The sequence below is a fragment of the Falco punctatus genome (assembly GCF_963210335.1).
Source record: "Falco punctatus genome assembly, chromosome: Z".
Classification (NCBI taxonomy): domain Eukaryota; kingdom Metazoa; phylum Chordata; class Aves; order Falconiformes; family Falconidae; genus Falco; species Falco punctatus.
The window spans coordinates 49395801-49510514 of record NC_137586.1 but is presented as its reverse complement, the minus strand read 5'-3'; the positions used below and the strand labels follow the sequence as shown (position 1 = coordinate 49510514).

Here is a 114714-nt window from a genome sequence, read left to right as displayed (position 1 = left end):
TAGAAGTCCATTTGTCACTTTTAGCAAATTTGGAGTCTGCTTGGCCTAAACTTTGTGCACAGATTTCTTTAACGTATAGCTAAATACCAAATCAGAGTTTGGTAATTCAGGTCTTGTCCCTTTGCTTTCCCTTAACAAAATACTTTGACATAAATGTATATGCAGTGGCATCTATACAGTGGCATCAGTAGAGATATATGTATATTTACTTTTGTCTTTGGACATAGCAGAATTGTATTTAATTCAGCTTAGATATCCTGATGCTCTGACATGTTAGACAGCAATGTTGCTAGGGAGAGTTCACCAGTTACATCTGAGGAAAGTTTCCCATGTTTCAAATGGTTTCATGAGGAAAGAAAATAAATTAAGGTTAAATATAGACTAGAAAAGGGAAAGCAAATGGTTGATCAAATGCTGCTTTCTCAATCTCATGCCATAGGGGAGAAAAGGCAGTCACCCAAGACAGACAGGAAATATAGTTTCAGAGAATATTTGGATTTACAGTGCGATTAGCTGGCAGAACTTATTGCCACCATATATTGTTAAAGGCATAAATCTGGAAAAAATATTTCCTGGCTGCTTGTGGCAGCTATGATTTTAATCATGTCAATTGAGTAATTGGATAGTCCTATTTTCAAGGCCAATTCTCTACATAAATGTGCAAATCTGAGATTTCTCTAAAGCTATTTTTCTGTTACTCTATTTGCTCTCTTTTTCAGTTTTGTGCTAGGCTTTTTCTGTGTCTGTGTAAGGTTTCTCTTACCTTAGCTAGGTAAGAGAATGCTGTATATGTCTGTGTGTCAGAAAAAGGTGAAGTCCCAGCTTTGTAAGTCCCTACAAGTTTCATCAAAAGAGTTAGCCCAAGAGATAAGAGAAACCCTGCCCAGGAGATGGAAAACTAAGAATGTTATTTATTAGACTGTGGAGAAATCACATGGTAGCAACTTTGTGAATGTCTCCACTGAAAGAAAAACTTCAGTCATTTGACTTTTTGCAAGACACCAGGGAATCAATCATAGGATAGAAACCCCAAGGAACTGGAATTTAGGGTTCCAGCGCTCATGGAATGTCATACTGTTCTCTTATTGTTAGTGCATCTTAGTTGTATTTGAACCTATATGCATACTTCTGTTCTTTTCTTTTTTACTTTTGGCGCAGAGAGAGATTTCACTTCCCTTTGCAAATTTGAGACTAGCATTCAGAATGGGTGTTATCATCCATTTACACTTCAGGAAAACATTCTCCTACCAAATACTACGGGCAACATCCACGTGACTTGTACCGCATTGTGAATGCTATTTGCTACTTCAGTGGGTTTGTTCAATTCAGGACTAAAGAAGGCAGGTGTTTGTGCCCAGCCCTGTGCAGGCACCCATACCCTGTTGTGGCAAAGTCTACCTGGCAGTGCAGCTGGACGTGCAAAACTGCACCTTCTGCAAGAATGAATCAGTGAGGCTGATGGCGTGGTGATAAAAAAAACAACTGTGTAAACTCATATATGGGTTTTCTGCGGCGCGGATAGCATTTGAGTTTAATTTTTGAGGCAACTTCATATATATCCTGCCTCTGGCTTGACCTGGGAGTTTTCTGAAATTCTCCCAACACAGCTAGCAGTTAGTGGGATTCCTGTTCTAGGAAAAGCTCGGCACATTTTTTCTAGCACACCAGCTAGTTCTTTTGTGAGCCCCACCTTTTTTGACCAGTACTATGGACATGAAACAAACACTCGTACTTAATGATAATGCTGTCTGAAATCCCAGTTACAAGCTCAAAGAGCATAAGTGTCGCGACGGAGGGAAGACACAGTCACTCAATATGAGTGATCAGCAGACTTCGCTTATTGTCCCTTACAGTCACCTTTTATGCCTTGTTATAATTAGCTCATACATATTACAAAAGTTAAGCTCATTATTGGTTAGTTGCCTAAATACCAAGCCCGCCCCTAGTTTCTCTTCTGTAGTTATCTGTTCCCACCTGCAACATTCTTTTCCCACCGCGATCTTGCTGTTATTGTGTAACAAGAACAGCCAAGGACAGTGTATTTTGCGATGTGCATTTTTGTCCAGCCAGCTGGACTATGTCTATGTGACCCTTTTCAGCTAGCCAGTTACCCACACATAAGCTTCAGGCCATACAGTCACTGCTCAGAGGCTGAGGGCGGTTGTTTTTCTCATGAATATGAATGTTCTGTTCAAAACAAATGCCATCTTCAGTGGCCTAGGAAGACAATTCCAAATCAATTTAGCAGGTTGGCAAGAGATCAAAAATACCAACAATATATGAGTTGATGCAGCTTACTGCCAGTTACATAAACAAGGAAGGCATCGTAATGGAGTGGCTGATGGCACAGTCAAATATTGCTGCAAGCAGGCTTTTAGTACTACCTGTCCATCAGCTGGGTAAGATTCTGTTCACTTGCTTATAATTAAAGAGCTAAATTAGACTATCCACAATAAAGACTGTACAGTGTAGGGTAAAGAAACTCAACAAACCCAAAATAAAAACAATGGAAAAGATACACTGAAATTTATAAGGTGGAACTTAATTTGAAAGCTACTGGTACAAATTAAAAAGACACACAAGGCACTGCATTAGGAAGCTGAGCATACGATGTAAAAAACTGGTCTCACTGAAGACAGCAGCATGTCTTCCACTAAGTGATTCAAGTTCTAAGGCCAGCATCAGATTAGCATACTTCCCTGTATTTAGGAAGCAGAGAATATTTCACAGAGAGGACAGAATTCACCTTAGAAGCACAAAATACCCCCAATACAAGATACAGCATCCTATTGTATTTTTCTGAAGTCAGACAGAGAATTATTCAGAAAGTATTAGGAATGCTGGCTTCCTTTTCATATTCCTTTTTTTTTCTTTTTTTTTTTTTTTTTTTTCTGGCAGGGAGGGGGAATGGGGGCAGGGCAAAATGGCTTGAAGTAAGGAAAAGCTTGAAGTAGGAAAAAGCAATGAGGATTTATACTGTTACTAGATGAAGAGTTGCCATCCTGTCACCATTTTTCAGTTATACTGAGCTGGTTCTGCTGCAGGAACAGGCAGGTTAATAGCAGTGAGAATGTAAGTCCACCTGATTTGCAGTTCAGAATAGGGCTGGTACAGTCGCATTCGAAAAACAGTGAGTATAAAACTTTATAGAAGTGGCAATTAGAAATTCAGAAAGAAAAAAGACTTGAAGAACAAAAACAAGGGAGCAATGCCAGCTTTCAGAGTGCTGGCTGGGTGCTATGAAGGATAATTGCAAATGGTTCAGGGACCTAGTAAGTCACTTACCCACAACTCCTGTTGACTTCAGAGGATTTTTTCCCAGATGGATAAAAGCTTCCTTGGAAAATACTTGAACCTAGCCAGCAGTACTAATGAGATAAGTCTGTAAAACTCTCCATGCCATTAGCAAGGCACCTAGGAATACTAACAGCAAAGGTGAGAAAAATTAGACATCACAGAGAATTCCAAGGGGTTTCGTCCCATTCCCAGACCATTCTACACAGTTTCATAGTAGCATGCTGCAAAGCTTCTAAAACACAAAGCCTGCCTTTTTACAGTGGCTAATGGAATGCCCCTGATCACTGGTTAAACCAATAAAACTGTATTTTCATAAAGAGGAAAACAATTTATTTCAGATTTATTTCAGAAATAGAGTTTCTGAAATAATAATGAATTTTAAAAGCATAGAATTATTTATTATTTGTATCACAACAGCTAGTAGAGATGCCAAACAAATTGGGAGCTGCTTAATACCGGGCAATGTGCAAACAGCATAAACATAACAGAAACATGCAACCTATACAGACTACATGGCCAGAGGGTAAGAGAGAGAACAGAGATGCATGTTAAATAATCACAACTTTCCAAAGCCATGTACCTGCATAGAATGAAAACTAAGGGAAATTACAGGAAATATATTAGAAACCTAATCACCAGGCCTGGTCCCTGCAAGTGCAAAAACCGCTGTTGTTTGTGGGGTTGCATTTTTGTCAGAAAAGAGGACGATGAATGAAGGTATCATACAGAGATTTCATTGCAGGCTCATGATGAAGCAACTGCATCACTGCAGCTATTTAGCAAAGTTCCTTTCTTAGAGGAACAGTAGTTATCTAAGGCAATTTCTTTGGAATTTCACTTAGATCTTCTTATTATGCAGAAAAGCTCTGAGCTGCTTTGCCAAGTTAGGTCTTTACATGTTGAGTGAGAAGTGACTAAGTCAGGAGGACGCACATTCTTTTACATTCTCCCGACACTTTCATGATGAGTGGTAACTCTGCCTCACGCTTCTTGGTGAAAGAGCACTTCAGCTTCGACTTCAAGTCTCTGGATCTCATTCAGGAAAAGGACATATGCAACCTATAAAGCCATAAAAGAGCAGGCATGGTGCATCAGCTTCCACACGGACAGCCATCAGGCCAGGTAGAGGGGCTTGCATAAAAAATGCATGCAGATTCAGAGAATTTGCTGGGACTTCCAGGTGAAACTTCTGCCTCTTCTGGAAAAAGCATTTTTCCCCTTACCTGCACTTGTTCACAGGGAAGAACCCTTTAGAGAAAACACTGGAAGTTTTCTCTCTCCTGGAAGTAGCTCTCTCTTTTAGCAGGAGAGAGGTAAGAAGCTAGCCTTTCTTCTCCAGCCCCACCACCCCCACAAATCGAGCTGAGCTCCTCTTAAAGCTGGTGGTTATGACTGGACTCACCTTCAGCACGCGTCATGAACAGACCCTTGCAACCAACTGAACAAGCAGACCATAACAAGTTGCCTCTTGTTAGCTGAAACACATTAACAGACCATGCTCCTGGTTCTTTGCCTGTGGCAACTGCAAAACAAAATACACTTGCCTAGGCTGCTGTGAGGAACAGACAAGATGTCACAGCTAAGGAGTACAGGTATTGCAGCTGACACGGCTCAGTGAATAGCTATGATAAACCATTTGTAATTGCTGGTCCACACCTTCACTGACTTGTATATGGCTACACAAGAAATAGAGGAATCCTGTGGTGTTTATGAGTGTTGTGACCACACACTGCTATTTAGTCACAGCTAACATGTTCTTTTTGTTGTTCATTTAAAAAAAAGGGAACAACGCATTGTCAAATTTGGATTTATAAAGTAATTTTCCCTTTTAAAATGCAATCTTTTTTTTCACAGACACCATCAAAGCCAGCAATGATGGATTTCTATTTGTTGTGCCTGGTATGCCAAGTAGCAAGCACTCAGGCCCACAGGGTGGAAAGAATGTCAGCAAAGGTTTATATAAATATTGAGTTATTTCTGCCTGACCATTTTTTCATGCTCTGGCATGAGGCCTTGAGACAGCAGGAGAGGAAAAAAGTTTTCGAAAGATAAAGTTCCTGCCTAACTTTGGATATGGAAGAGGTAATCAGCAAAAGTAGTCAGTGATATGGGCAAGACTGTCATCACTGGGGAAAGAAATCAGGAGAATGGTCAGTATTTAGTCAGAAGAACACAAGAGAGATACTTGGAAACTGGTAAAGACAGCGTGATTGCGCTTTTGAGGAGCTAACTGTAATGAAGCAGAGTACTGTTGGTCAGAGCACATTTGTCCAACTGAGTTCAATGCATTGAAGGCATAATTGAGTCTGTTTACAAGGATGGCTAGCTCTATACACAGTTTTTTCTCACACACAACATGATTAGTACTTTGTTAGTAACTATGGCAGCTGAATAGGTACCATTGCTGCCAGAAGCAGTCCAGCACATGACTGTCTTCTGACAAGTATTTGGCAGATGCTTTCACAATGTAGATGGATCTCCTGACTCTGCTGCTGGACCCGGTCTGGAGAGGTTGGCTTCTTACAGGTTTATGCCACTGGGCTACACAGTGTGCCTTTGGGCACTCTAGTGTCTGTTGAGACATGTGTCAGGGGAGATGCCTGAAACTGAAGGTTTCTAACCACCATTCAGAACCATCTAACACAGATGACTGTGGAAGCACACACTTGACACCTCTCCCTTCTTTGAGAGGAACTGCTGTGGGGAACAGTTCAAACCAGTTCAAACCACAGGGTCTGATGAAAATGACACAAGTCTTTAGAATACATTGGTACTCCTAATGTAGACAGTCCTTCACTGAAGTTGTTAATGTATTTGCAGCTTTGGCTGAAGATTCTTGTGATGTTCCTGTGATTCACCTGGTCTGGCATTAAATTTGGCCAATAAAACCCCAGAGTTCTTACTTATATCATGTCCTAAATGCACAATATTGAAGCAACATGTTACATGGTGTTCCCCTTGGTTTGTACCCTTACCAAACCAGGATAAAGATACTGCAGAAGTTGTCTGTGTCAATATGCCTACTTGCAACATTTCCACTGAACTACATGTTTTTTTGCACGAGCTCAACAGAATTTCTGTTAACATGTCTTCTTTGATATTGCTTTGCTCCTTCTCCCAAGAATTTTTCAGGATTGAATTCCTGAGAAGTAGAGCTTGAGAAAGAAAACGAACTTGTGGTTAGACTGACTGGATCTGCACCAAAACTCCAGAACAAGTTTCTGGTTTTACCAAATACAGTATATATGACCTGAGGCAAGCTATACTGCCTCTTTATGCTGGAATTTCTGATCTTGAAAGTGGGGATAATAATACTTTTTCTACATCATGGGATTCTTGAGAAGTAAAGTCCATTAACAGTAATGAGAAGCTTAGTTAGAATGGAAGCAACCATCCCACCTGTTTTCTGCAGGCATCAGATAAGGGTGTTGATCATCTAAACAACCTGCAGCTGAAACACCACCGCTGGGGCACTGGGACTGGTTTTCACTGCCCCTGTCTGTGCAAGCCTGATGCAGACATCGCTCACACTGTGTCCTTCTGAAGGCAAATTAGACATAACCACACCTGGTACCTCAGTGGGCACAGATAAAGACCTCTTAGAAAAATGTTCAAAATCATTACCAAAAAAAAAAAAAGAGAGTCAGGAAAAATAACAAAAAGCAACCATGCCGTCAGTTGTTGCAGGCCTTATTAATGACAGTAAATCTGTGCTGTTAGCAAGTGTAAATGTCAGGGATTCATACAGACTAAAAACAGAGATGAAGAGTTTTTGGATGATTTTTTTATATGCTTGATACCCTTTTCAGACTGTTTTATAACAGTTTGCAGGTATAGACCAGGTAATGTTCCATTCTACAGCTGGTCTTTCCAGTATCTTTCCCTGTGATACTGTCCAGTAACAGCTTACTGGCCACTTGTTAGCACTGCTGCATTTTCCGTCCTATCCTGTGCTGGTGAACCCACAGATGACACGCAAGACCAGGGCAAGCAGCGCGTGGACGAGGTGGAGGAGGGTGGCAGCCTGTCTCTGTGGAGAGCAGCAGCTCACAGCACCAAGGCGTCCCTGGGTAAAGCTGCCAGCCGTACCCTGCCAGCGAGGAACGCCTGATCTTGTGCATTCATCGTGTTTCTTATCTGGGTTGTTTGCCACCTTTAGCTTCCCCCCCCCCTTTTTTTTTTCCTTCTTAAAAGACAGTATATGGTCCAGTGGAACGGAGTGGGGCGAGTTCCCTTCAGTGGAGAGCTGCAGTGATGCCATGCCTGTTCTGAACCAGTGAAGGGGTTATGGGCGTGGGGCGCCCGTGATTAGCCATCACCCCCCGCCAAGGTCAGGTTCACGTCGCTGTCACGGGCTGAAGCGACTGCCGGGGGGGGGACGGAGGATGGGGAAGGTTACCAACGCGCGGATGAGGGTTGCTGCTCTCAGCAGATGGGGGTCAGGAGCCAGAGCCCCTCCTCTTCTCCTGGAGGCCTGACTTTCCTGACCTGCGCTCCGCACCGCTTCGGCGCCTCTGCAACGCCGGCGCGACGCCGTGGCCAGCGGGCTGACAGCCGGTGAGCTGCGGGTGCTGCCTGCCGCCGGGCGCGTCCGCTCCTCACCGGCGGCCGCAGCAAAGCCATCGGAGGGGCGAGGCGCCGCCGGTGCCGTGCGGGCGCTGCCAGCCCGGGGCCCGGTCCCCGCGGGGGGCGCGGCGCGGTGCGGGCCGGGGGTCGGGGCGCGGCGGGCAGGGGGCGCTGCGGGGCCGGCCCCTGACGGCGGTTCAAAGCGCGGCGGCGGAGGAGGAGCGGGCGGCACATCGATAGGGCTGACGGGCAGCGGCAGCCGTCCCCGCCACCGCCCGGCCTCCTTTATCCCCTCCCCTCCCCGGCGCGCCCAGCCCAGCCGGCAGCGCGGAGCGGAGCGGGCCGGCCCGGGGATTCCCAGCCCGCGCCGCCGAGGTCGCCATCTTCACCCCCGACCTCGCCTCGGACCCCGCCGGCCGGGCTGCCGCCAGCCGGCCGGGACCGCGGGAGGGGGCCTGCGCCGCGCCGCGCCCGCCGCATGTGACCGCCGGGCGGTAGCGGCCTCCTCCGCGGATCTCGCCTGCCTTCTCCGCCCCCGGCGCGGCGGGGAGGGGGCGCGGGGCGCCCGGTGGCGGGGGACGGAGGTGCCGCGGCGCGGCGGGCAGACAAAGGAGCGGGCGCCGCCGTGGGCAGCGGTGAGTGGCGGGGGCAGGGGCGCGGGGGCCCTGGCTCCCACCGCCCCGCTCCCCCGGCGCGCCCGCGGAGCAGGTACCTGCCGGCGGGCCGGGCTTCGCCGCGGCCACTCCCTTCCCCGGGGGGGGCGCCGGCGCTCGGGCTGCCCCGGCGGAGGCGGGGGTGCTGCCCCTCCGCCGCCGCCCGAGAGCGCCGGTGTCCCCCGCACCGCCCTCCCTGCGGCCGGGCAGCGGCGAGCGAGGCCCGAGCGAGGTGCCCGGGGGCGCTGCGGGCCGGGCCGCGGGGCGGTGTGGCGGGGGAGCCTCCGGCCGCGGAGCCGCCGCCGCGGGAGCGGGCAGCGGGGCTGGCCAGCCGCGGGCGCGGCGAGCGATGCTGAGCGGCAATCCCGCCTGGGGCCGGGCAAAACGGGGCGAGCGACACATTTTCCTGGTGGGCGGCAAAAAAAGATGGGGGGTGTGGGTGTGGGGCGGGCAGGTTTGAGGGCGGTGGGGTCTCGGTTTTTTCCCCTGGCGGGCGAAGCCTGCGGCGGCGGGGCAGGTGCTGCCGTGAGCAGGTGGGCGGGCGGCGGGAGCAGCGGGGCCGGGCCCGCCCGTGCCGTGGATGCCGCGGCGCCTCCCCGTCCGCCGCCACCCCGCGTCCCTGCAGCGGCGGGAGGGCGGACCCCCGGCCCGCTGGGGAAGGGGGCGCCGGGCATCGCCGCCCGGACTTCGTGGCGCACCCAGAGCGGTGGGGGGTTTAACGCGGTTTTTTGGAATATGGCGCTTGTCTTGTGGGTTAAGCGTTGGGTTTTCAGGCGGTTACTCAAGTGTGTGTGTAACCTTGTGCGCTTACCGAAACCTTACTTTCACAGGCCAAGAGAACATCAAGGCCGGCGACTTTTAACTGTGAAGTTGGATGTGCATTAAACTGTAAGTCTTCTGGTTTTGGTTTTGATCTTGGATGGATGAATGGGGTAATTCATGTTTGTGAGGCAGAAACTAAAGGAATAATTTGAATGAAACACTAAGCAAACTTCTCCCTCACCCATTGCAAATATGGCCCTCTTGGACTGTGATAACTGGTTAAAAAATAGAAAAGTAAAGAAAATTCATAGAGCCTGGGGGGAGGGGTTACCTTAAGCTCTTTTTTAAGGTATTTTTTTCTGGTGATCAGCCTTAATCCTCAAGGGCAGAGAGTCACCTTTTTAAGCTTAAATCAATGTATAAGAAGCACCTCTAAGTATAATATTAGTATGTTTCTTTATATTTAACTGAAGTAACTGAGATTAGATGGTGCTCTTTTCCTCACTCATGAGGAATGTTCAGTCAATTAATTTGCTTAGGTAATCTGATAGTAATAGCTCAGTGAAGGTACAGATGAAAGTTCTTTTATACCTTGTTGAAATAGAGATGCAGTTTTGAAAGATGTAATAAAATACTAGATTTCTACTGTAACTTTTGTGAAGGGCGAAAGGGACTATTGTAGTTTAAATTGTAGAAAGTGATAAAGCAAATGATTATACCTACTAATGAACTAAGTAGCAGCTCAAATAAGCTAATGAGGTAATTCACTGTATAAATTTTATTATGTACCTAAACTTAATTGTGTGTCAATAGTTGCATTACTCAACTTTTAAATTCAATGTCTCCCATTAGCTTGGGTGAGAAGCTGGAATCTGAAGTAGTTTTTCTAATGGCTAATACTTTATATGCTCTTTCTGCTTTGAGGAAAGGCTGTTATAATTTCCACAGCAGAGGATCAGTTATTCTATGTTTAAGAAACTTCCTGGTGAAGTTTCTGTATATCTAGACCAAAGTTGTGTAGATCAGAAATGTCAGTGTACATACAGTCTATAAAACATTATATTACGTTTGTACACCAGTGGAGTGGTGAACTCTGGAACTATATTTGTTAGGTATAGGTTGTCCCCAAAAATTGACAGTTTACTTACGGTGCCATAAAAAAGAAATTGTTTTGAAGCTTGCTAGTAGTTCTGACCTTATGAGCATGTCAGAAGTTCTGTGGTGGCTTGCAGTGTGGTGGTCTGTGGGAAGCCTTGTGGACATGGTGACTTGTTGTGATAGGGAAAAGACAGAAATGTTTTGAACATCCCATCATAGTTTCTACTGTCCAAAAAATGAGTTGAGTTGATTTAGAAACGGGAAGGGGAGAAGAGAAATGGGGGGGGTGTTCCAAATGGCTTTTGAAGTATGTGATGACTTTTACAAATATCAGAGCTTTCATTGCAGTGATAAAACATTAACCCTGGAGTAGTGTTGAGAAATCAGATCACATCCTATAGAGGCATTACAGTAAACAAGGAGTGTTACATGTCTCATTTCATATTTTTTCCCCAACAAGAAGCATAATCACAACCTTTTACATTGCTAAGATTAATGGCTTGCGGTGGTAGAATAATGTTAATCAGCATATAGTGCTATAACTTATTGTCCACTTGGGAGGAGTTCATTTAACACCCAGGTAACTTGAGCAAGCCTTCTAGAGCAAACTTGCACAAATCCTTTAGATATTTGTGAGACGTTTTAACCCTTATAGGTGGGATGTGAAGGGGTTTCTTTTTTTGTCTTTTCAGTTAAGATTTATTGCTAGAATTACAATACACAATTAGAAAAATACATTTTCTTTACACTATTGATGTATAATTACAAGGAAAACATATTTCATTCTGTAGTATGTGACTGAGGTGACAGTTTCTTGGAGTTCAAGAATTTTTTTTAAACTGTTAAGAGTAGTATTGAAGTGTTGAGACATTTGCTTTACTTAATGTGATTTTAGACCAACCTTTAGGCATGAAGCATAATGTGGAATTAAATTACTCAGTGTTTAAAAAAAAAAAAAAACAAAACAAAAACAACCCCAGTAAAATACTTCTTTTGCAGGTAGTTTGGGGTTTGGGTTTTTCTTATTATTTATTTCTTTTTTGGTAGACTTGGCTCATTGTGGAGTAGCAAATTATATGTGAGCTTAGCATGCTGTATTGCTAAAGTGAATTTTTTGCCAGTCTGTTTTGCAAACACTCTCATGCTGTGTGTTAGCGTTATGTTCAGAAACCCACTGTGTTCTGGTCAGCGCAACTGAGTATTTGTGTAGAATTAAAATACCACTGACTTTGCACTTACTTTTGATGATATTTTGACTATTCAAATTAGCTTTCAGCAACTTAGTTGCAGCTCTTGATTATACTTGACAACCTGACTCCAGGACCTGAGCAGCAATTTCCCATGATATTCATTGCTCAACACATGTTTTTACTAGATATGGTTCTAGCTACTGTTAAAGACTGTTGCTTCACATAACAGGGTCTTTCAGAAGTATGTTTATCTTTGTTTACCACCTTTTCTCTGGGTATCTCTCTCACTGTACACTTCTGTGTGTGCTCAGATAGAAAGTAAGGGTGAAGACTAGTGTGGCCCTTTGTAAAGGTTTGTACCTTGCTGTGTTGTATTCGTTAAAATGTGTTTGCTAGTAACTACCATGTGTTTAATATTAGTCTTCTTGTATCTCCTAATCCTAATATTGGCCTGTAAAGCAAAATAACTGAGTTTTAAAAGAACTGAGGGTGTTGTGAAAGTGTTAGTTGCTATTTTGATACAATATTTTGTCAGATAAATGCTTCCTTATATATGCTGAAGGACTGTAGGGAATTGGCTGCTGTTTACTCCACAAATGTAGCTGGTACATGTATGCCTGTATTCTAACGCAATTTTCTCAGTAAAGTATACTTAGCAGGGTTAATGTGAAGGAGGTTAATATTATAGCTGTCTCACTTTATTACTGTTGCATTAGTTACATGATGATGACTGCAAAACTAAATGTTTTTTTTTCTCCCCCCCAAGAATACATTTTTGAGTAGACTAGATAGAGTTGGAGATGCATTAGAAACGCAGGGACCTGGCATTCCTTCCTATAGTCGATCCTGGGAGGGAAATGAAGGAGGGAGGGGGAGGGTGTTAGCCCTGAGATGGATAGATTAGATTCCTTTTTTAAAAAAAAAATCAGTAAATCTGAAGAGAGGCTTTTGAGCATTCACAATCACTTAAAGGTTTCAAGATATTTTGATGAAGCAAGTCTGTCTTGCATGATTAGTGTTTCCTGTTTTGTTGCATGACTAATGATGATGGCAAGAAATAATGACAAATCCAAGGAACAAGCAACCTTGAACAAATGAAAGTGGGTAAGAGAGCATGTTGAAGCAGGGGCTTCATATAAAGAGCAGACTGAAGAGGAAGTTTAGTAGTGAGAAAGCTGGCCTTTATTAACAAACAGAATGTAGGAAGTTTAGGCTGGTGAGTGTCCTCCAAGAGGGTCTGTTCTCCAGGACCTGTTACATAGCTGGGTAACTCTGCCTGAAAAGTGCTTTGGTCTCTTCAGTTCAGTGTTTTGTGTGTGGTTAGAGGTGAATGTGAGATGAAACTACTAGTCCAAGGGTAATTATTGCCCCAAGGGGAACCAAGGTTTCTCTTGATCGCTTCTCGTCAGCTCCAAGAGGAAGAGGAACTCTCTTGCCTGTAATGAAGGCACAGTTAAGGGAGCGCAGTACTTCAGCGTGCTCTTCCATCTTTGTCAGTCTCACATTAACAGAAGGCTTTAGAAGGGAGGTGTGGGGAGGAAGATTTAAAGTATCAATGCGATCTTCAGCAGGTTTTGCAGGCTTCCTCCTAGAAACATAACTGTCTGTATTAACTTCCTTCTCTAGTTTAGTTAGGTTTCTGTCCAATCAGATTGGTGATATTTGTCGTAAGGTGTCAGGGAGAACTGGTACCTTCTCTTTGCATGTGCAGTAGTGCATCAGAGTGGTCCAGGGGAGAAAGCAAGCTGCGGACAGTTGCACTGCCTCAAGAGCTAGGAACTTTCTTCAACTTGCTTCAAAGTTACAGTATATTCAACATACAAGTGAAATGATCTCTGTGGGTTGTGTTCAATGGATAACTTGTTATACAAAGTATGGATCATGGTATAGGCCAATATCTAGTAATGTCAAAGGTCTATTGGGTTGCAGTTACCTGAGCACTTGATCTGATCCTGTGGTTATTGGAAAAATGTCAGCTTAGTCCTTCACTGCACAGAATTTGAATTCTCTCCCCACAATATGTAAATTGTAGCAGAAGTGTCATGACCCATCACGAGGTTTGTTTGCACTGTATAAACCATTGCCTGTATGTTGGAGGAGAGGTGCTGGAGGAGAAATTGCAGTTCATCTTTATAGTAAAAGAGAAACCTCCATCTAAACAATAAGGGGCCTCTGATGCTGTGAGAAGATTACACATGGTGATGACCACTCTGATCCAATAATTTTTCACAGCAAAACACTTACAGTTGCACTTTAGGCAAGTAGAGATAAAATGTCATAAGTATCCTTAACCGTTTAGGCTAAAACAGATAGCTGTTTGTTTTATCAGTATATAAATCACAGTACAAGGGCAAAATGATGCATGAATCAAGTAGCTGATTAGAGACTGCATCATTGTTTGCTGGGTATTTTGGTGTCTTTTGCTTCTTTACAACTTACTGTATAACTCAACATGCTTTTTTTCTAACTATACATGGCTTGAACTTTATCACTTATTACACAAAGTCTAGAAATGTATTCTTAGGAAAACTTTCTTTCCATAGAATAGAAAGTGTGTTGTCACCAAAGCCTTCCCAGTCAAAATCCCAATTGTTCTCATAGAAAAAATAAGCGTGTCTGGTTTCTGAATGAAGTTGGTGATTTCTGTGTTAAACTTAGTGCCTTTTCTGTCATAAAGTAAAGTCTTATCTTTGTATGAGCTTCATATACTTTTCCTTCACTTCCTTTTTGGAAGAGGATCTTTTGTATTGGAAGGAGGGTCTTGTACTCACCCATGGAATGTGGAGACTTGGGCAGAAATAGGACTTTCGTAAATTGCAGTTGGCTGCTTTGTCAGAACAGTCATACTAGTAAGTGCTGAAATATCACATGGAGAAAACTGTTACACCTATTGGTTGCTTTTATCTTATGGGTCATGTTCAATAACTCTTGTGCTGATTGATAACATTTTTTAGTCAGCCCCATAAGATGCAGCTATTGTCATCAAACACCATTTGCTAAAGGAATTCCACCTGCTCCTTTAAAGCTTCCTGAGAACAATTTTTCATCTGAGCTCAGCTACCTATTTCTTCTTAGCCCTTCAAGTGAATGGTATTTTGCCTTGATTTTCCATACTGAAGTTCTTTTCTAATAAGCTGAATTTTATAAGGTTTTTTCTGCGTTAAGATAATAAAAATAAATTAAAACTGATGTAAGAAAGCAGTTTGAAGTTAGCAGTAGTCCTGTTCACCTGAACTGTATAAAGAGATTGTGAGATATGATAGGAAGTGTTTTTGTAGCCAAAAGTATGTGTATTTCAGAAACAGTTTACCTGTTTTATTTAGTGGTGACATATCCAAGAAGTCAATCTACAGTAGACTGAAGTAAAGGTTTAGAAATACCAGTTTTAAGTAACCTTTAATTTTTAAGGGGAGGGAGGGGGGAGCCAGGAGTGATCTTCAAATAACTGCTTTAGTTTCAGTATTTCATGCCCTCCTTGCTCATCAGTGGTTTTTTTTTGTGTATTTGTTTGGAATTTTTATTGTCCTCAAGCATATAGGGGGAATAATTTGTGGAGCTAATGGAAGACTAAGGCAGTAGCTCTGTGGCATTCCTCTGTTTTCTTTTTTTGTTGTTGTTTTTTGTTGTTGTCCAATCAAAAATTCATCTTACTCGAGATCTCACACGGGGAGCCTGCCACTGATCACATCATTGTTACAGCCAGGGCTTGTTGCATGTTCAAGTCCGTTTTATTTCAGTGTTGAAATAGTGACTTATTCTGAAAGATAATTCTAGGTATGTCCAGCTCTGTTACTTGATGCAATTTTAACTTGGTTTCTGCTGAGCTGTCATGATGCTCTTGAAAAATGTTAATTGGACTTAAGACTGTGTTGAGGTGAGTTTGAAGGGGCACTATGTCAGTACAGCTACTCTGTCATGAAAAGTGATTGATTATAACTCATTCTTTTTCCCCCATGGACTGTCCCCCAGGGTCCACCATTGCCAAGCTTCCTGTGAGGGCTCTAAAGAGTAGTCTGTAGATCCTTCCACCAGCATCTCTTCTTCACCAAGTGGTGCTTCCACTTAGCACCGGCCTTTCCTGCAAAGTCAGTAGGAGTGGGGAACTCGGTGGGAGTGGTGAGGCATGCCTTTCAGTTGTGTTTCAAGTTGAACCCTGACTATGATGAATTTAAGTGAACCTTTCATTGAGATCCTAAATATGTTACAATTGTGTTGGTGAAGAAAGTCAACGGCATCTCTGCAGGAATGCATTTGCAAGGGTATAGTCATTACCTGCAGGTAGCAGTTATGGTCTTGTCTTGCCCCTGCTGTTTCTTCATTAGAATCACAATATAGTTGTATCCCAAGGTGCTTACAAACTAAAGTATGAAACATTATTGCTGTATATACAAGAAAACACAGATACCAGAGGTTGTGGTGGATTTGTTTAATCTGTTGTTTGGTTGGGGCACAAACAACCAAGAATTGTTGCCTTTGCTCCCAGTCCTATGCCCCCTATGATGTCAGGGTATGTACATGTTCCCAGTAACATGATCCTCATTTCTTCAGACATATAATTAAGTTCCTCGTTTCAACAGAAATATAAGTAAGAAATATTTATTTCTTATTTGTATTTCTGTTGGAAATTATAATAAATGAAAGTGCATCAAGAGTGATTCCACTTGTGGGAAACTCACAACAGGCATGAACCTGTTGTAGTCCAAACAAGTGTGCATTTCAGTGAGATAGTATATAAATTAAAAATTCCTTTGAAAGAAACATGTTATTCTGAAAGTGACACTTCCATAGATAGCTAGTCAAATGTTGACAGAGATAATGGGCAATTCTAGGTTATGCTTTTTATACTGAATATATGCTGTTTCTTTTCTAGAATCCTTAAACTCGGCTCCCTTCCTTCCGGGGACAGAAAGCATAATGTGAAAGCTTTGTTGCATTGTTTGTACTGATTGAGGTCATGTTAAGATGTTTTTGTCAGTGTTCTTCTGTAAAGGCAGTCTGACCAGACTATCTGTGGCTTATTGTCTCTGTAACTTTATTTGTGTTAGCGTTTATTCAAAGATGCTGAGAGCATTTCAAATACTGTACTGTTCCAAAATCCCAGGCAGCAAATTTTGCAAATCACCATGGTAATGTGTATGTGTGGGAAGAAGGTTAAAGTCAGAATCTGCATTAACAGAATCTGTTAATGCATATGCTGAGTGCCACTAGCACTGCTTGGTCTTTGATGTAGATATTTTCTTCACTTAATTAAAACCAAAGTAATACAATGCAGCTAATACTGCTTGTAGTCTGATATCTGATATTTTTTTTTGTGTGATTCTGAAACAAATCCACTAAAATAATGAGATACACGGGTAATCACAGAGTCTTCTTTCTGTTCAGGAAATGGCATATAAGAATCTTGTAATCTTGCAAAAAACCTTCAAAATTTCTTTGTTGCCTCTTTAACAACTTATGGATAGGCTTAAAAGTCAGTGTTTTAGAACTAGAGGAACATACCAAGGACACTTACTACTGGTAGCTCAGGTCCTGGTGATTTCTGCCGAGTTACTGTAAATGTTTAAGGATCTTGATTTTGAGTAAGCCTGTCTGGATGCTTTTGCACATGCAGTTGTTACCTTGGACACAGAATTAGTTCTGAAGTGTAGTCAATGATAGTTTAAATAGTAATAATACAAAAAAAAAAACCAAACCAAAAAACAAAGGAGCTGTGTTCTTTTCTAAGGTGCTGAAACTGTTTCTTAGTAATTTACCCTTGTTTGGTCAGACCTTAAAGTTCCTATGAATTGCTTTGTGTGGGGGACAGGAGGAATTACATCTGGCATTTCTTGGGTCTTTACTCCTGTAGTCTAAATAAACTGAAAAAAATGGGAGACTTGGATGAAGGATTATTTATTTTCTCTGTTACTGTATTGATTGTCTCAAGTTTTAATGAGTTGCAGTTACTTACTGGTTTAAAAATACTGTCCCACTGCTACTGAGAATTACAGAGGAACTGATACTGGTTCAAAATGCAGACCAGGTTATAATGCCTGCAGCGTTAGATGGCCTGACAGAATGGGTTTCTTCATTCTTTCATTGCATAGGTGAATCCTATAGCAAAGCTGCCAAGAGGAATGTGGAGTTGAAATGCTCTCTCTGTGTCAGATGTCAAATGCATGAGGGGAGGGTCATGAGAGCTGAGTGTGCCACCAGCAGAGTGGAGTAGTTAGCCTGGCATGACATGAATACTCAGTCAGACTGTCCTGAACTTAGCTGTTGGTTTGAGTTACCTGTGTGTGCATTTACATCACTGAGTGTGTTTTGATTTTTACAGTGCTATTCACTTGTTATATGCAGTCTGTCATAGTAATAATGCTTATTACTATGGTATTTTTCTTCAGAATGCCAGGCCTCCTTTCAAGAGAGTGAGTGTGAGAAGTGATGACTTTGAAAGTCTTTGCCTTGGGAAAACAAGTTGCAGTATTTCAAGGCTGATTTTGTGAAAGCTGAACTCCGCTGTGTAGACCGTGGAACTGTTTGTATAGCTAGAGACTTCCTGCGTCCTTTCTTTGCTTGTTGATGATGATGTTTAGTGTCTGCTGACAGGATATCTCTCTTTCTAGTTCTTTAAAAGACAAAACTTCAGGGTCAGTAGGACTTCAAACAATGTTTTTTTGTTCTGTTGATAACCTTGATCTGTCTACTCCTGTTAGGTGTAGGATTTGCAGTAGCACACAGGTTGATTGTCACCTGTGTGATTTAAAGCAGACAGGCAAAGGGATTATTCATAGTAGATACTGAAGCAAAAATTTAAGTAAATTACATCCTTTAGCTGATAAAACAGTTAAGCTATTCATGTCAGGTTCTCAAAGTCTGTGTTGGCAAGTATGAAAACACAGTACCTGCTTCTGAAGAATGTACTATTAATTGCACCTTCCTCCCACTAAACCCCCTGATGGCAATGCCCTCTTTCAGCTATGTCCTTATGAAAAAGGTAAGCCTTTGCATGCAGTGAAAGAGTTATCACTGTTAGATTTAGGTGATATGGCAGTAAAATAATCTGAAAAAGAGGTATTAATGCAGATACTTTTTCTTTCTCTTTATGAAAGGCTTAGCCTCTCAAACATTGTAATACATATTGAGTGTCTCCATACTACGAATCCAGTGTGTCTAATTGGGCTGAAATACAAGATTTCACATCTTACATAGCTGAATTTTTGTGCTCCCAGCTTCTGACCCAGGTATCTTTCAGTCTTCTCCTTAGTGTGTTCATACAGCGTAGTCCATCCATCATCCAAATAGACACACCTGTGTCACTGATGAGCCAAAGAATCTCATTAGAACAGAGAAGAAATAAGAAAGCTTGATGCTAGCACAGATAAACATGACCTGGAGGTCAGCCTTCTATGTGTCTGACTCGGTAGCTTCCAAGAGGATTATTTGTCTTTTTTTCATGCGGAGATTTCTGGAGGCCACTGGAGGTAAATGTAAACATTTTATACATTTATACATTACAAAAATATCTAAATTTCTTAATGTTGCTATCTTCTAAGTATCTCTCAAAAATGGTGTTTGAGGTGGGGAAAAGGTATTCAGGGAGACATTCACATAGGCTATTGTATCAAGTTCTCTTCTAGGCAAAGCTGGTTAATTGAGGTATCTTCCTGCTTCAGATGGATGTAAGTGTAAACCCCATCTCTACGTTGTCATCTAAAGGACTCTAATTTTGAGACTTACATTCCTCTGATAGGAATGGTAGAAACTAAAATGAGCTTTCATGATTCTTTGTGCCTCAATTTACATTTCATGTTATATACCTTCCAGCTCTTTTGTTTCCAGATATGCACAGCTCTGAACTCATTGACAACTATTAACTATTTACATTTATTATGGCTCTATTAAAATAATTAGTGTACCAGTTATAAGCTTTATAATGAAATTGTAAAATATTCTCTGCTGGCTAGTTTTCTGTATTTATATGACTTTGCCATTGACAGGAATGGAACAATGGTGGTAAATCTGTGTGTATATACTATATATGCCTATACAGATAAGAAAATTGCTTAGCAGGGGCAAAGTATCCTTGGTATGTTTTACATTTCTGTTTTTAATAATTTGAAAAAGGATAAAGAAGTCGGGTGTTCAAGATAATGAAACCCAATATAAAGTTTAGATTATCATTTTCTTATGGACAAACTGGTGAAACTGCTGAAGTTCAATGTCTGTGGTTTTGTTTTCAATGGAAAGGACTGAATGTTTGTAGGCTATTTAACTCTTCATCTATTGCAAACTCATGACCTCTTTAGCTTAGAAAACACTTTATTCTTAAATCTTACACTTATGTAGTGTCTTTAAGTTTTTTATCAAATTTCAACCTGTTCTGTGTAATTAGAAAATTTAGAAAATGTTATGAGGCTGCACTAATGATTTTTTCTCTGAATTTGATACACTTAGTAACAGCATTAATTTTCTTAAATCTGTTAATGCTTATGACACTTCTGTAGCTGCCTTATCAGAATAGACTTCATTGGCGTTTATGTTCTTTGAAAGAATGTGTAGCTCTTCAGTGGAAGCATTGTACTAACAGATATGTTTCAGCCTCCTAAGGTGATCTGTATGTCACTTGTCAAAGCATAAATCAATATGATATCTTTATTTTCATTCACAGGTTTTATACTGATCTTCTCAAAAAGGCAAATATGACTTCTAAGCTGTAATGGACTAAGTAAAATAAGAAATAATTTGAGCAGATAATGCCAAGATAATGATGAAATTCCCTACTAATGTCACAACATTAGCGATTTCTTGTAACTGGTTAAATCAGTAATTTGATTATTACTTAGAAATACAGGAGGTATACTGAATTATTCACTCTGAAAACAAGGCTTCAGACAATCATAAAGCTTCAGATTCTCATGCAAATGCTAACACTTGCTATTTATAACTGACATTCTGAATGAATGAGGGATGTAGTGCAAGTCTGCAATATGCTGCCCAGACTTCATAGAAAGTGTTTACAGCTTGATTAGTAATGTGCCTTGGCAGTACCTGCAAACAACTGTTCTTTCCACTCTGCTGGCTCTTACTCTATACTAGTTCATTTAATAGCCTTTCAAGCCAGAAGGCTACCATTTATAGAAGTGGTTTTGTGAACTACATTGTCCATTAGGATGTGGGTTTAGTCTATAGGCTTCATTCATCTGGAACTCTAGCTGTGACACGCTGACTTTAAAACTACTGTTCCAGATCTCATTTGTGACTGACTTCTAAAAATGTTATTTTATAAGGATGGATTTCATTGTGCTGTCTTGCTTCTCTTACAGTATGGCCCTAGATTTTTAATACTACAATTTAAGAAAGTAGAAATATTTTTTTTCTACTTAGTCTTTTTTTTTTTTTTTTTTTTAAGGAGAGGAGTGGAAGAAGACTCTTGGCTTGGAAGTTTTAAGTATAGATAGTCTTATATTTACCTCATTTGTATAAATATTGTTACATATTGAAATGGCTTATACAGAATTGGTCTCTACATACTGCTAGGGTATTGTGTGCTATTAATGTGTACTCTATGCTAACAACTTATAGTGTAGAATTGTCTCAGTTTTCTCTCAGTAGAATTTACTAATATGAATCTTTCTCCACTTTGATTTTAGTTGCATTGCATTCAAGTGATTAGGTCCATGTTTAACTACAGTTAAATTAGTTGGTTCTCTTATCTATATGTCAGATATTGTCCACAGAGTCTTTAACTAGAAGGCAGCCAAGTTGCAGTGACAATTCAGTTACAAGGTTGACATCTACTCTAAAAATGCATGCTTGACTTGCTGGCTTTAAGGATTTTGCTTGCTTTCTGGTTGAACTTTAGGCAGCTAATGCAGTGTCATGTGTTACCAGCTGTTTGCTCAGCTGTTTTGCCTGAGGACCAGTTTATTGTGTTACAGTTATTTCACCAGGTGAAAGAAAGATAACCAGAACTCTGCTCATTCTGTGACAATAATATTACATATTATTCTGAATGTGGAGCCCAAGCATTGTATTGAAGTGTTTTCCCTGTGTGCCCCTGCCACTATGTTGATAGCCTCCTGCTTTGCCCTGACTAGGTGTCCCATCTTTGGGAGCTGTAGCTTGCTAGCCCTTCATCCAGTAACTCTACACCTTTTATATAGTATGTCAAGCTTATTTTTCTGTCAATTCAAGTTCATTTTTGTCTCCCCTTCATTATTCTGAGGTAAGTAAAGATAAACAAACTAAAAAACTGTTGTCTGACTTCTTAGGCAAAGGGAGGAGACTGGTCTCAGTCTTCCCACAGACTCTTCGTGTGTCACTGTCAGGGCTATGCAATCATCAAACATTATTTTCACGAAGGTGGTTATAGCCAATTCCTAATACTGTTCCTCTTAGTAATCCACTGTTGTGAAGTGTTTCTTTTTTGACCACCCAGATTTGTAGCCTAACAAAAACAGTGATCAAAGCTTTCTGTCTCTTGACTTGTGACACTGCCCAGACAGGTTTCCCCCACTTCCCTCTTTTCCTCCCCAGCATTCTTCTCTTGATTTACTATTTTTCTTCATTTGTTGTCTGTTTTACCTGCTGTCATCTACCTCTGTTCTTTGTCCATAAATTTTGTGACATTTTTTCTGAAAACTACAGGGGTAAAGATAAAAATTCCTTAATGACACTTTTTAAATCTAGCTTATGTCAGTCTGAGTAAAAGAACAGAAGACTTGGTTCCCTAGTTTGTGAGCAAGGAAGGGCTAAAGTATGACAAACAAGCCTCCAGTGAAAGTTGGCAAGCGAATGTCTTGCCATGTGGCATGAAAGACAAAATACCAGGAAGCTCAAGTGTAGAAGAGGGGATGGTGGTTTGTTGTTTGGTTTTGTTTTAAATAAAATCTGCAAAACATTACCCTACCTAACATAGGAAAGGCATCAAACTTAATTTACTACTACTTTTACCTTATTTTATATGAACATTTGGAGTGTGAACTGGATTGTTCGGAGTTTTCAGCTTTCCTTACTGATTTCGTCTGTTTTGAAGCCCATTTCTGATACATGAATTCTGTCACGGCAGTTTGTCATTACAGTGGATGCTCTCTCAATACAGGGGTGTTCTGGTGGTTTTTGTGTGTATTTTTGTTTTTCTTTGGGTTTTTTTTTCAAATACAGGTTTAACACCAGTAAATAATCTGCAGTTACTTCAACAGCAGATTCTAGAGCAGTGATTCTTCTCTTTGCTCAGAGCCAGCTCTTACGAATGTGTTTCCTTTCTGTTATTGCCTGCAGTACTTGTAATCTGCCCTTCCTTTTACTGAGAACTGCTGAACCTGCTAGCAGATGTCATGGACAATAATTCAATAACAAACTTGTTTGCTAAACCTCACACATGTCATGAGACTTAACTGTCAAGTTACACATTATTATTGGGTACTTAGTACAAACCAGTTATTTCCTGAACTACCTAGTATTGCTAGTGATCTGAAGACTGATCAGTAGAAAGGATTATCTAACTAATCTTGCACACAAAAATGGTGGAATATATATCTGGTTTAGGGCCTTTCCACCACCCCCTCCTAATAGTAACATTTGACCCCAGCAAAGGGAGCAGCCAACTGAGTAGTTATACTTTTGAATCCATGCTCCTTTTTTATTTCCTTTAACTATGTCATATATATATACATATAATTTCTGTACATATTTTAAACAGTGTGTAAACCTTAGGATAAGAATAAAGAGTACCTGAGAGTGCAAAAGTCAGTGAAGTTTTCTTCGAACGCTGCAGTGAACAAGGTAGCCTCTAATTCTTGAATTCATTCACAAGTGACAGCAGCTGAGCCGTTCTGACATATGTGGTGCTCTGCAAGGCAGAAGAGTTGCAGAAACTCCTGACTGTTGTTGGTAGCTGTTTTCTTCATGCTAACATGAAGTTACTTTGTTCCGTGTTATATTTGCATTAGGAGCTGTAATATATAGTTACTTATACCATTTTTTCCCTCCTTCTTTGATCTCTAGAATTGGGGATCTCTTCAGTGAATAACTTGCTGCTTAAAGAAAGGACCAGAGTAACGGAAGTTCTGAAATTCAGGTAGGCAATACTGTAAGTTTACTTTTCACTTTAAATGTTGAGGGAAACATAGGTGACAGACCTGTGGATATTCATTGTGGTACAAAAATCGTCAAAGCACAATAGGGATTTTAACCTTAAGTAGATTGGGTCTGGTTTCGTGGCTTTTCTCATGAATTCTAAGAAGCGTTTCAAGTGCCCCCCTGGTGGTGAGCCCCTGGTAAGAAGTCCAGGAGAACTATGATATGCAAATGTCTTTTGTGCTTCTAATAAAAACAGATTGATTAATATTCATATCTAATTCAGACTGACTTTGACAGGAGGTCCAAGTACTTTGTGACCCTCAATTAATTTAACAAATTATTTTTGACACCATTAAATTGTCTTGTTGCCCCAACAGACTCTGGTATTTGTGGTATGTTCGGTCGCATACAGTTTTATCTAGAGGTCCTTCCCTAATTTTCTTACCAAAGTATATTCTCAGTAGATTTGCTAATTACTTTGTCAGTTTCACATTCCTATTCCTTTATGCAAAGTAAGGCTTCTAAATAGATCTCCAATACCTAGTTCTTCAGTAAGATGTCAAAACTCCTTTGGTGTTCTTTGTGTGATACCTTTCATGACTTTAACAAATAAACAATTGTAATTTGGTATCATATGCTATTGTTTATTGTGGTTTGCTGAGTTTTGAAGGACCTATCCAACTTGTCTTTATTACTTTCTATGTCCCATCAAGTTTATGTGCTTTGGTGTGGTGTTAAATAACGTAAATGAATGACCAGTGGCTTTAGTCAGCTGAATTTGCCTCCAGCAAAATTCTGGGATAGATTTATTCCTATTCAGCTTCAGTAAGTAATATGATTGTAGAGCGTTTATGTAGGTTTAAGTTCTGTGGATTACATGAGTAATGAGGGAACAACTAAACACTGAAATTATTGCTAGTTTCTTATGAGCTCAGTTCTGTACAGCAACTTTAAATTTAGAAGCTTGTAAATTCTACTTCAGTGTGTTCTTTTACTGTTCCTTGTTTTACTGTCTAAAAATCCAAATGAACTGTGGAGGAGGATTCTGTTAGGTAACAGTACTTTAGGAAACGTGCATAAAAGTCTCTTACACATTCTGCTCCCTCGGAAAGAGGTGTGGCTTGTGGAACACATTGTGCAATTCTCTGCATTGAGAGCAAAGCCTGCAAAACACTCGGTACTCGGGTACTACCTAATAAATATCTTTCTATTTTACCTTCTGAGCACCATTCATGAAATATGTAATTCAGGTAGCAGTCAGACTTGATGCTTTATTCTAAAAACACTCAAAGTATGCTGAATTTCATTTAAATACTGGTAAATAGCTAAAACTACGTTTTCTGTTTCCTCCTTTCTCTCTCCCTTCCCCCATGTTCCTTTGACAACTCCAAAGTGTTCTCAATACGACTGCCTGACGATACCAGACATGTTTGGGCTTACCTTTCATGTTGCGGACTTCCTTTCTTAAGAATGCACCTGCTTTTTTTCCCAGCTCTAATTTCACTATTACTTGTAAAATCTTTCTGCCAGAGAGCCTGGGGAAGGAAGAGTTTGCACGGGAATTTACCCTGGAGAAGTATGTGACAAAGAGATGGTTTTGTTATTAGCATGTGAAACTGGAAGTCGGTGGCATCCCAAAGTGGGAGCAGGAGCTGCAGCCTCCCCTGCAAGCCCTGCGGTTCCCCCTCTGGCCTGCTTCTTGCTGCTATGCCTCAGGAGCATCCCCAGACGTTCATATACCCACCCTGTGGAAAAGCATTTCATTGCAGAATGAGAATGGGGGGCGGGGATGGGGAATCTCTGTCCTTCAGACTCTCAGGAGCAGGGAGAGAGGAGGAAATGCTAACTCAGTCAGGTAATTTTAAAATAAATTAAAAAACCTGCCAACCCCATATAGCCTCACAACCAAAAAACCCACTATGTGGAGGTGGATGGGAGGGGGTGAAGAGAAGGCAGGCAGTTGGGTAGCAGATGTAGGGGTGATAAGGGCAGTTAAAAGATGGTGATGACTGAAGAAGACTGATAGGAAAAGAGGAGGAATATATACTACCAGAGGAGAATAAGGACTGTACTGCAAGCAGCAGGAGGAGGGCATGGGCATGGATGAGATCTGATGCAGGAAGACTGAATGGATGAGGTTCAGGACTTCTCCTGGAGCACTGATGTCAGTCAGTGGGGATCCCCCCTGGAGCAGGGGGAGGCAGGGAGCACAGAGAACTCCACAGCGCAAAAATGTGTGTATTTCATTCTTGTGCCAGAAACAAGTGAAGTGTGATGGGTGTTCCCAGCCTGTTGGCTGCCCTTTCAGTTCTTGCTCCAGGAGTGTCTGCAGGAAGCTTCAGTCACAGGTCAGGAAGTACAGCCTTCCTGACTTGCCTCACTGGCAGCTATGAAACTGGTGAGTGTAAAATCTCCATGACATCTTTCAGCATGTCCTATTCCAGCCAAAACCAACCCTTCTTAATGTCCTGATATTTTTCTTGATTTATCTTAAGCATTTTGAGGTTCAAACTGACAGTTTGTAAGACAGTGATGCAGGGCAGTGCAGCGGGGCCATGCCCTGCTGCCTCTTTAGTTAGAACCCTGCAACTTTTTCCTCTCTTTTCCCTCTGCAGTTGTGTGGCTGGATTTGCATCTTCCTTCATGTTCCTTGTTGCATGACTTTGACTACATGGTGGATGGATATACTTTCAGTCATGTGAAGGAGAAGGCATTAAGGCTTGTGGCTCTTCATCATAGTATATTCCTCATCTGATCTCGTGATACTCTGATACTTATACTTTCCAACTGCTTATGCAAATCCAGGATAATCTGAAAAAAAAGATAAAAGTGTGTTTTCCTTAACTCTTCTATTCTAGTATTGCTACTTGTCACTAATTCACTAAAGTTCTAGAATACTTGGCTGGGGATAGGGGGAAAGGTGGAAAAATTTCCTTTTCTCCCTTATGGAGGTGGTTTCAAAATGGTAGTGAATGTTTTATAAATGCTTTTACACCAGTAAATAACTTCAGTTTGTCAAGAATGTTCTTATTCCTTTTCCTGTCTAGCACTAAAAACTTCTGCAACACTTCTGTACTACACTCTTACAGCCAGAGGTCCCAGCCTAAAACGTTAGCAGACTATTCATGTGTTGTGGTCATGTTCGGACACCACCACAGAAAAGCCTGCATATCTTCAAAATCTGAAATATGTCTTTTCTATTACCTTGCTTTTGTAGTAAGTGATTTTCAAATTCGGTTTATGGACCATCTTTTCTAAGTAAGATTTTAATTGATTTTAGTTTTATGTGGTGGGTGAAGTCAAAACACTTCCCTACATACTTTCATCAAATCTGTATGACTATAGGTGTCAATTTAATAATTGATTGTGAAGCTGGAACAATGGCAAAAGGGGAAGTTTTAGTTCACTTATTTAGTTGGAATTTGATGTGCTGTTCATTTCAAGGGCAAAGGACAAAAAATCACGTAAGATGTTGGATTTCAACATTTTGTTTAATGAAGGACTTCTGTTGGTCAGTTTAGCTTTAAATTCTACCCGCAGCTCCTGAGTTCTGATCACTGCATTAATCCTGTAGAATAACTCTGAAGTAACACAGGTGCAAAAGTGTGCTCTTCTGTTACTGCATTTGAGATGGCCAGTTGTACAAATAGCCACACTTCGTTACTGTTGTCTCTTGCACCAACTGTGTTTCTGACTGTCCTCCACTTCTTTCATTGTTAAAATTGGGTCAAATCACTGGTGTGCAGCTAGATTGTGTGACTGGTTCAGCTTCTTACATAGGTCTGTCTTCAGAAACAGTTTTGCTTTTTTTCCATGATGCATTTTGTTTGCATTTTGAAGTAGAACACAGCTGTTGCAATTGAACAATTAATGCAGAAGTCCACAGCACAACTTTTGCTGTCACTTTTCACAGTAAGGTGGAAGATGAGGAACAAAATCACTGAAGCTTTGTGCCAATGAAAACTATAAACCAGAGGGAAGGTAGGAATTGAAGACCGTCAATAAGAGAATTGCTGTCATGGAAGCTAACTTTCATTACACCTGTCTATGTGAAGAGAACAGTAAACAAAAAGTGGGCTAAGAGTATGTTAGGAATATTGGTTGATGTCTAAATTAGACACTTAAACTCATTTGTCCTCCTTGGAGTAAGCTGTCCTGCAGTGTAATGGGGAAGGGAAGGAAGGCACAAGGCCCACAAAGAATTGATGCTAGAAGGTACACCTGCATGATGTTCAGTTACTGTAGTTTGAAATATTCAATATATACCCTAAGAGATTTTTCAGTTTTTAAGGTTTTATATTTAGGCTTCTAACTAGCTACAGAATGTTCTTTATAATGATATTTAAAGTATCTCTAACAGATTGGGTAGTTCTGTTCTGTAAGATATTTTTTTTTCTTTCTGGAAGTAGTTACATGCTTTAATCTTTTCCTTAAATTGGCTAATCTTATGTACAGTGAAATATGGCATCCTGAAAAACCTGTACATGCTTCCTGTCCTCTTACATGCACTGTATTTTGCAATCATATTTTTTGGTTTTGTATGTGATTTTATGCAGGAAAAAAAACTCTGCCATTTTTTAATTAAGGCACAAAGCCTAAGAGCCTAATTCTGGCTCCTACCAACATGAATAATCATGTCTCCACAGAAAATGCCCAAACCCCATATTATGCCTAACACTTGCGTCCTAAGTGCTGTCTTGCAGTGAGGATGCCAAGGACAAATGACCAGGGACTACTTAAATGTTGGGATCCTGTTTCCTGGGAGAGCGCCAGCTGAGTGTTGGTAGTCCTTGTCACAAATATAGTGCTTACTGTCTGACTTCTGTACATCCCTGTATTTACCCTTCAATGTGCAATACCTATCCATTCAGAAAAGCTACCAGACCAATGTGCATGTGTTACACAGTCAAATTTGGTTGCTATAGGTACCAAATAATTAAGGAACCCTATTCTACAGCACGAAGTGACTTCAGGTACTGGAAGTCTAGTAAGTTATGTAGCTCAGAGGCAGAGAAGAGCTCATATGAAGTCTATAATAATTTGATCTGTACAGCAGGCTGGGTGCAAAAGTGAACAGAAGTGGAGGAGATCTGTTTCCCTTACCATATCTACCTCTTGTTCTTGAATTCCAGGTGAAACTTCTAACCACAGCAACTGTCCCATTTTCTTCAAAAGAAGGAAAAGGATAATATCCTCTCCTATATTAATAATCTAGTATCAAGAAGGAAAGACTAAGTAACAGACTTTTGCTAATGGCTGAGTTTAACTTTCAGATTTGTCTTTGCCACAGAAAATACTTTTCCACTCAGATGTCTTCTTTTGGACCAACAGTTGCCACAACATGCTGAAGGACACAGAATGGATCATTTTCTAACTTTGTTTTTTAACATTACATACAGCTTACTGGGTATTCCCTTAATAGGAAAAGCACTTCAAGCTATATGTCCCTTGAAGGAGGGATGTGTTCCAGTAAGCATTTATTCAGGACTTTGGCACATAGATTCAAAGTACTATCCTAAAAATCTTACTAACATTCTAACTAACAATACAGCTTTGGACATGTAGGTTTCACAGATGCCTTGCCTCCATTCTGTAGGTTCACAGACACATAGTTTGCTTTGTTTACTCATGTCCAATATTGCTGCAGTTTGGTTGAGCCATTAGGGATACTGCCCTGTGTCCAAGAGAGACTGTTATAGTTCCTTGGGTATGCTTCATTCAAATCGTAGTAGGCTTCTCAGCAGACACCATTCTGTGATGCCATTTACTTTTTAAAATATAATGGACAAAGTAACTTCTTGCTGCTCCTGCCTCCTTAAGCATCAGGTAGTAACTGCAGCATTTTTCTAAGAATCAGTTTTCTTCTTTTGAATGAGGAAATTCAGAACGCATCTTGTCTTTCAGTCTTTCTCTGTGTTGGAATGTATATCAATCTTTAATCCTTCTAGCCTTTATTGATTCCCAGTTATTTTTCCTACCAGGAATGTTACCTGTTGCTGAGTAGATTGAGGGGACTGACAAGCAGACCAGTATTTCCATTATTGCTGTTACATGGTAGATCTGTTCCTGGCTGGCTGGACTATGCCTGGCCAACCGTTCTTTTGAGGCTGGTTTGTTAGACTTCAAGTATTTTTCAGCAGTTATTCTGCCACTCAAGTTGGGTCAACCAGCCTGAAGTATGAATCGTTTTTGGAGGCTGAACAGCATTTGCACATCGTGAGCATGTTGACTCCTTGGTGCAGGATTCTGAAGAACTGGAAGAGTGGTCTCAAGCTCCCTTAAATCCCATTGACTGGCAGAAGAGGAGTGCTGCCTTTGAATTGACTTAGGCAGGAAAGTAGTGGTGGGGGAGTTGCAGTGGCTTCACTGGGGGTTTTGTTTGCTTTTTAGTTAATATGAATGAATTAAAAATGAGGATGGTAATGCCAGTCTTGCCCCCCTTTTAAGAGTAGTCTTTTCAATTTAGTGCCAGTGTTGTTGTGGAAAATGCTGTTGTGGGGAGGTGGAAATGTGAAATAACTATGACCCATGCATTCTTCTTTAAGAGAAGGTATTTGATATATGTGTCTATGAAAATATGTTAATTTCCTTATGCAGAAGAAGGAGTGGAGGCATGGAGAAGCATTGTAATTAATTAGGGAGGGCTGGGATGCCAGACGAATTGTTCGATTCATAAAACAGAGAGCCAAATCTGTAGTTGAGTAGCACCTGTTTCTCAAAAAACTGTCAGACTTTGAATGGAAACTGCTGGGTACTTGCCATTTCTCAAAATCAAGCTACCTAACTTTCCAGCTGTGTTTTGGGATGCTTTTAACATAAGGATCCTAACCTGAGATGTCACAAGAGACTGGGGTGCTGCTGTATTAAATGTTTTCTGCCTTTCAATGGACTGTGACTTAACAAGTAAATGAAAAGCCGTACTGCAACATGTATCTCTGTAGTCCCAGCTTACTTTAAAGTGCAGATCCCCAGACTAGTTTGTACACAGATATTATCATTACTTGATTTGTCTATTGTAGGAAAAACAAACTCGTGGAAGATTGCTGACACTTCTCATTGTTAACAAGAGTTGCTGTGGAAGAAAGATATGATACACTGTGTCAAAATTTCATTATTTACCCTTAGATAAGACAGCCTAGAAAATTATTGTCAACAAGTGCTGTCTCATAAATACAATGTTTCCTTTGTTTCTGTACCCTCTTTCTTCTACTCTCCCATCTACCTCTTCCATTATCTTCTGCACTATCTTTGCCTCTGGGTATTTACGTGTATTTTAGCAAAGCTTCTTTGTGCAAGTGGGTTATCTGTTGTGATGTAATAGCAAGTATTTTTACTGCTGGCCTTTCCCCCCCACCCCCCCATAAACTTCTTGTTTGTTAAAAACAAACAACTCTCCCTCCCAGTTTTTTTATATCGTTTATAAACTTCAGGCCTGTTTCATGAGTATAGTTTCTTTTCCTCTGCTTTGCCTTGCTTTCCCTCTCTCTTTCTCCTTCCCCCAGTATAACACTAACTTTCCCTGTTACTTTTCCGTCTCTTCCTGTTCCTTTCAGCTGTCTGCATCTCAAAGTAACTGCATTGGTCGTAACTGAACTGCTGTGGTGATACTGTTAGCTGAACCCAGAATTTGAAGGCTGCTGAATAATGTTACATTATTAAATCCTTCATGGGGTGTCACGGGAGAAAACTGTAACTACTTCTGTTTAAAACACTTGGAAAAAGTTGCTAGCTCTGCAAAAACTGACTCTAGTGCCATTTAAGGACATTTGGTGTATGTTACTAATGTAGTAGTGGAGGCTTTTGGATGTTCTTGGTTAACTTTAATGTATTGCATTGCTATGGCTAGTAACCCCTTGTAAATAGGCATCAAATTCACAGATGTAAAGCTTTTTGGCAGAAAACTCCGACTTTGTTATATGTCCCAAAACAAACTGTGAAAAAAGCATGTGCTCATTCCAGCCTCTAGAGACTGATGTACTTTCGTTTCCATATAGATTTAAGAAAGTCACATAGCATTTACTTACCGGAAGCTTCTACAGTAGAGAAGCACTGCAGTTATTATGAATTTGGTCGTTCAAGTTGAACTCGAGTGTGGAAGTGGTTTTTTGTTTGTTTCACTGCCTTTTTTCAGATAGCTGAGAATCCTCTAGAAGGAAGATACATTCACATACACCCAGAAATAACAGCTTGTTTTGCAGAAACTGGTTATATTCTGAGGACATGTTAAATAAGTTTTAATAGCAATCAGTTACAAAAAGAAGAAATGCGTTACTTCTCAAATTAAGAGCAGTAACTTCTCAGAAGACCTTCTGAAAGGCTTTTCACTATTTTGTTGTTCTGCTATTAGTATTTGTACATTTTAGAAAGTACTTCAGTTTTGAGATATTGCAGTAAAGTACAGTGTCCATTAAGAAGTGGAATAAAGTATTTTAGACTATTGTTTTCAGAACTTCTGCAAAAATCCCAAACACTTTCTCTTTCTCCATCAAAGTATCAATATGGAATTAATGAGTGAAGGCTGATGACCAGTACGCACTGACTATTATTACTGGTGTTACCAGCACTGTCTAAATTTTGCAACTGTGTAGTGTATCAGTGTGTTAAAATCAGCATGTGTTTTGAGATCTTAGTCTCAAGAGTGATAGCTTTGTGCACATCTCACTAAAGCAATTGGAATGCGTGAGAGATGCATATATAAAAATGTACACACATACTAGTTAAATTCAAGTGTTCAAAAATGAATGTACTGGTGACATAAAAAGCAGAGTTGCTCTTTTGACAAGTTTCACTGTTATTCTTTACATTGCATGTTCAAGAATTATGGCTTTTTCAGCACCACTATGTGTTACTCTATCACTCTGACTCTTATCCCTCTTTATTCTTGTACTGCTGGCTTGAGTGCACCCTAATGTGAAACACATGTGTTGGTTTGTGGTTTTCATTTGTTGCTTTTTTTTTTTTCTTGGGCTCTAGCAAATGTGTATCTTTAACACAGAAACTGAGGTTCTTCCTACCAGTTGTTCTACCATCCCAATTACAGAGCTATGCAACAGGAAATGGAGAGAGGTATGAGATCAGGCTAGGTAAAAGACCAGGTCAAATCAAGTATTGAAATACAAATTACAAATAAGCATGGCACATTTACTACTTGTATTCCTACTTTAAACACTTATGAGATATTCATGTGGAAGAAAGCCCACAACTGTAGGTATCTGGATTAGAAGAACAATTACCTTTCTGTTGCACTAGAAGTATTTGAGTCATGGTCCTTGAATAATGCCAACTGTATTCTTCAGGATCATTGTTTAAAATTCTGAGTGTCTATGTCCTGTGTCCAGTCGTTGTTGGAGCCCCTAAGCTGTTTCTCAAAAGGTTACCATGAAATAGACTAGACCATCTGCATATGTCCTGTATCAACACAGGGGTAAAATACCATATTTCTGTCTAGGTCCTTCCAGTGTTAGATCACCTTGCCACTATGCTCTGGTAATCTTACGGACAGCAAATGCTGCGATTCCTATTACCTTCTGTGGAGGCTTGGGTTCCTCAGAGCTGGCACAAATCCCGCATGTCACTTCCACTGTTGCTAGGAGGCAGACCTTCAGGTGCAGGACTGCTGATGTGGTAACATTAAGTGAAAAACTAGTCTGACCTTTAGTTAAGGCCTAGACAAACTGATTTCCTCTCCACCTCTTGTTGTGTAATAGTCTGACTCCCCATGTCAGAATGCTTTTGCACCCATGTACTCTCTGCATATGCTTATTAGTATAAAACTAATGATCACTTCACGTTGCTTTCTATGAAATATTTTTTATCAATTTCTGTTGTAAACTGCTTATTTGCACATAGCCTCAAACCCCATGTTTTAGGAGTTGTTATGCAGTGATGCTTAGGGTTCTCATGGAAAGTTAATTTCTTCCTCTTCTCTATTCATTTTCTGCTGTTCAACAATGATTTTTTTTTTTTTTTGCCCTGAGGAAGAAAGTTCAAAGTGAAAACCAATTGGTTTTGCCTGTTTTCTTTCCTCTGACACTAGGAATGCTAAACTACTTCTTTATAGGAAATTGCTGCCAGTATGGTGGCATTTACAAGCAAGATGGTACCAAAACCAGTTCAAGAAACAAACATTTATTATGAATTTTTAAAAAATGTATTTTGCTAAATTTTCTGAATGGAAACACTGCCCATATCCCTCTGGATATGGATCCATTACAGAGAAGGCCAGGACTTCAAAACATAACTCTTTCTGGAAGATTAGAAATACTCGGAGACTGTTCTTACTGGTTTTAAAAAAAAACAACAAAACAAAACAACCCACAAATCTCATCTCACTAGTTCTTAAGTCAAACTGCAGCATGACCTTCCCATCAAGTTGTGAGTAAAGATGACTAAATCTTTTAAATGGTGTAAATAAAGACCCTTCCCTGGGGGGGAGCAACCTGTGGTGGTGGCTTTGCAGCTTAGCAGGGGCCACCCGGTGCCTTCTGCAGCTCTTCATGTGTAAATGGTCACAATGGGTCAGGGGCAGGTTGCCTGCCTGCTTTCTGGTGGGGGAAAAGGGGGGAATGCTCTATTCTGCTGGTGCTGCGCCTGCTCAGAGGAGTAGATAATGAAACCCTTTGTGCCCCCATCCAAAGACATGTGCTTCAAGAGGAACTGGCAGTGCAGCTGCACCCCTAGCAACAAGGGCCTGGAGAAAAGAATGAGGGCAGCTTCCCAATGGAGGGTGGCCACTTTTGAAGATGAGCAAATGAAACCAGTAGCACAGTATTTAGAAGAACCTGTGTGTGCCTGTTGTTCTTGCTAGGGATTTTTTTCTTCCTGTTTTTTAATTTTAACTCTTAGACTGAGATCTGTCTATGTGTTTTTTAATACGTAGGTAAATCAATGACTTAAGACTTGCCTGTGTCGTTGTTACTTTTAACTCTGCCTGTGTCATTGAACATAACGCTGTAAGTCTGTTCTCATAACAAGTAGTAAAAAAATCTTTGATTTTTTTGGGGGGTGGGTGTGATTTTTAGAGTCTTAACTCCATAGTGTATTTCCTGGAGCATTCACAGTGCTGTTTGATATAAAGAGCATGAAGGAATTCAGTTCAAGCTGATTTTTTTAGTATAGATGCAAAAAATCCTTAAAGAAGCAGTGATTTGAGAAATTAATTTATTGTAAGAAATTTATATATATCACAGGACTGTTTGCAAGATTTTCATTGGTGCTTCTAAGTTGTTGTGCTTATTGTGCTACAGGTTTTCTAGAGAAATTAATGTTAAATGTTTCGTTTGTAAGATAAGGCAATCCAGTCTATTTGCATGGGAAGTCCTGTGAATGAATTGGGATAACGGTGCTGATGTGAATACAATAGGCTTCATTAATTACCTAGCTGTGGATGGTGATTCATGAGCCACAGTTCTGGCTGCACGTCTGGGAGAGAGGGGGCGTTTGTTTGAGGAAGAGACTGAATAACGAATACCTTAAACCAAATGATCTGTGGCTGAGTGGCAGACAAAGAGGGCTTTGGGGAAGCGACTGAAAGGATTGCAGCTATATCTAGCCTTTATGCTGAACGTTGCATGAGAGCCATTGCCCCTTCCGTTTGGGGAGGAAAAGGGGAAATCAAATCCGCTTATGAAGCGAGTACACCTTGCCAGTGGAGATGCTGTTCTGTATCATGATCATCTAGTTACCATCATGAAGAACGGTGATGTGGAAAGTCTGGTTATTTTAGTTCTGTTTTTCAGTATTTTGACAAATGCAGCAGCCTTTTTTTTTTTTTTTTTTTTGCAGTACAGGTACAGATGGTTTTTTTGTTTTTCTCTTCCACTTTCTTATCTCCTACACACAGTCTCTAATGTCTGTGCTACAAGTTGATTGTAAGTCAGATCCCAGAGCAAAGAGAGAAGCAGATGTGATGGTTCCTCGATGTTCTGTGATCAGGATGTGCTGACCTGGGGCAACCACAAGTCAGGAGCCCATTCCCTTGCTGTGACTCTGCTATACAGCCAGTAATGTCCTGTACAGCAGCTGTGTGGAAAGCTAGAACAATATCGACTTAAACTGTTCAAGCAAGATTTACTGGAGGTTGATTGTAGATAGGATGACTCACTCATTTCTTGGCTTTCCTTTTTTAATTTTGTGTCTTCCCTCACTTGTTCTATGTTAAGCCTGAACAGTAAAAGATGAATAAAGGTGAAAGGTAGAAATTACATGTTTCTTCATTAGGTGTATTTGTTGACTTGCTCTAAAGTGCAAAGGGAAAGGTCTGGCATCTGTTAAATATTTGGAGACACCTCGAGTCTTCACTTGTAGAACACTGTATTTTTATGAGAGGTAGGGAGAATGAGGGAAATGTTTTGGGGTGGGATACAATTTGAGGCTGTAGTTAAATGCTAAATTTAACAACTGTATCTTGTGCTCTTTGCCAAAGTTGCTAGTGAAAGCAAAGTTACACATTTAAAAAGCTTGACATTCCCTTTAACAGCCTTTCCTTTATTTGCAAAAAAGCAACCATAAAGGAAAAACTTGTTAAAGAGCAACTGTAACTTTTATCTAAATGCATACTTCTTACACCTTAATCTTAACTTGTAGATAAAAATTGTTATCCTAGGCAAAGGAATTGGTGTGTGGTTTTGGTTTTTTGTTTCCAAATATACAGGATATCTTTGTCAGCAGATTCAAGGAAAATGTCCCCCACCCCACTCGCAGAAAAGAAAACTGATGGTTGTGTGGCATTGCAGAAGATAGGATCTTATTCAAAATAGGGAAGCTTTGTGTGATAAACTGAATTGTCACAAATGTTTCTCAATGTAGTCAAAGTAGCTGCTGCTTGCTTCTCATTTGAGTTGATTTACTTAAGTCAGTTCTACATGCAGACTTGATTGTACCCTCCAGCAAAACCCTAGTGACTCATCTCCAGCCCTTTCACTAGAAAGGGTTATACAAAGTAAATACTATAAAGTTATTACATCATTTACAAAAAAAAAAAAACAACACCAAAAAAAGGCAGCAAACCCAAACAGAACTAAGCGAAATGTGAAAGCAGAAAAGACCTTCCCCCCACTCCCCCTAATCCCCTTGAACAGAGAGGATTCTACTGAATTTTACATCTTTATATTTTCAGCAATAATGGAGTTTGCCAGCAGTTCCGTAGTGTGCAGATAGAATGCTCACCGCAAAGTTTGTAAAGATCAGCATGAAGATATTACCAATTATACATACTTAGAAGCTATTGCAGTCTCTTTTTCAACAGTGGCTGTGAAACTCCTTAGGTGTTCAAAGTAACTGGGGAAAAGGGGCAAAAATCTTCATAGGACCAAAGAAAAAAGTGTGTCTTCTCTCTAAATGAAGGATTCTGCCATTTTATGTCTTTTGTAAAAGGCAGTGTGCTAATGTGGGCTATTTTTGTCTTCCCTAAACTTATCTGTTTAATTTGTTTCTTGGTCATTTGCCACAGCAGTTCTTGAGAGAAACTGAAGCAGCTGTGCTATTTACTGCTTTGTATGTCTAAATTGCTGTGATCCCAGCATAGGACAAAGTTCCACTGTGTTTAAAACACGAGCATAGTCTAATTGAAAGGGAAGCATGTACCAGTATCCATAGGTTTTTCTTACCATTGCAGTAGCAGAAGAGGTAGTGGACTTGTATGTTAGGAAATTTTAACGGTTAGTTGTGTTTCTCCGTAACAACACTTGGAACCAGGATGATCCTTCTGAATATATCTTTACCTTATGGTCTGGGGAACTAAGTATTTGCCAAGAGAAACAACTGATTAACTAAGTTTACCTGTCAAGAGAATAGAATAGGACAACAGATGGTGGAGAACAGAGTAGGTGGTGCTGGCAAAATGTATATTTTTTTTTTTTCCCCCCAAGCTTAAACTTGGAAGTATCTGATGTGAAATCCATCATGAGCTAAGCCTTATAATTCACTTCACTGTCTGTGTCTTATTCTGCAGTCTTCATCAGCATAGTTTACAAAAGAGGTCTTGGAGGAACCTGGCAGCCCTTCCTGGATACTAATACCTACAATGATTACTGCTGCCATTTTCCTTACAGCTTTGTCCTGTGCGTTACAAAAAGACTGTGTTGGCTGTCTGGAAAACTTCCATGGTGGATCTTGAGTAAAGGAACTGTATTTCCCTGTCTCAAATGGCCAAGTTGTTTTGATTGATGTGAGAAACATTTGAGTCCTCATGCTTATGTTAATAGAGATTCTTAGGCTGTGTGGCAGCAGCATTCTTTTCATAGTGAGAAAGCACAAGTATCGTACTTAATATTTGTTATTCAGGACGTTTCAAGTTTATCAGCAGAAGTACTAGATGTCTAGTGATTCTTTTGGCATGAGAAATACCATGGTCAAAACACTTGTTTATCTTTCAGGTTTCCATTAGGGGTTTTGTTTAGGGCAGAAGGTTGGAAAGAGGGCAGTATTTTGTGTGGTTTTGTGTTTCCCTTTCTTACATGTTTGCAAGCAGGTAACTAACTAAAATAATGTAAGAGAGATTGCTTGGAGGTGTGCCTCTGATTCATACCACAATTGCTGATACTGTTTTAAAATATGTTTTCTTGTAAATCACCTCATTTCTTCCCTTACACCCCTCCCAAACATTTTCTAGAGCTAGGTCTTTGTACTTGGAAGTTTTCATTCAGTGCAGGTAAGCAAATACTGTTAGGTAACATGACAGTGGAGCTGAAGTGCCCACTGTGGGGAAAAAGAATGTAAATTCATAGCTGTGCTGTCTTGCAGTGATAAGATTTTATTTCACCCTGCTAACATCTGCTGTAAGTAGATACTGGGTTTTTTGCCCATTACAAAATGCAAGATTTAGTGCATCTTTTTTTTCCTTGCTGTATGTGTACATGGAGGAGAGAAGTATAGATTTTCTTAAGGAAGGGATCAGAAAGCAAGAAGTAGGTAGGGGCAGTGTCAGAAGACCTTGTTGCGCTAGTGTGGAGACCTGGGTAATACAGGACAAGGAGCATGAAGTGTGGCCTTCTCTTTCAACAAAACTTCTGGGAACGTAAGTGTAAAAAGACTTCATAGGAAGAAGCACCTAGTTCAAATCTCTTTGAAGGGCTGTTTTTCATCTTCACTGTATGGAAGAGGTGGACTCGGCACAAAAGGGATGCTTGGCTTGTTCTCTTCATTTTGTTTTCTAACTTCTGGCTTCTATTCTCACTGCCCCCAGGATTCAACATGCTTACTTCATAGTGCAGTACTGGAGGGAGCACAGAGGGAGCACAAATACCAAAAACAGTAGAGGCTGAGTATCTGGCAGCTTGGTGCATCTTGAGGGTGATTGCATCGTTTGTTTGAAACACTGGTAGGAAGATGAAAGGTGCACAGAACTACAGCTAATATCAGTTTCAGCCTTAATAGCAGCATAATAGTGCAAGTATCTTGAGGGGATGCTTAAGGAGGAACATGTTTACTGGTTTGGGGTTCACTTTGGTTAAATTCCCAATTCCTCTGTCACTTATACGTATTCCTTTAAGGTTTCAGCTGTACCAGGTAGATCATCCTACAAAAGCTAGATATTGACAAGACCACAGAATATTTTTTTTAATTAAAAAAAAAAAAAACCAAAAACCGAAACCAAACAACTAACCCCAAATAGAATATATGTATGGCAAAAATGTCAAGGTAGATTGTGAAGTACAGAAAAATTCTAGAAACGCTTCATTAATATATTGAAAAAGAAAGCAATATAGTGTATGCCTTTACTTGGAATATCATATGTAATGAAAATAATAGTAAAAGGCAAGTGATGTGTATCTCCCCCACATGCACAGCATCCGGATGCTTACTTGTACTGCTACTTGTACCTTTCCTTTTGAAAAGTGAGGAGGTGGAGAAAATGTTCTTTGAGAAAGGATGGAAAAAAGTTAAGGGGGAGGGATGAGGGATGGTAGTGTTTTTATAACTCTGAATTATATGAAAATGAAGGGGCATACTTTTAAGGCTTGGCTTGCTGTAATCAGAATAACTTTCTAAAGGTACTAATGGATTCCCCATAATTTGTTTTCAAGTGATGTTTGAATGCCTATTTTAAAATAAAGATCACAAAAAGAACTAGAGGTTAAAGATCTTAGTTGTCATTCAGTTATGACTTTAATGTCTGTTTGTGTAGAATATTAGATAAAAACTTTGTAGAGGCCTCTTCAGACTGGAAGAACCACCAGTCCATTTATCATCATTTCTGTTGGTATCTAGAAGTTCTAAAGCAGACCATCTGCAGTTTGGCTGTCAACACAACAAATTTTCAAACTTCAGGGTTTTTTTCCCTCTTAGTTTACAAAAAAACCCCGAAAGATGATGAAAATTGGGCTTAATACAAAGCTGTAGAAGCATATTAGTGGCCACAAACCAACCTAAACTATATATATTTGTTGTTTTGACTGATTAAAAATAAGAATCTACTTCCAACTTAATAGTACTTGGCAAAGAATAGTCAAACAAAGAACAATCATGAGGAGAAATGCGGCTTTTTGGTATGGTGATGCACTAGAAAATAAATACCTCTGTAAGTAGAATGTTATTGTTTCTCCAGGTAACTTCTGTAGGCCAACATTAGAAAGTCAGTTTTCTTTCCAAACTCTTTTTAGCTTCTAGTTTCTTTAGCTTATTGTATGTCTTGCCTCATCTGCAAGGCTTCTGCCTCTTTATTTGTGGTCTCAAGTATAGAGCCTGTATCTTGGAAAAAGGTTAGGCATTTTAAAATCCTGTTCGGTCATACAAAAATCAATTCAAAACAAAATATAAATTTCTAGTAAATTATGCAAACCTATGTATTAATAAACATTAAGAAGCACAGTGCTATTCGGCACAGTTAAGAGTCCTGTCTTGTTGCCTAATTGTAGCAAAGAAGGCAAATCTTTTTTTTCATGTTTTTGGGATTATCTGTGCTTTGCATGTACCTGGCAAGTAATCACTGGTAAGTGTTACAACTTCATATGTGATATATTAATACCTTACCTAAAGAACAGACTTGCTGTACCCATTCAGGATTTTGGAGAAGTTTTTACAGTGTTGTTTTGTCCAAAAAAAAGGAATAAAAAAAAATACTGCTGAGTATACTGTAGAGCTTTTATAAATACAGTGGACGAGGTTGACATAGGGAAAATGAGACAACTAAAAGTACATAAAACCTGATAGGTATCATTCTCTTCCCCATATGGATACCATAATTCCACATGTCTGGTAGATCAGTAGTACCTGTGGATACAGCCACTGCAATATAGCTTTCTATCAGTCTTTCCCACTTGAAGAAGGATCAAAACGAATCTTTTCTTGAAGTGATAAGGTTAATTGAGAGCCAATATTTTGTTGTATTACTGTGAGATCTGAAAACACCACTTACATTTGTTCTGAGCTGCAGAACTGAAAAACTGAAAAGATTCCCTTTAAAAAGAATGTTGTGATTTCATCATGAAACAGTCTGAATACTATAGTTACATTGCTAGAATGCAGTGAAAACAGATACCAAGACAGATGTGTCAAGGTTTTTTAAAATTTGTCAGAGATTGATGTTGTCGGCTATGTATATTCAGTGGTTTTTTTCAAGGCAGACCATGGCGACTTCAGAGTTCTGTGAGCAGAGATCAGAAAAAGTTTGGGTGAGGGGCATGTATGTTTCTTTATATGAAAGGATGCCATATTTTTATCTTGTTCTTTCCAATGCCTGCTCCTATTAAAAGATTGAACGTACAGAATTCTAAAAACTAATAAACACGTGTTGGCCAGTTTTGCAGGGCTAAGTGTTGCTTTCTGTCTTCAGTGTTGCAGAGCAGTTTCAGTGTCCTAGCTTTGTGAGAAGACAGATATTGAAATCCATGAATTGGTGGAAATGCATGTGCTTAGAACTAGGTTGAGTAAGAAGTTGGTTGTCTTGAGTTATAAAATAGCATTGGCATTATACCTCAGTTTCCCACACACGTAAAGTGGAAGAGGTCAGGAGACTTCCTCAAAGTCAGAGTGCTCATGACAGAGCCTATGCCTGCCATGAGCCTCCCTAATTGTGTCTTTTTTTAAAAAAAAAAAAAAAAAAAAAAAAAAAAAAAAAAAAACAAACAAATGAAACTAATTCCTGGTAAATAGTTAGCAATATGATTCATGATAATGGATTATACTTAAACATCTTTATATATATGCATGATGCATATGTATAATTACCGTATGGTGCAATATTACCAGCTTTTGCTATGACAATCCTGTCACAAAGTTGACTCACAAATTATGTCAATTAAGTCACTGTGGCCCAAGGTTAAGAATTATTGCCTGTGTTAGAATACTGACAGTATAGTAAGTTTAGGAAAAAAAGTTATAGTTCTTTTACCTGATTGATACTAGTTCTCAAAGGTTTTGCCCGGTCTTTAAATGGTTAGTGAATCAATATTTTTTTTTTTTTTGGTAATGCAGGTTTTTTTACATGCATTAAAGGCCTTTTGATTTCTTTCCCACAGAATCATTAAGAAAAATGGAATGGAAAATATCTGCTCATTCATTAGTTAATTTCTTTGCCAAGATATGACTTCTTGTGTGTGGAGTTTTCTTTTTATATTTTTTAACAAATGCTCTGTACAGTTTGGTACGGAATGACTTGTGCTGGAACTGCCACCACTTGCCTACTGAGACTGTTCTACAATTTAGAAAAAAACACTAGCTCTTTTTTTAGTAATTGCCTTTCTCTCCCCCTCCCCGACTTTTACATTAAGCTATGTACTCATTTAACTTGGGTTAAATTGATTAAATCTGTGTTAAAATAGGAAGGTGATCTGCAGGCTGGGTGTCAGAGTACAGAACTGCTGATTTGCAAACCTGTCTTTGAAAGTGTAACTACCCAGTTACATCAACGATGTAGTTTATGCTTTTGGGTATAATTTTTTTTTCTAATTAAAGTTGTTGTAAAGATGCTTTCATGTATCATCTGAAGGTGTGACCAAGCAAATAAAAACCAGCCGTGTTTGATAAGCTAGATGAATTGATCTCATGTTTATTGTTTGTAACTTAACTTTGATTTTTCATTCATTGGTGAAAACACTGCACTGGTGCCTTAATTGCTCTTGGTGATTAAAAATATTGACTTAATAGGCAGGGGTCTTTCTAGCTGGCATCAACTAAATGAGAAATTAGTGTCTATGTTCAGCAAAGGCACCTCTCTTTCCTCACAGGGGAACAGAGCCTGTGAAACTGAAGCAAGTGTTACACAGAAGTGTCTGAGTTGGCCATGTGCTCAGAGTTTCTCTTGGGGTAATATGTACTAGTTATTGACAAGTAAGTAAATGTTTAATAATAGCACTGTACCCATAAATACATTTCATGCGTAAGGTTCCAAGAAAAAGAAGATGGAAAAAACAGATCTTTTAAGTCCAGATACTTTTTGTTGTTATAATAATCTGGAAAGTTATTTTAGTTTTGATATGATACAGCTTTGATTCCTTCATGCAAGGTAACAATACACTGCACTGTAGGTAGTATCTTAAAATTTGAGCTAGCTCTTGATGCCCAGCTATCACCTGTGCATAGATCAATCCCCCTTTTCCGCACAGATGCCCATGTAGGAGGTGAGGTACTGAGCATGTGAGAAGCTGGGGGGGAGGCCTTGCTCTGAGGTTAGGCCTCAACAAAATTGCATCTTGTCTTTGTTAGGGCTACAAAGCTCAGAATCCTAAGTCCTTTATAAGCATCCTCCTAGTTCACTCTGTCGGAAGTATTTTAATATATACGTGTTATGTAAAAATTATAGAGATTAATATATATTGATACAGCCATATTAATAATAGGTTATGTTAATAGTCTGGGTCATGGCTACACACAGAAGTTGCAGTAGCTAGTCCAGACTTACTTTCTGTAGTCTGCTCAAGAACCCTTTCTGGTGTGGGTACCACTGCTCTGCTTGTGAAAGTCAGCTCCCTTACACAGCCACGCTCAGCACCTCCTGGGTGCCCACCACATGGCAGCTGGATGAAGTGCAGTGTGGTGATTACACATGAAATCATATCTTGGACAACTGAGCACTGACCTCTTCCTTCTGTAGACATGTAGTGCATGTGGCAAATGGCTAATCTAGTTTCATATCCAGCATGTTCTTCATTGCTTTTTTTTTTCTTTCCAGAACGGATTTTCTGATTTACTTGTTAATAAGGTAGTTTGTTCTTAATATAAATCACAGATAAGAGACTTTCAAAGGCAGAAGTCATAGCGTAGGAACATAACTGTAACTGAAAGCTAATAGGAAGTAAGCAGCAAATGCTGTCTGGCTTTGAGCTAAAGAATGAAATGCCCTCACTTCGGGGTGGGAAGGATTGTGGTGTAGTGGTTTGGATTTGTGGGGTGTTAGGATTTTTTGGGAAGGTCTTGTGCTGTTATGGTAGAGGCTTGCTAATGCAGAATAGAGCGCTCTGGTCAGTTGTGGGAACAAAGCCTGATAAGGAGAGCTGGACAGCTTGTTAATTTTTGCTTAATGAAATCAGAGCCTAGTTAAGACTTCAGACAGCAGAAGCACTGTGATTTGTGTTCGCAACATCTGTTTCTCAACACCTGGTAGTGTGATAGAAAGTACTATTTTTCAAACTGCGTTAAATTGAGAAGCAAGTAACTTTGCTGCAAGTTTAGTTTTAGTGTACTAAAAACATTTTCTACCAACAAGAAGGTTAACAATTAAACCAGTGACTGTGGAGGTAAATCAAGCAAAAAATGTCGTGCTCTTTAAGTCCTTTATATTGCCCTGAATACAAACACAGAGCAGATCCACAACTTTCTAAATTTTCTAACTACATGCTATATGAGTTGCTATATGAGTATTTTTGGTCGGTTGTATGAGAATACAATTTTGAATAGCTGTATTTAATATAACTAGAAGCTCACTGTATAGGGCTCAAATAGTGTCATCCTGTGGTTATATGATGTCAGAGTACACTTTTCACACGGCCTGTTTGTTTCCTTACAGTAAGCCACAGACTAAGAACCGAGATGCATACAGTTTCTTTCATATTTAGTAGACAAGCATTTTAAGTTGCTTATGGTCAGCAGCTTTCAGTTCAGGGAGCTGAAATGAACTTGTTTAGCATTTAGAGGTATGAACAACTTACTTTAAAGCTCACTGGAAAAATAACTCAGCCTTGACGCACCTTCAGCCTAGGTTTTTTTGATCACTGGATACCTATCAATGTAAGTAAGCCTTATGCCGCTGTATACCTGGGTTTTTCATAGGAGAGCCAAATGATTTGAAATTTACAGTGGTTTTACATTGGCAGTAAAACTCCAGGTGGCTTAACCACCACTGAGAACCTGCAGGGCATTTTCCAAACGGGCATTTTTAGCAGTAATGGCCTTGACTTTTTTGTGGGTAAACAAGGAAGATAGTTCAGTGTTTTGTGGCAAAATAGGCAGATCATTTCTGAGGGGACAATTTAGCTTCCTGTGCATTCAGATTTCAGAAAAACAGTAACTGTTCTGCTGAGAATATGTACTTTGTTAACTTTCTGGAACACATTGAAACTCCTTGTTGTACACCACATTGTTTCTTAACTAGGTCAATAATTATGGTATCTCCATTGATACTACATTTCAGTGTTGGAGGTTTGTCTTGTACACCATGCATTTTTATTTTAAGCTGGATATATGTATGCTTGACTATTTTTCTGCATATGTTATGGCATAGTGTCTTTTAGGTTTAAAATTGCACCTCTCTCTACCTGATTTCTTAAACTTTATTAACTTATAATTAAACTTCATTTGCTAAAGTTGTTCATGGTGCCTAGTGTATCGAAAGACATGCGCTGCAGATGAATGTTTAAGAGAAGTCATAGAATCATAGAATGGTTTGGGTTGGAAGGGACCTTAAAGATCAGCTAGTTCCAATCTTTTGTAAAAAGTCCCTCTCCAGCTTTTGCCGTTGTTATGGGGTTAACTAAAAGGGGTTTACTAATGATTAAATGATATCAAATGATAATTAATGATTGAATGAAAATGAAGTGGTGATCAATTAAGGAATAATTTAATGGTATTTAAGCAGTCATTTAACCCAATTTTCAAGAAGAGTAAGAAGGAACACCCTGGTAATTACAATCCTGTCAGTCTCATTTCAGTGCTTGGTAAAATTATGGAGATGGTTATTCTGGGAGTTATCAAAAACTACTTGAGCAACAATACAGGCATTTGTCATAGCCAGCACAGGTTCACAAAGGGGAAGTCCTGATTAACAAACTTAATTTTCTCTTCTGACAAGGTCACCCATCTAGTTGACCAAAGGAAGCCAGCAAGTGTGGGGTTTCGGATTTCAGCAAGCTTTTGATATTGCCTCACAGTATTCTTCTGGATAGAATGTCCAGCACATGCATAGATAAGTTCATAATGTGTTGGGTGAACAATTGGCTGATGGGTCAGGTTCAAAGGATTATAGTAAGTGAGGTTGCATGAGGCTGGTGATTAGTCACCATGGGGTTCCCCAGGGCTCAATTTTAGGGCCCTTCACGTGTTTTGGGTTTTTTTTTGTAAATGATCTGGATGCAGAAGTGAAATGTACCTTAAGTAATATTGCCAGTGATACTAACTTAGGAGGAGCTGTGGAGCCCCTTGAGTGTAGAGATGCCTTACAGAGAGATCTGGGTAGACTAGAGAGCTGGGCAATCACCAGCTGTGTAAGACTTAACATGAGCAAGTGCCAGATTCTGCAGCTGGAACAGGGTAATCCTGGTAATGTATGCAAATTGGAGGAGAGCAGCCAGCCCTATGGAAAGAGATCCAAGCATTTGTGTTGGTGGCGGGTTGGATATGAGTCAACAGCATGCTGTGGCAGCCAAAGAGGCCAACCCATGTCCTGGCATGCATCAGGCACTGCATGGCTAGTCAGTCAAGGGAGGTGATTGTCCCAGGCTACACGGCAGTGATGCATTTCCACCTCAAGTACTGTGTGCAGTGGTGGGCGCCTCAATATAAGGTCATCAAACTATTAGAGTGTGTCCAGAGGGGGGTGACCAAGATGGTGAAAGGTGTTGAGGGCAAGACTGAGAAGGAGTGGCTGAGGTCATTTGGTTTGTTCAGCTTGGAGAAGAGAAGGCTGAGGGGTCACCTCATGGTGGTTTACAGCTTCCTCAAGGGGGGCAACGGAAGGGGAGGTGCTGATCTCCTCTCTCTGGGACCAGCAATAGGACACGAGGAAAGGGAATGAAGCTGCATCAGGGGAAGTTCAGTTTGGACCTTAGCAAAAGGATCTTCACTGTGAGGGTGGTCAGTCACTGGAGCAGGGTTATGGTGCCAAGTCTGTCAAGGTTCAAGGAGTGTCTCAATGATGGTCTTAGTCTTGTGGTTTAGTTTCAGGTAGTCCTGCAAGGAGCAGGGAGCTGAACTCTATGATCCTCACAGGTCCCTTCCAATTTAAGATATCCTATGATTCTATGATATTTTTAGGACTAATGCAAAATATCTTTTACCTCATAGATAACAGATGATGGGTAAGGGTTCTCCCAGCCTTGAGAAGTAACCTTGAGAGGTGTCCCTGGTTAAGGGGGAGGTCACTGTTTTGCAGCCTGCTGCTATACAGGAGAGTTCAATGGGCTAGGGGGCTACACATATTTATAGCTGAAAGTGATTGACTCGTAGTCAAACCCTGCTTTGGTGTGTACGTGCAGGTGTGCAGCAGTAGCAGTTTTAGTTTTGTGTAGTCCCAGCTCAGGCTATTACCGTTGGCTTCTGATAAAACATGGCCTAGATTCCTTAGTCCTTGTGAAGGCACAGCCTAGCATAGTTCTCGCAGTTGCACAGCTGGGCTGACTTCAGTCAGACCTCTTTGTGGGGATGCCTGAACCCAAGCACTGTTCGCTCTGGGTGCATCTGTCACAGACTTGCCAAACAACAAACTTGACCTGCACTTCCAACCAAAAAATTAGTAAGTAGATACTATTTACAAAATGAAAATCAGTGAGGATGTTCAAGATTTTGTTTGCAGTTACATCTTTTCATACTTTTGCCTTTGTATGTGAAGATAAACATTATATCAGTGTTTTGCAAAAGACATAAGAGAGTTGTCTGTAGTAAGTATTTCTTCCAAAGGGTAAGTACTCAAATTCAACTGAATATTAAGGAACATTGGCAGTGACTCTTAACTTGGGGGAGGGAAAAGAAAAGAGCAATAATTCCTTTTAATTAGTGTGTGATGTCTGAATCAACCTGCAGTCTGAAAGTGGTCCCAAAATATTATACTGAATTATAGGATTTCCTCTATGAAACAACCCTGTGTAGGTACTGGTGGTGTTGCTACTTATAAGCTGTGTCTTATGTGTGCATGTGCAGTGGCTTACTGCGAACAATTGTAGAGATAAAAAAATCTCCTGAAGAGTTTTTCCTCTATTTTTCTCTGCACCCTAAATCTCACTCTGTTTTGCAAAATGTCTGTTCCTTTCAGGAAAAAAAAAAAAAAAAAAGGTGCTGTTGACCTGCACATTGTTATTTCATAGTTACTGCAACTCTAATACATGAAATGTTTATGGGGCCAGCTAGTAAAGAAACTTTTTTCAGTTTGTGGTCGTTCTTAATACAGACTAGCTGTCTGAGGTTCGTTGAGGTAAAAGCAAGTAATTTTCATATTTGCTGTATATATAGCATGATAGATTTAGTCATAGGAATGAAATACTTTGACTGCTGCACTTACTGGATTATAGGTTGTGTGTGTGGCTTCATACGGACATGTACATGCACATGCCGCCATGGTATTTGGTAGGCTTCTTGTGTGTGGAAGTGGATAGAAGAGGGGTTATCTGTGTTGTGGAAGTCTAGAGTCTCTCTGTGCATATTTCTTACTTAGTAGTTGTATTTCAATTAATTCTTTTCCGTGCAATTGTTTAAGGATTATAGAATTAGGACACTCTTCTGCATTATGGTGTATTAAAGTTATGGTACGTGAACCCAAATTCTTGATTGCCACAGTTATGTTTAAATTTTCCTTCCCCTTAAGTGACTTCAGAAATGTCTAGAGGCAGAGGAAGAAAACCATCTTTTGCTGTATACTGCTAGATATAATGAAACTTGACCCTCCAGTCCGGGTGTCACTTTCTGCTGCCTGTTACACAGCACTGTGCTAGCACATCTCTGGTTATTGATATGAGAAGAGGAAAAGCTGGGCAATTTGTCAGATCTTGCCCCCTCGCTCTGCTCTGGTCCGAAAGCACACGTAGTTGTGGTAAGCATTTTTACATTATACATGTTTCTGACTAGAGCATTCTTTTTGAGACTTGCTTTGTCAGCCTAGTGTTGCAGTTCCCCATGCTTATTTTTAGAGTGAGACCCTAACAGGCCCAATTAACACTTGCCACCTCTCACTGGCTCTAAAACTTCTGTGCTTCCTGGCTCTGCCACACGCCCCAGTAACATGCTGCTTTCCTGCCTAAGTTGGGTGGTATCACTTGTATTTCTATACCATGTTCTGTCTGAATGTGGACCTCCTATGAAATAAACCAAATATTTTAATATACTGCTGTAAGTGTCTAGTCAGGAAAAAGACACCGCTCCAGACCAATCATAGCCTAATTTAGACTTGCTTACATGTGGTTGCTGTGTGAGTGCTGTTTAAATGAGCAACCACTGAAGACAGCAGGAGTTGAAGATGGCAGATGTGATCCGTGTTAAGCTGCAGTCGTTCAGGAGAATTAATGGGAGCACTGGAAGTACGGTAGACTGCACAGTAAGATAGACTGCACAGTGCAATAGACTGTACTGCTACCTGGGAACTGGTACATCTGAGATGGGCTGCATGAACTAATAGGTCTCTGCCTGTAACTTCTGTAAGTACATACTCCAAATGTCATAAATTCCATTTCTATTCTAGAGTGATAGAATTGAAATTTGAAAATGTGGTATGTGTTAATTTTTAGGTGTCTATCAAGTCTCCCATGTGCATACGTGCAGATGCGCACAGAGTTCAGGTCATCTAAAGCAGCTAATAACAGAGAAATGATAAGGGCTAGGTAATAAAGAAATTGTAGGGCTTTAAATGCTAGCAGGTGAAAAATATGCTGTTCTGTTGCACTTTGAACAGAAAACCATTGCTTGCAAGCTACAGAACTGAAAGCTAAAGCAGAAGCACAGTGCTTGAACTGATGCACTCTTCCTGTTTGAAATATCTGATCGCTGCAGACCAAGGGAGGCTTGAACAGAGGTGATTCATCTGGCTTTTTGAACAGGCCAATGTGCATCCTAGCTAGTGTTACTGGATGACTGAGCAAACTTCAGCTTATCCAGCCCCACAAAACACGATGGTGCTTTGCTTGCTGTAGTTGTTCTCATAATTGTTTTGTACTTGAATGAGCTGAGGAAGTGACAGCAATTATCTGCTGAAGTGCATTAAAATGTTTAGATACAAGGGCAGACTTCTTTTGCAAGGCTATCTTACGATAGTAAGGTAAAATGTACCATAGCAGTGTGCTGTGAAACACTTACTGTACTGGTAAGGGTTTGCCTGTGTGAACTGATGGTTTTAATCGCCTTTTCTCTGCTTGTTCCCACTTACTGTTTTCCTCTATCATAAACCTTCCTTGGAAATTGCTTCAGTATATTAGTTTTGTGTGGAAAAAGGAATATTATAAATGCTGTGAATAATGCTTTTCACCTATTGTCATACTAAAAAGCAGGTGGGGTCCCTTGAATACCTTGTATGGTCTGTCCTGTAGTTTGTCATGGGTATTTTTTTCCCCCATGGACTATTCCATTCCTTTTAATGCTACGCTGTTATTAAAATGAGGGACTCTCTGGATGCTGAGTATTTCCTATCATTACTTTAGAAGTAATAATAGGGGACTCTTCAGGGAGGTTTTAGTTCTTTCCATTCTTTAGGGGAAAAGTACCCTATTCAAAGCCTGTCTTAGACCAGTAGTTTGCCATGTTTATTTTTTCTCTCTGACTGGTATTACCTGTTAGAATCAACAAGGAGGTCAGCTGAGAAAAGTGTTCTTCTGTGTCACCTTCAATAGGGTTTGCCACTTAAAAAGATAACGTTATTGACCAATTAGAACTTTGGCTAACAGGTTATTTATTTTTTTTATGTGAATGGGCAGGCAAAATGAAATCACATTCCCTAAACCATAGGAGTGGATTCTCAGAGGCTTCTCACTTGTTCTTAACTGACTTTTTGTAGGTAGAGCAAAATATATTATGCCTAGACTATGTCCTAGGTAGGACAAAACATATTTATTTTGTCTTTAGTTTGCCTTCCTGTTACTTAATAAATACATTTGGGCCATTAGTTTTCTGTTAGCCTCTCTATATGTTCACATGCAGAACTATTAGTTGTTCTGTGCTGTGGTTTTCTGAGAAGTGAGCTCCTGTCTGCATGTATGTGTGGGAAATAGTATGAGCTATGTATCAGCTGTTTCAGAAAGCTGCATTGAATGCATGTGTATTGAAAGCAATTATCAACTGAAGACACCAGAAGTTTTGAAATGTCAGTGCTGGGGAAAAGGTTATGTGCACTGCTCAGTCACTGACACAGTATTGCCTGTTAAACTTGCTTGGTTTGTTCCCAAAAAAACTATGCTTTTATGTTTCAAACTGGGAATTTTAATGGGACCAGTGTAATATTTTCTGTTTCATTTGTTCGTTTTGTGCACAAATAAGGACCTTTTGAGGGGTGGCCTACTTAGCTGAAATAATTAAATTTAACAAAATGGATAGAGAGTAAAATCCAGGCAATTGCAGGGATGGGTGTGTGTAAAAAACCCACCAAACCAAACACTAAACCAAACACAAAAAAATGGGGGGTGGGATGGAGGGGTGTTGAGCAGGATATTTGTCAATGATAAAACACACTATCAATATGCTTCAAAGACATTTAAAGGCTCGTTGCCTTAACCTCCCAGCTGGCACTTGAAAACATCATGTTTACCGTCACATCACGTGAGCCCGAAGGGCGTGTTTTCCTGCTTTCATCTGCTTTGCAGCTCCCTCTCCTGCTGTTGGTGATCTGGTAAGAAAAGCCTAGTACTTCACTTTACAGACTTGCTGTAAGGCTGTGGCTGCTGTGGCTCCCTTCCTGCATCTTCTGCTGTCTTCCCATGTGTTATTTCTGATGGCTGTGTTTGTTGTGGGGAGACTTGCTGTGGCTTCCTACAAAGTGAAAACACAAACTAAAACTGGAGGTGTTTTGGTTCCATCGAAATATGGTATCTTTCTTAAGACTAGACTCCGTTCTGTTAACAACAAGAATTAAAAGAACAACCCATCTTTTTCCTTCAAGTAAGCCATAAGAGTACCTTCACCCTATTCCACAATTTTCAAATGCTTTGAAACTTTTAATTCAGAAGCAAAGCATTCTCATAATATGTAGTCGTTCATGCCTATTAATTTATGTTGAGCTTGATCTGAAGTACAATCTGTTCCTAAGTTGCTCAAGGAAATATGTTAATGAAAACCATTTCAGTATAAATAGATGCAAAAAAAGGAACTGACTCCAAATGACCAATAATCCCAAAATAAAACCCTATAATAAAATCCTATAAATAGCTTTAGTCATAATGCTGAGAAATACAAGAATGAAATAGCTTTTTACAGAGTCAGGACCTATGCCTTCACAGTTTGACAATGCACAGGAAAGTCTAGCTCAAAACTTTGAAGCAGCTTCTTCAATGTCTTGAAACTAAACCCTAAAGCACTTGTGGTGGGGGGGGGCAGGTGGGGGTGGCACAGAATAGGTATGGGAAAGTTATGAGGAAGTGAAAAAGGGATTTCAGCCTTATTCGGCCTATGTCGAGGGTGAATGTTGTCCTTTGTCTGGCAAGAGTTACTTGCAGCTCAGGTTTCTCAGGGCTTGAAAGTGCCAAAGGTAATTGGTGCATTAAAAGCAGTGCCAAAGTCCCCAGAAGTGCCTGCTCTGCTAGGGGGGAAGGGAGGAAGAGCGCTTCTGCAAGTGCACTGCCCTGGTGAGATAAAGTATCTAATAAAAAAATCATGCATGAAGGCAACTATAGGTTGTGTTTGTTTAAAACCTCTATTGCTTGTTCTACAGATCAGTTTCTTTCAAAAAACAAAGCTGGGAGTAAACATTTCTCAATTCCTTTGGGAGCTGGAGAGCATCCTTCAGTTGCTACAGCTGTTAAGTGTGTGGAAATGTGCACCAGCACAACTTCTCTGTTGGTATGGACACACCTTAATCCCTCCCCCCTCATTTCTTGCTGCCACTTGACTGTATCTGCTAAGCAGCAAGAGGAAACAGTATGGCAACAGTAGAAATTTAAAGTGAAAAATATGAAATCAGTCTTAGAAATACCCTCTGAAGTGATAATTTCTGCTTACAAGCTTGCAGGATTGAAACAAGTGATAGCTGCTCTGAGCCTTTAAGGCAAAGAAAAAAAAGTGTCTTTTATGGAATGATACTCCCATATCAAAAATAATTGTATATTTCTTATAAAGTACTTGAGACTAAAAAACTAGTAGTAATCATAGTCGTGCCTCTGCTTACATTTGCATACCATGATCATATTGTGACATGCGTACTTAGTCATGACTTTTTGCATATTTCACTATTTTTTTTTCCTTTTTTCTTCACACCCCACCACCAGGACCCCCTGCCTTAAATAGTAGTCTGAGTTTTGATGCAAATCTAGTTAAATTCAAATTTAACATCTGCAGTCATTTTCTTTCTCTTCCTGTGGTTTTATTTGCTTCAAGTAATTGTCAAAGCATTGTTACCACACTTCCTGTTGGAAGCTATCCTGAACGGTATGCAGTCAAAGGATATAGTGTGTTAACCCTTAAAAGGAGCTTTATAGATGTTTTTCTAAGAACAGCCCACTGTTCTTAAGCTATATAATTAATAAGTAGCTTTCTTCTAACTGACTCTCCACAGTATGCAGTATATCCCTGTTTGGATCAGCTAAAGTAAATGTTCACTAGCCTGTTTTTTGCCAGGAAACATGAAGACCTTGGAGGGGAGATTGATTTTTTTGTTTGTTTGTTTGTTTTTACCATTCCTCCTTTCCCGCTCTGTTTTATTTCTTACAGAAAAGTTAATACTGCTATAGTAAGAAAAACTGTTGATACTGTAACAGAACGTGTTCCACCCCCACTTATCTATTAATGCAGTGTTTGGATTTGCTGCCTTTATGACTGGTATTGAACAATAAATGTCAGTTCTGTCTTTGTATTAGATCAGGTACTGTGGAATAAACTTCAGAGTAATGAAAATTACCTTAATGGTTTTCACTTTAAACAATGTGTCCCTTTTAATATCTTCATTTCTTCATACTAATTAAAATTTCTATAAATGGGATGGAATTGAAGTTGTACACGAGGTATAAAAGGCTTAAAATGTGGCAAAATTGTTCAGCATGATAGTCCTGTGTGTTCTTGCAGTGTAAATCATACACTCTAAAATAAGTTGCATTCGGAGCTCATAAGGTTTAAATGAGGAAAAATGAGTTGGTGTTTCACCATTCATCACTGTGATTAACCTTCCTGCTCAGGCAGAATCAGCACCATGTTTTTTCAACGTAAGCTGTATGGTGTTCTGCCCCTCTGAGCATCGTGAACTGTAAAGAGTGAAAACAAAGAATGATGGAGCTGTTGTCTTGAACTGTGTTCTTCAGCCTCTGTTGTTCTCTTCATTTGGCAAGTCTGCACAAACAAGTGCAGCAGCGCTGGTGAACAGTGCCATGCTAAAAGCTTGATCCTGTGACAGAGCAGAGAACTAGCTGTGAAGTATTGCACGTGTTTTGGGTAATTGCAGCTAGGTTTGGGGTGCAGTCCAAGCTTTGCAGGAACATTTTCTCATGACATTGCTAGTGGACTGATAATACATAATACTTGACAGATAGTTGTAGGTCAGTATGGTGCTTCTCTCTCTCCCCGGCCTCCCCGGCTCATGCCCTCCCCTCCCCCTCTCCCTCCCTCTCTTCTTTCTTTCAATAATTTGGAAAAGAGCAGCAGAATTTTCCTGTTTCAACTTGTTCTTTAAGCAGGCAACTAGTAGTAAGTCCTAGTGTGTTGCTGTTGACATTGAAGTGCTGATATGCCTTTTTGTCTTCAGTTAAATTGCTTTTTCGTTCCATTTTGGTGCAGCAGATTTATACTTATTCTTTTACATTAACTTGGCCACTGTAAAAATAATTTGTTTAGCTGAGTAGGGGTGTATAACTTTCCAGTGCTCTAACATAAATATGGCTAAACTTTTGTTTGCATTTTAAGAGGTTCAGTTACTTGCAGATTTTTCCAGATATATACATATGTCCTTCCACCACCATTTTTTTTAAATTAAAAGGCAACAGATTGAAAATCTGTTTGGTACTGATTACAGAACCATGATATTAAAGGCAAATATGACACTATGCAGGCTATAGAAGATAAAATGCATTTTTAAAAATTAATATGTTATCAGAGACTGTTACTCACAGTCTCTAGCTTGGCTTGGTCATTCAGCAGTTTTTTATTTAATTGGGGGCAACCAGTTTGAAAGAGAACTCTGCCCTAGAGGGCACAAGTCCTGCATGCTGAGAGTGGCTGGGTGAAGAAAGTGTTCTGTACCCTTGAGTATTTTGTCACCAGGAGGAGCCTTCCAGGCTCACAGGAGCATGCACAAGCCCTTCGGGTTTGTTCCCAGGGCTCAGCTCAGCACTGCGGTGAGCTGAAGGAGTGTGCCAGCTATCAATGAGCAGACTAGGAGACAGCGGAATTTCCCTGCCCTTTCCATGTACGTCTACACGGTGTTAACAGCAGGATGGAAGTTAACTCTCTGTGAGAGCAAGAATTTGGTATGTTACATCTGGACTTTGTCAAAAAGATTCCATGACAAAGCAGTAATGTGAGTGTTCCAATTTCAGGAGCTGCAAATCAGAATACTGGGTCACTTGTGTAGCAAGAGAAGCTCAGTGCAATGTATCCATGTATAGCTTTGGCAGGTTACAGTATCTTAGACTTCAAAACGCGCTGACTTTGAGTACTTGCTTTATCAATTTGTCATAATCTAAGCAGCATAATCTAATGGGGAAGCATTTCTGTGTTTCAGAAAATCTAGGAGTCTATCTTCTCAGAAGTAAAACCGCCAAGTTGAAGAGACAGAAGCTGTGCACGTTTTGGATTGAAATTGTCAATTGTTACATGCTTAACAGGAGTTAACCGTGTTTCAATTCAGATTTTATTACATACTGAATCAAATTTAAAAAAGAATTGTGTAGCATGCAAATTTCGAGACTGCAGAGAACAACAGAGCATTTTCTTACCAAGCTTTTCTACGTTACACCAGCTCTTGCTATTTAAAGTTTATTAAACTTTCAGTAACAGAAGAATTGAGAAAACTATGTGAAGCTACCTAATTATGAAGTGAGAACTTCTTTAGACTTTTAAAGTTATTGTCATTCTTGGATTTCATACCGTTGGTTGATAATTCCCATGTTTTATTGCAGCTTCTTGACACATACATGGGATTTGGGTCATCATCTTTGAGGTAGAAAAAAAACCTTTTAAGGATGAAAACATGTCTTATTAGCACTGTCCTAAGACCATTTTTTGAAGTGTCTGACAAAAGGAAGTTTGTGTGAAAGAGTTTTTTATGTTTTTTTTGTTACCCCAGGTGTTCTGTTTAATAAAATGCTTTGCTCTGTATGGTGTTAGTGATAGGAAAAGCTAGCAGAGCTTTCCATCCCCCGCCCACACCCCCGCCAGCCCTGGTCTCATCTTTAGGCAAGAAATGCCACAAACAGGCATAGAAACATAATTTAAATACTACTAGTAGGTTTTTCAGAGCTGAGAGAGACTTTTGCTGGGGTATTGCTATTTAGATGGTGTTACTGCAGCATGCATTTATTTCTTGAAGAGCCTCTGTTAAAAGGTAAGAAGTGGGAAAGCTTCCCAGAGCCTTTGGATTTAGTATGGGAGAGGTGTTACTGTATTTCTGTACGTGGGTGTTCTAACCAACAGTCCTGGAAAGTAGCTGGCTGGTAATGGCTGCACAGTACAGTAACTTGGCGTGTATATAGTAAATGATGAACCTCATTGCTTACGTGCTTGGCATGTAGAGAACTGAAGAAGACAGTAGCTATGTGGGGACTGCTCTGCCACAGAATGTGTGTGTATGTACACATATATATATGTGTGTGTGTAGTTGTTGTATCCAATGGAGTCTCCCAACCACTTCATATTGTGAGGAATCGCATACAAATAACAATGCGTCGTTATTCACACACTTCTATGAATGAAGATGCAGTCGTATATAGAATTATTAAGGGGTATGCATGTGAAAACTTCTGAATAGTCATTATCTCTCTTTCTCTGCTAGTGAAGTTTATGATCGATGGCAAGATAAACAACCAGGGTAAAATCTCACAGGAATTTTTACTGCACTCTTACTGAAAGAAACCGGGTTGGAGATTAACCAATAAACATTATTTTAGCAAACGAATGATTGGAATCTGGAGCCTCAGTTGTTCCACATGAGGAATTTTAGAGGTTTAAGGAAAGTGTTTTGTACTCTACAAGTAATCTCCTCTTTTGAAGCCAACTGTATGTGAAGCAGGAGCATAGAGAGAGTAGAAGGAAAATAACTTTGAGTTGACCAAGTCCAGCCATTTTGCAAATTTTCCATATACAGAAATCTATTTATTTTTTGCCTCAAAATTTAGAAAAACACACTTTTACTTGACAGCTGTGCAACAGGGTTGGGGTTAAATGCTATCTACACCTTATGCTGTGAATAAACTGGGTAACTTTTCCATAGAGAAATACAGAGTGCCTGTCTACAGGCACAATTCTCTAAGAAGTTTAAAGGGGAGTATGGGCAATTGTTACATTCTAAAATGACATTTGACAATTAGATCAAGCAGAGGTGACTGCTGAAAGTTAGACACCAGTTCTTGACATCTTCATCTAACCAAAGCTGGAACATAAGCCTCATATAGGTTTCTGGTATATGCCATTTTTGCTAGTCACTGAAGGAATAAGCATGTGACTTGTTTGCAAGTGTCTTTTCAGTCTGTTTAAGATGTTACCAAGAAATCACTGGTGAGGGTGGCTGGCTGGGAGCATGAGATTCTGTATATTCTTTCTTTTTGATGTAATGTACTTCTGTTTTCAGGTTCACCTAACGCTAGGGACCAAAGACGCATACATAACATTTCTGTGGTGCTGGATCCAACCTTCTGAAAGAAGACTCTAAAGTAACTCTTTGCCTTCAAGTTATTTGTCCAGGGACCGACTTGTCTTTGGAGAAGAGCTCAACACAGAAAAGATACTCACATTGGAACCATTATAAATAAACCTATTTAAAGAACTTGCTACGTGGAGACAGATTTACAGAGGCAGAGTCCTGCTTTTCATCTGTGTCCCTACTTCAGACTGTAAACAATGAGTGAGTTTTGGTTGTGTTTCAACTGCTGCATTGCAGAACAGCCTCAGCCTGTAAGTATGAATATTGGCACTGCTTTGTTTCTGTATAATTAACTACACTGTTCACATTTTCTGTTTTTTTTAATGGCTTTTAAATTAGTGCTGTTTGGCCAAGCTCAGTGAGAATTAAGGAATTAACTAACATCATGGCTTAGTGGGGACAAAAAATGACTGTTCTAGAGTGTTGTCACACAGATATTTTCTTGTCCTTAAGATCAAATCTATCCAAAGCCTTTGGAGAGGGCCTTTATTTGTTTGAGTTAAAGAGGAGGTTAAAGGAAGGGAAGGGCAAGGAGGTACTCATACCGTAAATCCTTTTTTTTTTTTTTTTTTTTTTTAATAGAATGGCTATTGTGTGAAAAAGTATATAGCAGTTTGATAAAAGAACCATTTCAAACATACGTAAGAAAGAAAAAATATACAGGAATATTCTTGGGTTTCATATACTCTTAAGCACTGTTAGAGTATGTTCCTGGGTTCAGTGCTGCTGGGAGAAAGTCTGCCTACGTGGAGGTGGAGTTAACAGGAATACGGTTAGCACTCTGAGAAGAAGCATTGTACGGTATGGCATCCAGATCAAGCTAAATGAATGTATAGAAAGGACAGTCATCTTGCAGATGTGTGGAGAAGAGCCCAGTTACTACTAAAGGATATGCTGGAATTACAGTGACCAAGAGAATCCCAGAGTGAGTAAAGCAGGCTCACTGAAATGCTCAGATGATAGTACTTGGCTTTAGGGAAGCCAAAGGACTAAAAAAATAATTTCATGTTAAGTATTGTCATTGCACAAAGCCTGAATGCCAGACTGATCCTTGGGTGGCAATGCAAATATTAAAATGTGACCTTTAACATTTCTAAGAAATGAATGCAACTTTATCTCACTCTTAGTCAAGTCATGTTGTTGGGGATGAACTTAGATAACCAACATGGGAAGCTGTGGTCCTCTCCTGTTGCTTGAATACCATGTAGTCCTTTAAAATGCTAGATATGTAGCCAAAGTTACTTGCCTAGATTTCGGAACATATATTTAAATTAAAAATGAGATAAGACTGTGTTAAAAATCTTTTGAGGTAGAAAATGGTTTATTCTGTTTATTTACCAGAATCCTGAGGCTCAATGAAGTCTTGAATTAAGCTTTGTAATACATTTCAGTTACTGTTTAAGGAATACATGATATGTTAATACAGTGGGTCACAATTCATGGAAAGAAAGGGTGGAGAACATACTTCAAAAGGGGAGAAAAGGGAAACAAGTCATTTTCGTATGGGTCTGCGATTTAGTAGTATGCATTTGCTTAGAAAATTAAAACCATCCTTGTGTTTAAGATACAAATAACACATTGCTGAGCATTGTCTTAGTTCCTGAAATCTGCCTTTCAAATGTTGTAGGAGCCTTGCTTGTTAGGAAGGGCCAAAATTCTTCAGGATGCATCTCAGAAAAAGGAGTTGTGGGCCCTCCTAGGTGTGCTTGACAATAGGTGCTTAGCTGGCCTTCCCCTGCAGTTGCTCAGCTCATTTTGCTGTGTTGTGTTCAGCCGTTGCTCTGTCAAGCGCTGTTGCAGTAAGTGGAGTATTTAATCAGATACATATATATCTGAGTAAGTACAGGAATGTTTTTTTTTTTTCTCTGACCTGTAGCAAAGCATGTACTGTTGGTGCGAGCAAACTAATAAATCAGACAAGTGATAAGGAAGCAGTTTTTCCCTGTCTCTGCAGGTGTTGTGTGATTCCATGTTTGGGAGACATACGTGCTGAAAAATGTGGTAGTTTTTAGCCACAAAATACTGGTACTTATTGCCCTATTGTATCAAAAGATAGGTCAAACATGCAAACTTGTGTAAAAGCTACTTGTCTGACCCCTGTTGTGCATTCAATCTGTCAGTTTAGTCCAGTTTCTCAGGAGACGTGCCTCATCTGCCTGGTTTAATCTCTTTCATGTGCCTTCTTTCATTTTACCTCCTGCATCTCACCTTCTTCATGGTCTGACTAATAGCACCCCAGCCCTCACTTTTATGTTTGGCCATTACGTGTGCAGCATGGTCCTTCTGTGAAAGGACTAATGTGGTCTTGTAGCAACACTAACAGCTGCTCAGAATAGACCTTGAAAGCTGGAAGTTACCTAGTTTGGTACTTGCCTAATCAATGCTTACAATGTTCCTTTTGTTTTTAAGCCTACATTCTCTGAAACATGGTATTATTTTTTTTCTCATTTTCTTTATCCAGTGCTGATGTCTGGGACACCTTTAATGTCGTGGATAGTGACATAAATTTTAAGCCTCTTCACTGGAGGAAAACCCCCCTGGAACTTTTAGTAGTTCCATGTTTCTGTGATATTTATAGCTTCCGTTGTGCTAAGGAGTTTTCCTCCTCTCTTGAAATCCAGGATGCAGGAATGTCTGCTTTCTTGTGGCAAAATTCTAGCATATTATATTAGTATCTTCAGTACAGCACCTCTATTCTTTGCAGCTATAATGCATTTAAAATAAGAAATGTGTACATGCACTGAGTCCTTTCAGTCAAGTTTATAGAAGACTATTATTTAGATCGTACACAAAAGGATTTTCTAGGTTATTGCCAATACTGTGTATGCCTTTGAGACTTGCATACACTTTCCAGTGCAAAATGCTTTCCAATGCATTTTCATGGTTTTGAACCAGGTCTTTTAAGATAAGATTTGCATCCTTTATGGCAATAAGAACACATCCCTAACAGCATACCCTGGAGCAGAGCAGTAACAATGTTGCAGTTATATATTAGTACCTTAAAGAGGTTCCTTAATTAAAAGCCACTATTCAAGGATTACCATCATCTTTTATTGAAATTTATCATGGCACAGCTTTTTGTCTTTTGTCAGTGCCAAATGGATGCACCATGTTGCTGTGAAATACAGCGCAGGCATCTTGGAAAGTAGTGTTCTACTCTGTTTCCTTATAGTACTTTGGTTGCTAAATATTTCACTTGGTGTTTCCAAGACTGCAGTACTCATAACAAGATTATGGAAGAGGCATGTTTGAATATGGATCTCTGTGCTTCTCTGAAATAGGGTAATAAATGAAATAGAGTATGCAAAGGAACAATATTAAATAGTGATACAGTTGAAGGAAGCGTGCTCCTGATGGTGACTTAGGTCTTGCTTCTTAATAGCCTGAGGTATTTACCACAGTAGAATGCAAACAAAAATCAAGGGAAGGTGTTTTCATTAGCTTCTAGTTTTCTAATGTCAGATTTAGATTGGTAATGTATTTTACCATAGTAAAGTGTTAAAGACAACTTCAAACAACTAGTTGCTTTCATAACTGTTTTCATGATACCAAGAAGGTGGTATTAATCTCTCAATTATGCTCAGTTTTTTTCTCGGTGGTGTAAGTAGCCTGAATTCAATCCTTTTTATGATCTTACCCAAACCCTTTTTTTTTTTTTTTAATGTTGCGAAGAGTAGCACTTTCTGCGATTGCACCAGGTTTCTTACACCTCCCACTGATACCCTTTATACATTCTCTAAGCTCATCTTGCGCTTCCCAGTGACAAGATGAGTCTTTGTTCCAATGCTTCCTATGTGCTATCATCCTGCCCACTGCTACATTTCAGGAGACTCTGCCAAATCCATACTACCAGATGCATTGCTTGGTAACAGAAGTTGAGAGAGCCTTTAATCTTGCAGATTTTCAGAGGACATGTCTGTGGTTTCTTTCTTAGGCTGAGCTTGTCGCCTACACCAGGAATTTGTTATTTTCCTCCACTTTTTTTTTCTGGTTTGTTTGGGGTTTTTTGTTTGGTTTTTTTCTTCATGTTCTGTCCATTTATAACTTGCAGAGTTAATTTTTGGAAGAAGGCTGAGAAGCCTTTGGTCATAGTCTGGTGCACTCCCACCTGGTTTGTACCTCTGCCCAGTGCAGCTGAGCTCCTCAGTTTCCCATGTCTTTGCAGTAAAATTACTGCTCTGCTATAAAAGAATAAACTTGTCCTCTCATTCCTGCTCTAAGCTTCCTTCTCTAGTTAATTAGTTTCTATTTTGTTGCTTGTCTCTTGTTTAGATGACCTCCCTTTTGTATTTTGTCAAAGGGCTATTACAGTTTTGCTGCATGCTGTTCTATAAAGGTTTAAAGTGGTTTAGCAAGTGAAGTTTCCTTCATGTCTTTTTTGATGTATGAAAGAGGATTGACAGATCTGTATTTAGAGTGGGGAGGCCCATCTTAAAATACAGGCAGAAAGAACCTTGCATGTACAGCATGCTGTATTCATCAACTGAACTGAATGCTGAATGCTACAGAAGACGTAAGTGATCGTGATGGGTTACTTAAGGAAATTAACCACTCATGGATATTGTCAACTCTAGCTTTTTTTCTAGAGAAGAATTCGTAGATAGAGCTAAGGGTACATCTACCAGTGCAAGTCTTAGAAACATGAACACAATGAAGATAATGAAGCATTCAATATGCATAGGCAATGCAGCATGAATCACGCTCGGTAACAGTAAATCAGGTGTTTGCTGCTGAAGTACTGGGCCAGGCTGCCCCTTCAGTATGGCAGTGCTGTGCCAACACAGCTTCTGGCTCGAAATAACTAAAACTCAGGCTCTCTTAATCATTAATTTTAATGAGCCTACCGCATTCAGTAAGCATATGAAAGACTCAAATGTAAAAGGTGACAACTCTAGACAGCCCTCAGATTTCAGAGTTGTCATAATGATTTACATGTTGAGCTGCCAGTTCAGATGTTTCAAATTCCTTTTTTTTCCTGTTCAGTGCTGTTGCAGAAGGTAGCCTGAGGGAACACCTTATCAAAGGGGGTAGAGTTAAATAAGCAGCAAAATGCTTGGCTTTTATTTATCAAACCTGATCTGGTTTTGTTGCTTTTGGTCTGATCAGAGCTGCTTTAGATTTTTCTTTTACCTTTAAATTAGCTCCCATAAGTCTTAAAATATCTGTTGTAGTGTCCAAGTATCAAAAAGTTTACAAAGAAAATAAAAAAGGCACTATTTTGGGTTTATGTACAAATATCTGAATGAAAATTAACTGAATATTTTGTATTTATTATGGCTGTGAAATTTTTAGGAGCTTTTTAGCTGCATTGACACCATTTATTTAATATAATACTAGTTGATAGGATGGAAAATAGCTCTCTGAGGGGGTGGAAACAATAATTATGCCACTTTTCTGTTGATGAGAATGTGTCTTGCCATTATGAACATATCTGAAGAAGGATGTAATATGCTTTTAATATCTACAGGTTCTACAGAGCTCAGGCTTTCTGCTTAAATGTGGGAAGTAGATTGTCTGGACGTTAGTGTTGGGGCCCTTGAATTGCTTGTTTCTTTGAAATCTCCAGATTTTTCAGTGGGAGTACATTTTCAAGACCAAAACTCAATACGATTCACTGACAAAAGGAGCTACTACAAGAAATAATTTATGCTACCTAGCAAAAGTTGGTAGTTTTGCAGCCGCTCTTAGAGACTGTGGTAAAGCATTTCTGAAATTAACAAATCCAATGCAATTTTTATAATTTATTTTTTTCTAAATGCAAGTTGAAGCTGCAAAGCCGTAATAGTTTAATGGTTTTGGTGTGTCTTAATTTTAATGTTTGACAGTTCAGCTGTTTTTTCGCCTGATACGCTTTTTGTGTCAGAGCAGGGGAGATGGGGAAGCATGTTGGTTTAGGTGCATTTCTGCTTGTCAGCAGCCAGAGGCAGAGGTAACTTGGACATAGTCTGAGGTGCACTTGCACTGACTCCATATGGAAGTATGTTTTGTGTTAATGAATAAAGTCAGTCATTGCCCTGAAGCTAAGTGTTCATCCTTTTACCTTTAACTGCCTTTGATATGAAAGACAGTATTGAGAGCAGAAGCTTCCTCTGCCACTATCTTACTGTATTTTTATTGTAACTTTTCTGTAATGGATCTGTGATATTCTGCTGGAGATAATTCATAAGACCAATGTGCAACTCACAAAATAAGCATTTTTAAATGGCTGTTTTAAAGGTCTTTGCCTGCACTTACGTTTTTACTTCCCAACATTAACATTTCACGATGGTGAAAGTTTTCCTTTTTCAGACTGTTCCTCAAACCTTTGGGTTCTGCACTTCTTGTGACTCTTATGTATGGGTGAGACATGCATGATATCAAAGTTCCTGTTGAATTATATTATAAATGTTTTTCATGTGTTTACAGATATTCTGAAATTTTAAGGTATCCATTAAGCCATCGACTTTAATATTTAATCATTTGCAATGATTTTCTCACTTTCATCTTCCGAGTGGCTTAGCTGATGGCTCTGAAGTGCTTTGTAGTTCCGGGTTAGTATCCTGCCACGGAATGAGGAGAATAGAGGAGTGGAGGTTGGGCAGAAAAATCGAGGCTGTGAACCACATTCTGATGCAGATTCAGGGGAAGCAATGCCTCTTAGAACCCAACAGTTTTATTTTTGTTTTTCAAATAATTTTAGAGGGATTTTTAGGTACGTGGGTGTACCCTCAAGAGAGCTGTAGTTTACTTTAGCTGAGGAAAGATACTATCTCTTTGTGTTTTCTCCCTCAAATAAATGTGTGACACAGTGATTTGTTGACATGTTGGGCTCTGAGAGTGACCTGACATCAAAAGGGAGAGGCTTGCGTGGATTTCTTTAAAATAATTTTAAGCTACTTGTCTCTCTTCTTGCAATTGTAGATTTAGCTCATTCAGTGTCAGAAAATAGTGTGGGTTTATAATATGCTGTCTGTAGCAGACACAGAGTCTTCATAATTATTTGTTTCTCTTGCTTGTGGTATGACTTTTTCAATGTGACTGTAACTACCCTTTATGTTCTGCCTGATGGTCTATCATAAAGGACTACCTAGTTCATAGTTTACATGTTTTGGTACTGGGATGTTCTCAAACCAGAATATTTTAATTTCCCCTTATTTTTGGCAGGCCTGGGTTATGGTGTAGGTGTTTCTAACCTACACATGATGGTTTCAAATTGCTATGTGAGTGCCTTATCTTTGGAGATTAAGAGATAAATTGGGACCAAATTGTGATTTATTTTCCAAGTTTGCCCAGACCAACACTTCTTTGTTGGCGTAGCATAGTGCTTCATGCTCTGCTGCTCTAGCATGGTGGTGTTGGCTAGCTGGAGCTCTCCAGGTCTGGAGCAAAGGTGCAGAGCTGATCTCAGCACGGTGCACAGCGGAAAACACTGTTGGCCATTGGAGGCTTCCTTTCCCTCTGTTTTATGTCCATCTCTCTGGGGGAATGTGGTGCAGCACATAACTGTTTAGTTGCACTTTGTAAAAAGAAGTTCTTGTACTTAAACAAATACATTTTTGATGGGCAGTGACTGTGGTGACAGCTGAGTCACCACAGAGAACACTCTGGAAATTTATGGCAGTCTTTTATTCTGGCCTCAGACTGCTTTAAGTACAGGTTAAAGTCTTGCCTCCTCTGAAACCGAAAGTTATGCCACTGATCTTGAGTTCAGCAGCTCAGGCCTGACTCATTTGAGAAGTCAGCATTGCTGTACTTGTTTTACAGCTGGAAGATGTCAGGTAGGTTACTTTGCGAGCTGTATGGTGTCCATCAGTGGCTTCAGAGCCTCTGATCTTAAATGTGGAAAGAACAGAAGCATTGTTTGGGGCATGTAGGATGATGTGGTAGGTAGAGAAAAATGAATCTCATTCGAGTAAAATGGAGGAAAAGACTTCAACAGGGTTGATTAATAGATGTTAATTGGGGATTATGCCAGAATGATGGAATTTTAGAGGTGATGGCACATCATGGTTTTCAAAAAGACATAAATTGTAGTTAATAATCTCTACCTCATTATGCATATTTGCATAAAATTTGCCTTTTGGGGTGCTTATCAGTTTCATGAAGTGAAAAACTGATGCTATCGGGAATTAAATCATCCAAAGAAAGCACACTTGGCTATGTTCAACAGGGAACTAAAATTGTGAGTTAAGGGATTATCTTATTTATAACAGGAGATTACTGTTACAACTCATAAAGTTCCTCTAAATGTAGGGGGTTTCCAGGCCAAATCCACTTCAAGTAGATTTCTTGAAAGACTTGAGTAAAATTAATATAGGACAACATGTTATTTAACTCTGTTTGGAACAAATATTACTTTTAATAAGCTTGCCGTACTCCATTTACTTAAAAAAAAAATTAATTCCTAGGCTCTTGGATGATGGTTAAATAGCAGATTATTGTTGAAGTGGGACAATACATCCTGCTAGGCACATATTCCAAAAAAATCTGCTAGATATGCAAGCGTGCACACACGTATATGTGTGTGTGCATGTGTATTACATACTGTATTGCTTGTGTTTGCCATTGCAGCTTGGCATTGCTGCACTTTAAAGGGAAGAAGAAATGCCAATACAAGAATAGGCATGCAGATCTACAAAATAGCAGGCAAAAGCACCTACAGGGCCTTTTATTCTCCATGGAAAAATATCAAATACATATTTCCTTTTTTTTAACATCAGAATTAAGCTTTGAAAATGAAATGCCTCTTCAATTTTTAATTCAAAGAAAGGAAGATTTGGAGGAGGAAGGAAAATAACTGCAATGTATGTACTTCAGAGAATAAAGAAACAGGACTTATATGTGAGATAAAAGAACTGGGGCTACTTAATAATTGCGTTTAAAAATATTATAAAATCTTTCAAAGATTTATAATCCCATTATGCTATATGGTTATTATCTTTTCTGTAAGCTAACAATGAAGACAGTGCAAATGTGTAAACCACTATGATAGGCTGCTGCCAGCAGTGAGTATGTGGAGAAGATGTGATTAAAGTGGCCATGGTGAAAGCAGTGTGGATTAAACTGGCTGCTGGAAGGCTAGAGAGGATGTAATCAAGGACTCTTTGTATGGCCCAGCCCCTAAAGAAATAAAACGGTACATACATGGCTCATGTCAGTGAGATTCAGCTGCTCTTCTTAATTCAGCAATAAAACACCAACATTTCCATTATAAAAGGAGAGTAACGTTCCTACACAGAGAATATAATCAAGAGGAAGTCTACACATTTGAACACATATGCACCTAGATAAAAAATCTGGCAAGAAATTGACTGATGTGTGAAGATAGATGTGTATTAGTTGATTTAGTTGTTAAAGAACTAAAGGTTATGGGGTTTTCTGCAGGCTGCATCTCAGTGTTTTTCTGCATAGCAGAGGCATGCAAACTAGTTTCTGTGATTGGTGATGTATGTTTTGAATGGTGGGCTAGATTTTGGTGGTTTGATTTTCAGGGTTTTTTTTCCCTGTGTGTATAGGGAGTAATCTGTTGAATTACAGCAAACAAAACAACTGCCAGAGTATTTTTCTCAGTGCTTGCCTGGGACACTGCTAACTGTACTGAGATCCTTTGAGGAGAGGCACTACCAAATAAAGAAAAATACAAAACTTTTGGGTGTTTAGTAGGTTTTTGTCAGGCATGTGTATAAACATGATCTTTTTTGAAGGCAGCACAGCTTAAATGTTAAGGCAACGCTTTATCTAGATTTTAAAACCAACTATGTTAATTATAGCTAATTATATATAATATACTTATATATTCCTTTAAAAAAATTAACTATTTGATGTTCATTGTAAACAGCTTTTCCATATCTAGAGACTATAATGCAAGAGAATTTTCTGAAGTGCACAATACTCATGTGAAGTAAATGCTTTGTGACATCTGCCATAGCATTTTACAAATGTGAGGGCATCTTCATCGTCCTTTGAAGGTGGTAAAATTAGTCTCCTTGTATGCTGCTGGTAGCATGCTTCATGTCACCAAAATGACAGTCTGCAGTATCTTTGTCTCTTGTTTACTCTTTCTGAACTTGACACTACTGTAAATACTAATTTCTGTTTAGTCAGAGTGAACAGAGGAGCTTACATCACTCTGATCTGTCTGTACATAATAGGAAAAGTGATCAGGTACTCTACCTTGTGTTACATAACTCATGTAATTTAGAGTTCCGGTATTAGCTAACGTTATTACCCAGTGAAAAGGAAATAAAAGTGATAAAAGTCAGTAAAAGGATTTTATTTGGTTTTGATGTTCTTGTATTTTTTTGTTTAAAAAGACAGACAAAACTTTCCCTTTGAAGCATGCTCCAAAATTCAACTTGAAAACCTGTTCTACCATACAGTTCTTTTTTGGTCAAGAAAATATACACCAAGTGATTGACTTTTTCAAGAAACCACTTTTGAAAACTGGTAAAATGCCCAGTTGCAAGGTCTACAGACTCACTCTGGGTTCAGACAGTCAAGCTGAATCTTTTTCCCACACTGGTACAGTAAGTTTTCTGCAAATAATCCCTTTGCTTCAGCTCGCTGGAATTTAGTAAATGATTTGGTCATGCCCAAGAAGGATTAGAGTTCAACTTGGGCTCTTAGTAGTGTTGGCTCTGCAGGCATTGCAGGGGTGAGTATCACTATTTTTTATGACCAAACATAGTAGACACTTATGTTTGCAATGCACAAGACCAGAAATGCTGCAGGATGCACTGTGGTATGATTCATGTGGATACTTCCCCAGATAAAAAGAGTCACAGGGAAGTTTAGATTGTGTTTTGTGTTTACTTGTTTTAGTTTCTTAAACAAAAATTAACTGTAACTATACAATTCTCAGAACACAGAAGGGTGGTCTGAAAATGAAGCCAGCAGGGAAACAACTGGGAAGGGCAGACAGGCTTGGATTTCTCAATTTTTTTCCTTAGTGATCCCAAAGAGGGAACATTGAGTGTCTTGATAATGCATAGATCTTTCTGCTTTATGACTTTTTGGGCTTTGCAGCTGGAAAACGAACCCCTTTCGTGGTGGTGTTAGTGGAGAAATTTGTTTGCTCTTGAGTTTTAAAGTGTATTAGATTCATAAAATGTACTTAAATTTTATTTGCATTTTCAGTATAATATGTTAAAATTGACACTAAAGCTTAAGAAATTATGTGTAACATTGTCTAGAACTAGAGTCACTTCTGAAGCTGTAATGTTTGGCTTTGCATAAAAGCAGCTGGAGTATAGATCAGGTATACATTTTTTTGTGGAGACAAGCTTTTTAAGCTTCTGAAGAGCTTTAGCAGTGCCTTTTTTTCAGGAGGGATTTTAACATAGATGCTACAGATTTAGGACAAAGAAATAGCTAGAAGCTTAAAGCAGCAGGATTTCTTAATACCGTTCCATTGTCTTCTCTCTATACAGTTTTTGGGGTCCTTTATGAAGGTAACTGGTAAATCAGTTGTTCTTTCCACTATGAAAAAACAGCAGTGTTTGGATAAAATTTCTGCCTGGATGACTGTCAAATGACAAAGCTGACTGACAGTTTTAGGGGAACAGGACAGAGGTGAAGGTTACTCTAACAGAGAAAAGCAAGGAACAGAGGCATGGAGGGCTCTTGAGAAGCGAGGATGCAGCAGGCTGCAAGTGCCTGTCACCTCAGAGGATGAAATTTCTCTGGGTGTCCTTGCCAGTGCATGTGTTCATTCCAGCAGGCAATGAAGAAAGGGATGTGGAGCAAACACCAGAGTGGCAGCTTTCTGATTTTTCCAAAGTATTCTTAATGCGTTATTTCCAGGCATCTGAAGTGAAAGGTTAAAGGGGGCTCTCTATAGGGTAACTGTAAAGTGGCAACTGGTGTTTTACCAATTCTGCCAATGGTAGACAAATTGGATTCTGTCTATTAAAAATGAGGGCTTTCATGCTGGTGGATCTCTTCTTGTCCTAAATTATTTTGATGTAGTATGTATACCTTCTTAGTGTAAAAGTTTGAAGCGCTTGAGAAAGCACATAAGTGGCAGTGTCTCTGTTCAGGACAGCAGTCTGAGGGTGGCTACTTTAATGCCTATGTCCGTGGATCTTACAGAACTTCAAGGAAAGTTGGTGAAATGACAAAGCAAGGTTGAGGCATAGAAACCATGCAGGAAACCTGGGAAGAAAATGGAATCCTTGCAAATTCTGTGCCTTGATCATAGAAGCATGTTTCTGGGTGGTATAGCTTAATGATACTGTGGCATAGGGAGTGCTTAAAATAATTTGGTACAATTGATATTTGGCAGTTGTCACCCTGGTGAGCCAGCTGTTCAGAAACCTTGGCGTTTTTGCATAGCTTCCAGAGTCCACTGGAGACCTGTGTCTTCATTAAAGGCTACCTGACACTCAGGCTATGAAACAGAGTTGGTGGTAGTGATGGTAGTGTTTTAGCTTAGCTGTTTTTTTCCTTTAATTTAGGAACATTTTTTCCTACCAACAATTACTATTCAATTATGTTTTCATAGCTGTAGTTGTTGGGAAGATGGAGTTGTGCATCTGTCTTTTTAGGTATCATATGGTTCCATTTACTGAAGAGTAAAAGGAAAAGTATTTGCTATAAAGAATCTTCACTTACTGTTATGCACCAAGTTTAAAAATTCCCAGCCTGTAGCCCTTTAGAAAACCTGGTTTTGTTCTGTATGTTTATTGCTTTTTCTCCTCTTTATTCTGACTGTTTGTTTTTAACCGCCAGTGACTGTAAATCTGTAGCCAACAGCTGCTGTTGGCTGTATCTTGTCTTCGATAGAAGCTGACTACACTCATGGAGCTGGGAAGCAGTTGCCCTAAAGCTGCCAATAATGCAAGAACCTGGAGGAGTCTGAGAGATCTCCATGGTGCTCAGTGTTGTAATGCCAAAGCCTCCCCTGTTTTGCTGACTATTAGAGCCATGCTTTCCTATTTTCCCTGTCTTAAGAAGCTCTTAAATACTGGCAATACCAGTTGATCTGACACAGTAAGAAAGCCACTATATTTCCTGGATTTCAGCCAGTACTAGGCTGAAAGAATGGTGTCAAAAAGTATGCAAGTAGGACACACAATAATACAATGATAGAAATTCTGCTCTTGCAGTAATAAATTTATCATCGATAACATACTGTGGAAGACCTGCAAGACAAGGAGGGACAGGCTTCCCACAGAAATGGTTTAGTAATAGAAGGATCTTTCCAAACATTATGAGCAGCCACACTGCCTCTAAAAATTATTCTGGTGTGTTGTTAATCCTGCTTGTGAGTCTGGCAGTATATTCTGAATAATGAATGTACCTGAGACTTTGTCCTCAGCAAAATTTGTGTGTCTTAGTGCAGCTAGTAGAAGAGTAAGGAGCTATTGCTACTGCTCCTGAATCTTCTTTTCAATGAGGCTGTATTTAGAACAGTAAAATTTGACAAATAAATTAGGAATGTGGTGCACTTTCTGACTTGATTAAATTTAAATAGTTAATGATGGTTTACACTCAAGACCCGTGGCATTGTGGCATGCCTCAGCTAGACTGTGCAAAAGTGCCTGTGCATGCTTGGAACTGGTAAATCTAAGCACAGCTATTTTGTTGAACATTTCTTAAGTGTTGCTGGTAGAGTACTCTTCCAGAAATGCTTCTAGCCATGCTATGTGTGGGCTCAATATCTAAGCATCCCTAAAATATCTGTTGGGCCATCCGTTGCTAAATTGTCTTGGATACTTGTTGTATTGTCTTTTTTTTTTATTTTAATCTTGTGTATAATGCTACCATTTCCTCATCCGCTAGTGGGATCACCTTTCAAATGCATGACTGATTTTCATAGTACAGGAAGAATATGCGAGGCTGCTCCTACTTTCTTTGTGTTAGGTTGTAATACCTTTTTGCTTTAAGAGCAAGTAAAGACAGGCTACATCATGTATTTTGGGATGTACTTGTTACAGTGATTTACCTAAAATGAACTGGATGAACAGATTTCCAACACTGAAAGTCAAATCTGGGAGCTTTGCAGAAGTCCGCACAGGAGCAAGAAGTGGGATGAACACTGAAGGAGATCCGTGATTCTATGTTTATGAATACTTTTCCCCACTGGAGAGCAGGGTACCTGAGGCTGTGTGACAGCACTTTTATGTTGATGAGGTCAGGATGCCTTTGGAGTATCAAGGAGATCACAGAGATTATGATGAGTTCACACAGGTAACAAATAACTTCGCAAGGAAATGCCAATGGGAAGATTGCCAGAAAGGTCAGCAGTCAAGACTGAGTCTCATGGACCTGAAACACACAAAACTGTAATGGGTTTACTTCCCTTAAAAAAGTTTTGTACAAAAAAAAAAAAAAAATCTTCATTCAGAGCAAGCAAGTTCATTTTGATAAAACTTTTGATAAAAAAGTAGTACAGTACACCACTAGAAAACCAGCTGAATATTTAGGTTTTTCATTGCATATGTACATAAGCTGTTGCTTCTAAGATGACATCTACAGAGTTAATTAAAAGCTAATGAATTCACTGTCTTGTGTTTTTTAACTCTTGAGGATACTAGGTTTTGTCTGTGGCACAAGTACTAGAGGTTCCACCCATTAGTCCTGCTGATAAAAATGTCAGTGCTGTAAGTCCTGAATATCCGTCTTCTTCCAGTAAGGAAATTACTGAGAGTTGTGTGCAGAGGTTTTTCTGAAAATACCACATGCCCTGATTTGTCATAGTTGAAGGTGAATCACAATGTGCAATACCAAATTGCTGTTTGCAAGCACACATGACAATGTGTTTAGAGCTATTACCTTCAGAGTAGTAGATGTTTTAACTAGCTGGGCCGGAGAAAATGTTAGACTTATTCAGTGATTGGCTTTGTATGGTGAGTCTTGAGTGAGGATCCTGTATCTGACAGTGGCTATTACCTGTTCAGAGGTAATATTTGAGTTTGGGTTTTTTTCTTGTAATTTTCTGTCATGGAATTTGGTATGTGCATATCATTCTCATTTAGAAGATTATAGAGTGTACATAGGAGTACAGAAAGCTTGTATGTAACATATCTTGCACAACATTTATGCTTCCATAGAAATGCAAATGTGAGCAGACACCTGCATATGAAGGACACAAAAAAATAATTTCTGTTAGCCAGCTAGCTCTAGGAAGTCTTACTACAAGATTTGTGAACATGAAATTATAATTTCTTAGCAAAAGAATTTCAATACACAGTGTATTTAAGAATGTCCAAAGCTTTTGTTTGTGTTGTAGCTGGGAGGGGGGTGGTGGTGTCACATTCATTTGGCTGAGCAGGAGGGGCTACATGTTATAAACCTGACACACGTCCTCTAGAGTAATACAGGTCTCATCATGCCAGATGACCTTTCAAGTATTTCCTGTGTTCTTGTTGGAAAAGGTCAGTAAGCAAAAGGAACAACAACACACTGCAAACTGCATCATGTTGAGCTTTTATCAGGACTTTGGGATTTGCTGGTTTTTAAGAAGTTACTAGAAATTTCCAGAAAGTTTGTATTGTGAGGTATCTTTATATCATTTTTTTAATCTGTATCTTCTAACATTATACATTTGATCACTGGGGAGAGTATACTGCATCTGTGTTACAGCAAAGTCAATTCCAGCCTGCTCTATGTTCTTCTTCATCAGAGAATCATAGAATAGTTCGGGTTGGAAGGGACCTTAAAGATCATCTAGATCCACCCCGGCTGCCATGGGCAGGGCCACCTTCCACTGGACCAGGTTGCTCAAAGCCCCATCCAGCCTGCCCTTGAACACTGCCAGGGATGGGGTGTCCACAGCTTTTCTGGGCAACCTGTTCCAGTGTCCCACCACCCTCACAGTAAAGAACTTCTTCCTAATACATAATCTAAATCTACCCTCTTTCAATTTAAAACCATTACCCCTTGTCCTATCGTTACAGGCCCTTGTAAAAGTACCTCTCCAGCTTTCTTGTAGGCCCTCTTTAGGTACTGGGAGGCTGCTAGAAGGTCTCCCCAGAGCTTTCTCTTCTCCAGGCCAAACAACCCCAACTCCCTCAGTCTGTCCTCATAGGAGAGGTGTTCCATCCCTCTGATTGTCTCTGTGGCCCTGCTCTGGCCTCGCTCCAACAAGTCCATGTCCTTTTTATGCAGGGGGCTCCAGACCTGAACACAGTACTCCAGTTGGGACCTCATGAGAGCAGAACAGAGGGGGAGAATCACCTCCCCTGACCTCCTGGTCACGTTGCTTTTGGTGCAGCCTGGGATTCAGTTGGCTTTCTGGACTGCAAGCACACATTGCCAGGTCATGTTGGGCTTTTCATCCACCAGCACCGCCAAGTCCTTCTCCTCAGGGCTGCTCACAAGCCATTCTCTGGCCAACTTGTATTGATACTGGTGGTTGCCCTGACCCAGGCGCAGAACCTTACACTTGGCCTCATTGAACTTCATGAGGTTCGCTTAGGCCCGCCTCTCAAGCCTGTCAAGGTGCCTCTGGATGGCATCCCTTCCCTCCAGCATGCTGACCGCACCACACAGTTTGGTATTGTCAGCAAACCTGCTGAGGGTGCACTTGATCCCACTGTCCATGTCATTGTCAAAGATGTTGAACAGCATAGGACTCAGTACAGACCCCTGAGGAACACCACTCATGGCCAGTCTCCACTTGGACATTGAGCACAACTCCTTGAGTGTAAACATCCAGCCAATTCCTTATCACCACCAGCTGAAGTTAGAGACTTGGAACATAATCTAGGTGACGAGACCTCTGGATGCCATCTAGAGCCACATACCAACTCAAAACACAACCAACTAGACTGGGTTTTGCAGGGCCGTGTCAGTTGTGTTCTGGGGATATCCCAGGATGGACATTCAGGTTCATTGGGTTCTTAGTCTTATGTTTGTCCACCTCTACGTAACATTTTTTTTTTAAATTTAATGAGGATTTTCTATGTTGCCCCTTCAGGTTGTAGCTTCTCATACTATCACTGTGCACCTCCAAGTCTGTCTGTCTTCTATACCCTTCTGTTAGGCAGTAGAAGACAGTTAAGATCAGAGGCAGATGACCCTTCGTGAGGGTGAACAGAGTCTTTAGTCTTTTCTTCTATAACATGTGTGGCAGAGTTTTTGTCCCTTACCTGTGTCACAGCTCTGGATTCACTCTAAAAGGTGCAGCGATAAACTGTTTCCAGCTGTGTGGGCTGGCAATAAGCACTTGATCCAAGCAACAGCTAACATCTTGGAAGTTACCCAGCTTGGCAACTATAAGAAAAAGAGTGTATGGTAAGTGCTAAGTTCTGATGTTTGCTGCGATACCATAAACAAGTATCACAGACTCGTTCATCAGCTGTGCTGTCCTTATCTTTGATGAATTACCTACTCTGCAATCAGACTGCATGATCTCTCTAGACATTAAAGAAGTATGGTTACTATAGTAGATAAACCACTGTTGCAATCTTAGGTGACTGTTTTGTTTTTTAAGTTATGTTAATGAGGCATTACACACCAAAAGTAATGAAAATAAACTTACAAGAAAGAGAAGTTAGGTCACAGTATAATGTGACAGCCAAGTTACAAGTTGTAAAAGTCTTAAAATTGTGCTAATTTGCATTTTGAAAAGGACAGTACTTACTAGCTATACCAAGGAATGGATTCTGATTTACTGTGTGACTTAAAGTTGATTTAAGCATCTGGAATGAAAAAAAAAAATCCCTTTAATGTCTGAGCTAAACCCATTTCTTAAAAGACCTATTGTCTTTCAGAATCCTTTGACCTCATCTGGCAAATTTTCCTGTTTATTTAGAAAACATAGGCCAAAGTTTTGTCATGTGATGACTATTATCATCATAATATAATGGAATATTGTGTAAACACATAAAAAAGCATACACTTCAAAAAATTCAAGAAGGTGCTGAATTTGCTAAAACTAAAGGAACTGTTTGAAATAACAATATGCAATGCAGTTTGAGGTATTCATTTACAAAATAGGTTAATTTGATGTGAATTTGAACTTAAGATCAGGCTGTAAGATTTGAAGAGGTCAGTTTTTCTGCCACTTCAGATTCTTTTATTTTCACTTTACTTTTGTCTCTTTCTAAATATAAATGGAACTGCTAGTTCCTTTGCTCAGGAGTCCAGAAAGCAATTAGATTTTCTCATTCTTTTTTTGCCACTTGAGTCAGTCAGCAAGCACCATGTGATGTTTGCCTAAGGGCTAAATCAGTGTACACTTGCTAATCAACTTATTAGATGCTAATTACAGCAGCTTACATAATTTTAAAACTTACCTCTTTTCAATTCTTTGTCTTAATTTCCTAACTCTCCTTTCGCTAGAGAATTCAGGTAGCATTCTGGATTTTTTAAAAACTTGATGAAAGCTAAGTGTGCTGAAGTGTGCTACTTCTGTTGTTGAAGAGCTGGTGTGAAACTCCTGCTTCTGTTCTGATGAAGTGATAGTTTGTAAGATCCCTAATCAAGACTCTTCAACCAATCTGCTAGAAACTGCCCATGTAAAGGAGGGACTGAGAAATATGTGTTGGTAATGGTAGCAGCTTTGGTGGTTCGCAGTAGATGAAGGTCATAGTGCTGGTCAGAACATCATGTGGGCTTAGATACCACGTGTTGCTGGTTTAAAATAAACCTGTCACTGAAATATGGTGGTTTGGAGGGGTTGGGTAGCTTTTTAATTCATCTTGCATATTGTCGTAGTTGTGCTTCTGTGCATTTCTTCTGTATGGCAGACCTTTTGACATCAGGCATTTGAAATGTGAAGGTGTAGTTCAGGGGTCCTCAAACTACGGCTGGCAGGCCGCATACGGCCCCCCACGGTCCTCAGTCCGGCCCCCAGTATTTACAGACCCCCCTGCCCCCCCCCCCCAGCTGGGGGTTGGGGGGGGAACCAAGCAGCCGCAGATGGCTGCCTGCCACTGCATCCGCGCCGGCCCCCTGGTTAAAAGGTTTGAGGACCCCTGGTCTAGTTCTTCATCCTTGCTTCTTCAGAGAGTATGTGGTCTCCTGCACTTCACCATAGTCAGTGTCACTTTATGGTTCAGAAATTAAGTGTTAAAACTTTAAACATGTGCACCTGCCTGATTGGAATTTTAACATTACTGTGAATGATGTCTGTTTAATTTCATAAACTCTTGTATAGTACTTGCAGATTGTTCAAACTGGCAGCGTGTAAGTTTATAGCTTTAAAGCTGAAAAAAAACTTGGGAGTACTGCAATATTCAGGGACACGTTTAGGAAGAGTGCAGTCTTCTTGAAAAATATCACACTGGCTATAGGATGATCCTACACATCCAGCCATTGGTTTCACAATACTAATTTGCTACATAACGATCCAGTTGCTAGAGATGGGAGTGAATTAGCATTTCAGCTTTATACATGTACATGCTTCTTGTTGTTTTTAACATGAATCCCTAGGTTCCTAATTAGGGAGGAAAGCATGGAGAAATGCATCACAAGCACAAAATGCACAAAACCAAATGCCAGGGACACCCTTGCCCCTGCAGCCCCTTTATGTAGGGTTTGCTGAAAGATGCTCTTTAAGACCTTTTTTGGTAATTTTGATGGGCCAATGCTGGTAACCAAGACACGTCACTCAGACCACAACTTGTCTTGAGAGACAGACGGCCATTCTGTGCACATCAGACTATTTTGGGAGCGGAACAGCATGTACGTGGGAGGGCAGAGAGCCACCTCTACAGGGTGATCTGATACTTCCAGTTCTGAGGAACACATTCTTCCTGTGTGTTGGTGTGTGCAGGATCAGCTGTGTGCAGCACTACACAGGGACTCATTTGCTGCTGGTGCTCTTTTCAGAGCAGATATAAAAAGTAGGAAAGATTGAAGAAGGAAAATAAAATGAAGGGTGTTTTCCCTGTTCCATTTTCTCCTGTAACCATCAAAATCCCCAGTCTTGAGGTGACTATCTCGTCTTTGATTAAATCCTTTCTGTAGATTTCTATCTTGGTTTAATTTTTCGTTGGCGCTGCTTTTGAAGTTTCAGCTGACTTCTTGAATACAAAGCTAGCAAACAGCTTGATTTCAACAGAGACTTCTATCACTGAGAAGTTTAATAGGTACTGTGTCCTCAGGGAAAATTTATGAAACCTCTGTCTTGATTGGTGGCAAAGATCCTGGAGAGAAAAATAAGCAGATTAAAAGAGCTTGCTTTTTGCATTGGGTTAGCTTGAAATTGATGCTAGAATGAATGGTAACAGAAGTTCTCCAAAAAAGGGTTGCTGTTTGAGGGTTATTTGTGAATATATATCTGACCCAGAGATCAGATAAAATAGCTGTGAGCCTCCATATAAATATGATAGTTCCTATTACCAAAAAAAAAGTTAGCAAATCGCATACCTATCACTGTCTTGGTAGTGCATGCATACAGCATGTATGACAGTGCATACATACAGGATGTATGAGCAGACTAGCTCCTAATCATAAAAAATACATGCGCCAGGCAGGTCCAGGAGAGAACCAAGACCATATTCCTTTATCATAAGAGCAGTCTCAGTGGCTCCACTAGGGAGAGTTTGGGATTTGTTGTTTTAGTATGGAAAGAGGTGTTAACTCTGCATTTTTTAGTGTGGCAAGAAGTAGATGATGTGGCTAAAAGTTATATACTTCATTATGTTCAGGTTTTCTTCCTGTTACTTAAAAGTTAAGCTTGCAAAAGAGAGTGAAGTGCTTCTTACTTATTGATGGCATTTTAATGACTGACATAGCATTGACTGTGCAGTCTGAAAAACTGACCCTCATGTTGTAGAGACAGGTTTAAAAGCTGTGTAACTTTCTAATGTTTATGAACACTGTCATCTTTCTGCTTTGAAAAGAGCAAAATTTTTGGAGGTAATAAATGTAAGTGGTCATTCTCTGACTACAGGAACTCATTCTGCAAAGCAATTCTATAGCATCCAGATGGATAATTCACTTTTCTGTTCAACAGGGAGAGCTTCCCAGTAGGGTTAGTAGATTTGTTAAGTCTTGAACTGGGCTTCAAAGGAGAATTAAATGTTTTTTAGTTATCTTCTTGCCAAGAGAGATAAGCCTGTTTTATGACAGTAATCATTTAAGATTAGCTAGATTACTGAGCCCGCATAAGTGTTGTGGACTTGATGAAGGCAAGGCTGGCAGGTGAATGGGGCCCACTGAAGCCTGAAATGCTGGTGCAATAACCCACTTAAATGTGGAATATTATTAATACCTTGATTTACACAATCTGTAATCCTTTTAAAGAATCCTTTTTTTAAAGAAAAAAAAAAATAGAGTAAAATTAGAGAAGAGACTGATACAAGACTGGAAAATGAACCCTAGGAAGTTGATGCATTTACTCTGCATCAGATGAGGTGCCAAAGCATGGTGTTTTAGTTTTCCCTGATTATATATCAAGGCAGTTTTGAAGTTAAAATGCAAAAGATGTTTCTCATCATTTTATTCAGGAAGGGAAACTATAAAGCGTGGAGATTATGTCTCAATAAATGTCACTTCCTAGATTTTCTGCATTTGAGTCTTTGTGTCAAGCTTATAAATTTTGTATTGAAACAACGGAGAAGCCAAAATAATATGTCACAAAAAATAACAGAATGTGTCTTGGAGAATAAGGAAAAATTTGAATCAAAGTTCCTCTTATACAGACAGTTAAAATGAAAGACAAAAAGAATCGTGTCAAAAAAAGGAAGGTGTATCACATGCCATTTTATATATGGATCATTTAATATTGATTTGTATCTGGTTGGAAATATGTTGCACAAGATTAGGCTAAATAGATCAGATCAGCATGCTATTTCCTTTCTAATTTGGTTTGCTGTGCCCTACATCTTTTTTGAACACAGATAAATATGAAGTGATGGGAAAATGCCTTGAAATGCAATATACAATAGATTCATATAAATTGTTATGTAACACACAAATATATTATTACTGCATATAAAATAAGACAAAATGTATATGGAACACGGTCGTGAAAAGTGCCACTTGTAACTTGGTAAATGTTACAAAGTCAGCAGTAGGAAAGTGTTATCCTTGCCTTGTGGTAGCTTGATGATATTAATAAATAATAATCACATGTTCTTCTCAATAGAAAAGCAACTGTATCTGTGTTAGATTTAGAGAACAATGATCAAAACAGAGATTAACCACCTGTTGACTTGAATACCAGAATGTTATTCTCAACGTGAGGTGCGAAGTTCCAGTCTGCCCGTGCCACTAGTTTGTTTCCAGTGTAGATGAGCTCTGTTCCCGGTAGGAGGCTCACACTGAGGGCTGCAGGTGTTCTGTTGCCTGGTTTCTTACAGTTCACTTGACTGAGATCCTAAGATATAAAAAGCCAGGACAACAGGACAATGTATAGCTGAGTAAAGAGCATTGCCGTGTGGGGAAAAGAGTTGGCAAGTTTTTTTGTGTGTAGAGTGGAGATAAATTAAATGGTAGGTGATAGGAGAAAAGTGCCATATGTGGGAATTTTAATAAAGAAGCATTGTTTTCAGAAAATCTACATGTTCACAATATGGCAGTAACTTACTGTGCCCTCTGAATTTCTTCAGTTTCCACCATGTATTGCTTTATGCTTTGAAAGCACATTCCTCATCTGCACCCACAGTGCTACTTCCATTTGAGGGCTGACCAGGGCTGAGGTGCAGCCTTCTGCAGGTTAAATCCATGCAGGCTTTTGTGTTGTAGGGTCCTTTGAATTGCTGTGTGTCACTTATATTTCACTCAGGCTTGGTTTTAGGATAATGTGTTTAGCAAATATCTGAAAAAATATGGTTTAGATTTAGCAGAATGTGGTTTTCTGCTGGGTAAACAGCAGTTTTCTTTGCTTTTGATCTACAGCATACGTAGGTTGGTACTTGACTTTGGGATACCTTTGTATGGTTCTCTGGCTTCACTTGTGACTTCTGCTTTTAGCAGCTTCCAGAAAAGCAATTACCAGCTTGCTAGGATCTAAGTAACATCACCCAAATATATTTGAGACCTTGATGTTACTCTGCCTTTTTGTTTTTGGTAGGGGTTTTTTTGGTTTTTGTTTGTGTGGTTTTTTGTTGTTTTGGTTTATGTTGTTTTTTTTTTTTGAAAGGGCCTGTCACAAAGGACAGAGAGGGATGCATAACTGTGCAAAGGAGAAAAATTTTCAAAACTTTTATTTTTTATATATGTAGACAGATATGTAGGCAGAAAAATTGTCTAATTCAGAACTGTTGCCATCACTCTGAAGTGGCTTGAGCTAGAGAAGCGCAGCCCAGCCTCTGCACAAAATTTGGAGAGAGTCAAAGAAGATCACTTCTTCCCTGCAAGCCAAAAATAGAGGAGAATAAAGAGGAAATTCTACGTGCCTCTGGACCCATCTTAAGTAATTATTTGTTTAAAGAAACAAGTTACAGTTTTGAATTTCTTGCAGTAAGTAGTAGTTTGAACTATGAAAACAGTGTTTCAGTAAAATGCTTGTGGCTTTGCTGAAGGGCAGGTTGAATACATGGTATAATTAGTTTAATAGTTTTAAACAAGTTTTAGAATGTTTATCAAAAGATTCAAGAAACTTGAAGGTTTAAAATAATTTCTGTGTGATGCAGCTCTTGGTGGCGTTCTGATTTCTGATCTTGTACTTCAAAAGAGATGCTACTCTGTGTGGGTGCAAAGCATCACTTGCAGATTAAGAATAAAAGAGACATCAGATCTTTACTTCATTACTATGGTAACTGAAATGTGATCCAGTTTCATCGTGTATGTTCAAAGCAAAGCTGCTGAGATGGGTCCTCAGGCTGCTTCCATTCCTGTCAAACATTTAACACACCAAGCTGCATCTCTTCAACTTCCATTTAAAAATTATTTATTCTTTTTGTGGCATAAAGATTACCTGGTAGGTACATTGCAGTCCAAATTCTGCAGATTTTTGTCAAGGGAACAAACTGAGTAAAGCTATTAAATGATGACATTTCATGTTCTACTTCCAGGATCCCTTTACAGGTCTTTTCTTCTCATCTCACCTTTGTTGTACTTCGTGCCACCTCTTGCTCCCTGAGTAAAGGGGGAAGTGGCACGGTACAAGGAAGGGGGTTGGGGTGGCAAAAGTTGAATACTACAATTCAGATTTAAAACTTTTTTTGCCCATTGATATCAAATGTTTCAGTTACTTGACCCAAACTAACAGGAAAGATAACAGACAAGTTAGCTTAATTATAACATGAGCTTTCTTCTGCTTCCCCTCTGCTAAGAAAACACCCACAAGAAACACAGATACAGGACATAGGGTCTCATTGCAGTTAGACTGCCAGAGTTGGGACATGTACGTGTCCATCAGAAACATCTTTAAAACAAACTTTTAGATGGTATAAATATTCAGGTGTGTGTATGTTGAAGTCCTTTGCACTAGCATCATAGACATGCAGTTGTTTCATAGATGACCACCTTTATAGTCAGATCTCATTACTACAATGGTTAGTGCTGTATATGTGTTCTAAGGCTAATTCTTTAAGGTATGTTATCAAGTGGAGTTTGGGGCACGGGTGAAAACTAGCGGGAATTCATTTTCAATGGGCACTGTCAGGTCAGGCACATGACTTGCACTACAAACAGGCATGGAAAGGTACACGTGATGCCCAGAGGGAAATGGGCGTAATTGTACGATTCATTTCTTCCTATGGAAGAGATGAATTTGCTGCTTCTCAGCTTCTTTCAAATCAAACATACTAAATTTACTGAAGAATCAATCTGTGTTAATTCTTATTGTTTACAGAACAATGGTATTGTATGTCTTGCTACAGGTACCAGACCTCAGAAAATACAACCTCACAATAAATTCCTGGCAAAGCTAATGTTTATGGCGTCATCTGTAAAAGCTTTGTAACCTTTCCAGGCATGCTCCCCTACTCCTGTCTCTTGTATTACATTCCTTGAAAAGAGCTCACTTTCTACAGTGCTCCCTTCACCCACATTGACTAGTAATTTTTGTTCTGGCTGAGGCTACGTCTATGGAAATGGCACATCCTAGTAAGAGCATCTGTGTAGTAAAGCAAAACAGCTGATATTGGGGAAGCATAATGTGCATTAGATGTCCTTCATGGTCTGCTTTAGACTGGCTTACCTGGTCTGTTGGCCTCCATGTCCATTAGCAGTGGGAGTGCATCAGCTAGTCTTCCAATTCATCCAAAAGAAGTCTAATTTGTACACTCCAAGATTACCCTGAAATTAAAATTGAAGCATGGTAAAGGGGGACTGGCAAAGTTGCTTCAAAAGCATACTCACGATGCAAGCTGAGTGCTTTTGCAGCAAAATATGTTTTATGTGCTTTTAGAGTGAACTGCTTTGTGGCCTTAATACAGGAGAGCATTTAAATGCTGTTCCATTGCTTCAGGGAGATCACATTAGTGGGCTCATGCCAGGGCTTCTGATTAGAAACTTGCTTAAGATAAGAAACAGGGTTTGATGGTGTTTCACTTCAACTAGTGGTTACTGAGTGACTAGTAATTAGCAGAAAACCATTTTCAGTTGTTCACAAGAACCAGCATGGTAATTCTGTTACTGGCATGCCAGCGATCTTAGCAACAAGTAAAGGAGGAAAGTAAGTTGAGTTGGCCAAAGAAAGAGTTTGGTTGTTTGCAAAACAAACAAAAAAATTCAAAAGCTTTGAAATTGTCTCCATTTTCTCTGCATCAAAACCCTGCATTTCCAAACTCTACTAAAACCAAGAAATCACAGATGTCTTGTTTAGACATACAAATTAATCTGACTCTGGTTTTTATTTTTTTAAAAGGGGGAGAGTGGCAGTTTCCACTCTCCAGACCTGGAACAATTTAAAATGTTTTAATTGGAGCAGTGTGTTTCAAACAGCTCTCCAGTGCTTCTTTCTGTGTCAGTCACAGCATATCACAATGCTATATAGCATAAACACAACAACAAGCATGTAAAATACTCTTCACAGCTAGTGGGGATACTCCTTGTCCTGAATATGTCAGATGAGTAGTTATTACAATGGAAACATAAACCTGGTCTGGGGTCTCTCCCCAGAAGTTAGTCACATAAGCTTTACTAGCTGATTTAATGAAAGTCTTAAGAAATTGTAAGCTGTATGTATAAGCTTGACTTCCATATCGAAATATTAATGCATTGGTGGGACATGGTAATAGATTCTGTTGTGGCTATTTATGGCTCTGTGAACTCTAGTAATGTTTTCTGTAATTGAGACATCTCTGTTAATTTCCATAAATATTTTATCTGAAAGCTCTCAAACTACATGAAGATGTGTTTGTAGCTATGATGATTTTACGTGGTTGATCTTGTCAAATTTGTTGGGAGTAGAGAATTCACTAATAGTTTTGGCATAAATTGGGTCATTTTGTTTTGCTGTTTCTCTGGGAGTGTTTTATGTATTTCCTCTCACCCCAGCTACTTATGTGCAGTAAGGTACTGAAATCTACTAAAATCTGGTTTTAGTAATAGGGAAAAGGTACAGGAAAGGATTACATGTATTTTGTACTTGCTGGCTAAACCCCATGTTGTATTCTTATAGTCGTGTGCTCTGATTCATAAAAGATTTAATCTGTAGCTGTGTTTCAGTAGCGGCTAGCCCACTTGTGAGGCACGTACCTTCATGTCTTGAGTCTGGGTGGTTTTATGATCTCATTACAGATTAGGAATGGAGGTCTCTTTAAAAATGAGACTGAGTGGACTTTAAGATGATGGGAAGGTTTTAATTGAGCTCAAGTAGTTTCTTAGGTACTACACTGTATTTTGTACGATGAAACTTAGATTGAGATATTCACACTGTGCTTAATGGCTATTTTTGGGTTTGTTGGGGGTTTTTTGGGGGGTTGGTGTTTTGTGTTGGGTTTTTTGATATATTTTTTTTCAAATACAGGATACAGGCATACAGTGACTGCACACTGCGTTGTTTGCTCTGTGTGAGCTCCCAGGTTCTGGCCTAAGAAATGAGGATGGGTTTTCTTGTTTTATTCCTTTAGATGCAATGCTTAGCTGGAGGCAGGCAGCCAAAGCAGCTTCAATTAGAGGAAGTCCTTACTGCCTCCAATTTTTTGTTTGCATGTTCTTACATTAATAAAAAATGAAGCTGTGAGTGAAGAAAGGGAGGCAGAGGTTAAGGAATTCTTCCCTTCTGTCTCATGGCACAGGAACCAAGATCCCTAATCTGGCATCCTGCCTTACTATCACACTGTACCCCTTCAGCTCACACTCTGCAGCTATGCAGGCTGGAATTTGTCTGAGTATACGGGGTTCAGTAAAGATATGTCTGTGACTAACCCCAATCAGAACTCAAGGCACTGTTCTGAACATCACCGTGAAGTGTATTGCCATGGCATAAGTTCCCATGCATGCAAATCAGAAATTCTGTAAGTTAGTGGTTTCATAGGCTATACTAAAGCTCTTCAATCCTTAATTTTTGAAGGACTAAACCGCAAACCTGATCTGTCACTCATGATTTAGATACAAATATAGGCAGAAGCTACTGTATGAAACGTTGCAAATACTGCTTAATAAACCGTGGACTGTAGTAAGGTTATTTAGAATGTAGTAAGGTTGTTTAGAAATGTTTTGTTGGCCTAAATGTTAGGATTAGTGTCAGTGCTGGTCTAGTGATCTGCTATAGATCCTGCAAGTAAAACCAAAGGACAGTATTACCAATATCTTAGTTAACCTGGGAATTTGGACTCTGCTTTTTGACTCTATAAAAATATCTTACAGTGTATGAAATATTCTATGGACAGTTAACTTCTACATTATGACACATAAGTTTTTATCTTTTCAATGACTCTGTTAGATGATTTCTTTACCTTCCTTTCAGAAAAGACGACGGCGAATTGACCGAAGCATGATTGGGGAGCCAACAAACTTTGTTCACACAGCTCATGTAGGATCAGGAGACCTATTCAGTGGAATGAATTCGGTAAGCATGAGTGGATGAAGAATATTTTGTCTTAGAAAGACTACAGGAACACTGTACATGTATATTGGGGCTGAAGCAATGAGTCTTTCAACTGGAAGAATGAATCTCCTTAAAACTGAAGAACAACCTGTTAGCGTCTTAATTCTAAATCCTAAACACTTGCATGCAAATTATGGAATATAATTTTTTTAATTCCTATATTTATTGACAATACATAGTAGGTTCTGTATAAATTGTACAGACTACATGTAGAATACTTTTCAAAAAAATCATTCTAATGGCACGTATGAACAAAAGCAGAGGTGTATTTGAAAATATACTGGAGTATTTTAGAGAAAACTTTTAGAAGTGTCTTGTAACTGACTAGATTTCTAACCTTAAATGCTTTAAACTATTTTAGCTATAGTTCATGTAAAACTTTAACTTACTTTGTTTTTATGTGCACACAAATATTCTTGGGTATTCTTGTTGAGGTCTTTCTACACTGTGTAGTCCTATTTGCAGTATGAATTATTTCCACAGCAAGCAACAGTGAGGCAAGGTTTTGTGGCTTCCTGTAGCTGATAGGAGCAATAAATATTTTTGTCTCTCTCAAAGTGAAAAACAGTCTAAGATGGATACTGAAAATCAGCTTATGAGAATAGATTTCTTTTGTACAGCTTCATATTTATGTGAAATGTCAGTCTGTGTTTAAGGTCACTAATATGCAATCTAGAAAAGGGTTGTATGTAGATAATGATGAAAAATACTTCTTGACCTTTAATAAGCCTTTTAAGAGGAAAAAAATGTTTTGAGATTGAAACGATGAAAAATAATTCTTGACACAGGAGAAGAACTGTTTCTGTCAGAGGCATCAGAATAGAGAGCAGAGCTGTAAAGGAAAGAGACGGTTTTAATGAGGTCATTTGTAGTTTCAACTACTTTATAGTTTATTGAGATCGTACAAAAACTTTTGTAATTCAGTACATATTGGGGAAGGGCAAAGCTAGAAAAATGACATGACAAACAATCTACTACATTTTCCCAGAAACAGTGTAATGGATTGGAAGTGATTTGTACTAAAACATCTGTAAGCAAGTTAAATTGACAAACACAGCTTCAGCTTCACAAAATGCAGTTAAAGCTAATTACTTATTTAATGCAATATATTACATTAAAATTTAAAGCCATTATATATTGAAATAATAAATGACTTTTTGCTTTAAATTAAATATTTGTTGTCCCTCCTGTGAGAATCTTTCTCATTCTCACAGCTGAGCTGCCTCATATGAGGTTTGTGGTGATTGCCTGAAGCTTTGTTCTTTAACCTGAAACCTTCCCCCTGCTTGCCCTCATCTTTCCCTTGCATAATATCCTGTTCATCTTCAGATAGTAGGTAATTATTATTGTCTTTGTACATAGACTTTTTCATTTTGAATGCTCATAACTGGTGCTCCCTCTGTCTTACACACACATTTTTTCGTTTGGATCGTGTGCTCTGTCAGTGGTCAGTGATTTTTCTGACCCCAGATAGAAAAGATCTGTATGCAAAAAATAATGCTTTTTTCCCGCTCTCTCTTCAGAAGCACAAATCTCTACATTTTCACACTGCTTAGTTTCCTGCCTCTTCTGTGGTTTTACTGTGGTAATATTACATCCAGTCTCCTTGTTCATTCTTCTTGGTGTAAATTTCAAGATTATGTTGTTAACCTCCGCATGTTTTTCTGCTGCTTAGTTTCCTTTACAGTATGGGCATTACACTCCTTCATGAACCTCCTTGTGCTATCTCTCTTCTAAATACCTTAGGAGGGCTTCCTACAATTTCATTATCTTTTCCCATATAAATTTGGTTCTTTGTCCACTATCTGCCCTGTGCTTTTTTCATTAGCATTGTTCTTCATTATGTTTCCAAGTACAGCAGTTTTCCGACTACTGAAATATTTTGCTTTTTTGGTTGCCCTCTCTGTAGAGCACCTTGCTTCTTTGTTACAGGTACACTTAAACAATAGGAGCCTTCTGTGCACTGCTTCTTTCTCATTCCTGTCACTTTCTTTCTTATTTTACATTGAGATTCTATGGTGAAATCTCTCACTTTCTTCTGCTGCTTCATATTACTCAGTTCAGTCTTTGATTTCATGTATTCTGTTCTTTTTTTAGTTTTCCCTTGTTTTCTCTCTCAAGGACCATTGGTGCTATTTCCTAATTCTAAAAGGGAGGGAAAGAAAAGGGAAGAAGGAAATTAATGAGATAGATAAACAGCACAGCAGATTGTATGATCTTTAATTGGTGTAATCCTCTTCCCCTTCCAAAGTCTTTAAATCCTTATCCTATTGAAATTAGACATGAGAGAACCTTACTGTTATGTATTATCAAAGGAAGGTAATGGCATCTTTGGGGAAAGAAAAAAAAAATTGCATTTCATGGTGCTTGTTCTTGTAGCTCAGACTGCCTCAAAAGGAGGATGCTTCAGAAAGAATACCACCTTATAAGCCTACAATTCTTAGACCTCCTTTTTGCTGTGTTTTTAACATTATATGTTTCCTATATGTTTTCGTCTGCAAAACAGCCACTGAAGCGTTAATGCAGTCAAGTTTAATTTGCTGCATTCTCTTTGCTTTAGGTTTAACAGCCTCTGCATTTTAGGCTGATAGTTCCTTACCAACTAACACAAACATCTCGTGTGACTCAAGTACCAGAGAAATTGTTCTAACCTTTAGAGGAAGTACACATAAAACATTTACACTTTAGCTTTGCAGTTTGCATTGATTTGCTGTTCTCCAAAATTCTAAAGTCATGTAGGCAAGTTGCCAGGCTGAAAATGACATGGCCTGGAGATCTTTTTCTAGCTCTTTTTCGCTAAAGGTAGGGTTCATTCAGCTGGAATTAATACTATCCTCAAGTAGTTCTTGTGAATACATTTACATGTAGGTTAATTATTTTCTGAGGGGAAAAAAGAAAGATTAAGTTCAAACTCCTTTTGTTCAAGTGAGCAACAGGAGATGCTTGGTGAAGGTGACAACCAGATTGGTGACATGTAAAGAATCTTAAACACCACCCTGTGAATGTGGTTGCACTTATCCATACTTTCTTACAGAGTTTGTAGTTTCTGATGTCAGACCCACTAGAGTGTGGGCTCTGAACACTTTTTCCTGAAGAAAAATGTGCATATAACGTTGTTTTGCTGCAACTGTATGACTTATTTGAGCAAAACACCAAGACAGAAAATGCTTAAATACATAAAAATCAGATCTTTTGCACAGTGCTGCGATATGCCATACTGTTGAAGGCAAAAATCCTAAAACAGGCTTTCTTTTTTCACATTGGTTTGAGAAACTGTGTAAGAATTACTTGTGCTCATTCATTTTGTGTGTGTGCATGTGTTTTGCTTTGCTGTGGAGAAGAATATACTTCTTTTGTCTTTGTAGACAGGGAAATTACCATGCAAGCTCCTTGGAAATATTTCTTCAGTCCTGTTTTAATACAGCTTTCTAGTGATGTTTTGAGGTCTCTCTGAAGGAGCATACATTTAATAATTGCAAGTCGTGCCCTGCAGGCATAAGCTTTGCTGCAAGTTCAATTTCAGAAGCTGCAGCCTTGAATGAATACGTTCTATTGTGGTCACTATATACCTTTAAAGTTGGAGCTTTCTTCCCACAGGCCCATGGAGATGATTATTTTCACTCGGGCAACACAAGCAAGAAAGAACTGACTGTGGATTCCCTTCCTTTTTGTTCATAAAGGCAGTGAAATGCATAGAGGAATGCGTATGTCTTGCGGGGTGGTGGTTTATGTATTTATTTGCATCAGGCTAAAAATACCTTCAAATAAGCCATTTCCAGGGAAGTTGATAGATTGGGTATGATTTAAACAATAAATGCCCGGTGTTTAAAGGAATAGTAGCAATTAAGGAAAGCAGCATATGCTGTTAAGTGAATAGATAAACAAAAACCTTCCACAAACCAAAAACTCCTTTCTGGTTGTAAAAGCCCTTTTTTAGTTATCTGAAGCTGGCCGTACAGTGCAGATACTATGCAGATATTTTTTAAGTTATCGATTATATTTTAACATAATAGTGTCAACTTCTCTCCCTTATCGTAGTTGGCAAAAAATATTTTCCATATAACAGGATAAACTGTGGCCTGCCAGATGCAGTGGAGTTGGATACCAGTAAGAGGTTCGATGAAAATTAATTTTTTGCGTAATCAGACAGGTCAGTGAAAGCCTGAATCAGCCAGTTTTCTTTGCGAGAGAGGAAAAACTTCTGCCTCGACACCAGTTCTTCCAACTCTCCTGCTAAGCTGCCTGGAGGAGTGAAAATTCCAATCAGCCTGCACTACACATCCTCATGCAAAAGTAAAGGAGTGGTAAAGGAGCACTTACAAACCAAACCTAAACAAGAAATAAAACTGGAAGCCAGAAGACATCATAGCTCACTAACTGCCTTTCTTGTTTACTCTGCTCCTCTTTCCCTTCTGTCTCCAGGTCAGTTCAATTCAGAACCAAATGCAGTCCAAGGGAGGCTATGGAGGCGGCATGTCTGCAAATGTTCAGATGCAGCTTGTAGATACAAAGGCGGGATAACCTTGGGGAAAACTTTCCCGTAAGTATTGTGCTCTGCTTTTTACGCATTGTGAGAGTAGTAGGAAGAACAGTCATACTACTTCATGATTAGCTCCCTATAAATAGCCATATCTTTATGATGCCAAATTTTAACAGGTATTTCTGAGTAAAAAATTCAGCATCATCTAAGCATATTGGGTTTTTTTACACAACAAACAGGAGATTGTCCTGACTGCATCAGTCTGTCCATAAGCCTGTTTTGCCGACAATATCATCTTAAATATAAATGCTTGCAAGTAAAATCAGTTGTATAACAAACTTTAGAAGAATTTTATGATATGGTTAGGGTACCATTTTTTCAACAGTTCTGTCCATTTAGGCATAATATATATGGTGTTAAAACAATGACTAGCAATGTTACAGTAGGAAAATGATCACTCAAAATGTTCAAAACTCAGTTTAATGTGTGTTTTCTGTCTTCCAGGTTTATGTGAGTTCCTTTGTCTTCTTTCCTGTGTCCCCTCTTTTGCCTTGGTGACTGCTTTCTGTGCTCATGACAAGAGAAGTGATGGCTTATTGTTCACCCTTTGTGATTACTCCAGTGCAAAGTTGCTGTTCTGCTCTGATGATGCCATTTATCAGATTGGTCCAACCGTGCCTTTCAGTGGCATGCACACATTGGCCTCTATCAGTATCATGGACATAGAGCTGTTTAGGATTGGGTTTAGCTTTTTTTTTTGTTTTAACGCAAATTAAAGCACCAACCTTAGCATCCCTCATCCCTCACAAATACTAATGCACAGCATTCTGTTGCTTCTTAGTCTTTAAATCTTTTCTCCACTCAAGTTGATTTAGAAATGAGTGAGTTTCCATTCCATTAGTGTTTTCAATCATCTTTTGTTTATATGCGTTTTTGAAAGGTCTGGGACCTGCAAGCACAAATGATTATTTCATACAAAATCAGCAGAGTAGATGACCGCATGCTTTGTGAGGTTGCTTTGTATGGTGGCCCACTTGGTGCTAGAAAAAAAATAAAAAATAGCTTACTGCAAGACTGCTGAAATATTTTGCTGTAGCACCAAGTCATGCCTGTTTCTGAAGGACTTGTAACTTAGCTGCTTCAGAGTTATGTCTTTATTTTAGTTTTTATCCAACTGGTCTTGAAATAATAAAGAGAAAGCTTGCATTCATGAGGCATTTGTTGTAAATGTTCAGTATATTTATTTTGAAAGAGCTGATCTTGAGACTGTAAACCAATGTAGTACCGTATCTAAGTGTTGTGGAAGCGCTTTAGTCTATTTAAAAAAAGAAAATATCATGTTTCGCTGCTTCTTTTTCTTTCTACAATTTTTCTTAATTTTAGGCTGTATGGTCATTTCCAGTAGCAGCATGTCAGACTGCCTGCAATATTAGCTGAAAAGTTTAGTAGACCTCTCTAAGTAGTTTGCAGTTTCTGTGTACTAAATATTTAGGGGCCATGGAAGTTGCTAAGAGCAACATACTAATCTGGCAGAACAGATGCCAATGAAAACAACATACAGGGTGACTTTTTACTAAGTCAGTAAAATGCCTTTTGCTCAGGTTCCAAAGCATGTTTCTTTCACACATTGTGAAATTGTATTTTAATATTGCTGTTTGCAGATTATCTCTGTAAATGGTCCCTTTTTTCCTTCTTGTTAGTGGTTTGAGAGAAGTCAATGATTTGAGTCCTGGTTGAGTTAAATTTTTACGTGGAAAAAAACCCCACCCAAATAAATAAGGCATAACTGAGCCTACTCGGATCCATTTTTATACACATGTGTTCATAAATATAGATTGCTGTCAAATGATTCTTATTTTTCCATCCTTTCCCTGATTTCAAATTGCAACAGCTGTCAGGTTGATTTAAACATGTACGAACCTACCTGCTCTCTCAGTTTGCAAACACCACACAAAATGCAGGGCCATGGAGGTAGTTTGCCTTCCCTAAATTGTATTCCAGTGGTGTAGGTGTCAGTTATCTGGTTGAATAGCTCAGATTAGGTTGGAAAGCCTTCACTGATGAAAGTATTCACATTCATGACAACAGAAGATCAACATGTTCGATTGTCTGGGTGCATAAACACATGGCAGTGCAGTGATACTTTTATTTTTAGAGGTCAGCATTTCCAATACCACTTTATCAATGAGTCTTAGGTATACTATGATTACAAAATTATTTGAACTTTGTCATTGGTAATAGCAGCCTAAATTTACTTGCCAAACCTATCTTGCACTTGTCAAAATGTTTTCAGCTCAATATCCAGGAAATAAAGAATTGACATATTTTTATAACAGACATAATTCTTTTGTACATTGTGTTCATTCTCAAAGTCAGTTCAGTGTTGGCTTGTAGATATTAAAGGAAAGTATTGACTTTGGTTCAATAAATGTTTTCTTTCAGTTGGTGGCCTACCCTTTTTTTCTTTTACATAAATTACATTTGCATTAGAAAAACACTTGCAGCCTACAGACAAATCTGTGATGAAAATTATCTGAGTAACCTATTAGAGTCAATAAGTAATTTGCTGGCTTGATTTTTTTTCATGCCACTTGACCCTTGCCGAGTGGATTAAACCATAATTTTATTGGCAGATTTTTTGCATTGATGTAGTGTATTCTGCAAGGGTCTTCAAGGGAAGACTTCTTAAAAAATACATTGGAAACCTTCACATACAGGATTTCTTTCCTTTTGACTGCAGCTGGGGTATGTGTGTTACTTTCTTGATTGTGAGGCAGATTACTGTGGTGATCAGTAGAAGACTTAATCATACAACTAGTCATTGTGGTATGCACATCTGCTTTGAATATACCTGCAAAGCATAGTATTGTCTACTCTGTATTTCACTGAATTAAGTTTTATATTTGACATTCTCAAAGTTAATTCCTTAAGTACTAATTTGCTACTTTAAACTTCATGCTAAATTGTTTTGAAGACTGATAATGAATTCTTCAGCTCATGGCATGTTCTTGAAATTGCCAGTTGAGGAAAAAAGAGTTCTAAAGGGAAAGAAAGATCAAGATAAAGCCATGACATATTGATCAACTAGAGGGTTCTTTTCTTTAATTGTTGAGGTTCTAGAAGCTTAGTACTGTCTACAAAGGTGTGTCTTCAAGAGCTGACATTTTAATATAACCATCTATAAAAATAAAGGTTTTTGACCTCTTAAAGAAGGAGCCAGCTTTTTTACACTTAGTCTTTATTCTGTTTAGCTGCCTAAAGCAGATGTATGAGTCAGTTCATCCCTTTTGTACTTTTTTTAATTTTTGAGTGAGAAGGTGCTGCATTAGCAACCAAGTCTCTGAATTTAGTCTTGGTCCCAGGCAGCACTGTACTCTGCCATGATATGATACACCAAAAAACCCACCCAACCTTCAAATCCAGAAAATGAAGTTGTTTGGAAATTTTGCCCTGTCTACCTGACACATTCTTGCAGAGTACAGTGCATGTGCCATCACAACACATTCTGATTCCAGTATTCCTTGTCCTTTGTTTGGGGGCGGGAGGGGCGATGCAGAGGGAAGAGTTAATTAACTACAGTATTGATTTTCATCCTGTTTTGTGTGTTTGTATGGAAATAGGGCCCCTTCCTAGAGAACAGAAAGTGGGGTTTGAGCTTTGTAAAGATTCTGTATCTCTTCAGCACTTCATTGTATTTCCTGATCTCCATCTTCTATGAAGATCTCTATGCATGCCACTCGAAAGATTTCACTAATTGATTATACTGTCTCTGTATATGCCGTAAAAAAATTAAAAAGTACTACATCCCCTTCTGAAACTAGCAGTAAGCAGTATAGTGGTTATGAAAGAAAATTTATTAAGTTTTTATATTTGTGAAAACAGTTTAATAGAAGACCTCTGAGTAGTACTGTTGTCCCAAAATCAGGATTTTTCACCCAGTGTGCAAAAGCTGATCAACACATAAGAGTCGAGGTATTTGTTTATTTCATCTCTGTACAGAGATGGTGCTAGGTGGTAAATCCACAAAGCTAGCACACCTTTTTCTGGGTTTAGGAGGTTTACAATGTCATTAGCTATAGCTCTTTACATAATATCATATACAAAACTGCTTCAGAGGTGGCAGGGGGTGGGGAGGGGTACCCTTCTACAGTTTCTGCTTCGGGGGAGTTACTTTTACTATTACATCATAATGAGGTACATAATGAACTACTTTCAGGTAGTTCATCTTGGCAATTAGTGGGTCTGCAAATTTTTTCTTACCCTAGTTCCACAACATTGACTCTTCGTGGTCACTGTGCTAGCCTTATGAGGGTCAGTATGTCTGTTCCATTAGCCCTGTTAGTTCCTTGGATTATTTCACATTCCTCCTTTGGCTGTTTGTCATCAGTACGTAATCCCACAGATCAAAAGCTTTTGGTGAGGATTTCACACTGATTGTGATCCTGGATTTTGCAGTTTGGGAATATTGCAGTTATTGGACTTTCAACAGTAAAATTCCCATTCCTTATTCCCTCTTCCTTTTTCCTATGATCACAGAGAATCACAGAAGACTATGCATAATTATGCATATTATTATTACATTATACACTGTTTACTCTTTAACATTTTCTTATTCCTTGAAAACAGTTGTTAACATGATCGAATGATAAAATCTGGACTAAACTGCAGATTTAGTGGTATAATACAATTCCATAAGCACAAACCGTTACGTTAGGACACTAAACACTTTCAGGGTAAAAGACGTTACACATTCAGTATTTGGGATGAGAGTTTGAGGCTGCTTTCATATTAAGTCTGTAAAAACATGTAGCCACAGGCTACAACTTCCCTATTGAAGTATTCTACTAACAGTAAGAGGATGTAAAAATTATAATCAGCACAGCACTACCTTTTTTCTGAAGAAGTTCACCCACCTGAGACTGGTGGCAAATGCAATGTGTGCCACCGGGAAGCTAAGAGATGCTGAGTGAGGGAATTGCCAAGCAGTGAGCAAGAGTCTGCACAATGAGACATAACAAAAATTTAACCATTTCCTGCTGGCTAAATTCTGTGCATCAGAGTAGTAGGTAAATGTTAGATGGTTCTTTCAGTATTTGCTGTTAGGTGGTTAGGAGTGATCTGTGTGCATAGACACAACAAGCCAGCAACACTGAAAGTTACTGTGAACTTGAGCGAATAACGCTCTCTAAGTGCAAGCCATGTTTCTTGAATTACAACTGTGAATGTATAGCTCTGGCTAGGTTCCTTGGAAATCAACAAAACAGGTGACCAGACAAAACAATCCTTCTCACTTTTGATGGATGTCCTACCTTATGCAATAATGGCAGATATTAAGACAGTATTTTGGTAAGCATATTTTAAAAGTTTATGTAATGGAGAAGAATTGTATGTACTCTTCAGTATTTGAGAAGAAGTAAACCCATTTACTTTCACTATATTATTGGCATGAAGCAAAGTGCTCATACATGTGTATCTCATCATTTAACATTGTTAAATTGGCTATAAATTATTTTAAAATGTGCACTGCTCAATGAAGAAATTGACAAATATTTAATCGTATTTGGCATCTCAAATAATAATGATGAAGTCCTGACTGTAGATCCATACATAGTGACTGTGACATCAAAGCTTACTGAAAATGATGTGCTGGCTCTGCCAATGATTAGTATAAGTACTTCAAAAGCATTCCAGTAAAACTGATTGGGACTGGTTCCATCTACATAGTCTCACAGTCTGTGCTGGCACTGACACTGATTTGACTGCTCAGCTGACTGTTGGGTTCTGACCTACAGTAAAGGTTAGGTTTTGGTCAATTTGGTTAGTTTTAGTCTGGATCAGTTTCATAGTGCTTATCCAGAGTAAGCATGGGAGTGAGTGGCGTAGGATCAGAAATCATCTATCATGGGGAACATTGACAGCTTAACCTGGCTGTGGAAAATCATCAAGCTTTCTGAATTAAAAAAACAAACAACCACGGAACATTCAGCCTAGTGACAAAGCTTAGCCGCAGCTGGGGCTGTGAATATGTCTACTGAAAAGCTACTTCCACTTTTTGGGAGCTCTCTTTCCACGTATAGGGCTCACCAGCTTTGCCCAAGTTATTCTGTTTGGTTTGCAGGCGCAGAGGATGTTGAACACATTGCCAAATGGCAACTGCATCATCACCAGGAGTCAACCAACCTTAGGCAATAAAATTAATTTCTGCCATCACTGCTAATTCCTTCTATCACCACTACACAAAACATGACTTTCTGCCTTCACACAAGCTAATAGAAATGATGAGTTCAGACTTCAAGCAGGTTTCCTACTAAGCCCAAAAAACACAAGACTGCTGTGGAGTTGGCAATAATTTACTGAATACCAAGCTTGCTTACTTAAATACAATGCAGAATGGTATAACCACATTTATGAATGATTGAGCTGTCATGCAAAAGGCACATTCATTTTTCACAATAGCTATTTAAGCATTTGTGGGAGTTTTTCATGGCATGGATTGTCTACAGCCAAATTTATCTCTTTTGTATATATTTTTACCAAAAAATGTGATGATCTGGTTTTAGACATAAGATAGTAACAGAACCTGTTAGCAGAAAATAAAAGTAGAGTGTTATGGTTGGTTTATCAGTTCTTTCAAGTTGAATTCTTCACTTTTGGACTTGACTTGTAGTAGAGCACACTTTGGGTATGCCAAGACACATGCACAGAGTGGGGCTGGATATCTGGTAGACAACACTGAAATTAGCTAACTGATTTGCCAACAGTTCAAGAAGGTGTTGGTATATATGCAAGAGTCATTGTAAGTTTTATCAGTCCAACAGTGACTTTGAGGGTAGGAGATTGTTTCAGCGTGAAACAGTGAGACACCCACTATGGATACATGTAATTTTTCCTCAAAATGCTAAGCAGTAAGAAAGCTTCATATATTGATGTCAGCATTCAGGGAGTGCGGGTCTTCTACCAGTGCTCTGCATGTCAGAGTCAAGGGCAGCTGTTTTCCAGGAATGTGCTTTGTTTTGCCCATGCCATGCCTTCAGTGCCATGAAGGAGCTGTTGGCTTTTCATTTGTTTTCTAAATCTCTCACCATTCCATCAGCCTTTGTAGGTAATTGATTTGAAATATCTGCTAGGCAATATGACCATATTTTGCATTTGTGCATTTCCTGGTGGGAAACTCAGATGAGTGACTGCTGTTGATAGGATACAGCAATGGTGTGAGGAGCCTCATGCGCCACACAGGAGCTGGGTTTATCTTTTTCACCTGCTACCATTCACCAGGATCTTTCACCAAATGTGTGAAGTAGGCTGTCATGCAAGGCCAGTTCTTAAAACATCACCTTTAAGCGGAAGAAGAGTATTACTTTGAATTGATTTATTTGGGAGTCCTCAGATTTCATGAAATGTGGCAACACTTTGGAAATGGCTATTCTGAAAGAGTTTTCCTTAGGAAATCACCTTTACAGTAGCAATAAAACAAGCAAAGAATCATAATCCTTGGAGAAGGGTACACTTTCCAGGTAGTTAACGCTAATGTACATGGCACCCCACAGCTTTTTCCACTTGTCATAATTTCACCTACTGGAGCCGTAACAGTCGTCTCGTGTATGGCATATGCATTAAGCAGCAGAGATAATGCACAGATCTGGGGGCGTTGTGCAGCATTTTGATTCAAGTTCATAATGGAGAAAAACATTTCAGAAGGTAGAAATAGGAAATAAGGAATCAACATTCACATTTCAACGAGCAACATTCTGGATTTGGAAGGATGGAGAACTGTTGGGAGGGCAGATACTGACAGTGGGTGAGTGAAAAGAAAGGAGGATAAGGGGGGGGGGGGGGGGAGGAGGGTAATCTTTGATAGGTGTCCAAGCACTGTACCCAGGCCAATTCCCCATGGTGCTCTTTTCAAGAAGGAGCTGTTGGCGACAGCCACAAAAACAGAGCCCAGTGTGGCAAGGCTTGTTCATTTTTCGCTGTTTTAGGTAGTAAGTGCCAAGCAAATTACTCTTTCTGTAAGTTGCAGCAATCATTTGGTTTCCATCCGGCATAAGCAGGATCCACAATAACAGGCAGGATAGGAGCAGCCCAGGGGAACAGGGCTGCAGAGAGAACAGAGCTGGGAAATTAGACTCTCTGAATATTGTCAAAGTCTATATTAAATTCAAACTATTTTTCTTAATGTGAACATATATAGGATGGTGCAATGGATGCCCATGCAGCTCCACATCTTTTAAAAAAAACATTCAGAAGTCTGTTTCCAAATTCATTTGCTGGAGCTGGATAACATCAGGATGGTATTGCTGCTACAGGTCCAAGTCCCAGTATTTCTTTTTATTGACTAGAACCACCCACTTCTATCTGTTTACAAGTATCCACAATTGCACAGATGCTATTTTCTCAGAGACTGCCAAAATGCACCGTGCCCAGTCCTTGGATGGGTATTAAGTTGCCATGCCATGTGTTGGTTAGAACTTATTCTCTGAATCACAACCAGAACACTGGAAATACATGACAGAAGGAAATGCTGTGGCTAATGCAACAGCTTTGTAAGACCTAGAACTGCGAAGTCGCATCAAGGTGACTGCTTACTAAAACAATTTTAGATATGATTTTCAGGCTCTTAAGACACACTTGCATACCCAAACACTTAAAGCAAAAAAATTAAACTCTTCTGACCTACACAGATACAGTGGCCCACACTGTCCCACATATATACGCTATAATGAGACATAATGATTTCTTCTCTAAAAATGCGTGTCCAACAGCTTTGGAGGCACAAGGCACTTCAGAGCTGTGCAGTGCATCCACCTGCCTCCTCTGCCGCGCTTCCAATACCCATCCAGCAGCAATGCGGAGGCCAGTACAGCACTGACAGGACAGACTTTTTCTCCTGACCCACAGTGCCAAAGCTGCCTGGCACAAGGGACTGGCAGCTGTTTTCCTCAGTGCTTGCAGGCGTCGCAGCCGCCAGCAGGTAAGGCCAGCTCTCTGGTGGGCCAGCGGGGTCTGCCATGGCCGGGCTCACTCAGACATGCGGGAAGGCGGCAGCCACCCTGCTCCCCACAGCCCCGGCCTCACCCCAGACTGAACAGGGTGTTTGCATCCCATTCCTGGGCAGTGCTGCTACCTTCCTAAATGCAAATTTGCGTAATATTGCACTGAATTAAGAAAATCCTTCTCAAATCAGCTTCTCTAAGTAAGAGCACTTGGTTAACTCTGTGCAAAGACAAGTTTCCCTTCTCCCCACTGCTCTCATTCACCAGGAACATGCCAGCCCAGGCAGCTAATGGGAGGGTGACTGGAGCCAGTTATCATCAATACACTCATCACTGCTGTCACTGCTTGGAAAACTGTGATCAAATATGAGCAGCTGCTGATTTGGATAGCTTTCCTCAGTGGGAAAGCTATCCACATCCATGAAGAAAAATCCTCCTGGGACTGGCACGCCCTCTAAATTTAAGCTCCTCTCGAAGTAAAGATGTTTCCACAGTGCTGTCCATTAAACCCTGCCATAAGTCCCATAAACTACCCCCACTCCACAAAACTAGCAATCATGTTGTTCACATTATAAAACACTTAAAAATTTGCAATAAATATTTCGATAATTGGAAAGTGGGCACTGACCTCCCTAGATGGGCAGCTGTTTTAGACGATAGCTTGGTGTTCCCAGGTAAAGCCAGTTTCACAGCACACTGGACTGTTTTCCAGTTGAGAATCCTACAGTCCAATCCCCTGACCATAAATGAACCTGCAAATGACAATGGCATTTTCTAATCAGGCCAAGAGGATCCAGAAGCAGAGGTCTGCAAAGCATTAAAAGTATTTTACAAAACTAAGAATACATTTGCATGGTTCAGGCCTTGCTTTTTCCTCTGTACATTTCTGGTACGCCACATCATCTGCATTTTTATTACTTCACTATATACTTCTTATGGTTTGGGGCTTCTGAAAACTATTTCTGAAGACTTTATGTGCTACTGATGTTGGTTGTTTCCCACCTGAGGTCAGTCTTAATCGTCCCATCAAAAACGGCATCATAGCCACTTTTAAATGGATTATCAGGAATATGCGGCAGGAGCTAATGAATTTAAGTAAGCAAGGCATGAGATAACAAACATAGGAAAGGTACTCCTAAACATCTTCTAGAATGCTCTTGAAGTATCATTAGCAGTGTTTTGCTATTTGCTTGGGGGCTAACATCCTCTAAAGGATAACAGCAGCACCACGTTTCACTTTTGTAGCATTGCATCAAAGGAGGGACATCCCAGGCCTTGTCCTCACTTCAGTCAGTAACACTTACTGAAAGGTCACTTCAGAGCTTTCTCATGAGGTGCACAAGCACACAGGGTATAACAGACACTTTGAAAAAGAAAAACTAGTTTATTTTTTATTAACAATTACATAAATCAGGTAATAATTTTTTCCCATAAACTAATTGCCCTGTCCCTTGCCTGTGTTCTGTACCCAGAAAGGTAACACTCCTTCAGAAGCAGCAGGGTACAAGAGAGTTTTCTACTCCTCCAAGCAATTACCGTAAGGTAAGAAAAAATAGATCTTCTGAGAAAAGCAAAAAGGGTCATAGCACTCTTGTAAAAAAGCCTCATTAGTTTTAATGAAATAATTTATTTGAACACGGACTGCAGGAACTAAGCCAGAATAGGAGAACTTGTCTCATCAGAGGTCACTGCAGCTTACTTTTACTTTACTAACTTACGTCAGTAAGAGCACTTAGGGTCACCTGGGTGAACAGAAAGAGAACCTACAACTTCAGGCAGATACAGCCTTTAGTCATGTCTATTACAACCGGTCATTTGATGGGACACAGGAACACGACCTGTCCTCTGCCAGGCTGCTGCAGAGACAATCCTGTTGCCAACATCTTGGCATGATGGAAGAAACACCAAACCACAACAGAAAAGACGAAGAACTTTGCACAGATAGACAGGATAATTCTTCCTCTGGTTTCTATAAGCAACACCTCCAAGGAAAGTGGGGAGCAGAGCAGAAGGGGAGCTGTTGCGGTCATGTCTGCTATAAAAGAGCTCTGCCCACAAGCCTGCTCACACGGCATTTTGCTTACATACACTGACCGGGTATACCAGCTCTTTGCAAGAGGCAGAGGTCTCTGACTGTGCAACCTTACATGGTTCCAGAAAATATCTCTTTGTAAGTGTGCCTGCATGTGATATCAGAGAGGTTGTTTACAGCACTAAGAAGCCCCCTTAGCCCCAATGACACAACACTGTCACTCTGATGTAATACCATCCTGAGCGCTTATCTCTGAGAACAGAGGTGTCAGACACACAGATAGGGTGATTAATGGAGGAATGCTATTGTGAACATAGCACCATGTCCTCATTACATCTAAATGCTTCAGGTCTTGCTATTTTGCTCCTGTAGTTAAATGCAAAGTGAATATTGATTTTGATTGCTTTTGTTTCTTTAATCAGCAAGCAGGTTTGACCTTTGCATTCATGGGTTACAGGAAGCAACAGAAAAATCCCAGCCTGCCTGGAGGTGAAAGTGCACAAAAACATGTGTGCTGCAGAATCAGTGGTTCTCTTAAAAGCTGGACCCACAGTGTGGTTGCCCATCTGCTCCAAGGCTGAGCACAGGGCTCAGTACAAAAGCCCACAAATTCAAGCAGGCTTTGAGAGCAGTTCTTGGGAGTGAGAAAAGGAAAAGTCAGCAGCTTCTCCACTTCCAGGCTCCCATAGCTTTCTTTGGTCAGGTAAGCCTGCCTAGGTAGAGGAAAATGCAAAAAGTCTTTAGAGTGGTCCCATGGCTGGTCCCTGAAGGAAGGAACACTTTTGGAGCAGACGCCCAGTCCTTCTGGGCTGATGAAAACATGGCAGTGTGCAAAGCCTCAGCTGGGAGATGACTCTCAGCACCAGGACTCAAGGAAGATGGTAGACTAAGTGATATTGACGTACGGAATTAGACTCTATAACTCGAAAGTTATAAAGTAGGTATGTTTATTGCGCGCAGATGCACGGGGGATCGCTCCTCCACAAGCGTGCATGCCCGAAGTGACGAACCATCTCACATTTATACAATAAAACAAATGAATATTCATTTAACGCCTATACATATTCGTTACCTAAACCCACTTCGTATGTTAATTAGCTTATCAGTCCTTTGCCTGGAATGTGGTGGTCTTGCAGGTTTGTAGGTGATTCATGTCCTTGTGACCATCCAATCGTCTCCTTGCGTCTCCAGCAAGGAGCGGTCTTCTCCAGCAAGGAGACTTAGCACTCCCTCCCTCTAGATAGCATTGGAATATCTCTCATCCTTTTCTCATTCTTTTTTTAAACAGCCCCTTTGTTAGAGGAGGAAGGGCAGGCGTTTCCTCAAGGCTGTGTGCTTATGTGACCAGACACCGCACCCATGACCAGTCACCATACCCACATTCCTTGAGCAGACATATACAATCACGATCGATGTCCATTGTCCCCATTTCACACTATTTCTCCATATCAATATGAGCTTGTAATTCATGGAAAACTGATAACTAGCTTTGAACTCTGCAGCAGCCTCCTTCAGAAAGGTCAAAGAGATGTGTTTTGGTGTGGAAGTGACTAAGTTGAATGATCGAGCAATGCTTGCTGATGAACTGAAAGGTTTAGTCCATTGCAGGAGCCTTTGAGCGACTCCAATTTCTTCATCAACTTGCCTCTCATCTTGCCATGTAGTCTGAGGATTCATTATGATGAAAACCAGCTTTCTAGTCCTGCTCCGTGCCTACTGCATTTGACCCTTGTGTCAGTTTGCTAGTTGTGATGAGTTGTGATGAGTTAACCCTGGCTGGCTGCTAGGTGCCCACCAAGATGCCCTATCATTCCCCCTCCTAACACTGCAGTGGGAGAAAATACTATAGAAAGCTCATGGGTTGAAATAAGGGCAGGCAATTACTCAGCAATTACCATCATGGGCAAAACAGACCTGACTTGAGGAAAATAATTTAATTTATTGCCTGTTTAACAGAGTAGGATAGTAAGAAATAAGAACAAACGTAAAAACACCTTCCCCCCACCCCTCCCTTCTTCCCAGGCTCAACTTCACTCCTTCCCATCTAGATTTCTCTTCCTCCCGCTGAGTGGCTCAGGGGGAAGAGGAATGGGGGTTGTAGTCAGTTCATCATATGTTGTCTCTGCCCCTCCTTTTTCCTCTCACTCTTCCACTGCTCCAGCGTGGAGTCCCTCCCACAGGAGACAGTCCTCCACAAACTTGTCCAACGTGGGTCCCTCCCATGGGCTGCAGTTCTTCATGAACTGCTCCAGCGTGGGTTCCCTACCATGGGGTGCAGTGCTTCAGGAACAGACTACATACATGGGGCCACAGGTCCTGCCAGAAAATCTGCTTCTTCACAGGGTCTCCACAGGGTCACAGCCTCCTTCAGAGCATGTCCACCTGGTTGGGTGTGGGGTCGTCCAGAGTATGTAGTGTAGATATCTGCTCCACCGTGGATCTCCATGGGCTGCAGGGAGATAACCTGTGTCACCATGCACCTCACCACAGTCTTCACCATGGACTGCAGGGGAATCTTTGCTCTGGCATCTGGCACACCGCCTCCCCCTCCTTCCTCACTGACCCTGGTGTCCGCAGAATTGTTGCTCTCACATATTCTCACTTCTCTCTCCCAACTGCTGTTGCACAGCGGGGTGGGTGTTTTTTTTTCCCCTTTCTTAAACATATTTTCATGGAGGCGCTGCCACAGTGCTGGTGAGTTCAGCTTTGACCATCAATGGGTCCATCTCACAGCCAGCTTAAGCTGGCTCTGTCTGCCATGGGAGCAGCTTCTGGCATCTTCTGACAGAATCCACTCGTGCAGTCATCGTTCCTGTCCATCTATCTCCTACTTCCCCCATGACCCCCCCTCCATCAAAACCTTGCACATAAACCCAACAGACCAGTACAACCCTGGTATTAATCTCTCCCTATGGCTGGGGGCTTTTTTAAAAAATGTGGTGGGCAGACATAACCCTCTTTCACACAAGGTGGACTGGGAAGTGCTAAGCCTTATTTTAAGACACTGCACAGAAGAGGTGCTGTAAAATGTCTGCTGCCCCCATTCATACTGGCTAACAGCTGACCTCCCTCTGAGACTACACTGGTGACTTCACCTAGCAAAGCAGTGTACAAGGGTTCAGAGGTGTACTGGCACACTGTGAGTGGTACTGTTAGTTGTCGTGTAAGCCCCTGTGGTGTATTGCTGCCCGTGGTCCTCTACATGTGCCTCTGTGTGAAGGCAACATGAGCTGGTGAGAAGCACATGGATGTGGTGTGGCTTTCTCATTCCAAGTAAGCGAAAAATAGAAACACGTGAATCTAGACAAAAATAATAAAACTCTGTATGCTTTTTTCCTCCCCTTGACTCTGCTTTCTTGCCATTGCAGAACACTCTGCTGTTCTAGTGAGGGTTATGTCACATGTCAAACTCAGGGCAAGCCCATTTCTCCCTGAGCACTTGGCTGTTGGTCTTTAAAAGGTCTACAGTCCTGAAAAATCATGTATGTGAATAAAAAAAACCAGCGTAGCATTGCTTATCCACTAGATCCCAAACACTCATTAAACTTGTCTCTGCTACAGGTCAGCTTACAATGGCTGGCTCAGCTGAGCTGAGTGAACCTGGGACTCTCCCTGTGTTCCCATCCACACTGGGAGCTCTTCTTCCTCTGGGATGGGCCTTTCAGCACGCCAGTCAGATTTTAGCAACCTGCTAAGACTATCTCTGTGATGATGTTCTTGGAGCCCTCAGCTCACAGGAGAGGCAAAAAACGGCAGCAGGATACAACAATCCTTTTTAAAGGTTAAGGGAAGAGTTGCTGTTTTACATGGTTGCTTATGTGCCATGTTACTGTCTGCTGTACTCTTGCTTCATCTAAAAAAGCAAATCCTGACTGGCGGTGCCCAAGTTTTCTGCTGGCAACCCCACCTCCTGCTGCATTGTGTCTCCTTGCTTCTAGCTGTGAGCCTTGCTCCCGGGCATTTTAGCACCAGTTCCAGCCAGAGCCCATGACCCACCCATTTCACACGAGACGCACTGAGAATCATTTTACTGCCGTAAGTTAATTACAACCTCAGAAACACAAAAGCTCTTCTGGGTGTCCCTTAAGACTGTCCCAAATCTCTGAAGACCAAACCAAAGAAGTAACTAGAGACTGCTTTTATTCTGCCTCCCCCACAGCAAGACAATAACAAGTTCTTTACAAATACATAACTAAGGAAAAAGTTACATGGTTTCTGCTGTGTTTGGCAGTCAGAAATAAGCACTAGTTAGCACAAAAATAGGGAGGAAGGAGAAGAAAATACGTAACTTAGACTATGATGCTATCCTCTTTCATCAAGAAGTATGGCTAAATTCCGGATCTCCTTCCCTTGCCTCTTCATAGATCTGGCAAGCAGCTGACCTGGCAAGCACTCTTGAAAACCATTGTGGGTTTTGGACACCTGCCATCTCTGTTACTTCCCTAGAAATAAATTCAAAGAGCTGGTTCATGCAACCATCTTTATCCTGGCTAGGTGGAAGAAAAGGCACTTCTGAACTAGATAGGAAATAACACTGTTTTTGAAGTATTGACGTGTGGAATTAGACTCTATAACTCGAAAGTTATAAAGTAGGTATGTTTATTGCGCGCAGATGCACGGGGGATCGCTCCTCCACAAGCCTGCATGCCCGAAGTGACGAACCATCTCACATTTATACAATAAAACAAATGAATATTCAATTAACGCCTATACATATTCGTTACCTAAACCCGCTTACTCTTGCTTTGTATGTTAATTAGCTTATCAGTCCTTTGCCTGGAATGTGGTGGTCTTGCAGGCGTCTCCTCAAAACTGTAGTTGTCTCCTCAGAGCTGTGTGCCTATGTGACCAGACACCGCACCCATGACTAGTCACCATACCCGCATTCCTTGAGCAGACATATACAATCACGATCGATGTCCATTGTCCCTGTTTCACGCTATTTCTCCATATCAGTATGGTGCCCAAGAAGAATATTTGCAGGAGAGAATAGTGCATGTATAAGCATGTCTGGTTCTCAGGTCATGCTCCAGCCTGAGGTATTGGTTTTCAAAATGTTCGCTGGCTCTAAGCTGCTTGTGAGAGGTTACATGAGATGATATTAAATAGTTAAACATGATTAGCTTCCAGCCTTAGCTCAAGTCTTCCTGAAGTGTGTTGTTCTCGCGTCCCTCTCTGACTTTCTTGCCCTGAAACTGATCCTAGCATGTAGGATGCACAGTATCAGAATGGCCCAAAGCCTGAGGAGTGGGCACCATGCGGAGCACATCACATCCACAGTAACCCCAAGGGCCTTGTGCTGCTCCAGCATTGCCATTTCCCTTGGGAAGGCTCCAGTCCCTCTCCACTTGGGAACAGCAGAGAAAATGAGCCTTTCCCACTCTGGGCCCCTGCACTTCGTCTTGCAGTGCTCTGCCACAAGGACAAGCTGGTTTCTAACACCACACGTAATATAATAGTTCCCTACCAACACTGTGAAAAGAATCCCACCCCTCCTCACAGCCCTGGCAACATACACCTTGTACAACCACAAAGCTCACGGACATGCTTCTCCAAACTGTCACAGCTCTGCAGACACCTGTTATTTTAAGAGCAGATGTGAAAACTGCCCGCCCAATTTAAAGGTCAATCACTGTTGCAATTCTTGGTGAAGCCATTTACATTTAGGGTGCTCTGGTCAGCAACAAAGGGAATAACTGCCCTGTGCTTTGTGCAGCTCTGCTGCCTTGACCATCTCTTGCACACTGAAAATGGTGGTAATGTCACCGCTAGGTGCAATTGGTCTATCAATCTATGCACCACCCAGTTTTCCACTCCCTGTTAAACATGCTTCTGCACACCTTGGACCATTAGAGGGTGCCAGGCACATTTATCACAAAGATGAGGCCTCTGCTCCCTGCAGTAAAGAGGAAATAAAGATAACACACTGTAGAAAAAGAAGCAGAGCAATGTACTGTGCAGATATAGGGCATGAAAGATGCCACACATGCATTTAATATACCTGTAAAACTTTTTTTGTGCCAGTCTGTAGCTAGGCAAACTTCAAAGAATCTGTGCAGCAATTGGTTTCTCCCTCAACATCCTACTAGCTCCCAACATTCTTCCTACACCAGCAAAACTGGTCCAATCTTCCTCTTGAGCCACATGACACAAAACGTGACTGAAGAGGGTGGATGAAGGCACCAGACCAGAAGCATTTTTAAAGCTCTGCTGAGGTCTGAATGACAGCTCTGAGCTTGGGTCAGCAGCATCAGAGGAAGCCTCTCTCCCCATGCCGCCTCCTTCCCTTTCAAATCCCTCTACGATGATGCTGCCCCATATGTCTGACACCATGGCCAAAGCTCTGGCTAGCCTGCTACTGCTACTGCCTTGTCTTTATGCCTTGCCTCCCTGCTCCGATAGCCTCCCGAAATTTTTCCTCCATGTGCTGCTCATGATGATTTTCCTTTCCCTCTCTTTGGTAGTATTTTATCCTTGTGTTGTTGCAGCACCCTGTGGTGCATGTTCCTCATTCCTAGTCCTCTGTCCACGACCAAAAAGGGGAGCACAAAGCACATACTTATTTTCGCAACCTTGGACACATACGCACGCACACAAAATTTAAAAAAAAAAAAAAAAAAAGCAGGAGGAATAATGAATGAGTATATGGATGGACAACACATCTGGAACTGCAGAATGCAGCTCCCATAATCGAAGGGGAAATGGTCAGCAATGTGCTACACCACTTATACACGCACACACACACCAGACTATGGGGTCAGGTGGGATCCACCCATGGGCACCGAGAGCTGGCAGAAGTGCTTACCCAGCCACTTTTAATCATTTCTTAATGATTTTAAATTAAATTAAAGATTACAATCCTGGCTAACTGGGAAGGTCACAGAAGACTGGAGGTTAGCCAGTGTGACTCCCATCTACAAGAAGGGCAGCAAGGAGGATCCGGGAACCTACAGACATGTCACCCTGACCTCGGTACTAGTGAAGGTCATGGAGCAGATCATCCTGAACACCATCACACAGCATGTGCAGGACAAGCATGTGCTCAGGCCCAGTCAGCATGGTTTCACAAAAGGCAGGTCCTGCTTCACTAACATGATCTCCTGTGACAAGGTGACCCACCTAGTGGATGAGAGAAAGGCCATGGATTTTGTCTATCTAGACTTTAGTAAAGCCTTTGACACCATCTCCCACAGCATCCTCCTGGAGAAACTGGCTGCCCATGGCTTGGACAGGTATACTCTGTGCTGGGTAAAAAAAACTGGCTGGACAGCCAGGCCTAAAGAGTTGTGGTGAATGGAGTTACACCCAGCTGGCAGCTGGTCACAAGTGGTGTTCCCTGGCGCTCAGTATCTGGGCCAGTCCTGTTTAACATCTTTATCTATGAACTGGACAAAGGGATTGAGTGCACCCTTGGTAGGTTTGCAGATGACACCAAGCTGGGTGGGAGTGTTGATCTGCTTGAGGGCAGGAAGGCTCTGCAGAGGGGTCTGGACACATTGGAACAATGGGCTGAGGCCAACAGTATGAGGTTCAACAAGGCTCAGTGCTGGGTCCTGCCCTTGGGTCACACCAGCTCCACGCAGCGCTACAGGCTGGGGCAGAGTGGCTGGAAAGTGCCTGGTGGGAAAGACCTGGGGGTGCTGGTCAACACCCAGCTGAACGTGAGCCAGCAGTGTGCCCAGGTGGCCAAGAAGCCCAACAGCATCCTGGCTTGTATCCAAAACAGTGTGGCCAGCAGGATTAATGAAGTGATGGTCCCCCTGTGCTTGCACTGGTGAGGCTGCACCTCAAATCCTGTGTTCAGTTTGGGCCCCTCACTGCAAGAAAGACACTGAGGTGCTGGAGCGTGTCCAGGGAAGGGCAACAGAGCCGGTGCAGGGTCTGGAGAAAGTCTTACAAGGAGCAGCTGAGGGAACTGGGGTTGTTTAGTCTGGAGAGGAGACAGATCAGGGGGGACCTTACTGCTCTCTACAGCTCCCTGAGAGGAGGCTGTGGGCAGGTGGGGGTCGGTCTCTTCTCCCAGATAACAGGTGACAGGACAAGAGGAAATGGCCTCAAATTAATGCTGGTGTGTGTGTGTGTGTGTTAGGTTGGATATGAGGAAAAATTTCTTCCCTGAAAGGTTATCAAGCATTGGAACAGGCTGCCCAGGGAGGTTGGAGGAATCACCATACCTGGAGGTGTTTAACAAACTCATAGGTGCGGTGCTAAGGGACGGGGTTTAGTGATGGATTTGGCAGTCCTGGGTTAACAGTTGCTCTTGATCTCAAAGGTCTTTTCCAACCTAAATGATTCTGTGATTCTATGATTCTACAATTACTGGTAAGCTTTCCAATAAGTGTGATTACCCCTACATATACAGATTCACACCACAGCTACCAGCAAATATATCCTCTGTGGTTCAATTACATTCTCTGGAAGAGATGTCCCAGGACTGTTGCTCATATAATGCAGTTTTTTCATCATAGCAACAAAGTACTTGGCAAAAGCTGCTCTGCAGAGGTGTGGAAGAGAAATATTTTAGTCTCTAGTACACTTTGATCTATGGCGATACATGTCCTGACCTCTGATGTTAGTTATTTCCATAGCTCATTATCTCATTTGGGAAAGCTTCTCTTGGGTCCCATCTGCTGTAAGGAACTTTCTTCAGTCTGGGAGGTCTCAGGAAGTGGTGCATCTCAGTAGGAGACTTGGGAGGTCTCTGGAGCAGTGGAAATTTATGGGTGTCTTGATCACCCATACTAAATCTATGAGTTTTTCTTTGGTGCTTGGGAAGTGGTTAAACACTTAAGGAAAGATACAAGGAAGATGAAGTTTTAGTGTTGAGAGCTCCCAAGTCCGATTCAGACCACAGAGACTGACAAGGTAACAGCAATGCAGACACTACTTTTGCACTTGAACTTCAAGCATTTGTGCAGAATATGGTGTTTTCCTCAAACACTGCAGACCTCTTCCTCAGGCAGTAGTGATAAGAATGTGTATGTCGCAAACCGAACTGCTAAGTATATAATTAACTACTTTCTTTTATTTTCTTTTTGTAGTTTTGATTCGTTAGGAAACAGTTTTACTAGGGATGAGGAAACAGCAAACAGCACTCTAGCAGCATATCTCATAATAACAAATAAATGAGGCACAATGCAGTAAGCTTACAGGGCAGCTGGGAACTCAGCTGTGAGGTTGAGGTTTGTGTGAATCCTGATGACAGCTACAAGAAAATAGGGACCGAATGCAGCTAACACCAAAAACTTCCAGCATTCACAATACAAACATCCATATGTGGACACAGATAAAAGGTAATAACAAAGGGCAATATTCAACATTTCTTCCTTCCTCTTGCCATCAAGGATAGTCAGGCTTCTCAAACTCCTTTTCTGTAGGTCATATATGGATGAACTGTTCATACACAATTAGTTCTGCCAATACGAACCAGGACTGAGCAGTTTGGTGAAAAGTGTACATGCATCAGCTGTTAGCTGATGATACCAAATACAGGCATGTGGTACCTGAAATGTATTTCTCCATTTGGGCTTTCTGCCTTTCATGAGGTATTCACCCACTGTATCAAGCTGAAATGAATCTGCCTATCTACAATATCCATATGCAAGCAAAAAATTACTACCAACAGGAAATCAGTTGCTGCAGTTTTGGACAGTGTGGGAGCACACATTAATTTCTTTCTTTATCATGACTCACAGCAGTCAATGCAGTAAGAAACAGATGTGCATGCTCCACAAACACTCTGAAGTTTGCTGCCAGTGCTACCATACACCAGAGGACACTAATTATAGGTGCTTTCTGAAAGTGTTGCACACCTTTTGTGACGTTTTTGGACAGAGTGGCAAGAATATGCTGACAGAAAAGACTTTAATAGTGTCAAAAGAAGAGCCAGAGGATCAGGAAAATACCCAAGATGACAGAAGTGTAGTTTTGGTTTGGTTTGCTTTTTCCTTTCCTTCCTTGTTCTTCCTTACTTACACTTTCAATACCTGTGCTAACAAACCACTGCCAAGTACAAACATGTACACTATAATGTACTATAATGTACTAAAATGAGAGCAGATTAAAAGGGAACAGTTGTTTTGAGGCGAAACTTGGAGGCTGTTTCTTGTTGACAATTTTGAAGACCATGGAGGAAAAAGAGAAGCTCAAAGACTGAGAAAGAACAGACCAGTATCTGGCCAGGTGAGCACAGCTCCAAGCCCCATCTAGTAATTCTAAACTTTTCTGTGTTTTTCCACTCTTCCTTTCCATTTAAAAGCAAGCCCAAAACACAAGATCTTAGTGTCACAAGCTAATAATGGGGTTGGTACACTTCTGAAGCCTCTGCTAATGTATAAATCTTCCTTAACTGCTCAAGCAAACACTAACCTTTCACTGCCAGAAAGGTAGGCTGCAATCCTGATTTACTTAGAAGCCTGCACATTGCATGCATTCCCTCAAGGATAGATGATGCATGGGACAGAGAAGTGTATTAGCAGCAATCTTCAGACTACATTTTCAATATCATGCTTGTCAAATAATTAATACACTTGAAAATTACTTTCAAGGGAGAACAAGGGCTTTAGAACATCTACAAAATCATTCCTGTAGTACCCTGAACTATTTTTTTGTATTACAGTTATGCCTAGAAGCTCCACCTGAGACTAAGGACCCAAATCAGCCAATGGGCTCTGCATAGTCAGAGTAGTCAGTGTACAATTTCCAGAGAAATTTGAACCAACAAAGCAAAAGGTAAAATACTACTTTTGGGTGTCAGGCCAAAAATACACCACCACCACCCCCTTTTTCCCCCTAAAAAAACCCCTTGAGTGCCTTCAGGTTGTGGTAGAATCTGCTGTGAAGCAGGAAACCAGCCAAACTGAGAAGTATTTCTGCAGAAATAGTTTGTAATTTCCTTTCATCAGTCCTCAAAACATCACATTTACAGTCCTTACCCTTACTTTTCTATTCTATCACAGAATATAGCTGATGCTCATACTGAAAAAGAACTGCTGAATAAATAAGTTTTACATCACCATAGATTTTTCTCTAGGTGAGAGGAGTGCCATTCCAAGCTTTATATTGGCATTAATCTAGTTCTTTTTTTTTTTTTTTTTTCTCATAAACCAACTCACAGTAATGAAATAAATACAAGCCAGAGGACTTGGTACATTGTAGGTGGCATCTAATGTAATTAAAAAGCTAGTTTAAAGGAAAACCACAATGGTTTCTATGTCATTCCTCCTAGACACAGGTCCTGAGGAATTTTCCAATGAAAAGTATTTCTTAGACAAAAGCTACTAAAAAAGTAGGAATTTGATGAGAACAACAATTCCAGGGTGCTTTCTCATATTAAAATAGCCTGCCTTCCTCAGAAGTGTATATTCTGCTCATATCTCATAGACCTGGAGTATAAAAGATGCTTTTTGCGTTCATTCCACACAGAATTTCCGTATGTTTTCTTTCCTTATGTTGCTACATAATGGTCTTGGGTTATCTTCATAGCAAACAAACCAAATCTACTTTGTTTTCCTCTTCCTAGTCCCCTTACTACATCAAGAGTGCCAGTGCATCACCTTCCTCTTGGTCAGGGGCACCAAAAGCAATTTTGTCCTTCCAATGCTCCTTTGCTAAAAGAAAAAGTGATTTTTGCTTAACTCATGATAGGGCCATCCATGCAGAAATAGTACCAGTAAGGAGTTTCTGCTATAAGGAGGCTAGATGAGGGTAACCGTGGCATTTCATGAGTCAAGTTCTAGGGCTGAAGAAAGGCTCAACAGTCATATATAGATTTCACTCAAATAACGGAGAAAATGTACAGAAAGGCAGAAAAACATTAACTTAATAAAGTTTTTATTTATTTTGCACCTTAAGTCAGCTGTCCTGTTGATCGGCAAGCTTGCCCCTGGGTGGAGCAAGCCTGTCAATGCTGAACCTCTCAGTCAGCAAAACAATGCTACTACAAATAACAGATGTAATTACTCACATGCATGCAAAGAGATAATTTCCATACATGTTAAAAATCCTTGATGAAAGTACATAGAGTAGGTTACTGAAACACAAGCTTCTCCATACGTTCAAATATATGCCTGACTATAGACAAATGCATGTGGAAATGTACACACTTCAGATTTATCAGGGAAATTTTTAGCAACTAGTGGGGGAGAAGAGGTCATAAGGGCCATCACAGTTCATTCCAAAGCATTATATTAGGTCATTCACAAGGTGCAATTCAATATGTCAGTTTTCTTTTAAATCTTTAAGATTGAAGAGGAAAAAAGAGCTTAAAAAAAACCCTTTCTCTAATTTTATTAGACGAAATTAAGAAACTATTGAAAAAATTGCATTTTACCAACATCAAGAAAGCTGCTGTAAGTCTTGAGATGCATTAAGTTACTAGGTTTGCTGCATTATTGGCAAGAAATACCCTGAGAAGACAGAATTCCCAAGGAATCAGCTGTCTGCATGTCTGGTTCTTATATGGCAACAGAATAATAAAAAGGATATGGGTCAGAGAGACCAAGCAATAATGGAGTTATTTATCTTGATGGACAAAGAAGATATCAACATTCTGGGTTGAAACCATGCACAACAGGTAAAGGAACAGTGATATTTTCCCCCCAGAATACCTTCTAATTGTGAATTCCCAGCAGACTGCTAAAAATTGAGCATTTATTTTCAGCATGAAATATAAAAAATGGGATATTAAATATGTTCTACCCCAACAGCAATTCATTTTTGTCACCAAGCATATACTGAAATCCAAGAATTGAGAGATGATTTTTGACAGCAAATTTTCTGAGTAGCCCTGAACAGAGGTTTCTGAAAGTGAAGGTGACAGATCTGTTTTTCTGTACACTGAACTTAACAGGGAAAATCTCATTCAACAGAATTAAATATTTTTCCATTCTGCTAACCAAATAATCCATAATATGACACAACACCTAAGAATTAGTAGAAATTACTTAATGAAACATTAAGGAGGGACAGGAAGCAAGTTTACTCCAAAACAGCTGAAAGGTACAGAGCAAGCTCAGCAGGCAGCAAGAATTACATTTTCTTCCATGTTCAGTTACTGAAAAATAAGGTATATCCCAGCATGGAACTAGCACTGGAAATATTTTCCCATGTGATTACTGCTCTGAAGCACAGAAGTGCTATAGACAGACAATTGGGTAAGGCTTTAAAGCAAGTGTAAATGCAGATTCAAAAAGCACCTGACTTAAAGCATCAGTTTGTCTTTACATGCACCACAAGAGTTTTGTCCTTCCTTGCACTTCTTGATCAAAGAATTTGGCCTAGCATGAGGTGGGAAGCTCGGTAGCAAAGAGGAGAATTTTGCATCTCAACATGAATCTGTTTAGTCAAACAAAAAATCTGTTTACCAAACAATTTATGGTATCTGCCTCATGGTGTTACATAACCAAAGTTAATAACCCATATAGAATGAGAAAGATAAATTTAAAGAGAAAGCCTTAAAGTACATTTTAATGATTTGGAAAAGAATCCTAGAAACTTGTGAAGCAATTAAAATATTTTTCTTTAATGGAAGATAAACATTTGGAAGCATTTTGTTCTGTGGCATAGCAAGAGCACAAAATATG

At 40.0% G+C, this 114714-nt stretch overlaps 1 protein-coding gene across 12 annotated transcripts; it reads left to right on the top strand.

Moving 5' to 3' along the window:
- The first annotated feature begins 8093 nt into the window (after positions 1-8093).
- On the top strand, positions 8094-92547 carry CDC42SE2 (CDC42 small effector 2). Of its 12 annotated transcripts, none has more exons than XM_080373184.1 (7): positions 8094-8498; positions 9347-9404; positions 23555-23627; positions 57678-58000; positions 85462-85587; positions 90049-90166; positions 90611-92547. In XM_080373184.1, the coding sequence occupies exons 4-6, from the start codon at positions 57947-57949 to the stop codon at positions 90145-90147; spliced, it is 279 nt and encodes a 92-aa protein (XP_080229310.1). In that variant the 5' UTR covers positions 8094-8498; positions 9347-9404; positions 23555-23627; positions 57678-57946; the 3' UTR covers positions 90148-90166; positions 90611-92547. The 12 variants fall into 12 exon arrangements, with proteins under 12 accessions (XP_080229310.1, XP_080229313.1, XP_080229315.1 ...); XM_080373187.1 differs by having other exon boundaries at positions 8116-8498; positions 85486-85587; XM_080373189.1 differs by lacking the exon at positions 8094-8498 and adding an exon at positions 8628-8748.
- The last annotated feature ends 22167 nt before the right edge of the window (positions 92548-114714 follow it).

Excerpts from the sequence above, each read along its gene's own strand:
- CDC42SE2 (XM_080373184.1), top strand. The coding sequence starts at position 57,947 with ATGAGTGAGTTTTGGTTGTGTTTCAACTGCTGCATTGCAGAACAGCCT. Across the intron at positions 58,001-85,461 it reads TTGCAGAACAGCCTCAGCCT|ATGATTTCTTTACCTTCCTT; the intron begins GTAAGTATGAAT and ends TGACTCTGTTAG. Across the intron at positions 85,588-90,048 it reads TATTCAGTGGAATGAATTCG|GTCAGTTCAATTCAGAACCA; the intron begins GTAAGCATGAGT and ends TTCTGTCTCCAG.